Genomic DNA, 144,179 nt, shown 5'->3' on the forward strand with positions numbered 1-144,179 from the left:
TAACAAGGCTGTCTTGAGAGATAGCATCTTCAAGGAGGACTGTTCCAGGGGCTCGTAGGGGTTTGACCTCAAAGCCTCTAGTACCAGTGGCAGGTCCCACTGGGGTGCAGAGACACGTAGCACCGGTCGTTGTCTCCTCACACCCTGCAGAAAACGCTTCACGAGGGGGTGGGTGAAGACAGGTCTGTCGCCAAACCCCTCATGACAAGATGAGATAGCTGCCGCATACACCTTAATGGTTGAGTGTGACAGTCCCTTCTCCATTAGGCCCTGCAAGAAGGAAAGGATGGATCCCACTGAGCAGGTTATGGGATCCATTTCCTTCTCAATGCACCAGCGCTGAAAACCCAGCCACTTAGCTTTGTAGCAGGAAGTGGTGGAGCCTGCCCTCGCCGCCTGAATGGTATGTACCACCTCTGCAGACAGCCCAGCCTGTCTCAACCTCTCCCTTTCAGGAGCCAAACCTGGAGAGGCTGGCCGAGCACCGGCAGCGTGCATATGGCGCCTGACTCTTGTGACAGAGCCTCCCAGACCTGAGGCACAGGCCAGGGCTCCGTCACTGCCAGCTGCGTCACCTCTGTGTACCACCCCGCCGATCTGTGGCTGGGGGCTACCAGGATGACTGACAACCCTTCCTGTCTCACCCTCTCCAGCAGGGGGGGGGATGAGATGGAGTGGGGGGAAAGCATACAGCAGCCCTTTTGGCCATGGCGCGTGTGCAAACACGTCCACGCCCAAGGGCGGGCTGTCCTGTGGTAGGATCGAGAACCACCGTCTGGCAAACAGGTCCACCTGCGCCGTCCCGAAGCGAGGCCAGATCTGCTGTATTATATCGGGGTGCAGTCTCCACTCGCTCTGTGGGGGACCGCCCCTCGACATGAGGTCGGCCCCCCTGTTCTCCGAGCCTGGGACGTGAAGGGCCTTCAGAGACAGCAAGTGTGCAGCAGCCCATGTCCATAGGTCCTCTGCTAACGTCAACAGAGCTGCGGATCGGACTCCGCCCTGTCTGTTGATGTAGGCGACTGTCGTGCGGTTGTCTGTCCTCACCAGCACATGCCTGCCCTGGACTAGGGCTTTGTGGTGCTGGAGGACCAGAAAAACCGCCTGGAGCTCCAGTTGGTTGATGTGTTGGCTCTCCCCAGGAGGCCACAAACCACTCACTGCTCTCCCCAGGCAGGTCCCTCCCCATCCGGTCAGAGACGCATCCGTGAACACAAACACGTATGAGGATATCCGGCCGAGTGGTACCCCCGCCCTCAGGCGATGTGGGGACCCCCAGAACCGCAGGTCCCTCTGTACTGACTGGGGGGGCGTCACCATGCATCGCTTGTGCCTCTTGAGGTTTAGATGCAGGCTGGTAAACCAACGTTGTAGCCGCCGCTTGTGTAGCAGGCCCAGGGTAACTACTGGATGGGCTGCTGCCATGAGCCCCAGCAGCTGCATTACTGCCAGCGCCGTCACAGCAGTTCTCAGTTGGAGCTTGCGGACCGCTTGAAGAAGGGTCGTCTGTCTGAGTTCCGACAGATGAGCTCTCAGGCTGGCTGAGTTGAGCACGACCCCCAAATACTCCACCTCCTGGCGGGGATAGGGGGAGCTCTTCTCCCAGTTGATTGCAAAGCCCAGGTTGTTCAGATGCAAAATCAACTGAGCTGTGTAGAAAATTGCCCGTTGTTTTGACCTGGCCATGACAATGAGGTTGTCTAAGTAGAAAAAGACTCTCATGCCCTGATCGTGCAATGGTAGCAGTGCGGCGTCTACGCACTTGCTGAATGTGCGTGGGGCCAGTGAGTAGCTGAAGGGGAGTCTGGTGTATTCGTACGCCACCCCCTGGAAGGCAAAACGCAGAAACTTCCTGTGTTTCCGGGCCACCTCGACATGAAAGTAGCCATCTTTCAGGTCTATGGTCGTCAACCAATCGCCGGGCTGCACTAGCTCTAGCAGTTTCCTGAGTGTCAGCATGCGGAATAGTTTCCGTGCAATATGCTGGTTCAGGTAGCGGAGATCCAGGATGGGTCTGAAGCCTCCAGTCTTCTTGGGGACCAGGAAGTACGTGGAGTAAAGACCCCTGTACGTGTCGTGGGTTGGAACGACAGAGATAGCCTGTTTCTGCAGGAGCTGTTAAATCTCTGTGGCCAGGAAGTCCACCTCCTCCTGAGAGGACAGGTTGGCTTCCTTGATGCCCTGTAAAGACGGTGGGATACGGCAAAATTGTAGGGAGTAACCCCGCCTCAGTGTGCCGTCCATCCAGTCTGTTGGCTTGCAGCAGCGTCTCCATTCCGTGTGGAAATGAATCAGGGGACGCGCTGTTAGCTGAGGAGCATTGTGGATGAAACGCTGGAAAGCTTCCTTGGCCCTCACCGCCGCCAAACCCTCCATAAATGGGAGTTTGGCCCAAGGGGGGCCGCAATCGAAAGGGCCGAACCGGCCGTGGTGACCTTGAACCCGAGCGAATTATGGTGTCCTGAACGCACCACGGCCGAAGTCTCGAAAAACCCGAGCGGATTGTGGTGTCCTGAACGCACCACGGCCCGGTGTCTCGGGTAGGGCGCAGTGCATCTGTGGATCCGCCCTGAGTAGCCGGTGATGAAGACAGCGGCGATCTGGCTTGGCGGCGAGCACGACGTCTGAGGGTGGCATTACGACGGCGAAGCTCGCTGCCCTTGCCGTGAGCCAGCGGAGGATATGGAGCCAAAGAGGCCATCAGATGAGATGGGGGCACCCAACAGCTCCTCCCGGTCCTTCCCATGGAGAGCGGTAAGTCCCAACCACACGTGGCGAGAACCTACTGTGGCCAGAGACATGACGCGCCCCGCAGCGGTGGCCACACCCTGGACCAGGTTGTTCATGGTGGCTCGGGGCAGGAAATCCACCTGGTCCGATGAGGGGGGGGGGGCGATCGGGGACTCGGATGCCACCGCGACGCCCAGCACACCCAGATTGTTGGCCGCTGCGGCCTGCTGTCAGCATCATCGTCGATCAGCGGCGGCGGCAGGGACGGCAGGGAGCGTGAAGCCGACTGAGGCGGTAGATCGGGGGCCGGAGCATCCTCCTCGGCAGGGAGGGGATCCGGGCCGGCGTCTTCCTCACTCTCCTCGCAGATGAGGGAGAGCTCACACTGCCGGAAATGCTCCCAGCGCTGCTGACGCCGGATGAGAGGAATGGCTCGGCAGTCAACACACGGCGGCGGTTGGCGGATGCCATCCCTGGCGTGGTCCCTGCCGAGGCATTCAAAGCAGGATCAATGAGTGTCTACCCCCGGGCAAAGACGAGCTTCAAGGAGCGGCAACTCCATCCGTGGAGGTGAAAGTCAGTGGGCGGTTCGCCGTCTGTCTGAAGAAAAAAGGATGCTGAGCAGTGAGGACATCGCTATTTATACGGTACGCACGTACAGTAGCGACGTCCAATTGGTTGGCTACTTACAGTATTCAAAATTTCAGTGGGCGAGTACGTGCGTGTGATAGGAAGAGAGGTAGTACCCATAGAGTCCAGTAGAGGGCGGAGCCTGTGTGAGATAGAACTGAATCTTTCTTCTGCAGGTGTGAGATTGCTGTAAAGTGTATAAAATTCTCCTTTAGGGTACAAAAATGTGTTCAGTAAACACAAAACAAAAGAGAAACAAAAGAAAACAGTCTTTCTCGACTGGCGAGTTATACGTTCACCTAGGGAAACTAAATTTAGCGCTGAAAATTGGTACCTCCTGTAGCAGCCTGGGCTGGCAGTGGCTGCAGTGACATCAAGTCTGCACCACAGGGGCTCCTGCACTTCCGTGAGGGGCTCATGCAGTAGAAATCCAGTTTGGTTTGAACTGGAAAAGTCACACATTAGTGCAAATTAATGGACAAAGATATTCGTCGACTTCTCTTTGTTTTACATGTTGGTTATAACAAGGCTTCTGGCATACAAATAGGCTGCTTCTTTGTTCCAGGTCCCAGCAACGTATTGATATTGAAGCCATCACTATCTGATCAAGATTAAACAGGATTATGTGAATGCTGATTGACTGCTGCTTTGCCCCACCCCCATGTTTTGGCTCCCTCTCATTTATTTCACTTACACAGCTTTGCACTGAATGAAGTCATATTTCTACATTCAAATACATCCATGAATGGATCCAATAGTACTGCCAGCTTCATTACAGAGCATATATGAATTGCTGTCATGGTGGGTTCACCAGGGAAATGGAGTTTGGACCCAAACACAGACAGAAGCAGCAGACTTGTAAAGTTCAAGGATTTCTTGAAGCACAAATTAGCTTACAGACAGGTACACAAGCAGACAGGCAATGAACAGGTAACAGGTAGGCAGGCAGATTAAGGTCCCAAAAACAACAAGCAACTAGGAACATTGAAAACAGGATGAACTTACAATGAACATACAAAGTAAACTTGTATAACTGGTGAGTGGCTGATGAGTTAATTAGGAGTGGGTGAATAGGGTAACTGCAGGGCTGATGAGGGAGGTGAGAACAGGTGTGTAGTTGTGTGTATCAGCTGACAGGGAAAGGAGTGGAAGTCCAAGGGCATCTGGTGGAGAGCTAGAGGATGGCAGGTCTGGGGAGCTAGAGAAAGGGACAGAGAGCAATGTGGACGGCCAGGGATGAAACAGTATGGTTGAAGAAAGGGACTGAGGAGCAAACTGTGACAATGGCTTTCTTTAAGGTCACACATGCATTCATTTCCACTGTGTGCAACCAAGGAATGAAGACTGATGCTCCCAGTAGATCATCCAGTGCGTTGTGAAATTGCATTCAAACAGACTATAGAGTAAGGGTACACACTCTAGTGTGCCTTTGCTGGTGGCAAAAAAAATACTGTGCTCGCTAGCAAAGATTAACCATGACATTTTGCTTTCATTTGCACTTCAAAGCCAAACCCGTGCCCCAGTCTCTACCCCACCCTACTTAACTCTCCACATCCACATATCCATTTTGTATCATGTGATTATCCTTTTGCATCTTCACTATTTTCTTTCTGTCTTGGTCTTTCCCTCTTCGGTGCCTCTATCTTCCTCCTGTACACTCTATATAATCCAACATTTAAAATTAATATTAGTGGTCTAATACAGCAAGATAAAACATATAAAACAAAGCGCATGAGTTTATGTCAATGGTTTGAGGGGGAAATATCTGCAAAAAAACCCTTTGAAAGACATTCTGTGTAGCAAACTACAATGAGAGCATGCAGTGTGAAGAAGAAATACTGGCTGAGACTAACAGATGTGTATATACGTGTGTGTGATAGTGGGGGGTGGGTGTAGTGTGGAGAATACATGCGTGTACAAGAAAGAGAAAGTAGAGAGAGAGCAGAGCAACAGAGAAGGGACTGAGGGAGAGAGTGGGAGCTGGCAGCTGACAGAGAGAGAAGGAGAGAGCAGCAGCAAGTCTGTCTCTATCTGTCGCCTCTTGGATCTCCGTTAGCACAGCTGTCGGGCTGCTGCCGACTGCGAGGGGATTCTCTCAATCAGAGACCGTGTGAAGGAGTGCCTGAGTACGCAGCAGACACCAGAGTTTTCAAGTAGCTACGCATGAGTCTATGTTCAACTGTTGAGGTTATGGTGCCACACATGGGTGAAGGTTTGACCAGATTCGCTCTGGACTTGACTCAACACCCATGATCCCAAGCCATCTCTGGCATACCCTCTCATTAAGGTAAGCTGTAAAAGTGTTTTACTGACAGTATTCTGTGTTGTAGCGGGACTTATACTGTATGCTTATTTTTTGTTCTGAGAAGGTACTCTCATCCTAATGAGAGTTTTATTATATAAGCATTCTTGGTTAATTTCTAAAACAAGCTTGAAACTGAATGTACAGTGCAGTAGATCACATTGCATTTGTCCCTGGTGTAGTTTCACTGTTTATTGTGTCTGGTCTGACCTGCTTTGTGTGTACAAACATCCGAGTGTTTATTAGTCTTCAACTATCTATTAAGCACACACGCATCGTACAGCACAGTTTATTGAGTGAAAGTTTGGGATTTGTTATGAGTATTGCAGTAGCCATGACATAATAGTCCTTTCACCTTGATATACACTAAACTAATTACATTTGACTGGCATACATTGTATAGTAAGTGTATGTCTAATTCTACATTTAGACGTAGTAGTAAGTGTCAAGTATGAGTCATCATATAAAGTAGTTTTCCAACTACATAAACCATTTCAAATCTTAATTAACAGGCAATAATATCATGTCCTTCCCTGCCCCATGTGTGACTTGCTCTTGCCTGTCGTCATTCCTCCACTAAAGGAGGCAGAACTTTGCACTGACTGTGCTTGTACGTGACACTCTAAAACACAAATAGGGACAATCAAAGGTTCCACTTCCACTTTCCTAAATATACATGTTTCCCTTTGAAATGTGAACCCTAACTCTCTGAAGCCCTCTTCAGTAACATCGAAAGGCTGTGCTCACAATTAATCAGGCTTATGGGGCAGATGAAGGTGAACTCCCATGTAGCTTTGAGTTAAGAAGGTGATATTTTATAAGACCACTGTCCACTAGCTGTGGTCTTACACTGTGGTGGTTACATCATGTTTGTGCCAGCTAATAACCCTGTTTCCTATTTTTTTTCTCCTGGCTAATGTTTGCCATGTGTACTTAGAGAAGGGGGTAAAAATGTATTTAATCCAGAAAAATAGTCAAGCGTACATAATGAATCATGGTTAAGGACTGCATGCACTCATGAGCACACACATACACTCACACACAAATACACACACAATGAAGATAGACATAAAAGCAAGAAGTAACTGACATAATGTGGGGGTGCATAATGAATAAACATTCATTATAGTTTCAGTGTAAGTAGTCACATATGTACTTGTTACCTTTATAAAAATAAAAAAAATATATTTTATAACACCAGGTAGAGGGTCATTCATCAATATGTTGATGGATGACTTATGAAACAAGGTACTAGATAGATGTATTTATCATTTTACAACACGGGGTTGTATAATGAGATAAAGTTAAAGTTGTGGTTCCCTTTATCTACTCACAAAAAGCAAACATTATATACAAAAATGATATACACTAGATGGGTGGATAAATAACAAGTCACAAAAAAAAAAAACTATTTTATTTGGTGCTGTGATGAATTTAGGAGTCTCACAGCCTGAGGGGAAGAAGCCTCTCTGTATTCCGGTGGTATGAACGCAGATGTTTCTGTATATGTTACCAGACGGCAGCAGGGGGAACAGGCTGTAACTGGGTGGGTTCTGTCTTTTCACTTTGGGCTCAGACACCTCACCTCACTGATACTGCTGATGCTAGGTATAGCGTCAGCATATGCTATACCTAGTATATCTTCTGTGAGGTTTTAATCACCCGCTGTAGAGCCCTGTGGTCCTGGGCCATACACATCCCACACCAGTTTGTGATGCTTCCAGTCAGGATGCTTTCTATTGTTCTCTGTGATGCTGATTCTAAGGAACCTAAAACTGTTAATCTGCTCCAAATCAGGTCCTCTGATGTAGACCAGAGTTTGTGTCTTCACCTCCTTTATCCTAAAATCAAAGATCAGTTCTTTTGAGCTGAGCAGTAGGTTGTTCTCTGCACACATCTCTGCAAGATTGTCGATTTCCTCCTGATAAATAGTCTCTTCGTTGTTTGAAACGAGGATGGTAGTGTCGTCAGAAAACTTCACAACAGAGTTCTCTCTCTCTGAGGTTGAAGTCGTGGGTGTGTTGCGTGAACAAGAGGGAACTGAGCACACAGCCCTTGGGGGCTCCGGTGTTGAGCACTAGAGTGGAGGAAGTGTAGCCGGCAATCCAAACTGTCTGGGGTTTGTGATGAAATCCAGTATCCAGTTGCAGAGTGTGGTACTATGTTTGCTAATCAGTTTCATGAGGGAGATTGTGTTGAATGCTGAGCTGAAATCCACAAAATGCATTCTGATGTAGGAGTTGTTTTTTCCAGGTGTGTGAGGGCTGAGTGGAGGGCAGTGGAGATGCATTCTCTGTCGATCTGTTGGTTCTGAAAGCAAACTGGTGAGGTTCTATGCTGACTAGGATGTTGTTCTTTATGTGCTGGAGAACCAGTTTCTCAAAGCACTTCAGAATGGGGGTGAGTGTCATCATGTCCTGTCAATCATTTAGACTAGACACTGCAGAGGTACAGGAACGATAGTGGCAGTCTTTAAGCAGGTCGGAGCACACTCCAGCACACTAGCTGGTTGGCACCAAGGTTATTATAGTTTTAGATTTTGCATTAATTTTTATTTTATTTCGCTTTGACTTTTTGTTTTCAATTTCAGTTTAATTAGTTTTTAACATGGGTTTGCTAGTTTAGTTTAGTTTTTATTTTTGGAAAATGGTTAGTTTTAGTTTAGTTTTTATTAATTTTAATCTTTGTCGCTGCAACATGCCAAGCTCAATTCAGTTTAGTTCAGTCCAGTTTAGTTTTTTAAGCTATCTGAAGCTTGTACATAGGGGTCCAAACACTAAGCACATTATATACTGTATATATATATATATATATATATATATATATATATATATATATATACATACATATACACACACACACACACACACACACACACATACATACAGTGGGGAGAACAAGTATTTGATACACTGCTGATTTTTACATACATCAGAAAAGCAGAACTTAATATTTGGTACAGAAACCATCCATCGTCAACTGCTTATCCTACGTACAGGGTCGCGGGCAATCCAAGCTGACATCGGGCAAACGGTGGGGTACACCCTGGACAGGTCACCAGTCCATCGCAGGGCCACACAACCACTCACACCTAAGGACAATTTAGGGTCACCAATTAATCTAGTCCGCATGTCTTCCCACGCAGACAGGGATGCAAGGCCAGGGCAACCGGGGTTTGAACCCGCAACCTTCTTGCTGTGCTAACCACTGCACCACTTGTGTGCACTGCAGGATTTTTTTAAGCTCTCTTCAGGTCATTGACCAAGTCCTGCCGTGTAGTTCCTCATGATCATTGATGCCCCACGAGGTGAGATCTTGCATGTTGTCGAAATAAATAATACAAATAAATGAAGCACATGCAATCTACAGTATAATTTCTAACCTACATACAGAAAACCCTAAGAGCAAACTACACTAATCCTACTACCCAGTGGTCCCAAGACATTCATTACATGAGTCTCTAGCTCTATCATTCATGGTTATATAGGTGAAATACAATAAATGGAGGACAATACAATTGATGGACAGCTAAGAAACTGGAAGATAGTGGAGGCACCCCTTGGAGCCACAAAACACAGGTCCCTAGCACCCTGAAGGCAAGTATGACTGGAAAGCAATTATATTAAAATCTTAACCTTTATTAATCAAAAATAGGTATTAAGAAAATGTGACGCACAAAGACACAGTTTGGCTGAGATATCAATGAGCCCATAAAACACACACTAGCTGACATGCAGTAAATATAATGACCAGCAAACACGTTAACACAGAGCTAGGGCAGTCAGTGGGCAAGGGACAAGTTTATCCCACACACAGGATGCTAAGCCAGACCATCAGAACGGAACAAAACAAAACAAGGAAAAGAAAACCACCAAGATAGTGACTCACTAAGTTACCTGCAACCCAAACTAAACAAAACACTCCATACAGTTGTTGCATTCATATTATTTTGTACACATGTATGTATAAAACAGATCGCACCAGCTACGCAACTGATCCCTACCTGGGTCTCCCTGACTACTTTAGCCTCCCCCTAACGTTACATGGGTCACCACCTGCTACGCTGCGGCCAGACGCCGCACTGACCCGGGGCTCTCTTAACGGACATGCAGCGTGCCAGCTCTTCATGCGGAGGACAAAATCATAACACACCTGCGACTTACTATCAGGTGCCTATCGTCTAATCACCGCACGCACCGCTGAAGTGCGGGTCCTGCCAAGTGCCCCGCAACATCAGTTCCCCCAGCTTCATATCCACTCAATGTAGGCTTATTAGGTTGTAAAAAATAAATAAATAAAGGAAAACTAAGGACATTTACTCTTTCATTTTAGTTAGTTTTGCAAACCTACAACACATTTTTAGGTAGTTATCGTTTTTTTGTTTTCTGTAGGAAAACTCAAATGTTGAGGGAGAGTGAATTTGTTGAAAACGTAAAGTTGAGAAGAAACAAAAAAGCTGATATTTTATAATTTTATTTTGCCAAATAAATGTGTTAGTTCTCATTATGCTTTTAAAAATGTGCCACGTTTTTTCTTTGGACAAATTTTGGATGACATTATCCTATGACAGTTAGTTTGCATTGTATACAGCCTCTACTGTGCAGTACTGAAGACTGATATGTAACCCAGAAACTTTAGCATCATGTCCATTTTGTCAAATGGTCAAGTGTCAAATTAAAAAAGTGTGTCAAATTAAAAACGCAATCTCAGTGCAACATTTGTTAGCCTGTGGGGTCAACTTTTTTTGAGTTAATGGCAAAATAAACATGTTCTGAATGTATGTGGTAATGGAAATGGTTTTCCACCACACTGCAACGCTCCACATTTCCAAATGGACCATGTTTACTTTACCTTATGGACAAGAAATGCAGATCATATGGACTGTATGGTTTGTCTGTCCACTAATTGTTCACTGGAAGGCTTTTTTTCCCTGAGAAATTGACATTGTTTTGTGTATTGCCTTATATTGTGTGTGTGTGTGTGTGTGTGTGTGTGTGTGTGTGTGTGTGTGTGTGTGTGTCTGTTACTGCATACATGTACTGTAACTTTAGCTGCAAAGTTTCATATTGTGTCACACAGGTTAAAGAGCTGTGAGGAGTTCAGCATTCGATATGGTAAAACGGAAGATAGAAACATTGTTTCCAAGTAAAAGAGAATGATACATTGAGAAAACAACAAGTCAGAGCTCTTGTTTTGAGGACTGAGGTAGTAGGGCTTGTTGTCTCTCTCCTGCCAAGTTGGATCTAAATACTGCCTGTTATTGACAAAAACGCTCTGCTCAAAAAGTATTATAACATGCTAAATAGAAAGTGGTTCAGAATTGTAGAAATGTTTGGTTCCTTGGCTGTTTTCTTCAAGGTATCAGAGGTACAGCTAGCTGTATTATATTGTTTGGCTTTTAAATGTGTGCAGATATGCACATGCATCACTCGCCTGTTTTTGCTTTTCTTTTGTGGTTTGAAACAGGACTCTTTGCGGTTGCTACTATTCGTCTTATTTATTTCAGACAAAAGATAATAGCATTTTTAAAACACAATGTAACCACTTGATGCCAACAATGTTGCCACTGTTGCACAATGGAGCCAACCAGGAAACATTAACTGTCATGATCATGGGTTTTATTTTGTTGTTTTTCTGTTAGTTTGTCCAATTCTGTTTTACTTCTTGCCTCTGTGTTCTTGTTTAGGTTTTGTTAGTTGATCATTGCTTCCTTGTTCTCTTTTGTATTTAGTTACTCATATCCTTGTGTATTGTCAGTAGCTTTACTTCCTGTTTTATTTTGTAATTTTGGTGTTTTTGTCTAGCTTGGTTTCCTGTCTGCCTTTATTCCTAATTTGTCTCACCTGTGATTAATTGCCCTGCTTGCTTGTGTGTGTGGTGTGCCCTCAGCTGTGTTCAGTCCTTGTGTTGTCATTGGATGTTGAATGTTCTGCCTTGTGCTCTGTGTCCCTGGATTTCTGGATTGTTGTTGTGTTTGGATTACCTTGCCTTTTGTTGGATTTAACCCTTGTTTGGACTCTAAAAGCCTATTTTTGTTCATTCAATAAATCATCTAAAACTGCATCCTCCTCGTAAGTGTCTGCAATTTGGGTCCACACCCCTATTTCCCTACTACTGCACTCAGCTCTACCTGATATTAACAAAAATATAATTAAGGGCAGGGTAGCAAAACATTAAGTGTGTTTTGTGTTATGATCATAGTCGATGGTTGTGACTATGCTCTAGATATTATAGGCAACTGTTAGATGTGATAAAGTAACCAAGAGAGTATACTGAAATCCAAGGCCATCACCTGAAAGGAACTAAAATGATTGGTAAAATGTATTTAATCATTGACAAGAATTTAGAGATGGATGAGACCATCGGGTTTGCGGTGAGCATTACTTACATGCTCGTGGAGATGCTATGCTGCAAGTCGATTTGGTGCAACAGAGTGGTGTCTTGAAGACTGCGGGGGATGGTTGCAGATTAGTGGATGGAGAGAGTAAAACTTGGTCCAAAATTAGTACCTTTCATAGCTTTTATAATGTAAAGCAAAACATTTAATAAATTATGACAATGCCTTATCAAATTATTATAGCTAATGATGTATAAATTACTTAACATAATCAAACAAAATGATACTGATAAAATCACTCAAAGTCGTTTAAGCTCTTCTTGAGCACGCTCTAAGGGTCTACCATAGCTGCAGAGGGCCCGCAGATAGTATAAAGCACATTATTATTATCAAAATCCCCTAGCAACATAACCATTTTGATAAAATCACTCAAATACAGTCATTACAGAGTATATTAGCACACAGATGAAGTTGTTCGTTTGTGGTCTGAATTCACTCATGTGAGTCATTGCACTTTACCAGGAACCCTCCAGAAAGTCAGAGGTGTGAAGTCAGTCCATGGACGCAGCTGGCAGCTACGATTGGTCAGTGACCTGTGACCTATGACGTCACCTCATCAACAAAACCACAATGCAACTTCATACTTTTTCCTCCGTCTGTCTCTCAGCCTCAGCTTGTCTAGGAGTGGTGACCTGCAGTGAATTTAACTTAGTAATGATTATTATCATATTATTTTATATAAATAATAATGCAATTTAAACCCTACTCCCCAACAGATTATAGTGTAATATACATTAATTAGCCAGTTTATTAGGTACACCTAGCTAATACTTAAAGAGGTGCTATTATGCTCATTTTCAGGTTCAAAATCCTATTTAGGGGTTGTAACAGAACAGGTTTACATGGTTTAATTTTCAAAAAACACCATATTTTTGTCATACTGCCCATTGCTGCAGCTCCTCTTTTCAACCTGTGTGTTGAAGGCTTCATTTTAGCTATGGAGTGATACATCATGCCTCTGCATGATCTTTGTTGGGAGTGGCACATGCGCAGTTCATAGTAAGTACTACTAGCCAGTCAGAAGCAGAGAAGGGCGGGCGGGTCAGTGAGAAGCCGGTAAACACGGCTTCGATTCAGCTGTATACACTCACCTAAAGGATTATTAGGAACACCATAGTAATACTGTGTTTGACCCCCTTTCGCCTTCAGAACTGCCTTAATTCTACGTGGCATTGATTCAACAAGGTGCTGAAAGCATTCTTTAGAAATGTTGGCCCATATTGATAGGATAGCATCTTGCAGTTGATGGAGATTTGTGAGATGCACATCCAGGGCACGAAGCTCCCGTTCCACCACATCCCAAAGATGCTCTACTGGGTTGAGATCTGGTGACTGTGGGGGCCATTTTAGTACAGTGAACTCATTGTCATGTTCAAGAAACCAATTTGAAATGATTCGAGCTTTGTGACATGGTGCATTATCCTGCTGGAAGTAGCCATCAGAGGATGGGTACATGGTGGCCATAAAGGGATGGACATGGTCAGAGACAATGCTCAGGTAGGCCGTGGCATTTAAACAATGCCAATTGGCACTAAGGGGCCTAAAGTGTGCCAAGAAAACATCCCCCACACCATTACACCACCACCACCAGCCTGCACAGTGGTAACAAGGCATGATGGATCCATGTTCTCATTCTGTTTACGCCAAATTCTGACTCTACCATCTGAATGTCTCAACAGAAATCGAGACTCATCAGACCAGGCAACATTTTTCCAGTCTTCAACTGTCCAATTTTGGTGAGGTCTTGCAAATTGTAGCCTCTTTTTCCTATTTGTAGTGGAGATGAGTGGTACCCGGTGGGGTCTTCTGCTGTTGTAGCCCATCCGACTCAAGGTTGTGCGTGTTGTGGCTTCACAAATGCTTTGCTGCATACCTCGGTTGTAACGAGTGGTTACTTCAGTCAAAGTTGCTCTTCTATCAGCTTGAATCAGTCGGCCCATTCTCCTCTGACCTCTAGCATCAACAAGGCATTTTCGCCCACAGAACTGCGGCATACTGGACGTTTTTCCCTTTTCACACCATTCTTTGTAAACCCTAGAAATGGTTGTGCGTGAAAATTCCAGTAACTGAGCAGATTGTGAAATACTCAGACTGGCCCGTCTGGCACCAACGACCATGCCACGCTCAAAATTGCTTAAATCAACTTTCTTTCCCATTCTGACATTCAGTTTGGAGTTCAGGAGATTGTCTTGACCAGGACCACACCCCTAAATGCATTGAAGCAACTGCCATGTGATTGGTTGATTAGATAATTGCATTAATGAGAAATTGAAAAGGTGTTCCTAATAATCCTTTAGGTGAGTGTATGTTCCCCTTAACAGCTTAGCAACATGGACTGGAGCAAGAGTTTCAGAGTGGTGAGTTATTAATCTGTAACAAATCTTTCATCCATAAAGTTTTAACTGAGCTCTGTTTCTATATCACAGTAACAACTTCATGTCCATTGACTGCCTGGAAGGTAGCTAGTGTTTGGAAGGGAGAGGAGAGGTGTGTGCTACAGCTCCGTGTTTTTCCACTGGTGTTTTTGAGGGCATGTCGGACTAGCTGCTTGGTGAGCGTTATATGATCCCTCTGTTGTCACAGGTATGAAAGGGAAACGGCTGGACTACCAATGAGCTGTTTTCAGGCAGTTCAGAGCAGTGTTTTCTGTGGGATATGGAAACTCCTTTTGGGGTGGACTTTGCAAACCCATTACATGCATAAAAAAGATATAAACTCAATAAAGAAGAGGGAAAACGCCAAAAAGCATAATACCACCTCTTTAAGCAGCCTAATGCAACAATTCTGAAAAAATCCTACCTTCATAAAGGTGATAATGTTTAGAGGTGTTAATTCAACATTTTGGAGTCTGCAGTTTAAGTGATGCTGTTGATGATGTATTGCGTTATACTGAAAGGTGCTCCCATTATTTTGTCCACCCCATTTATATCACTGAGGGTAGGCTAAATAACCGAAAACACCTACAAGACAGTTGTATTAGACTGAACTAGTTTAGCTAGGTGTTTAGATAAGTTTAGTTGGATTTTGATTTCACACCATGTCAAGAAAAACATACAGCTGTTGGTCTAAACACGAGCACAGGGTGGCTTATACCAATACATAGTGAGTTGTTTAAGCTCTTCTGGAGCATGTTAGAAGTGTCTACCATAGCTGCAGAGGACCTGCAGATAGTATAAAGCACACTGACTATTATCAAAATCCCCTAGCAACATAACCATTTTAATGTAAAATACATCACCATTAACAGAAGATGACACATCTCTTTAATTCTGGGCACCACACAAGATCACCACTACATATATAATATACTGCACCTCAATGCATGAAACCCTCAATGTCACTATATCATCATCATCATCATCATCATCATCAACACCACCATCCCCATTCCCTTCTACTCTGAATTGTGGGGAAGGGCACAATCTCAGCAAATAGCTTTTTTAAGCACCTGCTTGATGAATATGTGATTCAAACTACTGAACTGTAGTCCTGCTATCTTACTGGCTTAACAATCTTAGCAAGGGCATTTCTCTCTTTTGTACCAAACTTGCCATAACAACTGTTTTGTTTCACATGGGACACGAACACCGGCCTCCTGAGTGAAAGTTTCTGACTAACCCATCCACTCCAACAACCTCCTTGCTCTGACTTTTCTGTTCTTTATAATAGGCCTATCTTTAGCGTTGAACAATGACGCTAAAGGGCTTCCCCCAGTGCGTAGCACTATGACACTAAAGGGTGCCATGTGCGTTAGTACCAGACACCGAAGGACTTGACAAAGTGTAGATATTTGACGCTCTAGGAATAAAAAGAGGCTGGAATGGGAGACAATAAGTGCTCTCACATTTAAACAGAGCAATCATTATCATTTCATAATTTCATTCTTTATCAGAAAGTAACATTCATCTCTTAGAGCTAGTACTCCAGGCATAGGTTGGTGGAACCTAAAATCTTCTTCCTGTTATAAATCAACAGGAGTCACGGAGAGGCCTCAGGAGACACAAAATTTACAGCTGAATAATAATGTGTACACTTCCATCCTTGGTTGTTTCTTGCAACTTATAAAGAGTCATGAGTTCTATAAAGCAAAGGAGTGTTAGGTAATGGATTCTTTATGTTTGACAAACTTGCTCTGCATTCTCTATCCTTTGCATTTTGCACTTGAAGGGGTAGTTTAAGGACAAGGACAAACACACAAAGCAACCATTCAATATTTCTTGCTCAACCATCAATCTGCTGTCTTTTGAAGAAGGGTCCAATGTTTTTTACCTTGTCCTTTTTAATTTAGTATCTTACTCTGACTTCAGATTTGTGTCCTCTCCTGTCTACTTCTGTCTTTTTGTGTGACAGAGACAGGTCGCACACACCAATTGTTATGAGTAAAGAGTAGTGTTGTAGTACTCAAGACTGGTCTTAAGACCACTTTTTTATGGTCTTGGTCTCGTCTTGGTATCAGACATTGAGGACTCTGGATTTTATTTCAAAACCAGTCAAGACCAAAACTTTGGGAATGTCAATAAATTGTTTTGCTTTGTCTGGTTTATTTGTTGACATCCTTACTTTGATTGGGTGTAAAACATATTGCTTCAAATGCAACCAATAACCCTAATTAAAAATGTGTTGTTACTGTTAACGACCGTGAAGGTCACCCTTCCCCGCGATGGTAAGCATGGAAAAGGAGTGTTGAATAAAGATGCTTACGTTGATTTCAGCTCTTAGTGTTTGTATGTGGGTGTTTTAATGGGAATGTGGATCTTTCAGATCAATTTGAGAAGTACCTATGATCTCGTTCCACATTTTATTGTGTGTCTTGTAATGTGGGGAACTGGTCTTGGACTTGACTCGGTCTCGCCCTCTCTCGGTCTTGGTCTCGGCTTGGTCTCAACACCCAAAAGTCTCGATAAACTCCGGTCTTGGTCTTGACTTGGTCTCGGTTTGGGCGATCTTGTAACACATGTAAAGGTAAGACCATACCAAAATGATACTTACATATCAAATTATATTGCCAGTTTATGTAGAACAAATTGTTATTGTAACCTTTTTCTGTAGCCAGTGAGTATAACAAACTGGGAGGTGGGTTGGAAATTTCAATGGCTTTTGCTCCATTTGATATATAGATATTACTTTATGTTCCATTTCAGATAGATTCACGAGAAATGACAGGTTACAAGATGTTCTCAATACTGGCCAAAGAAAATCCATGCCTAAAAGAGACACTGTACCAAACAACTGTACTAGCATCTGAAAAATATTTTACATACAAAGAATGATCACACTAAACTTTGTTGTGGCTTGTGAGGGGTTAATTTCCAGCCAGCTGACACAGAGCTGAGGTAACATTGTCAACAGTTATGTTCGTAGCAGTTGCCAACACTAAATGGTTTATGGAAGACGACAAAATATCACATTAATTACATAGTCTGCTTGTTTCTCAACTGCAACTTTGGGATTCAGCTTATGTGGACGGAACTTCTTATAACATACCGGGTATGTGACTGGGCCCACATTTCTCTTAATTCCTCAGACTTCACTGGATTTCATTTTATTAAATTTTTTTCCAAGGTGGGTAACTGACCTGAATGACATTTTCAAGTTTAATTTCATTTGTTTGTTATTTTCTCTAAATCAGAGTACATGAAACCAAGCCTTTCCCTGCATTGACATTTAGTAGCTTCTCACATTGCAAACAATCATAGTGACACATATCAATGAAGCAAAATGGCTGCAAAGTGTTGAATTGGAAAAGTGGAGCGATATTAACGCTGCCGGCAGGATATTCATGTGTTCTGTTAAATGCTGCAGTGTGATGGTTATATTTAGACTGGCTGTTTAAATTTGCGTCAACATATGACACTAGTATAAAATAACTAGGTTCACTGAATCCAAGTCTGTTAAATCCGGTCGGCTCAGGTTAGAACAGAATCGCCATCTTTGCCAGCATAGTTTCTATCCAAACAACGCTTTAATCACCACCCCTCTCACAGCTCTCAGATCTACACACATTGAGAGTGCTGTTATGTAATTTTAAAAAAGGTTGGGATGATTCAACAAGAAAAAACAGAAGACAATCCATAAGAGATTAAAAAAAGGTAAACTGATGATGTTGTAAGCAGCCCTTAAAATGCTTTGTTGTGAAAGAGTTATTCTTCACTTCTCACTGAACAGCCAGTTTAAAAATAAAGATTTGATTCCAACAGTAAGCTCTGGCTGAGCAGCTGCTTTCTCCATGACTCTCTGGGAGTGTGTGTCTATATAATGCCGTGTGCGCTTCAGTAGACTACATGAATTTGTGAAATGGGCTGGTTGCGTGCAGAATAATGTGAGTAATATAGTGTTGTCATGCTACCCAATGTTCTGCCTAATTTTAGTTACACTAAACTACCTAAACTATTTATGCAGTGATATCCATTAAATATATTACAAATGCATGGATTAAACATGAGATATTTCACAGCAAAATTAATATTTTAACAGCATGTAATAAAACAGTGAAATCTCTCTGAACCTACTGCACATACATCATACAGTTAAATGTGAATGGAAAGCTGAACAATTGTTTAATGTCGTTACACAGAGGTTGGGTGATTTGCCTCAAAGCTGAACTGAGCCTTTGTTTCTGACAGGGACATCTGTCATTTACAGTACCCTGAAGAGAAATACACTTTGGCTTCTGTACAGTATGTGTGTGTGTATAAATACCCCTTTGTGATTATCTGCGAGCATGGTCATTCCCGCAGGGTAGATATATCCTGAATGACAAGCAGCCTATGTCAACCATCCTTATACTCATGTACTGTATGCATTATATATGTGGCTGTCCTTCCCAGCCAGACTGTAAGAACAGTATGAACGGGCTCTGAATGTGAACACACACAGACACCACCACACTAATACATGCACTGGCAAGGGTACGGCCACCAACTTAATAGGCTGTGTTCACTGTTAGGAAATGTCTACCTCATTTCCTATTTAAATAGTGGTTTCTCTACCTCAGCACATTATGCCATGTTAAGGTTTAACAAATTATCATTGGATGACAATATTATTGTACGTTTAGCAGTAAATGGGGTTCTGTATTAAAATGTAAATGCACCCACACTCTCCAGAGGCGCATGTGACAAATACTGTTGGACTAGGCACTAATTATCACCAGTTATCACATCTTTTATAGTACATTTTTTAAATCTTTTGTTTTGTTGTTATTTTAGGCTTCTTGTTTTCTCCTTTCTTTTGCACTTTTCCCTCTGCACTGAGAAAGTCTTTGGATCAAATGTTTTGTGTTTAAAATGCTATTTATTGTATAAAAAAGAACATGATTTGACTATATATGATTCTTTAAATTGTATTTTGGTAAATTATCTAATTAAAGTTAATAAGCCAATCACGGATGGTGGCTTTTAAATTGCACTTACAACAAGCCACTGTGTCCATGATTTCTTAACACAATTTTAAAAATTTTGACTCGTCCATTCTCAGCCCATCTTAAATGAGCTCAGGCACACAGAAGGCGGCAGCATTGCATACTGTGTGCATTCCACAATAGGGTGCCATAATATACATGTACCCTGTAGGTGATGAAAGGTTCCACAGTTCATTGGTGTTGTTTGCCCCTGATGAATTGGTATAAGGTATAATGAAAATATATTTGGGTATGGTGTCATTTTGTAAGACTAATTCAGTGCACTGAAGATGGGCCGTACTTTGTAGAAAGGGTTGTTTGTCATTTGAGAATGCTTCATTGTAGACATCAGGGTCATATGACGAAGACGTGCCGCTGCGGCACAGAACTGTGATGTGAGAAGAACCTCATAGAAAGTCAGCAACTCATCCATGTTCCGATGTGTTTGCACTATATAGGTATTTAACATAATTAATAATAATTATTCAATTATCTGACACTTTTTTCCAAAACTACTTTCAATTGCTATATATGTCAGAGGTCATACGCCTCTGGAGCAACTGGGGGTTGTGTCTAGCTCAGGGACACATTGGTGGATGTGTCACAGTGGAAATCTCTCACACCAAAGTCATGTGTCTTAGCCACTGTTCACTTCTCGTAAAACTGTCAATATTCAAAATCTACAGCTGATTTTTTACCTCAAAACTTCTCAGAAGTGGATTTATTGATGAAATTACAAAATACGAAACTGGTTAATATAAAACTTTCTGTTGCTGGCCTCTGTTTGGTGCACGCAATGACGATGCAGTGAATAGTGATTCTCTCTGACCAATCAGCAGTCTGTCGTGTTTTCACGCTACATTTTAGTATCCCTCAGCTCGCTTGGAACCTCGATGGAGGTGAGGTGATACAAAAAAAAGTACCTGGAAGCACGTACAGGTACAACATTTCTACAATGGAAAACCAAACAAAGGCGAGTCGAGCCAAAGGACCTCCGCTCAGACTAGCTTGTTTGAGGGCGTGCCTGACCCCCGCAAGCTGCTTGGCAAGCTTTATGGCGCGTTTTCATTGTGACGTCACAAGTAAAGGAAGTGAAGGGCTGGACTACAAACGAGCTGTTTTCAGGCAGTTCAGAGCAGGGCTTTCTGTAAGAGATGGGAACTCCCTTTGGGCTGGACTTTGGGCTTTTTCACTTTGCAAACCTGTTACATGCACAAAAAAGATATATAACTCAATAAAGGAGAGGGGAAAAGCCAAGAAGCATTAAAAGAATATATGTACAAAATATGATAATTCTATCTGTTGATTAAGGTGTTTTACTTACTTATTTTTGTAGTAGTCTGAGGAAGACATCTTCTTCCAGAAGTCCAAGCAGGAAGTAAACTAAACTGGTCATGTGACTTTTCACACTAGTCACATGATATGGATCCATTTTAATCAAGACAATCTATTTTTTCATTTAAAAGTTGAATTCCTTGCCCAAAGCCAACAATACAAACTTTAGAGCTTCAGAAATAAAATAAAAAGACGAGGCCACAGTTGTGTGCGGTGGGATTAAATGGGCCTAAAAGGGTAAGACACGGGTGCTACGAAAGCCTGCAGTATGGTGAGGTCATACATCAACAGCCAAGTTTTATAAGGAATTCCCGACAGGTCAGTTCTAAGGGCAACAAAAATGAATTATAATGCACAGGAAAATGCAATAAATGTAATTTCTGTAAGAGCTTGCAAGAACCTATAAATTGCATAAGTGTATGGTAACCAGCATTAAAACCTCTTGTTGTTCTTTGTTCGCAGCTCCCAATTTTAAAAGAGTAAAGGAATAGAGGGTAAATGTGTTACAAGGCTATACTCAAATAAACACAATATTATAAGGGGCAAAGTGGTTGTTTATGCAGTCTCTTTCGCTTTGACCCCGTCTTGTGAATTTTTGTGAAGGTCTCTGTTGCCGGATGGTTCACTCAGTGTTGCTTGGAAAGCCATTTGTTTATGAAATCTCAAAATATCAGATAGCCTGGGCCTCTTTCATTTCCGTTCTTAAACATCACAATCATGAAGAAAATATACTGAGGGAGGAACAGTAAAGTATGCAGTGGTAGCATATAGGAAAAGTTGTCAGAAAAATGGAATACTGATTTTTATTAGCCATGCTAACAGCATCGCACTATGCATGGCAATCTCAGTCCGTTGGTCTGGACTGAAAAATCTCACTAACTATTAGATGGATTGACATTTTGTTCAGATATTGATGGTTCCCAGAGGATGAATCTTACAGACTTAGTTGATCCCCTGGCTTTCCGTTTATAGCACCACCATGAGGCTGACATTTATGGTTTTGAGCAAAAAAAACTTAAGAAGCTATTGGATGAATACCCATGATATTTGGTCGAGACATTTATGTACGGATTTTTCCCTAAGCCTTGTTTCAATATGTGTATGCATTTCTATTGGTCTTTGGATCAAATCTTTTCCATTTTGTTCTTATTGTATTGTTGTGTTTTTTGTGTTTTTGTTGCTGTTGTTGTTGCAGTGTATAAATTATACATATCATACATAAAGTTATACAGGGCAATATAAGTCATTTTATACACCTAAAAGTATAAGTAAAGATTATAATAAAATTGTAATGATCTGTTTATGCAAGACAACAATGTGAATACTACTGATAAAAAGACAAGAAAAGGTGGAGGTAAAAGTTGCAAGGGAAGATGTAGGAGGCATCGGCTGATTAGATGCAGACGATGAATGAAACTCTGAAGAGGTGCAGTTGGCTTGAGAGTACAATCAGCAAAAATAGCTTATGAGATAGCAAAGACTTGAAAGGGATTTCCTGACTTTCTCATTCAGTGAAATATCATCTAATACATGGATTGGCACATTCATGGTTCCTAATGACTGCTACCTGCATGCAAGTGCAACATTCTTAGCGTTAGAGCTGCTAGCTGGCTGTATCTAGTTACATATGTTTTAATCTAAATTGGTACTTTCAAGCCAAAGCTGTACCACTGCCTCATCCAACATGATGAAACCCAATGTCCTTTTAGCCTTTTTTGTTTCCTTGTTGTGTGTTGTGTTGTGATTATAATACACCAAATAAACCAAATATTCTTTAAGCATAATTTCAATGTTGGATTGAAGTCCTTTGAAATCAGTAGGCTTGCAATAAATAAAATCATGAGGCAAAAAGTACCAGTACTACATGCAAAAATAATCAGCATCATTATGTAGTAATTTAATCTTAAAATTACAGCTTCAAAAGAATTTTGATGGTGCACTGAGTTGTAATAGGGAGAATGCTATCTCTGCCATTACTTTGCTGACCTTCTTGCTGTTGGACTAGTAAGTAACTTATTAGCTGGCTTGCTATACCTTGCTTGATGTTGTCCTGTGTTACCAAATCTGTCAACTGGAGCCAGAGGTTTTCACAGTTTAGCCAAGAGCCATGTATCTCAATGTTGGCAATCTCACTAGATAACACACTCAGACATTGGTAAAATTACTCATTTTGGTTGCTGAAAAAGAGAGACCAGTTAACCAGACCAGAGAGCTGAGAGGGGATGATAACTGCCTATGAGCTACTGTACATTCTGGGGTGGGACACTAACACTTACTGTAGTACACCACGATCGCTTGATTAAAATAAAAAATTATAACAGAATAAAAAGATCCTATTAAAGTCATCACTGTGTCACCCACTGACTGAAATGTACAATACGTTTTTTTAAAGTATTTTACTTCGGCTATACTCATTTGACACAATATTATTCAATACAAAGCTGTTTACACTGAGCTTGTGTGTGAGAAAGGACTTTATCACAGTGGAGTTGTTTTCCAGGTATTTAGGGTTTCTTTAAATTCCTAATTGAAATTTCTGTACTCCATGCCCTGCTTGTTATGTATTTCCCTCTGTTATGCCCAGCCTCTTCTAACTCATGTTTATAGCCTTTTGTGCAGAATCATGATTAAGTAGGCTACTTATGTGTAACTCTAAATTCTAGAGTTTGTGAAATCATTTTTAATAGGCACCAACAGGGCAGTATAACACACTTAACAATGGCTTATGTCTAAAAAACCACAGCATGTAAAAACTTTAACTGACCATAAGCATAAAGAGACAACTTACATCTTATCCCTCTCTTAACAATGGTATCACTAGTAACATTAAAATAATAACTATTGCAGTTGTTACACCCACCCCAGGTGTGGGGTCAGGTGCAGCAGTTTAATATCCTGTTAAAAGGATGAAAGATGTTAATAGTAACCAGTGAGGCAGACGCAGTGTGTTACGTTGGCTTCTTCTCTCAGTAGACTGAGAACCGTTTTTATTTAACAGCAAAATATACAAAATTACGGCAAGTCTATTTTTGTCTTTCATTAAATGCTGACAATTTACGTTCAAAAATGATTTCTCCTCATTCAGGTAGAATACAATGGATTCACATGCTGAACAGTCCTCATATGCCAAAATATACTTCTTTCATCAAGGTAAAGAAAATAAAGTACATTTACGTTACAAACAGTGCTCATATTCAGAATACATAACTCAGTGTTTGACGTAACGTACAAGCCATTTATTCTCTGAAACAATCCCATATACAAAATACACTTACTCCTCACACTCATTATTACTCCAGAGTGGATACAAGACTCAATTTCCTCTATCAGTTACATGCATACAACATGTGAATAATTAAGTACCACTACAGACATACAGTAGAACACTGTGTACTGAAGTTGTTAAATAGACTGGGCTACTGACAAAGTAAACAAACCAACTGATACAACAATACTGATAAAAGATACATAAGCAACACCACAAACAGCTTGAGCATGGTGTTAATGCAGATGGGTAGCTAGCCCCTCCTGAACATCACTATACTCTAAGGACAACAGCGCTGCCGGAACTAGGTCGGTGCCATCTGTAATACATTGAGTTGTCGTAACTACTGTCTGGCAAGCTAAACTCCAGCTAAACAACAACATAGTGCTAATGAACACTTCAAAGCTTCACAGCAGATCAACAGAACATAAGTACATATATGTGTGGAGATACTCCTGTCAAATCTGAGCGATAGATTATTGTAATGTATTGTTATAGCACTAGGAGCGCGGTTGTAAAATACAGTCCCTGTTCTGTGTGACTCTAGCAAGCCACCATACCTCCTCTACAGTTGTTGTTCCGGAACCACAGTGCGCCACAGGAGAATAAAGCGTTACCGTGAGCAACAGACAGGTCTCCTTCTTTTCGGTCACGGTAGCAGTATATTACAATTTTAAAATAAAAGTGGGAGCTTAGATCACTGGTTGCTCGGCCAGTGGTGAAGCTAGCGGAGGTGCTAATGCTAACCACGCTAACTATCATTAATAACATACCCATATATATTGTTGCGAAGTCTAAACAGTTCATACCCTCACTCTTAGTCTCTGTAATATTCCCCTATGGCTTTAAATATGTTTTCTGGCAAATACCCACCTAAAAAAGGATAAAAGATGTTAATAGTAACCAGTGAGGCAGACGCAGTGTGTTACGTTGGCTTCTTCTCTTAATAGACTGAGAACCATTCAGAAGGCCACAACAGCATGCTTAAAACAGCTAGGGACCTGGCCCAGCTGAAGAGATAAGATTAAAATTGAAACCAAACATGGGCCAAGTAGTATTTTAAAAGCAAAGATGTGGGTAAAATATCAGCAGGGCTTTGAGAAGGTTTCATTGTGCCCACTAACTTAATAATGTCATTCAGGGAAATGGGGCAGAAGAAGTCCAGTATTGAAAGTCTGTGATGTTTAACTATATGGAGGTTTGCTGATGGTACCATGCCTGCCCTGACAGCTCTAACCTTGTTCACAAAATGAGACAAAAAGTAGTTGCTGTCAACATTTGAAAACACAGGGACAATACATGCAGCAGAAGAAACAATGTTGTTAATAGTCTCAAACAGAGCTTTAGGAATTTTTTTTACAGGCAGATATCAGATTAGTAAAATAAGAGTCTTCAGTTTTCTTGATCATTTCATTTAGGTCTATTAAGAACTCTTTAAGATGCAGCAGTGGCCTTGGAGTGGCTTTCCATAAACGCTCAGTTCTCCGTCAGACACACCTCAAGCTGAGAACATGGCATCATTCATCCATGGATGTTTTAGTGAATTTTTGAGTGAATTTGAGTGAATTTCTATAATTTTAAGAGGCGCCACTTTGTCCAATAGCAGGGTGCAACGATCATTAAATGCCTGTGCACAAGTGTCCACGTCATTCGAAATAAGAACCAAGCTTGAGTCAAACGCGGGTGAAAATTTCTGAACAGTAAGCTGGTTAATCAAACGTGAGCAGGACGCTAGTTTAGCAGGCAGAGGATCCTCATCACAAACAAGATCAAATAAGATGCTTTTGTGATCACTGACAAATACATCTTTGATGCAAACATTATTAATGTTTTTACCATGAGAAAGAACAAGATCGAGTGAATGTCCCTTGCTGTGCATAGAACCAGAGACATGCTGAGTAAAATTAAAAGATTCAGTGATATTTACAAATTCAGATGCATTTCTGCAAGTATCATCATCCACTTAAAATCACCAACAATGTCACTCTAGCTTAATAATGGATGATAAGAAGTCAGCAAAATCAGTAAGAAAAGACGCCGGTGGCCCAGGTGGCCCAATTGAATGACCAACTTTAGTCTTCTGTAGTTCAAAAGAAGAGTACGTGCCAGCGCTCCTTGACTGGCAGATAAAATGTTTTTTACCACAGCAAGACCTCCACCACGACCCGTGAGACTTGGTGTTCTGTCCACAGGACAGAGCTCATTCAAGTGATAATATTCCATTGTCGCAAAAAACATCTGCTTTAAAAACAAATGGACAAACGGGCGGCACTTGTTCTGGCATTGATTGAGGTTGAGAGGTGTACAAACACACAGAAGACAGGGAAACGAAGATCCGTGTGGATACATGAGACCCTCAGAAAGAGGAGACAACACGGGTAGTAGTAGGCCTACCACCAGCTGGTCCAGGAGCTTCGTCTTAATAATGGTGGGTTCAAGGATTAATTTATGATGTGTCGGGAACAGTTTGCTGCAGTCTCCGGACAATCCAACTAACTGTAAACTTCCATCATCACAACGGATGGCCGTCTCTCCATTCATTCAATTGGACAGCTGGAAAAACACGTGAAAGCTTTTCTGCTCAGAGCACTCCTTTGAAAAGGCAAGGCGCCCAGAGCGCATAACTGGGGTTACGTACTGTAACCCGGATTCTATGAGTATAGGTGCAGCCCTCTAAGGCTATCGCTATTGGGCTTACCCCTTCCGCGCGCCTGCGCGGCACTGAGAATTTTAGTCTACGCCCACCCACAGCGTGGGCCTCCCCTATGTCCGCACCTTGTATGTATTCAACGGTGAGACCCAGCCTTCGGCTTCCAAATGCCTTTTCTTCAGCACAGAGAACCAAGGTCCAGTGAGACCTTCAACTTAGGGGGCTGCACCTATACTCATAGAATCCGGGTTACAGTACGTAACCCACGTTCTATTTTGTATAGGCTTCGCCCTCTAAGGCTACCGCTATTTGGTTAGAGGCGAAGCAGGATGAGTCAACGCCTCACTGGCCCATACGGTACCACCAAGCACAACTCACCTGCCCAGAGCCATAATGAGCCACCCAGTCGCCCGCTGACCGCGGCATTGGTCTTGGTGAGCGCGTGAGCACTGATGGCGCGGCATGAGAGGCCGAGGGCCAACCGATGCGTAAGTCGGGAAACTGGGTGGGGGGCCCCGCAGCTGTACAGACGCAGGCGGGGTCACGACAGCAACCGCATCAGCTGCGAACAGGGCAGGGCCACGTAAGCAGCGGCCACCCCCCCACACCGTACACTTACAAGAAGAATCACTCAGCCAAAACACTCAGTACTGAGTGAGTCAGAAAGAGACAGGAGACATCCCGCAGATAGAAATGGACGAAAGAGCATGGGGATGAGCATGGGGACGGCCAGGAGGTCACCGTGCAGATGTCGTCCCACTGTGCAACGCCACTGAGGATGAGACGGCTCTCGTGAAGTGCGCTCTGATGCCATCCGGGGGAGACTCACCAGCAGACACGTAAGCCTGGGAAATGGCATTGCACAGCCAGTGAGACAGGCGCTGCGCCGACAGGGGAAGTCCCTCAGGTTGGCCAGCAGCAATGAAACCGGTTGCTAGATGTCATTAGCCGCAGCTAATGCAGCAACTTGGGCACATGGGGTCTCCCAGGTCGGCTGATCAAGGCAGACCGCATGTAAGCGTCACATTAGCTATCAGTTAGCTCAACGTTAGCTCCCTATTAGCTTGCCTCGCCACGGCAACCTAGTGGCGTCGAGGCCGGCGTCATCAGAGGTCGGAACGGGGGAAGCTCGGAGACGCTCGGAGACCCGTGAATGGGAAGAGTGGAGCCATCCAACCGATTTTCAGCAGATCGAGGGCTTCGTCCAGAGAGTGGGTGGACCGCCACACCTCCTCGTCCTGAACGGCAAAGCTATCTGCCTGGTGTCGCCACTCTTCGGGGGGGAGAAGGGCGCAGAACGGACAGTGCGAACCGAGAGTGAGCGCTCAGCCGGCGTGCTCCGGTCCGAGGCACTCCTAGCAGCGGGGACGGAGATTGCCCCGCACGATGTAGCCCGTGTAGCAGACTCCGCACACCCGTCCGGTTGTAGTGGCGTCTCGACCCGTTCTGGCTGGCTTGCTGGAAGACACCGTTCTTCTTATTTTCCGGCTGGAAAGTCTTTTGTCGGGGTAGACAAAAATTTTCAGTGCCGCAGGAAGGGGTAAACCCAATAGCGATAGCCTTAGAGGGCGAAGCCTATACGAAATAGAAACAGTCCACAGAACGCTCACTACAATTGAAAACAATTTAAAATAGGTGCCTCTCATTGCAAAAAGCGCATTCTGTCTGATCAGGGCCTAAAGCTTTACTAATAGCATTACAAGATTTAAGCTCTTCAAGTTTTAGATCTTTATAAATGGTGTAAGTGAAACCTTTTGTTCATTATGGTCAGACAAAAGACTATGTGTCTTGTAAAAGACTTGTGATCACTATTTTTCCTGTAGCACTGGTCAGTTCAGCAGTTCACAGTTAAAAGAGGAACAAAAGCTCTACTGTGTGTATTGTTTGCATTCTCTCGATGACATCCTCGTGCAGAGTGGCAGACCAAATTCTTAATTTGTTGTGCTATCCATGACTTAAGAAGATTGCTTTGACCTGAATTGATCTCTACCATCTAACCAGATGACAAGATCCATGGCCCTGCCTAAGGTAATGATAATGTTTGTGTTCTTTCAAAGATTAGTCTAGTGTAGTGGCATTTCAGTTTCAGTTTTTGTTCATTTCTTGTAAAACATCATTTGGAGAGCACTTGGTTGTGGCAGTATGTGTTGAAGAGTTTGGTTCAGACAAAGAAATTTTATGGTGAGGGAGATGCATGAAGAGATAGGAATTTGGTTACAATGCTGAAAGTGTACACTTAGCTCCTTAAACCTCCTTATTTTAATCATTTTTTGTAATCAACCCATCATCACACTGTACGTGCATCTGTATTATTTTACTTTCACACTGGAAGGCAGAAAAAAAGACAGAAATTGAGATAAACAGGAACAAATGCTTTGGAAGAAGAGTATTAGGGCCTTGACCAATGGTGGAATATGGTTCCAGAGACAACAACCTTAAGAGCTAAGTGTGACTGAATGGGGAAGACAGTAGATCAGTAGATAGTGAGTAATAGTGCTTTCAGTGTGCCTCATGGGACACCAAGTACAGTTACAGGGTGATTGACAGCTTGTTGTATAACAAAGGTTAGCTCAGAATTTGTCTTTTTATGGACTCAGGTCATATAACTGTAATAAATGTTTTGGAATTGCTCAGTATCTTGCTTTTTAAAAGCAAGTGAACAAATGTAATCTGCTTTCTTTATCTGAAGTGGTTGGTGATACAAAATGCTTTTTTTTAGCAGAAATATTTGTGATTCAGTTACAAGAAATGCTGCACTTCTCCCCATTGGTGGAACCCACAAGACTAATGTAATTCATGGTAACGGGAAAACATTGCTAACATTATTAGGCATGCAATAATAACCGTAACCGATCTATCAATAACAGAATAGGCCTACAACCATATTGTATAACACATATTACACTGGGTCTCCAACTAATGACATCTTATAATATACTGTAAATTAACATATCCCTCAAGCCTCTCAGACCCAGTGTAACAGTAACTTAATAAGCCTGTAACATTACGTGGTAAACAATTAACCTGTAACCTGTCTGACATTAACAAATGTCGTCTTTCTCTTGGTTTAACGTTAGTCAGCAGATGGTGGTAACGGAATGTGGATGATTACATAACGTGTGGCACGCAAACAAACACTTATCTTTTCAAATTATTCAGTGAATGCCAATCTAATCAAATTAACTTCACTTAGCTACAAAGCTAGTAGCAAGCTAACGTTACATAGCTGATGCTGAGCTAACACATGTTTGCTAACTGTTCAGGTGACTCACCAGGTGCCTGACAAAGTTTGACGTGGTCGATCCAGTATCCTTTATTTTGACACTGCAAACTATAAATAGAATTTAGCGATTGTTTTGTTTAGGCCTTGTGTGAAGTTATCGCCAAAGATTATGAAAAATGGTACAGCAGCAGTAGGTTTGCAGGCCATGATGTTGTTGCTGAGTTTGTGGAGCTAACTAGCTTGCTTAGCTAGATGCATCTGTAATTCACGTTAACTGTCATTTTAACCGGGATGATAATTTTGTCTATAGCAAAAAACAGGCTTGAAACAAATGTACTCACCAGAGAAAGTGAACAGCCAACTCCTAATAACTTTTTTCAACGACGCTGGATAAATTTACACAGTGCTGTTGGTACGAGTCACTCTAGCCTGATTGACAGGTCACCATGGTAACGACTTGTCAATCACAGATAATCCCGCCTTAAAGTATACTCTGCTTTATGGTTTATTTTCCTCTAAATCGGACCATAATTTACTAAATGAACATCATGTTGCATTGAAGAAGACTTGAAAATAGAGATTGAGACCATAAACTCATCAGGAAAGTGTTTACTGAGGTAATTATTCATCTGAGAAGAAGTGTCATTTTACCATTATTTCTAATGGAGCCGGACTTCTTTTTGCATCCAGAAGAGTCGCACCCTGCTGGCCGCTCGATAGAATGCAGATTTAAGGGACTTCGCGTTCACCTCAGGTCTCTGACCGGAAACTTCCCACTCGGTTGAAACATGTACACAATCAGCTAATTATTAGGGTTCTCGGTTGAAACGACTATCTAGAACAGATACTTTTTATGAGTACAAGTATCATTGGAGTAAAATGTGTAAATATCTGTATTTTTATAATAAACTATAAATATAGGAACATTTTAAAAAACATTCTCTTAGTATTGTAGTCCAAATCTAGCTATGAAGCTCGATTCTAAGGCTGTTCTGTAAATAGTTTTCTAGTAAATATAGTAACTTCTGATCAACCCATACCAATGTCAGCCTTAAATAACTAACTTCCTGTTAACTAGCATTCAGAGCAGTCTGAAGCCTGAGCTTTTTGCCCACAGGGATTAGGCTACTGAAACTACAGCCATGTTTAGTAAAAACCTCTCACATGAAAAATAAGGAAACCAGAGAGCATACCAAATTGTTTCATTTTATCCATACACCATTAACATTAATTAGCTATGATCTAACCTGCCACCGCTGATTTCAACAAGTTAAAGCAACTGTTAAAATAAAAAGACAAACAAATAAATAAAATGAGAAGTGGTTACCTATATATTTTCCATTGCTTTTTGCTAATAAAAAAGATTGAGGAGATATAAAAGTAAAAGTCTTTATAATAAATGTGTTAGTGTCAGAGTATAATATATCTGGGTGATGTTGACCATGGAAAATCTGACAACACAGCACAGAAAACCTGACCGTCACACATGGTTAGAATCACACCTTGAGCCCCTCTGTCACCCCAATTTTTATGTGTTACCATTCTCCACCTCACACACTCTTCACATTCTACTGCTCTGAATAAAACATCACCTGAGACTCGATACTTTCTCAGCTCTAAATGCCACTGCTTGTTTTCTTTCCACACAACAGCTAAATCCCAAAACACCTACAACTAAAAAAAGCACCATAGCACAGATACATGCAACACACATACATAGACCCAGATGAAACTTTACACTGCCATTATAGGCAGACAGCATTGTACATAATAGAATATGATCATAATAATCATCAAAAGCACTTTTGAATAGAGCTTTAGTTGACTTAGAAAGCTTTCAAGTATGTTATAATTCTTTACACGTACTGAGTGTAAGTATCCCCTTGTGTTCAAAAGGTGATTCAAACATGTTTCATTATATATGAGTCATTAGTTTTTTTCTCATTTTAAGTTAAAGGCATTGAAACTTAGAATAGGGCCACAGACAGGGAGTCACTTTCAATTCATTATGCCATGGAGCTTTAATTACAATTTCTTACTTTATTTTTATTGGCTGCTAAAAATCCTCAAAACCATAATATTACAATACTTACAGCAGGATTTCTTCAGGGCTTCTGGTGTCTCCAGCAGATATTCAGATAACGGAAAACAGATATGTGGGCCAAAACTTCCTCTTCCATCCACCAGTCATTGTTTACAGTCCAATCAGCAATCTCAGAACCCATTGTGTATAGTTTGATGACGATTTGAATGCAAAGAAATTATTTTTAAAAAAGCTAATAAAAAGTTAATCTCTAGGGCTCTGAGATTGATAAATTGGAAATTGGTAATCACCCCACAGATAATTTGTGGTTCAGAAGTGAAAGCATCAGGCTCAAATTCAGCGCCTTTGGGTGCAATAGCTTAAATAAACAATTTGAATAAGTATTCAGTGACAATCTTAATTGCATTTGATGATGCTGCTCCAGGCTGTAGAGCCTAGTGTAACTAATTGTAATCCAGACATCATAGAAGGATTTTATGTTTATACTTGCTAAACATCAACATGTTTGCTTTATCATTGTGAGCATGTTAGCACGCTGATGTGAGCATTCAGCTCAAAGGCACACTTCTGCTAGCATGGCAGTAGACCCGTTAGTCTTGTTAGGTGTAAGCCTTTAAACAGGTAACTCATGATGTCAATTTGTGATACAGTGAAACATACAGAGAAAAAGAAGGGAATCCACTCAATGTAAAACCTTTTGTTCTATTTTTGCACACACTGCAGGCACAAGGAGTGCAAAAGATAACAGAAGGTTTGGAAAGTAAATGTGATACAATGGAATATCACAAGACAGGTATCTAACGTGCACAGAAAATTTCAAAAATAACCTGACACCCAATCCATTCACTACTATGTACTGCACGTCAGAAAACAGATGCAACACAACACATGCAGAAAACATAATCTAGCATTTTTGTGTGCCACAAGAATTTCAAACGCTCAGAATAAAGAGGAAGTGAATAATGAGGTTTCAATGAAACGAGGGGCGGAAAGAATGACACATATGTACAGCAACGTTAGTAATTAAAGTGGACAGGCTTGGTACAGTGCAGAAGCTGGAGGCTCTCCTGTAGAACAGCATCATCACAGTGACCCAGCAAACTGAGACCTGTGCTTGAAGCGGGAGGGTGGCAGGGGGCACAATCTGCGCTCCTGGACTGATGTCTAAAACCTGCATTAGGCAATATTTGTGAGAGTAACAACTTTGGGGTCACTAGTGTCACACTGAGCACAGGTTTTAGCTCATTGTTTTGGTTTTCAAGCTCACATGTACATTAGTCTCACTGATCTCATCAACCCTCCCACATGACAATGGAGGCAACCAGTGATGCTCTGACATGCAGAGAGTACATTATGTGCCCAGCTCACTACAAACAGCTGAAGTACTTCAGTGGCTGTTCAAGAAAGTTGAAGTTGAGGACACACATTTTTCTAAGGAGTTCAATTACAAGAAGTAATGTGGCCTGAGACATGTCTAAAAATCCTCATAGTAAAAACGGCTTCATGCCGTTTTAAGATTCACAGGCATCTTGACAAACATACTAAAAGGCTGCACCCACACTAATGGCTCTGAGAGGCTGTAATTTGGCTTTGAGGTAATTCTAACGTAATGCTAACATGCTGATGCTGATTTAGGAGGTAATTGCACCCATGTTTGCCACCTTAGATTAAGATGTTAGCATGCTTATATTTGCTAACACAAAGTAAAGTTGAGGATGAAGGGAATTGTCTTACTTTTTCAGGTATTGGACAAAATAAAATAATGATGGACCTAGATGAAAAGTCTGGTAATCACCAAAGTTAATACAATTCATCCTAAAGGGAATATGGATTATTTGTACACTATTCATGACAATCAGTATAGTTGTGAAGGTATTTCACTCTGAACCAGAAATGTGAGCCTCATGGTGGCGCTAGAGGAAATGTCAAGGGATCAGAGTCATTAGGATTCATCCTCTGGGCACCATGAATGTCTGTAGACAATTTTATTATAATTCATCTAATAGTTGTTAACAGACCAACGTTACCAACCAGAGCTATGGCGCTAGAAGCGCTAAATTGTTGTGAATTGTTTTTTTCATGCATGTTCTATTTTACATGCATGAAAACATCAAAGCACACCCATACTGTTTCAACCATTATGAAGACTGATTACAAGATTTCATTAATTCATTGATTCACTTAATCAAAAAGACTTTTAATTTGTTACTTTTAATAATGTATACATGGGATGAGGAACATAATCTTGGAATGAATGTAAAGTGAATGTAGTGCTTACAGATAATTACAAACAGAATAGCTGCAGGCAGTAGAAAACAAAACTTACACTGTTAATACTGTATGCTGTGAGATACACAGTCAAATTATGTAAAATTAAAGTCTGAAAGTGAAACAACGGGTATTTGCTGTACCTTCTGCTTCACCTATTTCAAGTTTTAAATGAGATTTTAAGTGGCACAGAGCTTGACTTGTTTTTCAAATGGAACATCTAAAGAAACTAAACACAGATTAGTAGTAGAACTGATATGAAAAACTACATGCAGGGTGGGCATTGGGGGCTACACATTTGATTGAAGTGTAAGTCTGTAAGTGATTTGGGTGAGAGACTTACCATGAGCATTATCAGCACTAGTGCAATTTGAGCTATATCCCTTTGCTTTTTTCATATTTGATAAGCCAAATTCCTACCACTTGCTGAAATGTTTTGTAGACTTCTGTATTTCAAGGGTATGACTCTTTCAAAACGAATTCTCTCTTGTTATTACATACAAGACAAATGTATGTACTGGCATACAGCACTTAAAAAAATGAGAGATAAAATGTCTTTGTGTAAATGAGTATGTCCTACACAAAGACATGAAACATTCCTTTATAATTTCAGCAGAGTGAGGAATCATTGTTTTATTACGTGTGATTGCCAAGACAAGCTGTTCTCAAAAGAGACACTTGATGAATGAATGGCATGACATTTCAAGCATCATGTTCCACATTGAAATACCAGTACTGTGTCATTCTTCATCTCATCATGTCTGCTACAGTTTCAGTGCCTGGTTGTTGGACTGTGTGTGTGTGTGTGTGTGTGTGTGTGTGTGTGTGTGTGTGTGTGTGTGTGTGTGTGTGTGTGTGTGTGCATATTCTCAAATACTGTAATGGCCACTTCCTAAAATTAAAAGTCACCATTTGAATAGTAATCTTGCAGAGATTTAGTCTTACAGCATATATGTCAGACCAACACACACACATCCTCATTACATTTTTGTGAGAAAAGCTCAGCCTCATTTTCCTTATACAATACAGGGTTGCGTAATGAAATACATCTATAGCCCTTCACCTAGAGTAATGATACTTTTTTTGAACAACAAAAACATCATGACAACAATCCATTTGCCTAATGATACAATCAACTCTACAATGTTACATGACATGCCTCACAATCAACATATATGTTTTTTGGTAACTACCTAAAATTGATGGTAGTGCTGAGGGAAAAACAGCAACATGAAACATTAAGAAGAAGGAATATGTACGTCCACATATTACTGTGCTTCATTCACAATATGTGCTGATACTACAGTAATGAACAAAAACTAAAGATGCCTGACATAAAGATATATCCATATATATATGTACACACAAACACACATATATACATATACAGTATATGTGTGTGTGTGTGTGTGTGTGTATATATATATATATATATATATATATATATGTATATATGTGTGATATTTAAAGGTGCAATGTGTAAGATTTTGGGGATTCCATTGGCAGAAATGGAATATAATATTCACAAGTTATACCAAGAAGGTTAAAATCAAAGACAAGTGGACCGGTTAAAGATACTTGAAGACGTTTCGCCACCTAATCTGAGAGGCTTCTTCAGTTCTGACTCTAATAGGGAATCCCAGCCATTTGACCTCTGTGGAGTCATTATCAAGGTGATGGATACCACTTGGTTCATTACTGCACCTGGCTGTTGTAACGACAGTCGTTGGAGTCATGTGAGGCCAAGTCTGTCCAATGCCGTCTTTGGCATTGTCACATGATGTGAGTTTGTTCACTCTCCTGGGAAGACATGAAATATATAGGTCAATGTATAGGTCTGTGCATTCCTCACTGCATTGTACAGCATACACTAGATAGCTTTTCTTGTGTTTGGTTGTGCGCTCTTTCGGGTGGACCAGTATCTGTCTTCTGCATGTTCTGGGGTTTAAAAAACAGGGATGTGGTGTTTGTTGAAAATCCTCCTGAATTTCTCAGATACTCCACACACGTAAGGAATCACGATATTGTTGCATTTTACTCTTCTTTTCCTCATCACCCATATTGTTGGTGTTCTTCCTGGATCTTGTGGCTATTTTCACAAAGGTCCAGTGCCTCTTTCATGTGTTTATGCTCTTTGTCTTGTTGGTATGTTGTTTGTGAAAACAGCCACAAGATCCAGGAAGAACACCAACAATACGAGTAACATAATAACGTAGACTCGATGCGGAAATCATCTCGACCCAGCTGATTAAACACCAGCATACACCGTGATAGTAATCAAGTGCTTCCCCTCTCGTGCTGTGAGTGGCAGACAGTTTGTGAGTGGTATTGTAACTGGTAGAGTTTTGCAATGTAAACATCTAAAGACTGAGGCGCGAACTTACTCTGTTTGGGAATGTGAGCTAGCTCCATCCTTTTGTCCAAATATGGTCACTTCTGGTTCCAATAAGCAAAGATGGCGACTGCAAAAATGCCAAACTAAAGGCTTCAAAATGGAAGTCCACATACCAATGGGTAATGTCACGGTGGCTATCTCCACTTCGTTATTACAGCCTATGGTTGACATTCTCTTTACATTCCGATGGAGATCAATAAATAAAATGCTCTGACACAAAAATAAAATAAAATCCTGTACCTGTGGCTATCACTGGCCTGTAACAAACATGAAGGTACCTTTGAGAAAGAAAGAAAATACATTGCATATAAAACATACAAATGTACTGCAAGCGCTCACCGCCTAGTGATTAATTTTATGTATGACACACTGTCAATGTGCACATCTATTTAAACACACTAATATGAAAGTATTTAGGATTAGTGAGGTGTGCTGTGACTGCTGTATCATAGAGCATAACATTTGAACATGCGTCATTCAAGTAAGTTAAAAACGATTCCCCATTAAGCAGTAAAAAGAGCATGGCAAGTAGAAAAATGCCTCATTAAAGCCTAGAGTGAGCTGGGCCGTGACGACTGGTGAAGAGTCATGTTCACATATCTGATTAGTAATGAGACACGCTCTTGATTAGTAACAAGTTGTTATTTTCATGAATCCCAAATTGTGCATGGAAGAGGATGGATACATTGATTATACTCACCCTAAGGAGAGGAGCACTGGTGACTCAATCTTTTACAATATTGCAAGCACACTTCTTCCATCTGACAGTGTATGTCTGCCCCTCTTTCTGTCTGCCCTTCCAGGGTCCTGCGCCTGTCCCTCGACTTGGCTCACTGTCGTCTAACTGTTGATCTTGCCAAGCTAATCTAACTGTAAACAGGCTGCTATGTCGGTGTTGTTTATATGCCATCAGTTTTAAAACCAATTTCCAGAAAGCTTTGTTTTCACTGAGATCTCAGCATGCCAGCTGGGAGTATAAGAGTGCTGGCTGAGATACCATTAGCAACATGCCAGAAACAGGAGAACAGGCCTCCTTGTCTTTCTTAACCTCAGTCATAGTTTTCACATCAGCTTTCACATCCGACATGTCTCATTTTAATTCTCCTCGCCCAACCTGTTTGGTGATTATCGCTGCTCTAACATCCGCTCTTTGCTGGCACATACATGTGTTTATACATTGTGGCGATTTAAATGTAATTAAATTCTGACAAGTGAGGGATTAGTGTATATAAAACAGTGAAACCCAAACAAACACTCTGGTTCGGCTTTGTGCCATCACAGGCGGGCATTTGGAACAAGGATAGCATCAGTGATGCAGCTGGTCCATCAGAGATTTTGTGACAGTGTGTCTGCTGTAGGAATGGTTGAATTGGTCTGATGCCAGATACTACATCAGAAACAAAATGCAGGGGCTAACAGCCAACCAAATTGAGACAATGGAGGCTAATTTATTTCAGAATCAGTTCGCTAAACTGTTTTCTTCACCTCAACTGCAGTATTTCTACTCAAAACTTGATATTTGACAAGAAGCAGTGAGAGAATTTCTGCGGTACAAAAAGCTTTCAAGTACATTCTAATTACTGATAGCCTTTCTAGCCAGGATAGATGTGAGAGTGGTGAGGCAAGAAGGATGTGAAGCTTGAATAAGTGGGACAGACAGACATAACAGTTAGCCCAACAGTAATTTAATTATGAATTATTTAGAATGTTGTAGCAACACTGTATTAGCCTCACAAAGCTAGTGTAATGGCTAGTGTGCACAGTCAGTGCACAGGCAGAGGGTGTGCAGATGGATAGGTAGGTAGGAAGACAGGCAGGTAGGCCAGACAATCATTTCAATCATTTATTGTGCTTATTACAGTCCTGCAACATCAACAGATTTTTTTATTTTTGTGTCCGGGCATTCGATTTATTAATTGCTTTCTGGATATAAAGACAATTTCAACAAAAATATAACAAAAAAATGCTGATTATGGTTTGCAACTACATCTTTGCAATGTTGATAACAACATGCACAAAAGAACAGTGAAGATTTCAAGCAAAATGTAAGGATTACCAACAAACATGACACTGTGTGCACTTTAATTTGGGGACCAGGAAAGAAAAAGAGGCCAAAAACTGAAACCTTGCTTTGAAAAGAGAACAATTACCGGAGACCCCGACAGCATTAACTTTGTGTGGTACACTGAGCCCAATTAGCTTGTTACCAATGGTGTTTTTTTTTTTTTTTTTTGAATGATGGAATTTTTTAATTCATTATTTTTGCTTTGATGTTTGAGATAGCAGTAACAGGATTTTATATTTCTGGAATTGTCAACATATATTTTGACATGAACACAGAGGAAAGAGAAGGGATAAGGCAGATGTAGAAGATGATATATAGAGGAGGAAGAACGTTTGTTGTCCTTCAGCCCCAAGCTCATTTACACACACAACATAACTTGTAAGTGCACAAACGCTGGTTTTCTAAAAACTTTTCAAAGAAAACATCAAAATACATTTGTTGAATGAGTAATGAATCTCAAGGGTAACCTATTTTTTTGAAACACTCTGAGATATGGAAATGTCTGAAGCTTGTGTTTGTGGCTTGACACGAGGTGAACAGATGGGAGTGTGAGGCATGAGTGATTAGAACCACCCTTAACATTAAAGACAAAGTAAGCGCACCAAGAGAGAATGTTAATGTTTGAACGTTGTGCTGTTTGAGAGCCGATTGTCAGAGGCGAGGAGGTGAACAGATGGATGCATAAATGATGGAGGGACAGGGCACTTTTGGTCATGGGTTTCATAGACTTTCTGTAATAAAAAATGTAAAAGCAAAAGTCCTATCAAATGAGGGTCTGTGGTCTAATTTGGGTCAGTTTGGGTGTCCTTGACATGAAAATGTGAGAACCATTAAGGTGAATAAGGTGTCATGCACAGCTGAACAATGTGCTGAAAAATGAGCATGTACCATTACCATTACAATTTATCTCATAACAAAGCTTTAAAATATCCCCAGATTGACCCTAATATGACTCAAAATGCTCATGCAGTACAGCCTAATATGAGCTAATTGCAGATAAATCGGTATCAGTGTTCATAACAGACGAAAAATGATAAATGAGACCTTTAAGCATGTTCTGAGTGTTGTTGCATAGTAACTCCTCTGTTGGCAACAGCTGTACTTTTGTTCAAAGTACTATTTATAACAATGAACAAAAAGTTTATTTTTAAACTGCATTATGTCATGTTGTCTTGGTGAGGTCTCAAAACTATACACAACAAATGTTAGGTATAATCTTTGTGTTTCTGAAATGAAGAAAAATTCAGCCAAGCTTGTACAGGTTGAAGTGTGATTATCTGCACTTCATAAAAGCACATATTAGCACATGGCACATTTGATTTTGAGTGGCCTTTAAACAGACCCTAATGCACTCACTCATACATAGACAGATTCTTAACTACTGTACCCTAAACAACTGTTTTTGTTTGGTTTCACCATCTATGCATAAATGTTAACAGCTGGCCTCACCAAGGAGAAGTAGATCGATTGAGAGAAAACTCTCGACAAGAGGCAAAGCTGTGCACTCTTGCTTTCACAGCAAAAGGAATGATACCAGGGAGATGAAAAGGAAGAAAAGCAACTTTTGTAGGAGTAACAAGATTAAAATGGAGAGTTAGATGAGTTGAATACCCTCAGGAAGAGCATGAGTATGAAAGATGAGTACATAAGACAGTAAAAGGGAAGAAGGGAGGAGTTGTGGATCTAAAAGCAATTTCACTTTTCTTCCTTTCGTTCACTCGCTCACCAAGTAGCAACTCGCAGGAAGTGAAAGAAGCAATGGAGATGAGGAATGAAGGGAGTAGGCCATAATGGAGGCCATTTGAGGCAGTTTATATTCTACTTCATCGTTAAAAATTGGACATGTTATTGATGAAGTGGCCCTGTCAGAACTAAAGTAGACTAAGCCTGAAAATCGACTCAAAGCCAATGCAGTATATACAACTGCTGACTCATACTAGCATCTTTACAAGTTAGAAACTAGCACTGACTGTGTCACTTACTGTCAATTATGATATTGATTATATTTTTAAATCCATGTGAAGGGTACTAGATTCAAGAAAATTAAAGAACTAAGAAATAAACTTGGAAACATCGGCATGCCGACTGTAGCTTTTCACACAAACATGTTCAGGTTCTGTTACTACCAACATTCCCAGCTCATGTTGCGCAGCAAGCCGACATATTGGCACAATACTCCCGGAAAATAAGGCAGCCGCTATAGACAGACAGGGAGACACCTTCTCACAACATGCTGGAAACTCAGGTAATCTCCCACTGCAACGTTACAGAAATATTTTTTATCAGCTGCAGGTTGAACTCCATGCTCGTTACATGATAGTGTTACATTGACTGCATTTAGCCGACATAATACATCAGCGTTAGATCGCCTGTCTGCTTTTCAGTAGCATTACTATTTTTGTGTCTTTCACAGGAGGCTCTGCAATGTGAGCACAGCTAAATGTATTGGATGATAATGAAATGTTGAGCTGGACTGAATATAATAATGAGATTGTTGTCACACTCTATAACACATTGCAGTAAGTAAAGTTACTGTAGTAAATGGTTCTTCCATTGTTTTGCTGTTCTGTGTCGTTAGTTGTAGTAATGTATAATATGTCGGTCACATAAGTTACAGCAACTGAGACAAGCTGTGCACCTGAGTATCGGTAAAACCACAATAAATCTAAATTGAACGTTACGAAGCAAACAGTTGTAGATCCGTGCAAAGAAGCTGTCTGCTCCTGCCTTGCATCAAGGCTAGTATAAACAAATTTCTTGCAGGCTAAAATGAACACTTTGACATAATACTGGTGGTACACGGGATAGTAATGTGGAAAGTCACAACGAGCCTTTCTGATGGTTACCAAAATCATCTGATTCTCTTTGGCCTGACAGGCTTCAGCACATAAACCTTTATAGCTGTTTTGTATCCTTACGAGGAGTTTATGTTGGAGTCTGTGTTGTGCTAGCGGGCCAGTTGTTTTATGGCGTTAGTGGACTGCATTTCGTTAACTGCGGTGTTGTTGCTGTAGTCAGAGAGAGCCACTTTACGATACGTAAGTAATGTTCTTATTTTAATCCAAACCATGATCTTTTCCTAAAGTAGTTGTGGTGCCTAAACCTAACTGCGACGTTTCACAACATTAACTAGGTGTTGTTTCACCATGTTAAACGCTAGTTTTATTTTGAAAGTCTGTCTGGGGGTGGCACATTTATTATTGCTAACCACGGAGCGCTACACGTGCAAAAACAATGCTAAAGGGGTACCCAGGGCATTAAAAAGCGACGCCAAGGGGTCTTGACTAAGCATCCATATATGACGAATTAGGAGTGAAAATGTGCTGCAGAGATAGCACAGAACAAAAAGCAACCACAACAGTACAAAATAAATTACAATATTTACAGTAATATTAATATATAGAATTATTGTATATATAAAAACATGAAAATTTGAAAATAAATGTAATGTACATGAGATGGCCTGAGGAAAGAAACTTTTGGCTGCGTTCCTGTGCTCAGGTTGAGAGAGTCGGTGGTGTCCAGCAGTCTCACACACCCCACTTCTGGCTATCAAAATGAGAGAGAGTGGTGTGCAGAACCTGAAAGGCCGCATCAACTGTGGATCTGTTTGGCTAGTCAACACATTCTCACTCCTAACTTGTCACATATGGACGCTTGGTCAAGACTGCTTGGTGTCGCTTTTTAATGCCCTGGGTACCCCTTTAGCATTGCTTTTGGATGCGTAGGGCTCCGTGGTCAAGTAAGCAACAATAAATATGCAACATCTGGTTAGCGTCTCAAAATAAAACTAGTAGTTAACGTCATGAAACGTCACAGTTTGGTAAGGTTTAGGAAAACATCATGGTTTGGGTCAAAATACTTAACTAAAAACAATCAATGTTGACTTTATGTGTCACACGGGAAACAAACACCGGTCTACTGGGTGTAAGTCTGGTTTCTAGCCCACCTGTCTACCCTAATTACCTCCTTACCTGGACATTATGTTTCCCGAGTGTGTTGAACTATAATGCTAAGGGGCTTTACAGCGCGCTACAAACTGACAGCAAAGGGTCTTGACCATGCGTCCATATGTGACGGCTTGGGAGTGAGAACGGGTTGGGCCAGTATATAAACTGCAGCAGGCCCATGGTACGAGGGAGGAAGGCACAGATGTAATTCCTGATCCGCCTCTCGAAGCATTTCCTGACCACTGAGGTGAGGGCTACTGGTCATTAGTCATTCATGCAGGCCAGAGAAGCATTCATAGGCACATGGAAAATCATCTATCTGTGTGGCCCTCTGTGAAAGAGTCCTGAAGTGTGTCTATTCTTGTCTTTGCTACATGCCAGCAAAAACATGCATCAGCATTTACTTACTAGGTTATAGAGTAAAGATGAGTGATAACTTCTGAAGAGACACAAGATTGAGGAAGAGAAAAATAAAATAGGCTGAGAGAGATAGTAGGAGAGGGGAAAAGGGATTCTCAGTCTACCGTTTCTTTCTCATCTGTAATATCTGGGGAAACAAGATAATCATTCGTGTCCTGTTTACATAATCATGGTAATTTTTTGAAATTGGCTCCCACTGTATAATTATTTTGAGTAAAGACTCAGCTCAGCTCTTGAAGATGCATTCCTTGCTGTTTGTTTCTGTTCTCTTTTTTCACTCATTTGTCTCTCTAGCACTGTGAAAGAAAATAATTTACCTGACTTCTGGTCTCCCCTGTCACAGTGTACTGCGTGCTTATAAAACAGAGAGAAAGTCAGACTCCGTTCCACCTTTAAATAAGTTGCAGACTGGGTGATTTGGAACGTAATGTGTGTTGCCCCCTCCAGAGGGCTGGGTCTTATTTCACGAACAGTTTGGATCAGATTGTGACTCATTATTCATGAGCCTAATTAGACTTGTAATGGCTTAATAAGTGTCCAGCTCTGAGTAAACAGAGTAGCTCTCACACAGCTACATTGGAATGTTTGCATGTGCTGGCGTTTACACAGTCCACAGTTGTCAATTGACTAGAATTTTGCAATCATGTTGTGTCCAGTTGAGAATCTTCAGCCAACATCAGTCTTGAGAGTAGTGGAATGAAGGGGAGAAGGTTTCTTGTGTTTTGTAATATAGATGTATGATATGTGTTGTGATCGAGCCAGTGTGGATTTGTTCATTTTATATCAAATAAATTCCTTCTCTCTCCCTGAAAGAAAGGGGGGGGGGGGGGGGGGGTTGAGATCAACCCTCAACAGACAGCTGAAGAGACCCCAAAGAAGGGGGTTGAAAGGTTTGCTTTCCCTAAGAGCTGTTTCTGGGCAGTTCGATCATAAAACTGGCCACTTTTGGCAGCAGCCGAGATAAGGCTCTTTGCCTGACTGTTAAAATGACAAAGAAACACTAATCAGAAATTAGCTTTCTCCTGAACAGCCTATCAGAACTCTTTTGGAAAGAGGGCAGGAAACTGCCCCCACACGTAACCATGGCAACTGGTAAATAAGTTAATTTTGTTAATTTTTAAGTTTTAATTTTCAGCAAGGATCCCTGACATCATTTTATGTTGTAACCAATGCTTTGTTCCCAACACTTTCTGACACTTCCTTTAGAAATGATGTGAATATGTGTTAAATAACTAAATTCCCCAGCTCCTGAGCAAAGGATTGTTGAAAGAATAATCAAAGCTATTGTCATGGAACCAGAGCTCCCCCAAGAGGACAAAATTAATATTACATCGTTCTGAAATGCCTTAATGTATAAATGTCACTCTGTATTTACCTGTTCATAATCTGGTGCCATTTGTGTATCTTGCTTATATTCTCTAAGTAAGAATGTGTAACAACCAATATTATCCAGGAAGCTAGTTAAGTTCCTCTCATCTGATGATTCCTAGGAAATGCTAACCTTAAGGTTTAACTACTTAACAATTGTTTTCCTTTTTATCAAATGCTTAAAACTAAGAACGGTATAACCGTTTGACAATTAGGTTTGATTGTGGGAAGATATTTGATTATAATATAATAATATAATAATAAATAGACTATTAAAATAGACATTACAGTTAAAGGGGAACAAAGCCCTCCCTCTCAAAGGAAACAAGCCCTCTGGGAACCATGGCCCAACAAACAAAAGCAGCGACACATGCTCGCTCGCTCTCTTGGCCTCTTCGCGTTCAGCGTGTCCCGTCACCCAGCAACGCCCTAAGAAATTCAACCCGCCCACTGAAGCCTGGACCCAGCAACGTGGGCCAGTCTTGACAGCAGTAATCCAAAGGATATCCAAACCAGAACAGCCTAACTGCCAGGCCGAGGACGGTCAACACTGGAGTGTTTTTCTTCATTCAGGCACGGAGAACCCCCGGAAAATTGTCTAACTCCAAGTCCCTGTCACAAGGATTTACTCCTTCGATATGAGATTGACTGATTGATTTAAGATAATTGAGCGATGATTAACTAACTGATCACTAGTGAATAATTATATAGTTATTAAAATTTTTACCCAGATCCTCTGGGCGAATTGAATCTCCAGTGGTGCCCTATTTCGAGGTTTATGAGTTAATATTTATGAAATATTAATTTTCATAATTTTATCAAAATCATATGTAGACATGCTACATATGTATATATGGTTAGTAGTGTAAGTTTTCTTATATATATATATATATATACACTGAACACAAATATAAATGCTTAAATACGCTTAAAAACACTTTTGTTTTTGCCCCCATTCATCATGAACTGAACTCACAGATCTAACTAAGACTTTCTCTATGTACACAAAAGACCTATTTCTCTCAAATATTGTTCACAAATATGTCAAAATCTGTGTTAGTGAGCACTTCTCCTTTGACGAGATATTATGGCCAGCCAAAGGCTCACCTGTGCAATACCCATGCTGTCTGATCAGCATCTTGATATGCCACACCTGTGAGGTGGATGGATTATCTCATTATCTATAAAACCCTTCCCTACCTCCCTCTTCCTTCCAAACAAAGGAGTTGAATCTCACTGAGCCACAACAAAGCCAAAATGTGGCCTCCAATAGTGATGTCACTCTGTGAGCCAGCACCTTTGAATGAACAATCCCAGTTTCACGCATGTACCCTTCCCAAACCCTCCACAGAAAAATAAATGCATGACTATGAACAAACTGCACTTTTGAACAGGGTAGAAAATTAATTAAAATATACTGTATGTGTTAATATACTGACTATTCAAATATACTGCTTACACCTGGCGAAGATAATAATGAAATACCTTTACTCGGGACTTAGAAAATCATTTCCCACCTTCAGTTGACACAGTGGGCTGAAGGAACCTTTTAGTTCCTTGAAAAGAGATCTGGGGACTTAAAAGTCTCCGGTACCTTTGGTCGAAAAGCGACTGCTGATTGACTGTCATTTATTGGTTTGCAAACAATGGTGGAAAAGAGAGGAGCAGTAGCAGACAAACAGCCGACATTGTCCAGTTAAAGCCCATTCAGAAATTCACTGCAAGGCAAGCCCCACCCCCCCAAAGTACCCGGTACTTTCGGAAAGTACTACCCCCCAAGCAGGATCTTTTTAGGGGGTAAAATGAAGACCCCAGAACTACATTTAGACCCTGGTCCCTCTGGTGGGAACGCAGTGACTTCCTCCAAAGGTTCCTAGTTCCGGGGTATAGTTTCTTTGGTCGAAATGCAGCTGTGCAGCTGCATTACTTTATCAAAATCTGACAGCAATGATTCTATTACCGTTGCCTGTGACGCTTTACTTAACATTAAAAATGTAGGTGTAAGGATACATTTTGGTTTTGTTTAGTTTTTAAATGGGCTTAAGCATTGCCTTGGAGCCTCTGTTCAGGCCCTACTGGTTGTTTGAACATCATTAGCGAGGAGAAACTTGTTTAGGCTGTCAGGGTCTTGCAGTTGCAGTTATTTTTATTTTTTTTACTGTACATATGTAGCACATACCTATACCTATACATACATATATATACAGACGTGCTCAAATTTGTTGGTACCCCTCCACAAAAAACGAAGAATGCACAATTTTCTCTGAAATAACTTGAAACTGACAAAAGTAATTGGCATCCACCATTGTTTATTCCACATTTAATAGAAATCAGACTTTTCTTTTGATTGTTTATTCAACATAATATTGTAAATAATAAAACAAATGAAAATGGCATGGACAAAAATGATGGGACCGCTAACCTAATATTTTGTTGCACAACCTTTAGAGGCAATCACTGCAATCAAACGTTTTCTGTAGCTCTCAATGACACCTCTGCACCTGTTAACAGGTAGTTTGGCCCACTCTTCCTGAGCAAACTGCTCCAGCTGTCTCAGGTTTGATGGGTGCCTTCTTCAGACTGCAAGTTTCAGCTCTTTCCATAGATGTTCGATAGGATTCAGATCAGGACTCATAGAAGGCCACTTCAGAATAGTCCAACGTTTTGTTCTTATCCATTCTTGGGTGCTTTTAGCTGTGTGTTTTGGGTCATTATCCTGTTGGAGGACCCATGACCTGCGACTGAGACAGAGCTTTCTGACACTGGGCAGTACGTTTCGCTCCAGAATGTCTTGATAGTCTTGAGATTTCATTGTGCCCTGCACAGATTCAAGGCACCCTGTGCCAGGCGCAGCAAAGCAGCCCCAAAACATAACCGAGCCTCCTCCATGTTTCACTGTAGGTATGGTGTTCTTTTCTTTGAAAGCTTCATTTTTTCGTCTGTGAACATAGAGCTGATGTGACTTGCCAAAAAGCTCCAGTTTTGACTCATCTGTCCAAAGGACATTCTCCCAGAAGGATTGTGGCTTGCCAATATGCATTTTAGCAAATTCCAGTCTGGCTTTTTTATGTTTTTCTTTCAGAAGTGGAGTCCTCCTGGGTCTTCTTCCATGGAGCCCACTTTCGCTCAAAAAGCGACGGATGGTGCGATCAGAAACTGACGTACCTTCACCTTGGAGTTCAGCTTGTATCTCTTTGGCAGTTATCCTTGGTTCTTTTTCTACCATTCGCACTATCCTTCTGTTCAATCTGGGGTCGATTTTCCTCTTGCGGCCGCGCCCAGGGAGGTTGGCTACAGTTCCATGGACCTTAAACTTCTTAATAATATTTGCAACTGTTGTCACAGGAACATCAAGCTGCTTGGAGATGGTCTTGTAGCCTTTACCTTTACCATGCTTGTCTATTATTTTCTTTCTGATCTCCTCAGACAACTCTCTCCTTTGCTTTCTCTGGTCCATGTTCAGTGTGGTGCACACAATGATACCAAACAGCACAGTGACTACTTTTCTCCATTTAAATAGGCTGAATGACTGATTACAAGATTGGAGACATGTGTGATACTAATTAAAGAAACTAATTAGTTTGAAATATCACTATAATCCAATTATTTATTATCTTTTCTAAGGGGTACCAACAAATGTGTCCAGGCCATTTTAGAATATCTTTGTAGAATAAGCAATAATTCATTTCTTTTCACAGCTTCTTTGCTTTATTCTATGACATACCAAAGGCATGCAAGTATACATGATAAAATAGCTTTTAATTTCATCACTTCTCAGGAGGAATGAAGCATTATTTCAATGAGCTGTAAGGGTACCAACAAATTTGAGCACGTCTGTATATATATATACTTATATAATTCCTAGAATATGTCAGTTGTATTTTGCTCTCTTTCTGCCGTTCTAAAGATTTATGAAAATGTAAAGATATGAGCAAAACACTATTTATTTCTCCTTCTGACTGCAGTCATCTGTTATTCACCTGGGAGCATTGTGCTTACTACAGATTGTCTACTGCATACAGGAGATAATGCTTCTGAAGAATAACAGTTACGTACAAATGGAATAACAAGCATGCAGAGATCAATTATGGGTTTTGATTTAGGAGGATCCAAGCCATCTGGATGAGTGATGCCTTTTGGAAATGGATGGGATGATCTGCATTACAAAATTTAATCACAGACACTGTCTTGGCTGAATGTGGCAGAGAAATTATAAATAAGAAAAATAATCATAGTTGAGACTTTTTGTCAAAATTTGTGCCATTATCATGAAAGTTGGGAAGTTAGAATTTTACATGTTTTATCAGTGTTGTTGTTATGTGGTCTGTGTGTGTGTGTTTTGATGTTTTAATGAACTACTGAATGGACAATATCATGGACGCTTGGACACACTCTGTTCTCTTATAGATCAATTTCGACCACACAGTGTGGAAGATCCGTTGGCGCTGTGCCATAGATGGGGACCTCTAGTTGATAACATTAAACAGGGCCAATTAGGCAATACTATATTTGCTGCCCACATTAACTTTTACATAAATATAATGAGAAAACAATTCTGTTATGTATATCTTCAAATTCTTCATGCCATCACAAAATGTGCATACTAAAAAACTGCCAACACATTTTATTTTCTCCCTGCAATTTTAAGGTGAGACAAGGCTGGCATCGTTTTTTCATGCACTGATCAATTTTGAGATTTTGGGCTACTTAGCTTCGTTAACATGTCTTCTTTCTAACAAATGCAAAAAGAGAAATCCACATTTAGTTATTTATTTTACTGCAGTTTGTCTGGGTGCGTCTGTAGATTTCTCCTAAAAGTTAGAATTCCAACACTATATCTCCTCCCGCTGTCGCTATCTGCACCATATGATCCCTGGTGCCTTGGAAAGCTCTCTCTCTCCTGCACGATGTTGTCTTATCCAAATTTGTTTATTTCCTTTGAACCAGCAACCAATAGTGAAAGTACAGATGCGGATTTAAGCTAGGCATTAACACGCACAAATATGACAATCCTTAATATAATAAAAAGTTTATAAAATATCTTTAATAATTATTATAATGCATGAATTGAATTAGTTAAATGAGCAGAAACAAATTACTGCATGAGTTATTATTTTTCATTATTATTAGGACAATATTGGTGTTATCCCTCTGTTTGTTGTTCATGAAGCAGTATACTTAAATATAATTTGTTTAGTCTGGATTTCTCGTGCTGTTGAAGGTCAATGGTGAGCAATGTGTTGCTGTGAAACATGGTTTATGGTAAGTTAGTTATGTTACAAAAACAATCTACACAAATCATTTTTCAATAGGCCCAATTATTAAGTCAGCAAAGGCCGCTTAACACTACAGTTCCCAACCTCTAAATTAAAATGTGGGTATTTTATGTTTTTTGATTTAACTGCTGCTCTCTGTCATTAAAATATGTTCCATAAACACAAATGAGGGGGATTGGAAAATAAGAAGGCTTTTGGTATGAAAGAAAATCAGTCTGACAGTGATGGTGGTTGGTCTCTAGTCTTTAAGGGAAACACTCTTGGAGACTCAAGGGATCAGGGTATGTGTATATATAATCTGTCTCCCAGCGGTGTTCAGGAAAAACACATTCTCAGTTGTATCCTCTCAATGACTTTGCATTTCACAAGGGTATTCAATGATAAGTGTCTGCAGGATGGACGTTTTCAGTATCTGAATGTTGTCCCATTCGTCTTATGGGTCAGTCATTTCAATCCTGTGCTTCTGACAGTTTCAGTTATAGGATTTCTCTCATCCTTCACTTGTCCTCGCTTATTTGTTCCAGCCTCCCATTCTTTTACAAGTCTCCGCCTCTTTGCTCTCCTTGACAATTTTGCCATCTCTTTCTCTTTGTACTGTATGTGTGTTTCTGTATATATCTGTGTGTGTAGACTGTAACTTCAGTTAGTATGACGGCGAAGCTTAAGTTGCCCTTGACAATGATTAGCCCCAATTTCACCATTCAGCTACAGGCAGTCACTTTATGACTTTCCCCCCTCTCAAACTGATGGGGGTGAGCCAGGGTTTATCCCTTTTACCCTGCCTCTCTCTAGTTTTCAGTATCTCTCTCTTGACTTCATCCTCTCAGATGATGTCCCTTGTACCCCTGACACTGCTCAGAGGACATCATAGTAGGGAAAGGGGAAGTGGGAAATAAGTTAGACAGGCAGGCAGACACAGTATCTGAAAGCACAGAATAAGTCTGTCTCTTTTTGACAGATACTTCTTTAACATTCTGCAAAATCACTGCTGATGCTGTCGGTTGAAATCCCCAATCTCCCAAACGAAAATCTGGGGGTATGGTTTTGGAAAGAAGTAAGGTTACCATCTGTAAATGGCTTCTCATCTCTGTTCAATGCTACTGGCTCGAGGCTACATTAGCCGCTACTTGCGTAACACAGCAGAAACCCTAACCCTGTTGGTGGCATTGTGGGCAAGGAATGCATAAAAATGTTTTTTAAAACAAGATACCAAATACCCTAATTTTAAGGGTATCAAAGAAATTACAGTATTTTTGTATTTCAAACATACTAAAAATACTTTTCCTACCATGAAACCTAGGTACCATGAAATCACTTTGCAAACCTTCTGTCTATCTGTCAGTTTGATCTATCCATGACTCAGTTGATTAAATGTTCAGTGTGTAAGTTTTAGTGGCATTTAGTGTTGAAGGTTGTGAACTGCACCGTTTGTCTGTTTGGGCTACTGTCAAAACATGGTGGCGCAACATGGTGATGTCCATGTAAGATGAACAGAACATTTCTGTCAATAGATCCTCGTAAATATTACACACTGAACCTTTAAATGGACAATGTTTAAGAGCAGCAACTTATCTCTAATGAGTCATGAGATAAATCTGATATATACAGCCAGTTAACATCAAATATTCACATATGCCTGTGATCACCCAGATGAAGGTTAGTTTTAAAGTAACCAACAGATTAATGGTTAACAATTTGCTAAACTCTAAAACACAATTTTATTTTCATGCACACCCGATGAAAACTTAACATAGGCTGGAATTAGCAAGGTACTATTAAGTGTGAGGGTCAAATAGTCAAAAGAAAATTTGGGTCAAATAGTTAAAGTAATAATTGGAACATTACATAAATTGGTAAACGATCAAGCCTAGGCTAGTAAAACGCACATCAAAACTTAAGGATTTAGTGGCATCTAGCAGTGAGGTTGCGAATTGCAACCAACTGTCCAGTCTACCACTGCCCCCTAAACTTTTCAAAGAGTGTAGGACTTCTGAGACAGCAGAGAGTAGCCAGTCAAGAAATTAGGTTTCTTTGAGTAGATATATTAAGAAATGACATTTACTTAATTATTCAGTAAAACCATATGTTATTGCGACTTCTCCACTGACAGATAACATGGAAAATGTTAGCCAAGAGTGTGAAACACTGTCACTGTTTCTGCACCACAGTCCATTATAAACCACATAATAGATTAAATTTATACAAACATTGACAAAGAAAACAAATTACTTCTCTCTGTGATTATGGATCTAGCCAAAACTGCCCGCCAGCAATAATAATCTGTGGCCAGATTATGGTGCTTTGATAGCGGGAAAAAAATAATTAAATATATTGTGAGCATGTGAAACAGTCGCTTCTTTTTCTCCCAACATGGGATCAAACTCACAACCTTCTTGGTGAGAGTCTTGCCCTTTGCCAACTGAGCAAACCAAACACCTAAACATGCAGTGTAAATATTATGTCTTATATTCTCACCCACCATCTAATGGGTGGTCCCATGTAAAACTTAACAAAAGCTGACACCTGCTGTACATTATTACTTCTTCTTCTATGAACGTCTACACTGCCAGAAATCTACAAAAAAGAAGAAGATGCGCTCTGTAGCGTTGTTTGTCCATTTTGGGCTACTGTAGAAACATAACGGCACAACATTGCGACGTCTGTGTAAGGGGGACCTGCAGTGTATGTAGAGAGAAAAAAATAAAGTAAAAAGTGTAGCTTGAAATGATTGAAGTGTAGCCTCAACCAATTTTGTAATAAACACTCAACACCTCTTAACAAATGAACAGCTTTAATACCTCCTCTTCTCTTTCATTCCTTCTTTTATACCACTTTCCTACTTTCTCTTGTTCTGTGAAAAATGTGAGCTCTGGCTAGGATTGGTGATATGTGAGATATTCTGGTTTTGAACTGCCCATGGGAAGAATGTACATGTAAGAATCTGTACATTCTTGATTAAAAGCCATGTGAAGTCGCTTTAATCTTTCGTCTCCTTTCTCCCTGTGTGTATCTCTTTCGCAGACTCGACTCGCAATGAATCAACATCACATGAGACAATTGGAACACATGCAATTGGTCTGTGAGTTTCCTGGGCCGCTAAACCAGTACAGTAAATGCTAGAAAAGCTGCGCGGTTTAAAATAGAAATTCTCCGTCACAAGGTAGTAATTCTCAATAATAAATCGCCTGTAGGTCCGGGTCCGGAGAGGACAGCGGCTGAGTCCGGATCAGGACCTCAGTCCTCTAATTAGTGACCTCTGCTGTAGGCCTTTAATTTTATTTAGTGGTACAGTGGTGTTTATGTTGTTCTTGCATATGGTATCTTCATAATATTGACAATTTAATTACTACTTGTGTAAGCAATGTATTCTTTGTATAAAACATGTGTTTCCTTCACTTGAGGAACTTATCTGTGTACTTATTGTCTGCTGACCCCTCAGGGCTCAATAAAGCATCTCCATGTTCCATCCGTTCGCTCCACAGTCACCAGACCTCAACCCCACTGAATATCTGTGGGAATATTCGAAAAGGAATGCAGAGTAGGGCACAATGTCACCTACTTCCAAGAGGTCAAAACAACACCTATGGTAAACAGAGAAACTTGTTTGAGGCTTGTAGCGTTCATTGGGGTCGTATGATGACAACAATTGGTCACACACCTATGGAGCAACTAGGGGTTAAGTGTCTTGCTCAGCAACACAACGGTAAATGCGTCATGGTGGGACTTGAACCTGGGTCTCCCACACTAAAGGCATGTGTCTTATCCACTGCAGCACCAGCAGTTCATGTGAAGCATCTCAAGACAATACACCTTCTGGGACTCTGTTGAAAAGGGCTGCAATAATGTATATTCTCACTTGCACGCATCTTTGTGATTGATGCTAGCTGTGAGTACGGCAAGTCCTGCCCTACTGTGCTGTGACTGGCTAGTATTCGTTGACACTACTGATAAAAAAAACAAATATTAATGTTTGAAACCTTTATCTACGGCTGGAGTTCAAAAAGAGAGACAGCCAAATTTCATATTCATAAATGTAAATTTACAGATAAGAAGCCTTGCTTTTTGCCTTTATGAAAGAGTTCATACAAGACATTTTCATATAATTCAACAGTCTCTAAAGCAAAAAGCAATTAAAACTGTAACAGCTTTTATTGCATTTCATATTTTATATAGTGTAAGTACTCAAAACTTCACCCTGTTGGTCGCATTGTGGGCAAGGAATACATAAAAATGTTTTTTAAAACAAGATACCAAATACCCTAATTTTAAGGGTATCAAAGAAACAAAGCAGGAAGTAAGTACTTGCATTCACTCACAAACCTGTGCTTACAAGCTGTGCTATATACACTGAGGCCACATACAATTCTAAGTCGAGTCCACACAGAGTAACATTAAAATTATTTCCTCACCTCTGGTTCTCTTTGAAGATAATCTCCTGAGTTCATGGTAATAGGGATTTATCCACAAGCAGCTCCACTCTTATCCCCAGGTGATTTAACATGTCTCTTCCCTTTGTTGGCTGCCTTTAATCTGTAAGTGCATGAAGTCATTGAGTAAATAGAAAGGCTATGAATAAATTTTCATGTTATCTCCACCCATAAATTCCTTTCAAAAGATTGCCACAACGAATACTGTATTTGCAGCAAGTCATGCTCTGTATGCAAATAACCGCCTGGTTTCCAAGTGAGACTGATTTTGATATGAAGGATCATATTGGATTTTTAATTGAAAGCAGCATCTTCTTTTCTTTAGGATTTGATGAGTCTTTGTGTTCTAAATTTTAAAAAGAGAAGGAGGTGGAGTAAATGTCCTTTATGGTTTATGTCAACACTTACACAAAATTGATGACCGACCTAACCTGTGACAGAGGGGGTGCTGTGGTGTGATGCAGGTTATTGTGCATATTTTATCTAAATTTCAAACTTGTAGATAGAGATATGCATCATTGAACCTCAGAACCATGAAGACAGAGATGCAATATCATATATAAGCACAGATGAGAAGCAGGTTTCTGAGACAATCTGAATCTGGTTTGACCTCTAATTAAAAAATTGAGGAAGGTGAAGTGAAGCTAAACTGTGTTTATTATTGCAGCTTGGTTTTAGTGCATTATAACAGCCCTGGTCCAATTTCACAAGTCACTTTGTGTTTTGTCCTATCCAAGGCACCAGGATGTAAATTTGTTTGGACGATTTTTGCTTGTTTCTTAAATTGCCTGAAGGCGAAAACATACGTTTAAAGATTTTTCTCCCCTTCTTTTTTTCCCTGTCTGTCTGTTTTTCCATTTTTGCTCTAGATGGGAAATGCCTCTGAAACATTTCTGTTCATGTCCACAGTATCAAAAGACAGTGACTTCATCATGGGTACTATCTACACAATTTTTGGTAAGTGATGTGACCCCCCCCCCCCGGGATTACAACTTTTATTTGTGTGAATGTGTGTTCAAATCCAACAGCCCTAATATATCCTTTGTCTCGTAGGTGTTTTGTCGGTGCTGGGTAATGGGATCCTGCTTTTCGTGGCCTATAGAAAGAAGTCCACCCTGAAGCCGGCAGAGTTCTTTGTGGTTAACCTAGCAATCAGTGACCTGGGCATGACCATAACCCTGTTCCCACTCGCTATCGCCTCATCTTACACTCACGTGTAAGTGGCCATTCGGGTTTCCACCCCTCTTTCTCCTCCATCTATTGAGGCACTGTGTCATCTGAACATTCATTTTATGCAGGGCTGTAGCTACCATCGAGGACACTGATGTCATGTTCTCAGTGTGTCTGTAAAAATGTGTTTTAACAATCTGAGCATACAAATGGCAGTTTTTTTAAGGGTGATAACTTTTTAACTTCAAATTAATTCTATCTACATTTGACTGTTTTTCAATAAAACCAAATAATAAAAAACATTTATAATTAATTTTCTAGGGTGCAAAAAATCCTAGCAGCTAGTTGCTAACTGCCTGTCTGGCTTTTGGTGCGGATCGGGTTGATTACATTGACGCACCTTCACTAAAAACAGCTGCATGCTGCCGCTGAAAGTGACGCTATGTGAGTGTGAACCAAAAACATTATAGTTGCGGGTCAAAAGTGAACTAGCATTAGAGTGGGCTGACACTCACTCTAAATCTCTGTAGCTTATTCACAATTAGCGACCCCATTTTGCATGGTCACATTGTTTTCAAATTGTCATTTGATACATCATCCATCCATCGTCAACCACTTATCCTTATTGATACATTGTTATTATAAATAAATATAACTTTTTAAACTTTACAACTTTTTTAATGTTTAAAACTTAATATATACACTACTGACTACTGACTGGACGTCAATCAAACAAAACAGATGCAAATACAACATTTTCTAATGAGGTCTCTTTCAAGGAAACTGATTTTAAGCTGGGTTAGTGCAATAACAATAAAGTTTTAAAAATGTAATACTACCATTATTACTGAACGCAGAATGACCCATTTCTTCATGATTTGTTATTTTCTAGATTGATATTAATTTTATAAGTAAAAAACATTCACCTATTTAAAAAAAAAAAAATCTGTTTCTCTCTCGTTTCAGGTGGCTGTTTAATCAGACAACCTGTACTTTCTATGCCTTCTGTGGCGTTTTGTTTGGCCTGTGCAGTCTTTCCAACCTCACTGTGCTATCCTGCGTCTGCTGGCTTAAGGTCTGCTGCCCAAACTATGGTAAGACAACCAGTCTTTTATACTTTTATTCATTATTCATTGTAAAAAAAATATGTCATCGTCACAATAAAACAACACACTATTTTAAAACAGGACTGTACCAAAAGTGTTTTTGATGTTCATTTATTGATATTGATAAACAAGGATTCAATTCTTGCCCTCCTCTGAAGACAAAAACTCTTGAATCTCAAGAGGGAAATGTTAATGTGGTGAGGCCAGCAACTTAAGCGCTTGTTATAAAGTAAAAGTGGCTATGCTGCAATAATGTTAATGTTCAAGGCCATGTTTCAGCCTCTTTAATATAATAGCAGGACATGTAAATTATGAGATGTTTACAAGGCCTTTTAATGTACTACTTCCTTATTTTAATGTATTCCCCTCCAGGGTGTTACATTTGAAAAACTCACACACCATCCAGTTATTTGAATTGTATGATTCCCAGACTGCATGTTTTGGCTACATCCATGTATTATAATGAATTTCAATAAAGAATTTTTCTTTTACAGAAGACAGAGTAAAATGAACACTGAACAGATAAAATGGTCAATTTCTTTAGCCAATCGCATGATATCCATTAGTGGTCGACCTATATGGGTTTTTCAATGGCTGATATCCATTAGTTCCATATCCATTATTATGATGTCAATATTTAGAGAGCAGGGTGGCCAATGGCCAATATATAATGCCAATATAAAAACAAAGAAAATTCATGTATAATTTCCTTATTCCATGCACAGTACAGTTTATTAATATACATATACATTTCATATTTGCCGGCAGACGTGGCTAGTATTGTCATTATAACCATAATAACTCCGATTTGAATGTAAACAACTACGATACTTTGCATACAAATGAGCTGCTAAACTCTGATGTATTAATTTTAGTGCGTTTAAACTTATATTGATCAATTCCAGTAGCACTTACAGTCATTTTGACTTTTAGGTGAGACACTTAAGAGTACTGTTACTGACAGGTAGGATGAAAACCATTCTAGGGCAGTACCAGAGATCCCCACCCAGTGCCTCAGTCTGTCTAACATGATGTTGTGATCAATGGTGTCAAAAGCAGCGCTAAGGTCCAGGAGTACCAGGACTGAGCACATGCCTTCACCAGTAGACATTAAAAGGTCATTGGTGACTTTAAGTCACAAGATCGCTGACGTAATTGCTGACGTAATCTGCACTCTGCCCATGCGTTGGCGTCTGTAGCTACCTGTCGGAAGCTCCGTCTTAAACCGGACTCTTATCCAGTTTTAATCCATACTTTTTCGTTACATTTTTTATATCCATTTTATTTAACTTAAGGATTTTAGTCACCCAACATGGATTTTAAGATAGATGACTGTAAAAACGCCATCAATGCTACTGACCACAACAAAGCTCCGGTGACTATGCTAGCCGAGATAACTGTGCCCCATGAGGACTGCAAACACCTTAAGAAAGTGATCAGAAAGATTGCTGACTTTATGGAAGACATCCAACGACTTTCAGAGGAACTCAAAGAGAAAGATTCCCTGCTGACTGGCTTTATGGATGTGGCTTCAGTACAAGCCAAACAGATTGTTTCCCTTCGAGCAACCGCCAACATCCAGGACACCGTGCTATGGGACCCCTCTACCCTTTCATGGCTTTCCTCCTGCTCGACTCCGAAGCATCAGTCAACCTGGGCTGAAGTGGTGGTCCGTGGCTGCAAGAGAGGCTCGGACGGGGCTACCTCTCCTCCGCACATCGGCCTCTCCAACCGCTATGCAGCCCTGTCTGACGACACTCCGGTCCATCCAGCGGATGCACCTGCGGCTTTGAGTCTCCCTGATATGGATCTCTTTCGGCGGATAGTGCCTGCTGTGCACATCCCACACAGAAATAATAGTAATCTCTTAAGGATTAGACTGCACCAACTCCAGCACCCAGAACAAACACATTTAAAATGGTTCTCTTCAATGTGAGATCACTTTCAAGTAAGACTTTTATCTTAAATGATTTTATCTTGTCTGCAAATCTAGATTTTATGTTTTTAACTGAATCATGGTGGCAAATGAATGACTATAGCCAGCTAGCTGAATTGTGTCCGCCTCTATATGATTGTTTTAGTCAACCGAGGGTCAGTGGTCGTGGTGGTGGGCTAGTGAGCGTGTATAGGAAAAAATTGTTTCACAATTGTGTGAAAAAATGTCAACAAGTACGCTGTGATGAATTTAACTCCTTTGAAGTTCTCACTCTTAAACTGGCTGCAACCTATCATATTTGTTATAATTTATCGCCCCCCAAAACCCACCTGGAGGATTTTTATCAGAACTTCCTGAATTTTTATCTACTCTGATTTTAAATTATATATCTGACCACAGATGTATTGTTTTTAGCTGCGATTCGCCTGTTACTCATGCCGCCTCACCAAGCTCCGTGTGTTCTCGCATCTTTAATGAACAAAGTGTTTCAAAGTTTTGCGCATTCTTTCAGAGCCAAAGCCAACACCTGTCTGATTCCAACACCAACAATCTGGTCGATCACTTCAATCATATCTGCTTGTCGTCACTAAATATTACTGCTCCTCTAAAGGAGGGAGGAATCTAAACCAGGTTTCTTTAAAAGTGGGGTCACGCAAGCCGTTTTAAAATAATCAGGGACACTTTGCAGGTATTACATCAAGTGGGCTGGAGGACACTCTCATTTGTGATACTGTTTTTAAAAGCTCAGACAAGTCGATGGGATAAAACTGGTTGAGGGGCCTCTGAGTAAGAGGCCGTGGGGGTAATAGAGGCTCTGATTGACACCACCTTATTGGTAAAATAAGACAGAAACCTGGGATTGTGTTTACGTGTAGTAATGAGTTCAGAAAAATAATGTGTTCTCGCATCCTTAACCATGTTATTGTAGTTAATTAATAAATCCTTCAGACTGAGGTAATGGACTTGGAGACTGGATTTTTTTCTATCTGCGCTCTGCTTTCCTGCATTCCCTTTTTAGGCTGCGAATGCTGTCATTTATCCAGGGTTGCTTACTAGCTTTAGACGTATGCCTAACCTTTAGAGGAGCAGTAATATTTAGTGACAACTAGCAGATATGATTGAAGTGATCACAGGGGTTGGCTTTGGCTCTGAAAGAATGCACAAAACTTTGAAACACTTTGTTCATTTAAAGATGCGAGAACACACGGAGCTTGATGAGGCGGCATGAGTAACAGGCGAATCGCAGCTAAAAACAATACAACTGTGGTCAGATATGGTCATGTCCACTAATTCCACAGAGGAAATGCTGACACCCAGGGTAAAAACCAAGTCCAGTGTATGACCACGGTTATGTGTTTGCACTTTGACATGTTGTTTGAAGTTAAAAGAAGTGGCCATATTTAAAAAGTCAGTTGCATTAACATTGTTGGGGTCATCAACATGAATATTAAAATCGCCACAAAGAACAATTCTGTCATAATTTAAAACCAGAGTAGATAAAAATTCAGGAAGTTCTGATAAAAATCCTCCAGGTGGGTTTTGGGGGGCAATAAATTATAACAAATATGATAGGTTGCAGCCCTCCAAGTTTAAGAGTGAGAACTTCAAAGGAGTTAAATTCATCACAGCGTACTTGATGACATCTAAAATTTTTCCTATACATGCTCATTAGCCCACCACCACGACCACTGACCCTCGGTTGACTTAAACAATCATATTGAGGCGGACACAGTTCAGCTAGCTGGCTATAGTCATTCATTTGCAACCATGATTCAGTTAAAAACATAAAATCTAGATTTGCAGACAAGATAAAATCATTTAAGATAAAAGTCTTACTTGACAGTGATCTCACATTGAAGAGACTTTCCACACTGCTTTAAAAAGTTAAAAAGACGGTTAAAATTTGATTTTGCAGCTCAGACTGCTGAAGAGCTGTGTCAGGGAAGCAGTGAGTGGTAGCGTTAAAGAAACGGATGTTTCTGGTTATGGAGTCACCAATTATTAGTGTGGTTGGGGAGAAAAGGGGATGAGGAGATGCCGGTTGTGGGGTTCCAGAGCAGGACTGAGCAGAATCTGCTTCAACACTGCGTGCGGACTGAGGATGGAGTGTGTGAGCAGGGTTGAGACGTCGGGAAGCGGAGGTTTTTGACCGGGATGACGGCCGCCGATCAGGCCCAGCGGCAGACCGGCGGCCCAGCGCGGGAGATGTAGCCAGTGGAGGAGATACAACAGTGTCGGCAGGCACTATCCGCCGAAAGAGATCCTGATCAGGGAGACTCGAAGCCGCAGGTGAATCCACTGGATGGACCGGAGTGTCATTAGACAGGGCTGCATAACAGTTGGAGAGGCCAATGTGCGGAGGAGAGGCAGCCCCGTCCGAGCCTCTCTTGCAGCCACGGACCACCACTTCAGCCCAGGTTGACTGATGCTTCGGAGTCGAGCAGGAGGAAAGCCATGAAAGGGTAGAGGGGTCCCATAGTACGGTGTCCTGGATGTTAGCGGTTGCGCTAAGGGAAACAATCTGTTTGGCTTGTACTGAAGCGACATCCATAAAGCCAGTCAGCAGGGAATCTTTCTCTTTGAGTTCCTCTGAAAGTCTTCAGATGTCTTCCATAAGGTCAGCAATCTTTTTTTTTCGCTTTCTTAAGGAGTACGCAGTCCTCATGGGGCACAGTTATCTCAGCTAGCATAACTTTAGTCGCCGGAGCTTTGTTGTGGTCAGTAGCGTTGATGGCGTTTTTACAGTCATCTATCTTAAAATCCATGTCGGATGACTAAAATCCTTAACCCACATAAAACTTAAGTTAAATAAAAGGATATAAAAAATGTAACGTAAAAGTGTGGATTAAAACTGGATAAGAGTCAGGTTTAAGACGGAGCTTCCGACAGGTAGCTACAGACGCCAACCGTTGTTAGTGAAGCCAGATAGCAGAAAAATACATCCTGGGTATGTTGAAATTTCTTCAAAGTATTGAGTTTCAACAAGCAGACAGGCGGTAAGGAAAACAGGGGAGGGCAAGGCCTCACCTCTTGTGTTGGATTGGCTCCAACATTATCTGAATCCGCATGTATGCATAAATCATCCACCCGCCAACCACCCAACTAATTATTTTCTAAGCTTTAGAGACCCCCACCTGCATGGACATTTCTCACCTCAGCTTTCCAGATGGTATCTTTATTGTGTGTTGTATTGATGTATGCGTGTGAGATTACTTTAATGATTAGAGAGGCTGCAGTCAGTCATTTCAAATGTTTCCATTCTCGCAGTAATGTCACAGCAAATATCATGGGACATTTAAGCAGAAAAAACACAAAAAAGCTAGACAGCTGGACAGCAGATGGAGTGACCATGACAGAATTTCAGTCCAACTTCAGTTGCCATTATCACATTGGACTGACCCTGTAGAGGCTATTCCCACAGACTGCTTATTGATGTAGTTACACATTGGAGGAGTAAAAAAATCTTTGAGAGACAGATGCATTTACACTGTTTTGCTTTAAAGGTTCAGTGTGTAATATTTAGGAGGAGGAATTGCAATATAACAAACTTAACTTAATAACTATGTTTTCAGTGGTGTATAAAGACCTTACATAATGAACCGTTATGTTTATATTACCTTAGAATGAGCCACTTCCATCTACATACACCGTGGGTCCCCTTTCATGGATATCGCCATGTTGTACTGCCATGTTTTTACAGTAGCCCAAACGGTAAAACGGCTCTACAAAGTCGTGATGTTGGAATGATCAGAATCTGTTTTTCCTCTTTAAAACTTCAGAAAAAAGAATAAAGTGTACATGTGACATAAAGAAGTATACAGAACTTTGATTTGTGCAAAATCACATACAGACGTGCTCAAATTTGTTGGTACCCTTACAGCTCATTGAAATAATGCTTCATTCCTCCTGAGAAGTGATGAAATTAAAAGCTATTTTATCATGTATACTTGCATGCCTTTGGTATGTCATAGAATAAAGCAAAGAAGCTGTGAAAAGAAATGAATTATTGCTTATTCTACAAAGATATTCTAAAATGGCCTGGACACATTTGTTGGTACCCCTTAGAAAAGATAATAAATAATTGGATTATAGTGATATTTCAAACTAATTAGTTTCTTTAATTAGTATCACACATGTCTCCAATCTTGTAATCAGTCATTCAGCCTATTTAAATGGAGAAAAGTAGTCACTGTGCTGTTTGGTATCATTGTGTGCACCACACTGAACATGGACCAGAGAAAGCAAAGGAGAGAGTTGTCTGAGGAGATCAGAAAGAAAATAATAGACAAGCATGGTAAAGGTAAAGGCTACAAGACCATCTCCAAGCAGCTTGATGTTCCTGTGACAACAGTTGCAAATATTATTAAGAAGTTTAAGGTCCATGGAACTGTAGCCAACCTCCCTGGGCGCGGCCGCAAGAGGAAAATCGACCCCAGATTGAACAGAAGGATAGTGCGAATGGTAGAAAAAGAACCAAGGATAACTGCCAAAGAGATACAAGCTGAACTCCAAGGTGAAGGTACGTCAGTTTCTGATCGCACCATCCGTCGCTTTTTGAACGAAAGTGGGCTCCATGGAAGAAGACCCAGGAGGACTCCACTTCTGAAAGAAAAACATAAAAAAGCCAGACTGGAATTTGCTAAAATGCATATTGGCAAGCCACAATCCTTCTGGGAGAATGTCCTTTGGACAGATGAGTCAAAACTGGAGCTTTTTGGCAAGTCACATCAGCTCTATGTTCACAGACGAAAAAATGAAGCTTTCAAAGAAAAGAACACCATACCTACAGTGAAACATGGAGGAGGCTCGGTTATGTTTTGGGGCTGCTTTGCTGCGCCTGGCACAGGGTGCCTTGAATCTGTGCAGGGCACAATGAAATCTCAAGACTATCAAGACATTCTGGAGCGAAACGTACTGCCCAGTGTCAGAAAGCTCTGTCTCAGTCGCAGGTCATGGGTCCTCCAACAGTATAATGACCCAAAACACACAGCTAAAAGCACTCAAGAATGGATAAGAACAAAACGTTGGACTATTCTGAAGTGGCCTTCTATGAGTCCTGATCTGAATCCTATCGAACATCTATGGAAAGAGCTGAAACTTGCAGTCTGGAGAAGGCACCCATCAAACCTGAGACAGCTGGAGCAGTTTGCTCAGGAAGAGTGGGCCAAACTACCTGTTAACAGGTGCAGAGGTGTCATTGAGAGCTACAGAAAACGTTTGATTGCAGTGATTGCCTCTAAAGGTTGTGCAACAAAATATTAGGTTAGCGGTCCCATCATTTTTGTCCATGCCATTTTCATTTGTTTTATTATTTACAATATTATGTTGAATAAACAATCAAAAGAAAAGTCTGATTTCTATTAAATGTGGAATAAACAATGGTGGATGCCAATTACTTTTGTCAGTTTCAAGTTATTTCAGAGAAAATTGTGCATTCTTCGTTTTTTGTGGAGGGGTACCAACAAATTTGAGCACGTCTGTATTGCATGTACAGTATCTCACAAAAGTGAATACACCCCACACATTTCTGTGAATATTTGATTATATCTTTTCATGTGAAAACACTGAAGAAATGAGACTTTGCTACAATGTAAAGTACAGTCTGTACAGAGTGTACAGTTTGTCAGTTTAAATTTGCTGTCCCCTCAAAATAACACATCACACAGCCATTAATGTCTAAACCGCTGGTAACAAAAGTGAGTACACCCCTAAGTAAAAATGCCCAAATTGAGCCCAATTAGCCATTTTCCCTCCCCCTAGTCATGTGACTCATTAGTGTGACAAGATCTCAGTTATGAATGGGGAGCAGGTGTGTTAAATTTGGTGTTATCACTCTCACACTTCCTCATGCTGGTCACTCGAAGTTCAACATGGCACCTCATGGCAAAGAACTTTTGCTCTACATAAAGATGCCCTAGACTATAAGAAGATTACCAAGACCCTGAAACTGAGTTGCAGCATGGTGGCCAAGACCATTCAGCAGTCCAACAAGACAGGTTCCACCGCGTATTTTTCGTGTGTGTGTGTGTGTGTGTGTGTGTGTTTTTGGGGAAGGGGGCATGAGAGTCAGTGACAGTGGGGACCCGAGCCTTGTTGAGGAAGCCCACTGCAATCGCAAACAAAGTGTTCTTGTGGCGAGAGGTTTTGGTCCTGATGGACCGCAGCCTCCTGCCAGAGGGGAGTGTCTGAAACAGTGTGTGTCCGGGATGGAAGGGGTCAGAAGGGGTCAGTCCTGGAGGTGTACAGGTCCTGAAGAGATGGAATGTGACGACCAATCACCTTCTCTGCAGACCGAATGATACGCTGCAGCCAGTCCCTGGCTGTGGCAGCAGCATACCAGATGGTGATGGAGGAGGTGAGGATGGACTCGATGATGGCGGTGTAGAAGTGCACCATCATTGTCTTTGGCAGGCTGAACTTCTTCAGCTGCCGCAGGAAGTACATCTTCTGCTGGGCCTTCGTGGGGAAGTCAGTACAGGCCTTGCCATGGTCGACCAAAGAAGTTGAATGCACATGCTCAGCGTCATATTCAGAGGTTGTCTTTGCGAAATAGACGTATGAGTGTTGCCAGCATAGCCGCACAGGTTGAAGGGGTAGGGGGTCAGCCTGGCAGTGCTCACACCATACACCGCACACTGCAAATGATTACTGGAACCATGTCCTGTGGTCTGAGACCAAGATAAACGTATTTGGTTCTGATGGTGTCAAGCGTATGTAGCGGCAACCAGGTGAGGATTACAAAGAGGGAGTGTCATTGTCTGGGGCGGCATGAGTCCTGCTGGCACTGGGGAGCTACAGTTCATTGAGGGAACCATTAATGCCAACATGTACCGTGACACACTGTAGAAGAGCATGATCCCCTTCCTTCGGAGACTGAGCCGCAGGGCAGTATTCCAACATGATAACGGCCGCAAACACACCTCCAAGACAACCACTGCCTTGCTAAAGAAGCTGAGGGTAAAGGTGATGGACTGGCCAAGCATGTCTCCAGACCTAAACCCTATTGAGCATCTGTGGGACATCCTCAAACGGAAGGTGGAGGAGCGCAAGGTCTCTAAATTCCACCTGCTCCGTGATGTCGTCATGGAGGAGTGGAAGAGGGTCTCCAGTGGCAACATGTGAAGCTCTGGTGAACTCCATTCCGAAGAGGGTTAAGGCAGTGCTGGAAAATAATGGTGGCCACACAAAATATTGACACTTTGGACCCAATTTGGACATTTTCACTTAGGAGTGTACTCACTTTAGTTGCCAGCGGTTTAGACATTAATGGCTGTGTGATGTGTTATTTTGAGGGGACAGCAAATTTACACTGTTATACAAGCTGTACACTAAGCTGTACACATTGTAGCAAAGTGTCATTTTTTCTTGTCACATGAAAAGATATAATCAAATATTTACAAAAATGTGAGGAGTGTACTCACTTTTGTGAGATACTGTACATATTTTGCAAACATGCAATGTATAGTATGGTTATAAAGGTTAGTTTGCTATTCATGTAGAGTGAACTAGATGTCTCTGTGTTGTTTAAATGCTCTGATAATGCTAATCTAATACATCTTTGTAGCAGCATGTTGATTCCACATTCACACTGAATTCGGAAGAACAACTTCACAACTTGGGAAATGGGACCATCCGAGGAGCACGTGAATGCACCCTAAAATGCTGGTTTCAATTTGCAACCCTCACCACTAGATGCCATAAAACGTACACACTGAACCTTTAAGTCTTCACTCTTGCATGCAGCAAGGCGACAGGAAGGACATGTATTTGAAAATCTGTGTTGGGTTACCATGTCCTCCTCTTTGTGTGGTTTTTGCTCCGGATTTCACCCACATTCCAAAGATCTGCAAGTAAGGTAGCTTTGATAAATAAAAAATTATATGATAATGAAATCATCTTTTGTCACAAATAAGTGCCAAGCATTGTTATTGGAGGTGAAATCTTAATTAGTCGCATGTGCAAATTAGCAGCAATAAAGAGGTCTGGTACACGGTGCTTTGATATTGTCAAAGCAACACGAGGCATGTAACACAGCTCTAAAGAGGTCAAATCAAATGTGTCCAAAATGCAAATGCGCTAGTTCAAAAAAACTGCACAAAGCAGTCTCAAAAATCATAACAACTTATGTCAAACACAGACAAACAGCACCAGCAAAGAACAGAGGTCAAAAGTTGAGACTAACCAACAGGGACACGATAGGCTGCACAATGCTGTGTATAGGAAGGTGACTTTTTCATGGAGTGTTTATGTCATCTAGTAATGTTATTTACAAACACTCATGCATTTATGTGTTTAAGTTTTTGAAGACTTCATGGTAATTAGCACTCACATCCAGTGAAGATTTGAACAAGTTGATGTTATCATGCAAATAAATTCTGATGTTAATCAAGGGTATTAAAAGGGCCAGCTAATTATTAGGATGGCTTTTTTTTATTATTTATGTAATCTTTCAAACTGGGATCTAGCCATCTCTGTCTCTTCTCTTTCTATCTGCAAGTCTTACTCCTACAAATTTTCCAACTAATGGTACTTTTGCACATTAAAACCAAGATGTTTTTTAACAAACAGCACAAGAATCTACGACATATTCATCGTAAGATCAGAGTGGTTTATGCACTATGCAGTGGCGGTGAAATACCATCACTACAGCTTTAAAAGACAGCTTTAGATGAAATACTCTGACAGAAGGGAAAGTAAGGAGAGTTTGTTACATTATTCTGTAAAATGTACTACTACTGTTGCTTATGGTCACATTTCATCTGTAGTGGAAGTTGGACTGAGAAACTTCTGTCAGACAGTTTCATTTCACATTAACTCTCTAGTCCTTCTATGCTTCTGCATGTGAACTAATTGCTAATGAGCATAATGAATCTTTTTTCCCACTGAAGATTTATTTATGTGATTACCTGGATCTAAATCTCTTTTAGCAGCATAGACAGATGAGTTAGTGTCCATATCTTATTTTAAATACACTGTTCGAATACATTATTAAACCTTTAATTTCAAGAAGAAATTCCAATTCTTTATTCATTTTAGCAGGACGTTCAGTTTCAGCTTTTTTCTCATCAGTCACTCCTAATTTGCTTATTAATCCAGTATTACATTTTTTGTCTTTCTGTGAAGAATTTGTCACAACACCACCTAGCCATAATTCATAACTCATAATTAATTTAGAAACATCAAAATATGCAATACATACAAATTGGCATCAGTTGACAGTCTCTGTACATAATTTAATGACTTCATTCTGAAACTTTATCATTAACTCTCTTCACATCTGTGATAAATGGATGCACAGTTGTACATCGTAGTAGAGCATCCTGGAGTGCAGAATCTAGGGATGTTCCCATTTATATGCTTCACACACACTCCATACTGCAGGGGTACATAGAATGAAGCCAATCTGATATATTCTGTATCAATGAGATTTATTAAGTCTGATAAATAATGTAAAATATGCATGAACAAAGTATAATTACTATAATAGGAAAAAACAACAGAAGAAGGCAGATTTGGTTGACGAAGAAATCAGCACAACTAAGAAATGTGATGTTGGCAGCTGGACATTGTATGGATTTGATGGACGATGAACATTGATTACATGGACAATTGAACTAATTCAGGCTTCATTTCACTTCACAGGGCTTTGAACAATTAATGCACCAGCTTGCAGCTTCCGATTGCTGCTAATAGGAACAATATAATTGGAGTCAAGGCTGTTTTTTTAGAAAAGCTCCTCTTGTCTGTTATCCACAGAAACACAGTCTATAATGCAGAGTGTAAAACCCAAGAGACTACAAGCCTCATAAATGCAATACATTTGAAATGCTAATGAGCATAAATAATTACACCTTTATCAGACTTCCCTGAGAGGAACTTGGAAAATGTCAACCACACACACATACATTCTCACAAATACACAATCAACAAGGACAGACATCAGTGATGCAAAGAGTCAGACAATAATTTCTGCACCTGCAGCAGCAATTTCAGAACAACTTTTTTTGAAAGCTGCTGTGTGTGTTTATGTGTAATGTAATGTTTTACATTTTACCTTCTAAACCGGCAAAATGTTAGAAATCTGTTAACTGGAGCACGTTTTCTGCTGAATACTGGAAAGGTTGGAGTTCTTGCTCGTTTGACTGTCGCTGTGTGTCCCCCATCATCCAGCATTGTTTTCTGGGTATTCTGGAGATATAAGGAGGGGTTCCTTGACATGGCCAAGAAAAAAAGTGGAGTGGGATACAGACGCCAAAACAAAAACAGTGCTTCAAGGTAGTGCGTGCATGCACATCACAACATGATATCAGCTGCTTATAAGGCAAGACAATCTCAAGAGAAAAAAGTGCATGCAAATACATAAAAGACAATTTCTTACAAGTACAACAACAGCGTTTCAACATCAATCTTCTGGGTCACATGTTAAATATTACCTGATGAAGATGTAATGTCAAAAAGTTGTTATTGTACTTTGCACAATAATTAAAATGAATTGTGCTTTTGGGATCATTTGTTTAGTGTATGGGCAACTTTAGCAGTAAAAGGAATGACTGAAAGTAACAGTTAACAGAAAACAGCAGTATGGAGTAAATTTATACATTTTTTTGTGATGAATAAATGAGTTATAAAATTGCTTGTTATTGAGATAATTTACATCCGTTAATTGGTTGAATAGTTAGTTCCAGACAAGTAACTATTTCCCAAGACAATTAACACTTAACTTGTTTGTTTGTGCCTGAAAAAGCTAAATGTTATTAATTGCTAAATAACATTTATTATTTATGTTAAATAAATATTATTGTTCTGCAGCCCCATGAATGACAAATAAATGTACCTTGAAACTTAAACCCAATTACTAGACGGTTACAAAGAGAAATACCATTTAAAATGAATTTAGAAAATTAGGATAAATTAATATTTAGAGTTTTATAGAAAAGCTGAATCATATTTGTTAAAACCTTGAACACACACACAAAGACAAGCAAGAAGAAAAACAGCAAAGTAGTAAATAAAGGGCAGCTTTGCACGGGAGCGCGCAAAGCTGCCCTGTGTGAGAGCTGAAGTGTTTTCTGGGGTTTATCTTTTGACATCGCTCACCTTGAGGCCACAGCTGTGCAATCACATGTCTAGTTCAACGAAACACTGTAAGCATTATTAGTTGCTCAAAGTTTCAGAGAGTTTGACGTGACTAGTGCTGTTTTCTGGGGTAGCAGGCTATAGTACTGCACCAACTAGTCTGAGCTGAGAGTCTCTGTCTCTTACATGCAGTAACATCTAGTTGCGAGATTGTGATGTAGAGGAGGGAGGGTCTACTGAGATTCGGTGTGGATTTATGTATGCTTTCTCTTAACTGTGGCTAAACTGTCTTATAGTGGGCAAATAAACTTTCTCAGTAACAAAATGAGTAACAAAAGTTTCAAATGCATGCGTGGTTATCTTTCGTTCTTGATTTAAACTCTCAGTAACAATAGTTTCAAATGCATGTGTGGTTATTTTTCGTTCGCATTCCTCCTGAGTAGTGCCGTCACTGATTGAAGGGGGACATACATACACAATACGGGGTGACCCCTGGATTTCCCCCGTTTGAAAAGAGAGTAAACCAAATGCATTTCCTCCTGTGTTTAAACATGTAGTTGCAACACAGTCTCACTCCCTACTCGTCAAATGTCTGACGCGTGGTCAAGGCCCTTTGTCATCGCTTTTTAAAGACTTGGGTAGCCCTTTTGCATCAATTATTGAAGTTTAGGGATCCACAGTCAAGTTAGCAACGCTTAGCAACAATAAATATGCAATATCCGGTTACACTTTCAAGATAAAACGTAACGTTTCGATACATTGCCATGTTGAAACGCGCATAATTAAAGTCGTGAAACGTTGCAGTTTCATTAGGTTTAGGCACAGAAAGTACTTGGTTGGGTTTAGGCAACAAAACTACTTGGTTAAGGTTAGGAAAAGATCATGGTTTGGGTTAAAATAGCTATGTATGTCAATTAAGACTTAAGTTAACTAACGTTAATGTCAATTTACCTCACTCGCCTAAATAAAAACATTTAATGTTTTGTTTTGCAGGGGACACAAACCCTGTTCTCCTGCTTCAAGATCCGGGTTCTGGCCCTCTATCCACCCCAATCACCTCCTTACTTCGTCTTTTCTCTTAAATATCATACTTGCCATTACCATCAAAAACTGACACAACAGGGCTTCCCTCAATACGTAGAACTATGACGTCAAAGGGATCCCTAGTGCGTCACAAACTGACGATTATGGCTCTTGACCAAGCATCCATATGTGACGACTTGGGAGTGAGACCGGGTTGGTATTTAGGTTACACAAACAGTCCACTCACAACGATGGCGATGAGTTCAAAGAAATAATTGTGACTTGTTGTAAACGACATTGAAATAGTGTTATTTTCCATGACAAACAGCCATCACATCCATACCATTTTCCGGTTTTATACTGCATCAAAGAGCGTCGGACATTATGTGATTTAAGCTGAGATGTCTATCTACTATCCTAACAATAGGAGACAATTTTAAGTATCTGAGAAATAAAAGTTTTTCCTGATCTGAAAACTTTACCATAACATGGCTGTTACAGAGACTGATGTCTGTTTGATTTTAGACTACAACATCCTTGTAGTCTAATTGTGTCGGGTCCTTCAAACAGCGGTAAAACATATTTTGTGAAAATGTTGATTGAAAATGACGATAAGCTCATTTCAAAACAGATTTTTCTTGTCGGCAACCATTGTATGACCAGTTATTGAAAATTAGAAATGTGAATTTCGTTGAAGGATTGCCATCTTTATGTGATGATACATTGTTGCCTTTAGATAAAAACAATTTGTTGATTATTGATGATTTAATGAGTGATGCTAGCAATAACATTGAGGTCCAAAATGCGTTTACAAAATATGTGCATCATAGAAATTTAAGTTTTTTATACCTAGTTCAAAAGTTAGCCATACTATTAATTTGAATACCAATTATCTTGTTTTGTTTAAAAATCCCAGAGATAAATACCAAGTCATGCTAATGGCTAGACAAATGTTTCCTGGGAAGAGAAATTTTTTTATGGATTGTTTCGAGGATGCCATGAGTGTTCCTTATGGTTACTTGATGATTGATTTTAAAGCTAAGACACCTGATGATTTCAGACTCAGAACTGACTTGCTTTCAGACCTGCCTGTTGTGTATGTGCCTAAGAGAAATTAAATAAACATGTCTGATCGCATTAAAAGAAACCTGTCTTTACTGCAAACTATGCACAGAGCATCTCCATCTCAGAGAGTGAATATTATTAAATCTGCATCACCAGACCTTTTGGTAGAGTTATGCGAAATATCTTACAATGTTTTAAAAGGTAAAATTCCTTTAAATAAAACACAGTATCAAAAATTAAAAAAGAAGAAGGCGGGGATTCGACTGCTCGCCAATAAAAAGGTTTGCGCTTCAAAGGAAAAGAAGACGTTGCTTAAACAGTCTGGCGGTTTTCTTCTTCCCCTCCTGAGTATCGCTGTGCCTTTTATAACGAGTCTTATTGGTTCAAGACAAGCTTAGATGACTATGGAGTATGCACAAAAAATGTTTCTTATTTTAAGAAGACCCCCGGAACAGGAGTCTATTCGAGAAACTGTTGAAAATTACCTGGATCGTACTATAAAAGACATTCTGGATCAAAAGACTGAAGATCTTCATGAAAAAGCAAAAAACAAGGAGAAAAAGACCAGAACACACTAACTTTGTCAACGCTGGTTGCTGAGGATTTTCACTCTTCAGAGCAGAAGAATCAAGAAGGAAGAGATTTTGTTTTTGAAGAAGTTTTAAAAAACATGGAATAAAGCTCAGCATATTTTGGATAAAATGTCCTCCTCAAAAAACATATGTGCATGGACTGAACATCGGGAGTTTGTGTTTAACGGTAATGTTATTAAAGGGTCTCATGTGTATGATTTGATAAGAGGAGTGACTGCTTCTCACAACGTGTCTGACAGCCAGAGACCTACAGGTTGGGATGAGTATCTGCAATCGTTGGCTATATTGAATATACCTTTATCAGTTGTACCAAATCAACAGGTCAAAAGAAATATTTATGAGATTAAGAGAAAGACTTTTGGAGAATCTCCTCCTCCTCTTATTACTGGTCCACCATCTACACCTCTTGTTACCAGAGGGCATCGATTAGTAAACAATGAAACAAATCCATTTGTATCTCCTAAAATGCGATTGAGTGATTGGATAACTTTTCAATTGTATTCGTTATCGGTTTTAAATAAATACATAGAGACATAACTTTATCATTTCAAAGTGTTTTTATTTGTATCACCATAATAACAAAAAACATTGTCGTACACGTTTCAATCTATAAATCATTTTGATGATGAATGGCACACAACTTCTAATATTATTATACACATTTAAAAGAATCTGATACTTGGACACACTGGTTACATTCTGCATAATTATTTTTGACCACATACAACCGAGGGTGTTATTTTTTTCACAAATTTGCACGCCATAAAATCATATACTATATTTAGTCATTACATTGTCATAAGATAACCCTCTATCCATATGGTAAAGAAAAAAACACACAATGCTGACCGCACACTACAGAATCCACATCTTGCACTTGTCTAACAGAATGTTGTCATTGTTGTCAGAATGTCTTACAATTACTGTTGAGAAAGACAGAAAAGGATTCAGGAAAATGTGAGTATACCGGAGAGTTCCCAAAACTGTCAAAGAATGATCCCACACTCTGCTTGTCAATATAAATAGCGACCCAGTGTTGTCCTCCCAGGTGGGAGGGATCTGTGTTTACCACCAACATGGCAGGTCTCTTTTTAACTGATTTAGGAAGCCAGTCACTAGCAAATACTCCAAGAAAGAGGCCTGGCTTCACTACCTTATCAAGTACTTTTGACAGTTCTATCGTATTCATACTATCGTCTGTACATATACTATATCCTGGTAAATCACCACCCGCTCGGGCTATATAATATGCAAAGTACTTGTCCGCATTGTGAGCATATGGATGGTACATGTTTGCTCCTTGTCTAATACTGATATTTTACGAGTCTAAAGTGTAGCTTTATTATCACTTTGCCGTACGTAAAAGGGATATGTTGATTCTGAACTGTCTTGAGAGAAATCTCGATACTATCAATGTGTGTTTTGCAGAGCCTCAAATAGTGTGGTCTGACATAAGTATTTGTGATCATATGGTTGTTTGGACCCGATATATGTACTATTCTTAAAAGGTGGGACGTAACTATCCCCTACCGTTTGATGATCAACAATATCGGTATAAACAAATATATTATACATCGCTACATTAACATCGGCAGGATGTGGCGCCAAATACGGCATCTGTGTCAACACTGTGTTAGTTCGTGGCTGAGATCTAAATGTTGCAATTCCCTCGTGAGTTTTAAAAGCTGCTCCTTGGATAAATCCCAATATTTGTGCAAGTTTTCTTTGAAACGTTAATTCTATGTCTCTCGTACGTAAAATGCTTACTCTGTTAGTAACGTTGTTGTAATCAAGCTCAATGTCACCCGTGTCGTTTTCAGATAAACAACTGTTTAGTTCAGCTATTATCTGTGACATTGTTGTATAGAATCCCTGTGTCGCTGATAGAACTACCCTCTTGTTGGATTTTTTATCAAACACAACAAATTTTGAGTCTTCTGATGAAAACGATTTCCATGTTTTTGGATATTGTATTTCTATCAAACCCATCCAAAGGTTTCCAAAGTTTGCTATTGTATTGCTCGGGTAAAATAATGCAGACGAGTTGCTGGGCAGCGTGACAAAAAAATCCTCTGTATCCATTTATACATGTGTTTGTAATCTGCTAAGGTAGCTGAATGACCTGTTTCTCCAAAATCAACAAGTTAAATTTATCTGGCCATCCAACCCATTTGACTAATACCATGTCCTGGCCTTGTCTTTTCTTTCTAGATAAAATCTTTTCTATTTTAAATGTTTTGTTTTTATCTATAATAAATTTTTGCATCTCTTGCTCATAAATGTCCCCTGTAATATTTCACCGTCATAGTCCTTTAACCTGTAAACAGGATGGTCCCTTGACACGCATTCCTTTCATCAGTATAATTTAGCTCGTAAGCTTTTTTAAAAAGGCCGCGTAGTTTTGAAATTCTTACAATATCGCCCACCTCATATTTAAAACGAATTACTATTTTATCTTATGTTTTATACAAGTTGTTAAATACGATGTTTTCATTGTCTTTTGTTACATCAGTAGGTTTCATTTTAATACTACGACGATAACTATGATTGTAGGAGGTGACTAAATCCTGCAATATATCTACGTATCATTTAGAATTATTGGCTGTTAAATAACGTCACATTTTAGATTTCAGAGTCCTGTTAAAACGCTCTACTACAGATGCCTTAGTCTCATTTGATGTAGTAAAGTGTACAATACTATTAATTTTCATTAACGCATCGAAATCTTTGTTTAAGAACTCTTTTCCCTCGTCTGTTTTAATTTTATGCGGTATTCTACCTTCAGCTAAGATATCTTTAAAGGACGCTGTGACGCATTTACCACTCTTATTTTTTAACAACACACCCATGTGTATTTTGAAAACAAATTTATACACGTTAATAAATAGTGTACCCCATCATTTTCAGTAGAATAAGCGGACATGTTGACTAAATCTAGGTGGAATTGCCAATCTATTGAATTCACTAAAACCTTGTTTCTCTTAAAATGCACCGGAGCCGTCTTGTGTAGAGTACAGGCATCTTGCTTCATGAGCCAATTTTCTACGTCTGAATCTGCGTACCGAACTCCAGTAGTGTCAAAAATGGCCTTTTTAAGTTTTTTGCTTGCCTCTGTAACCCCCTGCATTTTCTGTCGCATAATATATATTCCTCATCACCTCCTACATTATCTTTGTTAAAAAGACTGACGCTTCAACTTCTGAGTTCAAGTATTTTATTTCCAACGACATACGCAACATATCCATCAGCAATTACAAGTATACGCTTTTCAGAAAATCGGTACACGCACCTATGTTTTTACAAACCAAAGATTCAGTTAAGCAATACATCACATCAGCAACATCGACATGTTGTTTTCTGGTTAGCATTAAAACACACACAAATCAATGCTAAAAGTACAAAAACAAAACACATGACCCATATGAAACTCATTATCGTTCATAGGAAAAACATTTGCTATAACAAGTAGAGTAGATTTCACATCTGCATATTTATCTGCTGTCATTGATACGCACCATGATACGCCATCCAGAGGTCATTCGTCTAACACATTCTGTCTGTTTATCAAATCTAGAACACCATGGTATCCTATCTGTGTCACATATCGCATTGTTAACAGCTTCACACAACAGTGTTCTCACCTTATACACAATGTATCTCTTTTTGATATGGTTTAGTAGACTAGATACATTCCCCATTGTTTTTAGTGTTGTTCCCCCTTCCAGATGTCCAGAGATTCCTTAACTGCTGTACTCACACTGTCCTCCACTCTAACTACCCGTTTAAGCGAAGCAATGAGAAAATTGCTCCTCAGCCAAGGACCACAAAGCCGGTGCTGAACCACATCTCCCACTCTTTAGACGTGATGGGGTAGCCTTTTTGTTGATCTGGGGATCCCATCCTTGCCTTTTAAATGATAGAATCGTCCTTGCACGATCTAAAAAAGATGTAGGATAGACTTCAAGGTCTGTTTCTACACGGTAGAGCTCTCCAGGCACAGACCCGCACCATTGTGTGGTATAGACTCCTTTGAAGCACTCATATCTTTACAGACTTTGTTTCTGAAGTAATTCCAGTCTTTGGCTGAAAAACTAATGTGCGGTGTGCTTTCACAAAGAAAAATTCATCAAGCTCTCTTGTATAAAGATTAACTGTTCCATCCTCAAACAAGAATCCCGACATTCTAAAATCTTCCACCGCCCATTCAAACTGAGGCGCCCATGCCTTTCAGTCCAGAAAATCAGCCAATGTTGTTGGGGGAGTCTTCTTTCTGGGAGCCATACTCATTGCAACAGGATCTATAATTATGCGTCGTTTTGGAGTCGTTATTCCTAATTGATTGATTATTGATGCTGCAAAGATGGCGCTGTTGTTCTGCACGAAGATAGCTCTGTCCGATACATATTTACCCAAAAAATTGTTCAGTCACACTGTTCCACGCTCTCGGTCAGATGTAAGACAAAAAACTAGCCCACTATATATACAACCGATTGCTAAAGCCACTCCCAAACATCCGCTTTTAGAGGATGACACTGGACATCCCATATACACAAACCCCTTCTTTTCACACCCCCATGTCTTTGTTGTTCAACCTTGCTATGACCCCCAATCTTTTTTTATTATTATTATTGTTTTTTATTAATGAATTTTTAATTTTTTAATAAAATTTTATTTTTTTGATTAATTTTATATATATTTTTTATAATTTTTTGATTAATTAATTTTTGATTAATAAGAAATGTATTCACGCGCACGACTGTTACGCGCATCATGAGCGTGCACGTTCACATGCACGCACTTTGCTAACCTTTATTTACTACTCAGCATCAAGTAAACCAAACAGCAGCAGCTCTAACTGTTTATAGAGTAACACCAAAACTGTCAGAGGATTGGGTTACTATGGGGATGGAGACTAAAAACCATGATAACATTTATGTGCTGCTGGCACAAGATTCAGTTTTCACATGTGGAGTTTTATAGAGAGGTAATCACATCAACTTCACCATGGGTTACTGTATCAGTTGTCAAAGGACAACAAACTCTGCTTTAATTGGATTGGATCTATTTTTGAATGTTGTGACTCCCTGAAATCAGAAACAGAAATGCTCGCATTTTTTGAAACGTGAAATAGCTTCTACGCTGCTGTGAAAGGGGGAAAGAATTAAAGGACTTGATGAAAAAAGATATCCTGCATGGATTATTATTTAGAGCATGGGGTCTACAAACATTTCTTGAGAGATGCATGATGATACAGCAAACTATTTCTACAAAGATTTCTATTCCAAATGAATAAACTGCATCCTTTTTTTATCCACTTCTCCAAGGATATGTCCATGTGGTTGAGTCTGAGCATTAGAGCTAGCTAAAATGAGATGACAAAAACAAGATTTGAAGACTTGTAGTCTTTAAATCCTCCAGAATTGCATTATTTATTATAATATAGATTATTGACTAACGTTTAATCTAGCAACATCATCAGGTCAAATTTTTCATTTGTCCTGTTCTTTTTTATTACATTTTTGTCACAGCTGGAGCACCTCATGTGGACATTGATATTCTTAATGAACAAATTAGCCCTCACTTGGTGATCTAAAAGCAGCACAAAGATCTTCAGCTTCCTATTTGGTTTAATCTACTGCCACCAATAACTGCTGATGAACTTGTGAAAGCTGGATCGTCCATCAAACAACAGGCTGAGTGTGGATGATTCAGACACGGCTGGGGAGTTGGTGAATTGCTTTATAGTCAGTGTGGGATATTTGTCCTGATGTTATGTGGTTATGTAAAAACCGATGCCTATCAGGCACCATTGAGCTTAAATAGATCTCAATCACCAACATCTTTCACAATGTATGATATATTGTGTGGTATATACAATGAGCATGGTGGACTAAAGGGTCCAATCCATGGACTGACTGGTTCCTCCATGCACAATAGGAACCAAATTTATTACTAAATACTCAATACTGAAGGCCACATTGACCGCACAGACTGCACGATAAAAAATCAGCTATACAATCTCAAAATTTATTGAAGGATGCACCAATCCAATACGCTGTATTGCTATCTGGGCTTATATCTACCTGATTATTCTGAAGTCGTAATCTATAAGATTCCAGTCCTGGTTGATTTTCCACTTCCACAGTCACTATGGTAAAAGCAAGAGTTATTTAAAGCTGCACGCAACAAACACTCATTGAGAAGCTTTTTCATCAGAAATACAACGGAAGAGCAACTTCTGTATCTGTTAACGGTGCACCCAAACAAACTCAAGGTGTTTAAATAAAGAAGTCAGTTTCATTTCAACTGGGACCTGAATGATTTCATTACCATAAAGTCTTTATCTAACAGTTCACTGTGGCTGTTCCTTCCTGTTACATTAATGCAAAAATAAGACATGATCCGCTGAGGGAAAAGTGCTGAAAATCCCTGTCTAGCACTAACGGCGGTGACAAATACATTGCATTTCATGTGGTTTCATGTGTTCACAATAAAAGCCACCCCTTGTTTTGCCAGTTAAACACCTTTTAATGTGAATCATTAGCAGTAGATTGTTTCGTTTGCATTAGCATTAACCTAAGTCAGCTCTGAGATAGTGTAAAGCAAGATAAAAGTAAAGAGTGGCTGTTTTCAATGAGATAAAATGATGCTGTATTACATACGTGATCATTCTCTGTGAATCTCTAATGCGTGTGAAGTACATTTAACCCAGTGGAGGAATGGTGTACTCAACCACTAACAATGAAAACTTCTTAATGGAGAGATAATTACTCCTTTAGTACATGGCTACTCCAAAAAATTGCCCACCGTGAATAGATTCAAAAATGGGATTTGATTTTATGAAAATCTTGAAGTGGATCGAGTCTCTGCCACAATTTTACTTATATCCATCAGGAAAAAATATAATTGATGCATCCCTACTTAAAATGTAAGAGCACATCTTTGAGGGATTCTTTTATAAATTGAGTTCAGTTATCCATGAAAAAAGACCTCAGGTTGAATCCTTTACGTGCCACTCATATAGCTAGAGAGTTTGATCCATGAAAGGAGGCTTCACTTCAGATAAAATCTATCTGCCCCCTTCCCTACCACCACACAGTTCAGGGAGTGCCACAGGGCTTATCACCCCACCCCCACCCTCAGCTTGAACTATAAATGGGGCTGACATCCAGCTGAAGAGGCTGTGTGGTATCACAGATAAAGCTCCCTGTGTTCTCCTCCTCCCTGATTCCACACTGAAGAAGCCCTTGTCTAAATCAATTACAGTATACAGTTATAGGTGAAGGCTGTTTCAGTGAGTCCCATGGATCTCCTTATTCCCACTCTGGGACATGAGTGTGATACCAAGTAAGGTCTTCCCCACTAATCATGCTGCTATACACAGAAAAGCATCAACATTTAATAGGTTCTGATGCAAATAAAACCCAAACCTATCACAGATTGACTGTACAAACATTGCATTATTTTGACAGTGACTTCTTACAAATAAAATTTGTCTTTTGACTGTAGATTTTATGTGCCACCTCATCACTGTTATAGCGGAATGGTGAGTGTAGTCAGGGTTTAATTAAAATGTTAATTTTTATAAATATTGGAAGCAGCAACTTACTTCTGGTGACTGTATGTTTATAAGAATTGCACTGTGTATTTATTTCCTGAGAGTACAATCATGATACAATACATTTACCAAATCCACCCAACTCCAGTACGCAACACCTGCACATAATACTTATTTATTCCAGCATCCTTTGCACTATGCTCCATCGCACTGTGTACATGTGTACATTTATGCATGTATGTGTATGTTTACCACATCCACCTCCGACATGTACATAATAATAATAATGGTAATAATAATTCACTCCTGCATCCTTTGCCCTCTGCACATTCTCTCAACACATATTTGTGTTCTCTATACTGTAGCCTGTGTTTGATTTTATTATTGAATTATTGTATAAGTAAGCACATCGTGAGCAATGGACAATCCAGAGTCAAATTCCTTGTATGTGTACACATACCTGGCAAATAATGCTGATTCTGATTCTGATTACATTGCTGGTCTCCCATACCCACAGTATAGGAGACTAATAGCTAGTTTTGTAAAAAAAAAATAAAAATAAAAATAAAACAATAAAATTGCTCTTTTCTTGACCTGAATTTGCTATATTAGTGCAAATATAATACGAGCTAGAAAATGATCATTATTAAGTGTGAATAGCTATGGGAACTGAAGATTCTGTAATCATGTTTGATTCCACCATTTCAATACAGGTTTAAGATGTATGTTTACTTCCAACAAAAAAAATCACACACATTTCCCCAATTTAGATCCCTGTATGCTGGAAATAAACAACTAATACTGACAAACAGTAGTGATTATGTTTCCTAATATGAGGTCTTTGTGCTCAGGCTGTGCAGAGTACAGGGAAATGGTTGTGTAGCTTCCCAAATGTTTTTTCTTCACATATTGTAACCTCTAAGCAAACATGTTAAGTTGCCAATCTCCATGCACACGTTGCCACATCAAAATATGCATTGGCTGGAACAAAGGACAAAGTTAATGTGTCTTAATTTTTACAGCAATTATTTCTGTAAAACGTACCTATCCATCCTAGGGAAATTTCCTATAAAGTTGTTCATCACTTTCTGGACGATATCATCCCACTTCCAACCTCCTTCTGTCCTCCTCTTTCTCCTCCTCACTCATGGCCTGTTATCAGCATCAGGTAACCAGACTTAATATGCTTCAGTAGCATATTGTTGCTATGCTGTTTCTGTGTGCTGCCTCAATGTCCTCATCTGTCAGTAATCACTCCCCCAATTTTCCCTCTTCTGTCTCTACCTTGCTATGCTCTTCCTCAGGTAACAGGTTCTCCTACTGCCACGCCTGCATGCTGGTTGCTGGTGTCTGGTGCTACGCTGGAGTTTTTGCTGTAGGTCCCCTGTCAGGCTGGGGAGAGTATGGGGCAGAGCCTTACGGGACAGCGTGCTGCATCAACTGGCATGCTCCCAGCCACAACTCCGCAGCTATGAGCTACATCGTCTGCCTCTTCTTCTTCTGCTACATTGTGCCCTGCATTGTAATTTTTCTGTCCTACATATTCATCCTGCTGACCGTCCGGGGCTCCCGCCAGGCTGTTCAGCAGCATATGTCACCGCAGAACAAGATCACAAATGCGCATGCACTTATCGTTAAGGTAAATGCATAGGTTCACATGCTGAGATATTATAAAGGTAAATATGTGTTTACATGAAAATTTTATTTTGTCTCTTTTCAGCTTTCTGTGGCAGTTTGCATAGGTTTCCTGACAGCATGGAGTCCATATGCCATTGTGTCCATGTGGGCAGGATTTGGTAACCCAGAAGCTGTACCACCTATGGCTTTTGCTTTGGCAGCTATCTTTGCCAAGTCCTCCACCCTTTACAACCCTATTGTCTATCTGGTCTTCAAGCCCAACTTCCGCAAGTCCCTGTGTCGGGATGTGGCCCAGTGCAGAAGGACACTCTGTGGATGTCTGTGTCAGCACAACTCTACACAGAAGGGAACTTGCCGGCAATCCCATCATGAAGAAGAGTGCGACTCCACAAGATTGTCAAATGGACTACCAGAGAACCACGGGACCTGCAGACACTGTCCTCACCGTGAAAGAGTCACTGGTACCAGAGAAAACATTACAGACTACAGCCCCCAGCAGACTGCCAGGATACTTAAAGGATCGCAACATAGTGAGGTGGCTGTCAGTCAGCTCTCCAATGAGTTGCAGAGTGACTTCCTCTAGAGACACAAACACAGCCGCACAGGAAAAAAGATAGCAAGAATGAAGGTTGAAAGATACTAATTGCAAGTTGGGGAAAAAGGGAAAACATAATTTAAAAAAAGATTAAGATTAATGGAAGTTAAAAAAAAAGAACTCTGAAGGTCAAAATTAAAAAACTATGAATTCCTCATGCCTCAAATATGTGACACTGCCAAACAAATCAACAAAAAAACATTTGAAGCCAACACAGGAGAATAAACAACAACATACAACCACAGATGTGATGATCAATATTTCATCAAGTCAAATTAACACATTAAGTCAAATTAACACAACACTAGCTGGTCACTTTGACTGATCAATAATAAGCAAACAAGACTGAAATGCAAATCAATTCAAGGTGGATTTAGTGAAAGGAGCAGATTTTGAAACTTCTACCCACTAAACCAGGGGTTGGCTAATAAGTTTGGCATCGAGCAAGATTTTTTTCAAGCCGTTACATGGTGGGCCAGAACATAGTCAAATTATTTCAAACCCTTAGACACTCATGTGCACACTTAGCTTAGTTGGTAGAGCGCGGGTCTCTCGTTGGAAGAGTTGTATGATCGATCCCAACATCCTGTGGGTTATTTTTTCTCCGCTGTTAAACAAATTGATTATAAGGACACTTTTGCACATGCTCACAATAAAGCATGTGCTGCAGTGTGTGTGGACTCTTACTTTAATTTCCCTGAGGAAATTCAGGGGAATCCAATCACACGTTTACTGATGGCTTTTTCAGAGGTGTCAAGCAAGCCAGAGACTCTTTTAAATGTCCTTCAGAACCTTTCAAAGTAAAAGCTCTCAATAAAGTCAACATGAAGCATTGCTGCCAAAACATTCTCATGCTTTTATTTTGTAGGCACAATCACTTAAGAGGGAGTGATTTTGTGAGTAACTGTTGCTATCATGACTGAGATCTATTATAGCACCAGCCGCTATCAATTTATTTATTTTTTATTTTTCTGCTATCATAGCAATCTGGCTGTGGGCCAGATATTATTGCTGGTGGGCCAGTTCTGGCCCGCAGGCCACCTATTGCCAACCACTGCCCTAAACCAACTTTTATGTATTTATTTCAAGTTCTGTTTCAGTTTGATTTGATAGGTATTTATTTATGCATGCTTGTTGTTATCTAAGAGGAAAATAGTTCTGTCTCTTCTTTGCTGAGAATACATTATGGTTTAAAAGCCTCAGCTAATTTAAATAAAATGTATCAGCCTTTACACAGGTCTAGATTATAGGTCCACTAGGAGGTAAAGAACAAAGCACCAAAGAAAAGATTTGGCCTAGTAAGCCCAGTGTGATGTGTAAAAATGAACATTGACTCCCTACAATTTACCCAGGGGTTGGCATATTGATTCCTCTGCAAAGAGGAGTTGCCAATGTCAATTTTGTCTAATCAGCTGTGTCCAAGACAGCAGGCATGACTGAATTAAAAAAGCAGAAGAATTGGGGGCAGGACCAAATTTACAACACTCAGTAAGCTCTAATATCTCTCAACATACACTATGTAGAGACTTTGTTTAAGGATGTAAAATAAGCTAAGTGTTCAAAAAAACAGACAGCTGTCCATTATCGATGTGGTGTTTTCACACATTGGCATCTTTCACCAGTATGATAAAATATGCATCCTTTGTCAGACTACTCTTTAGCAGTTGTTACCAGATAGTGAGAGAAAGAAAAAATCTGGTGGTTTATTTATACTGTATGTGTGTGTATTTTTCTAATGTGCCTCTATGAGTGTGCGCTTGGGCGGAAGTACAAGTGTACAGCTCCTGAGAGATGAGAACACTGTAACAACAAATTCTTTTGGGCCTGACACACAAACAACAAAACAACACTGAAATGGCCATGTTAATGATGTTCCTCAAGCCATTATAAAAAAGGGCAGTAATTAACTTCTATGCATGGATATAGTCCACTTGCCTTTAGTGCTCTACTTGCCTCTTGCAAAAGAGAGGGCCTGTTGTTCAATAAAAGGGTTTGCAACATGAGAGACACAAGGCTTTGCATCAGCACCTGCCAACATTATTCTAATAAAAAATGCCCAGCGAGCATAGTTGAGCACAGTGTTTGTCCAACAAGCAGTTTTGTACTTTCCCCTGGCAGCATAGGTCATCAAATGGAAGCATGGACAAGATTAATTATATCTGCTAGAGTGTGTGTTGTGTTTGACTGGCGTGACTTTCATGCCATGTCATTGTTCATTTCTCTACCATGGCGAGACGGAAGATTGTAGTTCTGTGCAGTTTTCACAGAATACCTGACTATGAAAGCAAATAATTTTGTCATGAAATAATGTGCTTAGTAAGTATTGCAAAACAACCATGTCAGCATTTGATCAGTAATGTGTTCTGCTGTTCGCTGCACTCCTTGAATTACTGCTCTGCCATTGGTAGGTACTGCTTCTTGAAGAAATTGATACTAAACCACCATTACCATGTGAACTAATAGCCTACTTGGTTGTTTTGACACAACCCTTAGCCCTGGGGAAAACCTTCTTGTTAGCTCAGGTCTTTCAGCTCTGTTAGCTGTGGGCTTAGGCCATGTTTAGTCCATCGTTGGCACAGCATGAAAAAATGCAACCTCCCTCATACATTTCATTGAGGTCACTGCGTTGATGCAAAGGAAGCTATCCATATTGAACGATTCAGCAAAAACCTGCTCATTTTGTGTGTTTTACATTCGATGCCAAAATTTTCAAAATTCCCACTTTCTTCAATATCTGGTAACTACGGCATGATTGAGATTAGGGTTATGGTTAGGACAAATAAACTACCTGAACATGACTCACCAATGCATCCCAATGCATTGTTAACTGTAGTGAATGCCTGGTGACAGTTGTTTCACACTCTGAATGTGGGCTATCCCCTCCAAAACCTTAGCGCAGGCTATAATAAATCTCAATCTGTAGAATAGTTATGCCCAACTTTTCATGATTATTCCTAAAAAAACAGATATGATTATTAGACTGAATCAAGGTTTGAATAAAAACAATGAAACATTTGTTGTCCAATCAAATCAGTCAAAGTGATATGCTATGAGCTTGCTGATATTATTAACCTAGGGCTGTGATGTTCAGGTGTGGGTCCTTAACCTGAGGCTAGCTGCGAGATGAGGTTTAGGAAGCCCCAGGCTTTCTGTAGCCTGAGTTGATTTCAGCCCTCAGCTGACACATGTCAGAGCCTTACTGCTGTAAAAAGCACTATTTGCAAAGACAAAAAAGCCTTTTCACTGACGTATACAGTTGATCATTCAAATGAGGATGTTAGAGACCATACTGTTATCGTCATCAATTGTATACCGTAACTGCATGGATGTACAGGGTAGCAGCACATTACTGTTTCTTGCTCTATAACCTCCAAGGTGAACACATTGGTGATAAGTAGCCTACTAACTGTGTATGGTACAATTGTTTCCCTGGAAAAACTATGCGATTGTACTTACTACTCCGTTGTGTGAAAGATGTTGCTGGTTTTATGCTGGCTACATAGGGTTTAGTAGAAAGAGGTTGTAAAAGCTGAAGGATCCGTGAAATGCTAGAGGAATTTTCTGTGTCATGCTGGATCCAAAGGTTACAGTCACCTTTAAACTCATGGTCCAAGCCAAAATGTTGTTTTGGACAACTAGTATTTTTCCACAGATATGCAGGTAACCACATACATATCAAAGACTTGGCTTCCAGTCCTGTGTTTGGATGGGCTTAGTTTGGCCCATACTCTTGGGCAAAGATGGACGTACAAACCAGAAAAACACAGCTGTGAAAATCTGATTCTGATGTCTCTTTTTTCTATTCTGTTCTACTCAAGGAACAAATACTGCAAGAACCTGGGTGTATATTCTGCATCACTAGTTGCTTTTCCCACATGGGTCATCTCAATATCTAGGTCATATATCAGATGTCAGGGATTATGTAAACATTGGTTTGCATTTATGTATAATATGTGTATGTACAGATGCTAGATTTAATTCATATATTATCATGAAAATCAGCCTATATGTTTAAATAGGGGATGGAGAAACTCCTTGTCTTGAAATGGGGGTGATGGGTTTTATGTTTATGTTATTTCAGCTTCTGACTTTGAAAGTGTTTCCATAAATGTTTCTTATTTTTCTTATTATGAGGTTTTAGTGCAAAACAGCTTCCAGGCTTGTGGCTTCCCTCACTACAGATGGAATCCATTTACCTTTAGCTCCTTTAAAAGCTACTTGAGAAAAGTATAGACTTAGCTGAACGTTTATATAGTACTAATAGCAAGATCACTACTATAACACAGCCATAAGCCATTACAGTTTACCATTATTAATTAAGATTAATTTCCCACCATGGTGTTGTTGGGTCCCATAGAGACACAATAATCCAAGTGGGATATTTAATCTTATGATGTTATTGTATATGCAGCTTCTATGAAGGTGACTGTTTCTACCTCCCAATTAATCATGGAATGTATTTGTTGCTCTTGCTGAGTTTGAATTGGAGCAAACAGTATTTAATATTAACAAACTCAAGTAGCAGAAGTGTTTGATGTGATTACAGCTGCTTGGATGAGCAGTTTACTGCGAGCAAGCTTAATTAAAGTGCTGATATGTCAGAAATGTGCATGAAATAGCTCGGAGTGGATGCAATTATCATTTGTCCTTGCATCAAGAAATCCTGTCTTGTTACCAATGTAAGGCATCATATCATCGCTTTTGTTAAACATGCTCATCTTAACTCTCTTTACTTTCTGAATTTTACCTGTAAAGAAGCTGCCTGGAAACAAGACAAAAACTCTGTTAATCCCATTATAGACGTGCAACTCTGAAATTAGGAGAAATTCCATGTGCAGAATTTATAATGATTTATAGTGCACTTATTGAACTCTCATAGCCTACACTGGGTGTGAATGATGTGATCATTCTTATACATACTGTTCTCTATATGTTTGTGCTAATCTGCTGTAAATAAAGTTATATGCGATCAGGAGGATGCAACTAGAATCCAAATTTTCCGACTGCAGCTAGAGAGTCGGAAGTCGGTATATAAATTCTGATTTTCATTTTGCAACACCCCAGTTTCTAAGACACAAACAAGGCTGAATGTGATGTGTTGTATACTTTATGTATGTTAATGTATGGGGGAAAATCTATATATCTATATTGGTTTTGGAATGACTATCATTGATGTCAGACACATTGTGAGAAATGTTTACATCTTTTTTTTTGGGGGGGGGACTTAAAAAAATATTGAGGATGGTATGAAAAGTATTTAATACATCTATCCAAGGGCATGTTATTTGTTTTTGGGTAAGATGGAATGATAAATAAATATAATTCAGGATACAATTAATGAGAATATACCTACTTTTTATGTTTTATTTCTTGATTTGTTGTTAACAGTTACAGTAGAGCATGAAGAAACAATGTGTGTTCTTGAAGAGCCACATCACAGCTAACCCCAACACAACAAGAGTTTACAGCCATGCTAACGTCTCGGGTTACGTATGTAACCCTTGTTCCCCGAGAAGGGGAACGAGATACTGCGTCGGTGACGACACTATGGGAACGCCTCTGGGCGTGGCAGGGGCTGAAATCATGAATGAAACTACTCCAATCCTATTGCCTTTGCTAGAACGGTAGCGTGTGACGGCGTAACTGGAGGCGTATATAAGCACGCCGGCACACCGGACACATTAGCTCTTTGCTATGAAGCAAGGCACTCCAGGCAGGGTGAGGTGTGGCGGACCGATGCAGTATCTCGTTCCCCTTCTCGGGGAACAAGGGTTACATACGTAACCCGAGACGTTCCCCTTCGAGGGAACTCGAAACTGCGTCGGTGACGACACTATGGGAACGAGAATACCCACTATTCCACGCCGAAGCCTCCGCCTGCCCCTCCGGAGTGGCCCAGCCAGCTGCCTCACACAAATCCTGGAGCGAAGCCCCTACGAGGAAGGCCCTAGAGGCTGCCATGCCTTGAGTAGAGTGCACCCTTACGGCCATAGGTGAAGGTAACCCGCGCACCAGATAGGCCAGGGAAATAGTCTGAACAATCCAGTTGCTGATCGTGTGTTTAGAAGCAGGGAGCCCAGCCTTGGGGGACCCGAAACACACCAGCAACTGGTCTGCTTTCCTCCACCGGGAGGACCTCAGAGTGTAAATACTCTGAGTAAGTCTCCTGTCCTCCGCCGTCACATGAGGTGCGGGATGAAGGATCTGATGTGCCAGTTTGCATAACGGGCGCGAGCGCAGACCCCCCTGGTGAATCAAATAGGCCACCACCACCGTGTTGTCGGTCCTGACAAGGACGTGGCGACCGCGGAGAGCGGGCAGAAAACTCCTCAGAGCTCTGAAAACCACCAACATTTTCAGGCAATTTATGTGCCAAGAGAAATGATGCTCCTGCCAGGAGCCTCTCGCAAAGCGGCTGTCCATAACCGCGCCCCACCCCGCGAGTGAGGCGTCTGTCGAAATAATTGTCCGGCGACATGACGCTGGGACAGGAACCAAGGCTTCCTCCATACTGACAGGGAACGAAGGCACCTGCTCGTAACCCGTATCAGACAGAACGGATTACCCTCGGGGAGAATCCCTAGGATTTTAACCACCACTGCAGGGCTCTCATGTGCAGCAGGCCAGAAGGGATTACGCTGGACGCTGCCGCCATGAGACCCAACACCCTCTGAAAGTGTTTCACAGTGATGGTGTGGCCTAGCTTCACTCTGGTCACCGAGGACAAAATGGACCCGACGCGTGCAGGCAACAGGTGGGCCCGCATCGTCGTCGAATCCCACACCAGCCCTAGGAACGTAGTCAGTTGGGCGGGCGTCAGTATGCTCTTCTTCGCGTTGAGCTGCAGCCCCAAAAGCTGAAGGTGGGCGAGGACGACATCTCGATGCCAAACCGCTAACTCCCGAGACTGAGCCAAGATGAGCCAGTCGTCGATGTAGTTTAATATGCGGATGCCCTGGAGCCTCAGCGGGGCCAGAGCTGCATCCATGCATTTGGTGAACGTGCGAGAGAGAGTGCTAGGCCAAATGGAAGAACCCGATACTGGTATCCCGCGCCCCCGAAGGCGAACCTCAGGAACTTCCTGTGAGAGGGACGGATGGAGATGTGGAAATATGCGTCTCGTAGATCTATCGTGACAAACCAATCCTCGGATTGGATGTGACTGATGACGGCGGGGATGGTGAGCATCCTGAACCTGAATCTCCTCAGAGATTGGTTCAGGGACCGCAGATCTAAAATCGGACGCAGTCCTCCTTCCTTCTTGGGAACTATGAAGTACCGGCTGTAGAACCCGGGCCTCCCTGACTGGCGGGGAAATGAGTTCTATGACCCCTTTCTCCAGCAGAGAGCGAACTTCTTGTCCGAACACCTGACTCTGCTCTGAGTCCACCGCAGTCCAGACCACCCTGTTGAATCTGGGGGGGGCGGACCCGGAACTGCAGCCTGTAGCCCTCCCCTCGGGGCTGGTGGTCAGTGTTATGCGTAGGTCCCCTGTGGCACCCTGAAGCGGAGGACCGCCAGGGAAAACTCGCTGGCGACCCATGGTGTGTGCCCCGATCGTTTTCCAGCTGCAACCCCTCGAGGCGGGCAGACTGGTGAGAGCTTGCTGGCGGATAGCGCCAAGACGGCGGGAAAACAGCGCCTGTTGCCTGAGCCGCCACAAGGGAGGGGACCCTTGAGGGGGAAGCGACGCTTCGCTTCTGGCTCTGGCGGTAGGAGCTAGACGAGGGCTGAGCTCGTCTCTCTTCAGCCGTCGCCGTCCTGGACCCAGACCAGCGGGGGAGATATTGCTCAAACGCCTCTCCCTGCGTTTCAGCGTGCTGAAACCTGCTGATGACAGCATCCACCGCCTCACCAAACAGGCCAGTAGGAGAGAGGGGCCAGGAGAAAAGCCTTCTCCTTCCCCTGGATGCCCGAGAGGTTGAGCCACAGATGGCGCTCCGTAGCCACCAATGCTGCCATGGAGCAGCCAATGCTTGGTAACACGGAGCATTTAAGTCCGTAGCTCTACGGAGCTCAGTCAGGTCCTCCTCAGAGGGACCTCCCCCTAGGTCATAGTCTTGAGAAGATCGGCCTGGTACGCCTGCAAGATGGCCATAGTGTGCAGGCTTGCACCAGCTCGACCCGCTGGCATGTAGGCCTTGCCCACCAAAGCGGATGTTTCGTCCGACACAGCTTGGTGGGGAGCGCCAACATCTGAAGGAACGAAGCGAGGGTGGGAGAAAGATAGCTCGCGAGCGCTTCCTCCCCCCAAGGCATCGTTCCATAGTTGTGCTGCTTAGTTTCTGTCACGCTGCTGTAGTCCAGCAGAGGGGAAGTCATCCTCCATGATGCTAAGCACATCTAGCTCCTCAGAATCAGACTGTGCAAGCCTCTCCAAACTCATACCTTGGGCGGGAGAAGCTGAGAATGGACTCCCGAACGGGGAAGAGAGGAGGCGGAGTCAGCAGACGAGGAACGGGAAAAGCCTCGGCAGTCCCGATGCCCTCGGATTATATACGCCTCCAGTTACGCCGTCACACGCTACCGTTCTAGCAATGCCAATAGGATTGGAGTAGTTTCATTCATGATTTCAGCCCTGCCACGCCCAGAGGCGTTCCCATAGTGTCGTCACCGACGCAGTGCGAGTTCCCTCGAAGGGGAACAGCTCTGTGAGGCTGTAATGCTCACTGTCAGGGCCGGTCCTTACTGTGTTGGAGCCCTAGCCGAGATTTGAAATTGGCAGGTCCAGGGTTCCTCCCCCAGAATATTTTAAGCATTAAAGACTTCATTTCCTGCATTCTGGTAAAAATTTCTGCACCAATTTATGGTGAAAATGTCTTTATCTATCTAAAGGAAAACACAATATTCAGGCGCCATATGACAATTCAAAATATAAAAAATCTATAGTATATAACATAATGCAGTAAGGCTCTCAGGCATTCTGTAGCTATTAAATATGTTTTCTCCTGAAGATCAACTTTTCTAATTACATAAAATCCCATCTGAGTCAGTACACATGATTTACTCTTCCCTCCTCTATTGAGTCTCTGTTTGGGTAAGTAACCTCTTTAAATACAAATTACCTTTTCACCTCAGAGATAAATGAATTCATTTTAATTCAGTTAGAAACTCCTCAACTTCAATAGTTCCTGTGTTTCAGCAGGTTTTCTGCTCATGTTCAAAATTTTCTGCACATTCAGAATCTCTCTCATAGTGTTCTCTGACATGTCCAGAAAAAAGTTGCAATATTACAAGACTAACATCATCATTTAATGAGAATTGATAATATTTTTAAGTCTACCTTCTCTATACTCTGCGCATTATGTTATTGCTCTGCTGGTAGTAGGCTATCCCCTTTAGACCGTTTGACCGACACAGTTTGGGACTGCATGCTACATTTGAAACCAAAACCAACAGAAAACACTACCGATCAGGCAGAAATCTCACCACAGTTCCACACATGTTCAGCAGCTTCGATAAAGTGCAGCTCACAGTCCGGTCCAAGGTTGAGCAAGGTTTTTAGATGTTTATAGGCATATTGCAAAACTCTTCCAGTTACGTTACCTCTTGTCACAACTGTCTGGACTTACAGCATTAAGTACACTTGATTACTATCACAGCTTGTGCAGGCGTCACATCAGCTAGGCTGAGTTGATTCGTGCAGAGTCGAAACCTTTGTCTTGCAGCGCCCCCTGACATTTTGTGCCCTAGGCAACCGCCTATGTCACCTATGCCACGGGCCGGCCCTGCTCACTGTAGATAATTACGTTGCAACGTTCAATAGTTACTTTCAACTCTGCATCTTGATGGTCATTTTAAGAATAATTTCTCCATCAGATGTTCAAGTCTGTCTTAAATCAATAGCCAGGGGCCCACCTTGGCATTGATAACAGGTTTTGCTTGCTGTAATCATTCCTCCTGTTCAACCTGGCCATTAAGAGACCTCTTCCTAATGTGCTTTCAGATGGGGGATCAAATCTACAGTCCTCATTCTGTGCAAAAATGTATTCAAAACTTTATCAAAAGCTAATATAATGCTGAGTTAGTCAAATCTTCAAAAGTCAGTCTTTTAAGAAAAAAAACCCTTCTCTGCTTTCCTAGACAGTGTTTTTTAGTCAGCTGTGGTAGAGGGGTAGTAAAACAGAGAGTACATTTTTGTACTAAACCGACTTTAGCTTTGCAAAATACCCACCTTATTTGTCGACTTTAGACTTCTGACGCCTCATATTAGCTTCAGATAAACTTTGGAATGTGTTTTTCACAGAAAGAGGCCTGTGGATTTTGTTTCCATCACTTACATTGAAATCTTATTAGGAAGCGACATTGGCAGTGTTGTAGTGGGGTAACAAGGTACCATGAGCTCTTTGAGATAAGATGGTGCCTGACTATTAAGGGCTTTGTAGATGAGGAGAAGGATAAATTCTATTCTGGATTTTACAGGGAGCTGAGTGCAGAGAAGCTAATATGGGAGAAATGTGATCTTTTTACCCTAGATTTGTTAGAATATGCACACAGAAACACAAACATACACATTGTTTCTTGCTGCTGGGATCTCTTAGCAGGCTGGCGTGGATTTTTTACCTGTAATTGGTTTTGTCAGTGTTCTGTGTCTCCAAAACAACACTTTCATTGAGATTCATGAGTTTTCCTGTTGCTGAGAAAAGCAGACTCTTATTAACCAAGCTTCACTCAACATAGCTGCTTTTACCACCTTAAGTGTGTGTGTATGTGTATGCATTGTGTGGCAAAAGGTATTAGTGGTCTTAGAAGCTAAACCATTATTATTACATAATAGGCTTTAGTTCAGACTGACCTTAAATGATATACTCTGTTATAATCCTAATCTTTAATCACCATTTCAGCAACACACCTGACCTTGAACCAACTGAGGAGAGAAAACCTTCTGCTGCTGTTTCTGCTCTGCACCTTTTCCATTCGCTCTGTCCTTGCACACCTGGCCTATTGCATTAACCCCGCAGATTCAGACTTAGTCTAGAGCACTAACACCATCAGCAAGCAGATGGACATGATCTTGCTGCCTCACCTGAACAAGATGTCCCTGCTGAACACCATCTGCCAAAATATCTGCTTATCTATTTATTGTTTATACCAATATAAAATCATAACAGAAGTTGTACACACAGTTTTCCATGACATGGGATTATTAATATGTAACAATTCCAAATTATATTATCTATAACATATATTATGTTGTATGTAGAAAATATGTGGTTTATTTCAGAAATCTGGTTTAGTGATTTAGATTGAAAACATCCACAGAAGATTTTCACAAATATATGCAGTGTATGTCTGGCCATATTACCGCCTCAAAAATGTGGACATAGGTTCACAACTTTGAGAAATGTGCAGTAGGCTGTGTTAAACGATCAGTGACTTTTTACTTGTATTCATTATAGCTAGCAATAGCAAACGGAGGCAAAACCAGAAATGAAATAAATGGGGAGAAGAGGAGGGAGGGAATGGGCGGGAAATAGTACAAAAAAATAAAAAGGTCCTTCAACTTAGGCAACAAAATGCGCTGTCTATAATTGCCCTCCAGAATGACACACATAATTTGTCAGTTCCTTTCAAAACCATTACATACAGCTATTAAGTTCTGATTAAGTTTAGGTACAACTCTTACTTGGTTAAGGTTAGGGAACAATCATGGTTTGGGTTAAAAGAACATTGTGATTATGATTCGTCGTCTTGGTTAAACAAAATCAACGCTTGCTATTGGTAAGAAATGAATGGAAATTATAAAACGGGTAGCTCAAATCAAGCAATCTGATTGGTTCGTAGTAGTTGTATAATGAGCGTATACAACGGCTATCACGTTGAATTCCTTTGCACAGATTGTATCACTCCGCGACAAAGTAACATTATAAAGTAACGTTAGATTACTGGCTGGCTGGAAACTAATGGAGGGAAACTCCAAAGGTAAACTTTGACCTCCTGGGAGGCCTTACCATTTAGGAGTGGCTTGAGCAGACTTCGCCATAAAAAAAAGACACCTGCGAGACATGCAGAGCTAACTAAAGAGGAGGTCAACCAACTCAAAAAGAACTGGAATGAACAGAACACTGAGAAGCAAACCAAGTGGGCAGTGAGATGCTTTGAAGAGTGGTGTAAGGATAAAGGCGTAGCAATAGACTTTCCAACCACATCAAAGGACCATTTCAATTACATTTTACGAGATTTCTATGCCACTGTCAGAAACACTAAAGGCGAACTATATGGCCTGAGCAGCTACATTGGTCTCCTTGCTGGCATCAACCGTTACATTGGTGGACGTGAGAGGATGCTGGCGTGTCTGTTGCCGCTTCTCATGCTCACAAACAAAACACACAACTCCAGCTATACTGCGACTCTAATCCTGCTGCTTCACTAAACTGTTTTTCTACTTTACGCTACTAGTTGGATTCACTTTCTCACACTCTGCATCTTTTTCTCTATGTGCTCTGGTGGAGTGAGCCGCACCTACATTCATTTAACCTACGGCCCTTGGAACGGGCTGTTGATGTCATCCCCTATGCCAATACATCTGCCTATAAGTCTGCCTCATTTATGCTGCTGAACACTCGTTCACTAAATAATAAAGTGCCACTCATACACAACATCATAACTGACAGGAAACTGGATTTTCTGTGTCTGACTGAAACTTGGCAGAACCAAATGGACTTTCTTGCGCTTAACCAAGCGACCCCCAAGGCTACAGTTACGTTCAAAATCCCCGTAGTTCTGGATGTGGTGGGGGACTGGCTGTTATACATCATGCAGATATCCAGATAAAATAATTTTCAGTACACGCCTCTTCATTTGAGTGCATTCACTTTGCTCTGTCTGGGCCTCTGCAGCTACAAGTGGTCCTTGTCTATCGCCCGCCTAAGTCATCTGCTAGTTTCCTGCCTGAGCTTTCTGACCTTCTTGCTCTGATTTGCCCTACCTCTCCAGCTACCATCCTACTTGGTGACTTTAACATCCATGTTGATTCCAGTGATGCTTACACTGCAGAATTTTTGTCACTGCTGGACTGCTTTAATTTTACACAACATGTCAACGGCCCCACACATGCTAAAGCTCATACACTGGACCTGGTATGCTCCACAGGTACAACCCCCACCCATCTACAAACTGTTGACCTGGCTATTTCTGATCACCTTGCCGTCATGTTCTCTGTTTCTGTGCACACACACAGGAAGTATGTGAAAAGGACCATTGCATATTGCAACATCAAACAAGTGTGCATACCGAAAATATCCTGTACCCTTGCAGGCCATCTTATCAGCTATCCACCAAACTGCACAGTTGATGACTTGGTTAATCACTACAACCTGGCCCTGTCACGTAGTCTGGACTCTGTTGCCCCCGTCATCACTCGATCTGTCTCCTGTCCTGTCCGGCCTCACTGTCCACCAGGAAGCCTACAACGATCATGTTGAGAGCTACAAAGATGCTCTGCCCAGGGCGAAAACTAACTATTACTCGACACTCATTGGCAACCAACAACATCAACCTAAAATAGCTTTTTTCCACTATCAACCGCCTGCAGCTGGCCTATGCTCCAGGTTCCTGGAATACCTCCAGAAAAAGGTAGAAACCATCCACCAGCAACTGCAGCTGTCCAGCTCCTCCCACCCAACCACACTACCGCTGCTGGACATAAACTCATCAACTCTCCACACCACAGGACTGCCTCTCCTCCTTCTCCCCACTCAAGTTCTTGAGCTAGTGTCAAAAGCTAAGGCCATGACCAGCAAACAGGATACAATGCCGACTGCCTTGGTCAAGGCTTGTCTTCCAACTCTGGGTCCCACACTGGTCAGCATCATCAACACCTCGCTGTCTTCTGGGGTGGTCCCCACCAGCTTTAAAACTGCAGTGGTGATCCCTACACTCAAAAAACCTGGCCTGGACCCAGATTACCCAAACCACTACCGCCAAATATCCAACCTACCTATTATGCAAGTTATTGCAAAGAGCTGTGGCTGCCCAACTCAACCATCATATACTAAATCACAACCTCTACGAGTCATTTCAATCGGGCTTCAGGACACATCAGAGCACAGAAACTGCCCTCATTAAAATCACAAATTACCTTCTCATGGCAGCTGACTCTGGCCATGTCAGCATCTTAATTCTTCTCGACCTCTCTACAGTCTCCCACTCCATTCTTCTCACTCACCTCTCCAAACTCATTGGCCTCACCGGTACTGTGTATTCCTGGTTTCAATCGTACCTCACCAACAGGCAACAATACATCACCCTTGAGGGCATCTGCTCTGAATTGGCACCAGTCTCACACAGCGTGCATCAAGGATCGGTGCTTGGTCCGCTACTATTCGATATCTACATGCTACCTCTTGGGATGATCATCCGGAAACTTCCACTGCTACGCTGATGACACCTAGCTCTACACCAGTACTAAGTCATCCCCTTCCACTAGTGTCGCTTATTAACTGCCTGAAGGACATCAAGAACTGGATGGACAGTAACCTCCTCAAACTCAATAAAGACAAAATGGTGCTTGCCCCACACCACTCAAAAAGGTTGGTGACACTGACGTGTATGGCTGCTCAATCTCTGCATCCCTTCAAGTACACAACCTGGGTGTCATCATGGACTCCACTCTGTCCTTCCATCAGCACATCAAAAACACTACTAAAACTGCCTTTTACCATCTTAAGAACATCTCCAGACTCCGACAGTGCCTCTCCAACTCCGTAGCTGAGACCCTCATCCACTCCGTCATCACCTCCCGACTTGATTATTATATAACGGTAACGGTATCCTGTTTGGTCTACCCAGCAAGGCTACTGACAGACTCCAGTATGTCCAGAACTCTGCGGCTAGGATGCACACCCACACAAAACTTGGACTTCACATTACTCCCATCCTGAAGAAGCTCCACTGGCTGTCAGTTAAGTCCCGGATCAAATATAAAAACCTCCTACTGACGTACAAATCTCTCCATGGACTTGCACCTCAGTACCTCACAGATCTACTCCATTCCTACACTCAGTCACGGTCCCTGTGGTCCTCTGACAAGGACCTGCTTGCTGTCCCTAATTCCAGGCTCCGGACATTTGGTGACAGAGCTTTCTGTGTCAATGCACCATCACTCTGGAACAAGCTTCCTCTTGCCATCCGCTCTGCCTCCTCTATAATAACCTTTAAAACCCAGCTTAAAACATTCCTCTTCACTGAGGCCTATGGGCTCCCCTGGCCTCACACCTCTCCCCTCTTACCCCCCCCCCCCCCCCCCCCTTTTGTTTGTTAAGCGTCCTTGGGATTGTGAAAGGCGCAATGTAAATCAAAGTTTTTATTATTATTATTATTATTATTATTATTACATTAACGACCCGCCACTCAGTCTGTCCTGGTGCCTCCTCAGAAATACAGAGTTTACAACGAGCAACAATGTTTTTACTGGTGTTGTATGCAGGGAAAATGAGGACAATCGGCAGCTAAAACCCACATCGTTCATCATCAACAGATGAAAATGGACTAAAATATGCCACATTAACGATTAACGAGCGCACAAGGAATCATATTGACCCCCAGGTGAAGACTAAAGAGAGCACAAGGGGATTCATGTATGAACTGCCTGCCGACCCTCTCTCTCCCAACTTCCTCCGGATGCACCGGCTTTTTATCTTCACCCAAGAAGAAATGTTGTCTGCGCTGTTGACGATGTTTGGTAAGTAAAATAACGGTTGGGCTAGGTATCGCTATATTAAGACATCATCTAAAAATGCATTTGGTGTGTTACAGGCCATTGGCCGACAATCACCTGGCAACAATGTTGCCAAGAATATGCAAGCAAGCAGGGACACAGAAAAGATACACAAACCACTGCCTCCACAGTACCACAATTCAAAAACTCTCTGATGCAGGTGTTGAAAACAGAGAGACTATGGCTGTTAGTGGACACAAATGCAAAGCCTCTCTCCAGAGCTATTGGCAACCGAAACCTGGAGAAAGTGGAATAATATCCTTGCCGCATCACACACATCTACCTCACAAAAATACAAGCCAAGTACAAGTTACCAAAGTGAATCTATTGACGCTGGACAGTTTTTTAGTGGCAGCACAATAAATGGCAACATGCAAATAAATTAAAGAATTATGTTGCTTAGCAACCGCCGTGCACTATGCACCTGCTGGTGGAACTACTTTTTGTATTTATAAAGAAATGTCTAATGATGAAATAAATCAAAATCAAATTACGTTTGTTACTTTCTCTTCGCCATACTTGGTAACGGTTTTATAAAAGCAATAGCTTACTTCAGGCTGTTGTATACGCGTATCATATCACAGTTAAGAGGCGTTGTTTGGCTCAACGTGAAGCAGTAGCCCCTGTTGTGAGCTATTGCTTAAGTGAACAGCGTTCTTGTGTGTTAAACTCAGACATTTTGTAAACTCATTCCATCTCCCCCGGCCTTCTACCCAGGGCCGGACTGGTAATCTGGCATACCGGGCAAATGCCCAGTGGGCCGACGCCCCTTTGGGGGCAATAACGTAAATTCTGTATTTATATAACTGTTTTTAAAGAAAATGGGCCAACGACCAACCCATAAAGCATGGACAACGGCCCATTGGGTAATTTTCTATACTGACACTGGGCCAGCCCAATCACATCTCATTCTAGCCCCCACCCCCTCTGCTCTCTGTTTCTAGCATTACAGCCCCCCCCCCCCAAAAAAATCTTCAGACGGAATTAATTACAAATAAAAATCCTATGAAAAATGTTTATTTGCACAAAAAGCCTGCAATGCAATGTAAATATAGAAGAAAACTGTATTATGAATAACATAGTGAAACTGTAGTGCAATGATGCAGATCATGGCTGACCTATTCATATTTTATACCAATTTCCTGGTGTACATAGACAGATGATAAAATGTATTCAGATGACCAGTTATAACAAACATTTTGCATTTCCATGATAAAATAATCAAGTAAAATTAATAAGGTTTCTGTAATAGCAATGTTCATGTTTAACCACAGACATCAGATGGCAAAGATGGTCACAGTTTTATGAATTATCCTTTATTTTCTTATTATACTAGGTCTCAAATTTTATATCACTTGTTTATAATGTTTCCTACATTCACTTCTCATAATGGGAAAATGTGTCTGTTGGGACCTTAGCCAGGCGTTCATTGCCCATGGGGCAGACTCACTGAAAGCAAACATTTAATTTAAAATGACTGTCCTTCTCTTAGCTCCCACAGTCTGTATGGTATATTGAAATAAACTGCACAACATTGCCAGTATAAATAATTTTATCTTACATTAAGATCCAATCTCCCATACAGGAATGTGTCATCTAATAACACAGGATATTAGTCTAATTTGATTCTCTGCCTGGCAGAGTATTGAATTAGATTAGACAGAATTAAATATAAAAACATATCACAACACAATGGATATTTTCTGATAGGGCTTCGTTTTACAGTGGACAGACTGTAACATTACAGAGTTGTTGTTTTGTTTTAGCTTGAAATAATCCCATGCTTTGTACACTTTTCTTCAGCCCTTGCTATTTTATCTCTCTTCCTCCACTTTGCAAACAGTGCCATCATAATCACGTCGTGTTCACACAGCGTAAGTGCGAAGTGCAACAGTAATAAATGTCCATGCAAAACAGTGTGCTATATAGTTTTGGTTTTTTTTTAACGAATCATCAAAAAAAACTAATGTTGAATAAGACATTGGATTTTGATATTAACAAGAGGATCAAAACTATAAAACTGAGAAATCCTATTGAGGATTCATTCCTGAAACCAAAGAGAATATAATTTTTTTTTTTTAGTCCTCTGAATATCATTCAAGGCCAGCAGATCACCTCTTATCAAACATGGCATAATGTGATACAGAATAATTGGCTTTTTTTTTTTTTAAAAGCTGTACTGCCACTGATATCAAACCAGAGCTTATAGTACCATGAAAATTGTTTTTTACACCACATTTAGTACGATTTCATACAGAACTCTTCATACTCTTCATTTTTATATGTTGGCAAATTTCAAGAATACATGTAGATAACTGTCATTCACTATGCACTGAGCTCAACATTATGTGTGTTTAATCTTAAACATGGTATTTGAAGTTAAATAATGTTTTTTCATGAGACAATGACTGCACCAGACTTTTCAAATCAGTCCACACCTTCACTTGCGTTAACAAAGATAATACAAAATATAAGGATGACTAAGGATTAGCTAGTAATCAAAGCTCACAAATTAAAAAAAAACAAATATGGAATGCTTTGAAAAATATCAGTAGTAATGCAATATATGTGTGGTTTATATTAAATGGGTTCAATATGCAGAACTGCCAGCATAGTCCTGAAAATTTACGAATGTTGATGGTGTATTACAGATTACAGTGTGAACCAATCTAGAGCTACAGCTGTGATAACAACCCTTAAGGCAGGGAAGCACAAGTTGTACAGTGAACTGTGTCAAAGGCAGAATTAGTGTCTGAGAGAACTACAATCCCCTGCATCAACTCTAAGATTATTTAAGCAATAGCTCACGGCAGGCCGTGGTATACACTTATCATTTCACAGTTAAGCGGCATTGTTCTGCCTGACGATTAATTATAATACTGATTTTAAGATCAGTATTTAATTATGGGCCTTGCAATTACTACACAATGGCTTCCATGTGAGTCTTTTAAGTGGGAACCATGTTAATAAATAAGGAGTAAAGTTACAGAGTTGGTCATCAATGAAATTAGAGAACACACATTTTCACAATTTGAAAGGGAGTGTAGCAACAATTACAGTAATATACATTCAAATAACTCCAAGCTTCTATATTCAAACACAAGATGTTTTTAATGGATTATTTATAATTTTGGATTCAAATTTTACAGTACAACTAGCCTATATAAATCAAAATAACTTCATACTACAATAGTAAATTCAGTTCCATTGATGTAAAATGTAGGCAATTAGCATTAAAATAATATGCTTATTCCTTCATGGGAGGTAACTGCCACAAACGTAGCCTTAGAGCAGTTCTTTTTTCACACAGCTGTTGGTTAATATTGTTATTAAGTTTCACTTTGACAAACATACCAGAGAGTGCCCATTTAAAAACAAAAATAGTGCATGCGACAAAACATTCTGAATAAAACCAGTTATTTTGTGATTGTTTAAGTATTTTTGCGCTTTTTTTCAGGCCTACCCCTGTTGCCTTGCAATGCTTTATTGTTACGAGGGTGGTGTGGGGACACCACAACACTTTATTACAATTACAATTACAACTACAAGTTATTCTTGATATTTTTGTTGCAAACCTCCATTCAGTATTAAACAGCTAGACATAACAGTTTTAAATTACTTTTAGTACAATACTTTATGAGCTCACCTTGCTCAACATCCTTAGTAACACAACAGGATGGTGATGATGGACCTGCAGCTTCATTTATCAGAAAGCTACTGTAATTTAGTTTTTATTAGCCACAGGCTTGTTTCATTGGCAGTCCTTTTGCCTTTTGTTTTAATAAAACTAATAAAATAATAGTTAAAAATTACACTGTGTTAAAATGCATATACAACTGGTTAAACAACATAAGCGATAAAATCTAGTAGGCCTAGATGATACATGATGCTGGATAAAACCAGCATCAGTGTTGAACCTGTTGGTTTATTATAAGATATTCCTTAACATTACCCTGAGATGACTAATAGGATGGGAATAACATTAGCTCATACCATGCTACATACCAATATTAAACCATTCTAAAACACTAAGACCAAGTTGCTTTCCCTTTGATTGGTTATATTCTTGCTCCTAAAATAGTCGTAGTATAAATAGTCTGTCAGCTATTCTATCAGCCCAAAGAAATTGTTTATTTGTAAGCTTAAAATCCAGGACATCATCCCTCAAATCTGAGTGATACATAGTCACTATGATATAGTGCATATTTTGTCTCTTTATGTGTCTCTTTATGTTCTTGGCTATTATTATATCTTAAATTTCTTTAGTTTACAATCAGCTGACGTATTGATCTCCTTATCGTTGATATTTGGCCAAAATATGACTTTCAGCTTTCTCTGTCTTTTTCATGTTGTTCTTCACTGTTTATCAGAGTCTGTTGTGGTTCTCTCCTTCTTTTCTCCCCATCCTCAATTCTGCACCATTTTACACTGATATAACATGTGATTTCAGTGAATCAAGGAAAAAAATAAACAAACTTTAATAAGCCTGACCACATGACCAGGTCATCATTTAAGAAAAAAAGACTGGCCTTTGTTAAATTTTTTTATGCATCATTAATATAGTATATTTAGGCCATGAAAATACTGGCTTTGTGTATTTTTCAGAATCTAAGAGCAAAAACTATGTTGCCCTTCAGGCTGGAGAAGTGCAGTGAACTGCTTTACAATGGGTTAGATTGGGATGTTGGCAAAGTATTTTTCATCTACTTGATCACATCATATCACATTGCTTCTTTAATACCAGAGCTCACAGAGATATTCGTCTAGAATGTTAATAGTAATTAATTTGGATGGAGCCACTCCATCGGCACAGCAGGGGTCCCACAAAAACAACACAGGGTTTCCTGGCAAAAAAGTTCTCTGTACATCATTTCTAGATAGTTGTGACAAAAGACAAAATATTTGTATATATTTATTTGTAACAGTGATAACTTTCCAGAGTTTCCAAAGCCACCAACACAATTGCACTCAATAAACCCAAGGAGGTTTGAAACCCTGCTAAAAAAATAAAAGCATCTTCTTTTTCAATAGTTAGATCGAAGTTCTCTCTCTTTTTGTAGTCCATTCAGTGGTTGTTTTCCTGTGTGTACTGACCATTATAGCCTTGAAACTGCATGTGTAAGCCAAGGTAGCACAGCCTTACTTTTGTCAATACCAGGTGCACACAGGGATAGTAAAAGAAAGTGGATAAAGAAGGTCGTTCTCTGCTTGTTTTGCTTGAGGAAGAAGTAAAGGAGAAAGCTTGTGACTCTATCATTGAATAATCACATTTTACATTTTGCTGACCTTGTACACCCAGCTGACATTCTTCACGGTGGATTTAATAATCTGAAAAGTACACATTTAACTGGATTAAACGTTTAAGCCTCAGAAACATCTTGAAATAGAGACTCTAATAGATGTGTGTGTATGTGAAGGGTCTTAAGAAGTAAGAGTCTATGATTTGGGACAGTGCTATAAATAATTAGTAAATACTAAAGGAGGTTAATGTCAAAACTGTGTCGTATGGAAATATATGTAGAGATTCTGATTCTATCTCTTATCCTGCCGCTATTTTCTTATTTTAATTTCAAACTTGTTCATATTTTTTAATGTGCTACACATAGTTTTATTTTTAACATTTTGCCATAGCCTACCATACAGTACTTCCTACCTGCTCAATATCTTGCTTGAATCTAGATCCTCTTCATTAAACCCGTATCCTTCAAGAAGTCAAACCAAATCCTACATCCCCTTCAGTCCTCTGGTAATTCTATCAGTTGCCACTAAAAAGTCAGTTGCTGCTCTCCACACTTTCTAATAGACCCGCAATGTACAGTGTAATTCTTATAATTTACAGTGTAATTTTTTTAACTGTGTGTACAGTACGTACTGATAGGTACAAAGGAACAAGATGAGAAGTTAATGATTAAGGGTTATTAACAGTCTGGGAACCTAAAACAATTTATACTGTAGGTATTTTTTTAACTAACTGGAACCTATTCATATTGAACGACAATCTGGCATTTAGAAAGATTGGTGAGTTTGATTTTGGAGTTTGTTCTCCCCGTGTCTGCGTGGGTTCTCTCCGTGTGCTCCGGCTTCCTCCCACCATCCAAAGACATGCGGACTAGGTTGATTGGTGACCCTAAATTGTCCTTAGGTGTGAGTGTGAGCGTGAGTGGTTGTTTGTCAATGTGTGGCCCTGCGATGGACTGGCGACCTGTCCAGGGTGTACCCCGCCTTGCGCCCGATGTCAGCTGGGATTGGCTCCAGCCCCCCCGCGACCCCGTACGCAGGATAAGTGGTTGACGATGGATGGATGGATGGATGTTCTATATTGAACCGACTTCCTCCCACAGTCTGCCTCTCTTCCAATGTCATGTTAGATCCTGTCCACCCCCGTGACCCTCAAAGGATAAAAGGGTTTAGGGGTTGTGACTGTTACCTACAGCATAAATTTTCTCTGCTCTCCAAGAAACAAATGTGCATTGTCCAAAAAAGTAACTTAAGCTAACACAACAAACTACTGATTACTGCATTATATTCCATTATATTTTTACATTTTTAATTGTCAACTGCCACCTTAATTTTGTTTGCCTTCATATAAATAAATAGATTCCCACCATAAATTGGTGCAGAAAATGTCTCCAGAATGCAGGAAATTAAGTGTTGAATGCTCAAATTCTTCTGGGGGAGGACCCCCAAACCCCCCACTAATATATTTATTCAGGATACTGTTAAAATATCTTCTCATATAATATATTCCCCCACCACTTTACAACACAAAGAGACGCCCTAATGAGCAAACTTTTTAAATGTTGAACTTGTTGTTCTGCATATGATTCTGACAAGTTAGTAGTTAGCATTAACAACTCAGAGACTAACTACCATGTAGAGCAGAGGTCTCAGACTCCCGGCCCGCGAGACAGACACGGTCCCCGAATCGAATTCATGTGGCCCGCCATTAGATATCAAGTTATAGTGAAACCTGGCCCTGCAACCTCGCTCTTTCTTGTAAAAACACAGCGCAGGGCACATGCTTTGTGTTCATGAAAGTGAGTTGTAGTTCACACTCCCGGCCACTAGTTGTCGATGTTGCCACAGAATTGAAAGCTAAGTGGCCAATTTACAGGTATTTGGGCAAATCACAGACTGATTGACAAGTATTTCAGGAGAAGTGGGTGATGGATTATTTTTTCGTTGAATTCAGGGGCAATGCCACGTGCCTCTGCAAAGAGAGGACTGCTGTGATGAAGGAATATAGCGTTAAGCTGCATCATTCAACTAAGCATGCAGAGGAGTACAGTAAATACCAGGTAGAGGAGCAAATGAGCTGCATAGCTAAAGAAAGCGTTATCCATGCAACAAAACCTTTTCCAGAACTTAAGCAAGGAAGCCACAACAGAGGTAAAAGCTAGCTTCGTGGTGAGTGAGATGATTGCCAAGGCGGGAAAGATGTTTACTGAAGGCCAGTTTATAAAAGACTCCATGCTAGAAGTTTAAATTATAATCTGTCCAGAAAAGAAGGTTAACTTCAGCAACATCAGCCTTTCAGCTAACACAGTGGCAGAGCGAATTACTGAGCTATCAAATGATATTTATGATCACCTGTGTGACAAAGGCAAAGTTTTCAGTTCATATTACGTGGCTCTGGACGACAGCACTGACATAAACGATAATGCTCAACTTTTTGTCCGTGGTGTTGACGAGCAGTTTGAAGTGACGGAGGAATTACTTTGTGTGAAAACAATGCAAGGCCATACCACAGCTAAGGATGTACTTGAGCAACTGCACGACGCAACTGAGCATGCTCGTCTGTCATGGAAGTCGCTCCGAGGAAATACAACAGATGGCGCACTATCAGTGATCGTGAGGAAAAACGGAGTGGCAACGCTTGGGCAAAAAAAATTGGAGGAGGAAGGTGGAGATAGGGCAATTGCTTTGCACTGCATTATCCATCAGCAGGTACTGTGCAGCAAATGCATGAAGTTTGAGAATGTGATGTCTGTCATTGTCAAATGCATAAATTACATCAGATCTAGAGGATTACAGCAGGCCAGTTCTGTGCTTTTTTGGAGGAAATCAATGCAGCGTATGGAGATGTTCTGTACTTCACAGAGGTACGTTGGCTCAGCTGGGGGAATGTCCTGAAAAGGGTTTTTGAGCAGAGAAGAGAAGTGAAGACCTTCATGAAGCAGGGCAGAATACCTCTTCCTGAGCATCATGGTCCTGGCTGGCTGATGAACCTAGCTTTCCTTGTTGATATCACACAGGAGCTAAACACACTCAATCTGAAATTGTAGGGCCCAGGCCAGCTTTTTACTGTAGCTTTTGAGTGTCAGTGTGTCAATGCATTCTCCACAAAACTGATGTTATGGAAAGCCCAGCTGTCTGAGAAGAAACTCACCATTTTCTAGCATGCAGGTGTGTTGTGATGGAGGGCATACCATTCAGTAGTGAAAAATATGTTAATTCCGTTGAGAAGCTACAGCAGGAATTTGAACAGCGGTTTGCAGACTTCAAAACACACAGTGCCACATTATCCAACGAAGGTTAAAATGAAGGGCAACTGGACTTGGTTGAAGCTACTGGAAGACGTTTCGTCCCTCATCCAAAGGACTTCTTCAGTTCTGACTGACTGGCAGGGAAACTCAGCTATTTAACCTCAGTGGGGTCGTTATCCCGGGTCATCGATACCGCTGGTTCGTTAGTGTTCCTTGTTGCTGTGACGACAGTCGTTACAGTCGTTGAGACTACCTGTGGCCAAGACTGAACGACCATCGTTGGTATCTTCACCTGAGGCCAATAGGTTACGTTTGTTGAGTTTCCTGGGAAGTGATGAAAGGACAGCATTGTAAGTGGGGGGTAAGTGGTGGCGTAGACCCCCTCCCCTGTTCAATGACGGCTTCTCAACCCTGCTGTAGATGGCTTCCTTGACACCTCTTTCAAACCATCCATCTTCTCTGTCTAAAATGTGCACCTGGTGGTCCTCAAACGAGTGTCCTCTGTCCTTCAGATGTAAGTAGACAGCAGAGTCTTGACCTGAGGAGTTGGCCCTTCTGTGTTGAGCCATGCGTTTGTGTAGTGGTTGTTTAGTCTCCCCAATATACAGGTCTGTGCATTCCTCACTGCATTGGACCGCATACACTAGATTGCTTTTCTTGTGTTTGGGTGTGCGGTCTTTGGGGTGTACCAGCATCTGTCTTAGTGTGTTCTTGGGTTTAAAAAACACAGGGATGTTATGTTTGTTAAAAATCCTCCTGAGTTTCTCTGATACTCCAGACACGTATGGAATCACAATGTTGTTGCGTTTGACCTTCTTTTCCTCCTCCCCTGTAGTTTTGTTCTTCTTGGATTTTGTGGCTGTTTTCACAAAGGTCCATTTAGGGTATCCACAGGCTGTAAGTGCCCCCTTCAGGTGGTTCTGTTCCTTCTCTCTGGCTTGGGCGCTTGTTGGTATGTTTTCCGCTCTGTAGTGCAGTGTTCTCATGACCCCTAGCTTGTGCTCCAGTGGGTGGTGTGAATCGAAGAGTAGGTATTGGTCTGTGTGTGTGGGTTTTCTGTAAACACCAATCTGCAGGCTCCTGTCCTCTTCAATGTGTACAGCGCAGTCCAGGAAGGCCAAACTGTTGTTGTGAACATCTTCACGTGTGAACCTGATGTTACTGTCCACAGAGTTGATGTGTTCTGTGAAGGCTTGCACTTCCTGGCTTTTGATTTTGACCCAGGTGTCGTCCACATATCTGTACTAGTGGCTCGGTGCTATTCCAATATGTTCTCCAACATGAAATTCTAGTCCAGGCAAGTCATGTCCATCTTCAAGCCATACTGAGGGTTTCATCTGCCACCTCACAGCGCAAATGTGGCTCAGCTGTCTGAGAAGAAGCACTGTCAGGTGTCTGGCAGCAAGCATTAGTCAAGAAAAGGCAAGAATGACTGTACATAGTTAATGTTGAGACACTGAGTTGGAGTTTTTTCCCCCCAAAACAGTCGGGGGTTTTAAATGCTGCACTTTACTGGCCCCCCACTGACCAGACTGGACACACACTTGTTATTTAACATTTCTTGTTGCAAGCTGTTTTTCAAGCACTGTTGAACAGAGGAAAAATGGAAGAAGAGAATATGTCTGTCACTTTGTATCTGTTCTTGGCTGCTTCACTGGTTGTTAATATAATGTAAGTATAGTTCTAATACAGTAACAGAGATTCAGTCCTAATGACGTCCCTGGTTAATCCTTTATTCCGTAACTTTAGATCTTGTTTAGGTCTTGCACATATATTTACACAGTAAATGTCGCTGGCTTTGAGTTAAAGTGTTACTAACTTTTTTCTATGCTATTGTTTTGGCTTTTAGTTTTCACTGTGGTAAATCAATATCTACAGGACTGTTGTTTAGGTCTCTCTTAGTGTATTCACCTTCTCATTTTCTTACATTCTTGTATCCATAGTGAAAGCCATGTAAATTTATTCTGATCTCCCCTGATATCTGTCTCTAGCATATCCTCCAATATCTTGTCTACTTGGAAGTAATTTTCTTTGTTTCTCAAAATGCTGTCTTACATTCCCTTGAGAGAATGTGTCTGGATCTGATGCATCCTGTACATGTAGGAAGGAGAGACTAATAGAGGCAATAAAAACATTCACAGCAAGAGGTTATTTTAGTCAAAGAAAACAACTACAAAAAAAGTTAATTACTAAATTACTATCTCTATCTCTTCCACAATGGATTGATAACAAACTGATACACATGATGCTCACTTGCACCAGAAATACGTTGACAAAATTTGACATCACACAGTCTATAGATAGATAATGAGCTACAGGAACAAGAAGACTGCACAAAAGTGTTTTATGTGACCAGACACCGGAAGATATTGTGATTTTTATTCAGTGATTTATTGTCCACTAGTAACATTGTCGCTCTAATAAGTTCACAGATCCAGTCAAATTTTCTTGTATTTTTACACTTGACTGAGGCATGGGATATACAGTTGGCCTTGTACATGTTAAATACAATATTTATTCACAATAAAGAACTGTTCCATCATAAGACGGAAGAAGTCACTTGTTTATAGGCACTATTCAGAAAGAAGGAGGACCTATTGTTGTACAATGATAATACATGTCCCTGAAGTCCATTTGATTTATAGGCTTTAAAATACAGTATAAGCTATGACTGCTATACCTAAACCGGCATACATGTCATAAATGGAATTATGGTATGTATTAAAAAATAACCATTTCAGTTAATTCATGACTATGCTACCTATAGGTGAAACATTAATCTTAACAACAAAAACTGCATTAAAACACAGGGAGTATTGGTGGGGGCATATTGTTAAAGGTAGTGATGAGATAATGAAATGCAATCCAGGGAGTCCAGTTTGAGTAAAGACATAGACACACAGAACCCGGGGAGGACACATCATGATGCAATGGACCAGTGAATGCTCCTGTTGGTGGGGGATGAACTGTGAGGGCGGTGCTTGGTTTTGGATTGTCTGTTTTCAACAAGAAATAGGAAATGCAGCAACAGAATCTTGATTCATCTTTGATCAGCGCTACCTGGTTTTACAGTTGGATTGAGTTTTGTGATCCTGGTGTGTTGCGTTGGACGGGCTCATTTGCATAAATTTGAGAGTGAGTCATGTTTATGCAAATTCAGCTATAGCGAAGGGGCAGTCAACTCACCGTGTGGAATCCATCATGCACTGCATGGCTGGATTTCCTGCTCTTCATAGAAAATGACTAGGATCCGTCAACCTAACATCTGTCCAGTGTGTCTGCCATTTAAGAGATTCATGCGTATTAAGGCTTATTAGGTGCCAGTTTATAAAACTCTCAGATAGAATTGTACAACTCTGGAAAGTTATCACGGCATTAACTGTTTTATCTTTTGTCACGACTATCTCGTGGTAAGCTGTAGAAATATGGGGTTCATGTTACAAAGTAATCCACCACTTACACTTATTGGCCAACGCAGCGCTTAGCCGGATGACGACGCTTTGCAGCAAAAGTTAAGCCAGGAAATTTGCTGGACCACCGTGAGTTGTTTTGCCAACGTAGGAATGCCCACTGTTTTGATAGACTGGGTCTATTCAAATGAATGAAAGGGCTGCATTTTTTCACGCAAAGCTACTGTCAGTATGAACCTGGAGAAAAAGATTGTCAGCTTATAAATTTACATTGTGGGAAGCGTAGGATCCTACGTTTTTTTAAGCTTTACCCATGTGTACTAGGGACTAAAAGCCAGGATTGTGCAGCCTCTGCTGCACCAATGATGACCATTTTTCAAAACCTCTCTCTCACAAGCAGCCCTGTCTCCTTGAAAACTTGAAATTCATACACAACTAATTTTCAGCAGCAAATATATTAAGAATTATAAATCCACACTGCTTACACTTTTATCAAGATAATGAGGAAACGCTAAACGTTGATACTGAATTAATTAGTTAAAGCGGTAACACTTTCTATGAAGGTCGCTATAATGATAATAATATGCATATATTTATAAAATGATATGTGTCCATAAGACATTATAACAGTTGTTATAATCACTTACAAACATGCATTAAGTGCTGTAGCAAAGTTCATAACGTCTTATGACCTTTTGATTTAATGTTTTATAACTAATAGTAATACCAGTTTATATTACTGTGCAGCAAGAATCTCCGACCATGTTCCATAACACATTATAACCACAGACTCTGCCTTGCTATAAATACACTTTAGTCACCATTAAGAATTAGTGATATAAAATGTTGTATAGCACGTCTTTGTTTGCTTTAAGTAAAGTGTTAAAATATCTATCTCTTTATAATACATTAGAGGTGGACATAATACCATATAAACTAATTATAAGACCTTATAACACGTAACTGTTTGCTTTAAGTAAAGTGACACATTTTGCGCAGGAAAACAACTTTTATTTATGTTTCTTCACTTTATGAACAATCTGTATGAATTTTGAACATTCTATGGTTTAGCACAAAAACACACCATAATTACATCAAGAAAACTCGTTGTCAGGGTGGTGAAAGATCGCTCAAGAGAAGACCTGTTGCTGACCAATATCATGTAAGAAGAGGCTCAGATGTTGTCACAGATGAATGGCGAGCCTATGGACAGGCCCTAACAGATGCAGTGGAAAAAACAACCACTTCACAAAACGTAGCCTATTAAAAGATGTAATTGAAATGGGAATTGGGAATACTGTTAGCTAGCGCTAACTGCCTTCACTTTTCCAGCAGTTGTGGAAACAGACTTAACGGACACACTGACCTACCTTGCACGTCTGCCTGACTGACAACTTACAAAGTAACTTTCTGTAGGTGTGCGGGCTTTGTGGTGTGTAAAAACTGTGCAGAGCTCTGCTTCGATAGCCTGTGTGTTTGTGGCTGCAGCTGCTATGAAGTTAATATGTCATAAATATGTTAACATGTCTGTGTTGTTTGCTTTTGTGATGTTTTATTCTGCAGTTAGAGTGGAAGTTAGTTCATTTCTGTAGCCCAAGTTTGCTTGTTGCATCCGCTGCAGTGTCCATAACTCTTTATTTGTGGTTGATCATTTGCGTAAATTATCTGAGTTTTGTTTCTTTTGTGGTTAACTGTACTATACTTCTGTTGAATGTGGTGTGACCTGTAGATGCTTTTATTGGAAAAAACTAAATTTATTTAGTCATGCTGACTTCATGAAATTGCCAAAAAAATATCTTGTTGTAACCACCCCGACCTCCTCTCTCTGCGGTCTTTCTATAGCAGCGTCACACTACTTGAACTTGCTGGAGTACACTACATTTTCATTTTAGATACACAGTTTGCATTTTCTCTTTGCCTGAAGTGCAATGAATGGTGGGATGCCATGTTCACATGAAAGAACTTGCCACTAAAGGTTTCCTCCAGAAAGGTGTTCTCCGTCTTCTCAAAACATGGCATTTGATTTCCAGCAGTTCTTCTGTGCTCAGAATAAAGAACATCTTAGCAGGTGAATATCCACAGCTCTCTAGCCACGGGAACATAATGGGCTCAGACTCTTTCTCACGGTGTGTCCTGTAGAGTGTAGATTCTCATTCAAACAGGGATTGAGGTGCTCACATTGGAAGGTCTCGGTCAGACAAGTGATTCTGATCTCTCTGGAATAATACCAAGGGTGAAGCGCATTCTGCCTCCTGGGAACTTCCTCCAGTTGCAGACAAAGTGTGCTCAAAGTGGCAACAAATGTATCATAAAATGACATGCATGCCTGGCAGCGGTCCCCTCATGCCTGAAGTGAAGCTGTGATGCCTCTGTGGTATCCAATATTTGTGCATTTTACTCATAACAGTTCAAAATAGCACTGTAGCAGCAGGACAGAGGGTCAGTGACCTTCTACGGGGAGAGTAGTGATTGGTGGTTATGTAGGGACTGAACCCTTCTATAGAATTTGACCTCTAACCCCTTGTTTTGTTACCTCAGAATAGTACTGTACCCTTCTATGGGTTTGAGCTTTATTTTGCAGACTTACACCCTTCTCTGGTACCTAACAGATACCTAAACGTGTCCTATATAAGCTATGTTTGATGTACAGAGAGACAGAGTGGCGATCGGGCTGGGTCACTCTCCAAGCTGCTGCAGAGCTTGTAATTGATGCTGAACTCCATGATTTAATAAACTTTTATGATCAAGAACAGTGTCAAGCGGGTTTCCTCTCAACACATCATCGCAGCATTATTGTTTGGAGACCACAACTCTTGCTGTGGTGCGACATTTACACACTTGCACAGTAGGTTTCAATGTCCGCTGATCCAAGCTCTCGTTTACTTCTTCCTCCTGGGTGTCAAAAGCTTTGTCGGAAAGCAGCAACTGAGCTGACTTTACGTCCAGTTGTCAATCATAAGCTTTAGCAAACTCAAAACGCTGTATCTGGTAAGAGTTCATTAAAAACCAACTAACTTTTAAAGGGACAATTCATATTTTTAAGATAGTGTACCACTTACTCCCTGCTATTGATATCAATGCATGGATTTTTGCTGACACTACAGATCCTGTGATCATTGATGTCCCAGTGCCCTCAGCAGCCTGCCAGACACAAAAAAGACTGCAGGAAACTGGAATGGAGATTTAACACACAGTTAAAGTTATTCCATTGAAACTTTAGGCAATTAAACAATTAAAAGTGGTCTGTCCTCTCTCTACATCTCTGACCGGTTTTCAAGGTCAGTCCTGTTGCAAGAGACAGACTGAGTTGAGTGTTATCTGATCTGACATCACAAGGCTACTCTTAGGGGTCAGTTGGGCATAGTATTCTCAGAAAGTCAATACTAGGGGATTTCAAAGTCTGACACTGTCTGTCTATATCTCCATATGTTTTCAAAACATCAATATCTGTATATGAATGGATAGAGGAGAATGTGAGTGTTCCAGGAATATAGGGATCTTGCTAATGGGACCTCCTAAGCCTTCAATATTGTTAAAATAAAGTGATAGTACAACATGAAAGAAGACATTATCAATGGATTTTGTCACTCTTGTTATTCTTTGTCCTTCTACTGTTTCCGGGATAAGAAGAAAACTTAAAAATGTGAGGACTCTCAGACCATCTCTGTAATAATAAGGTGCCTTTTTTTGATTGATGGACGTTTATTCAAGATGGATATTGTGTGTTCCGTGTGAGCAATGACTCTGAGAGGGAGGATGATTTTTTGCACAAATCAAAGGGCCATTTTGCAATAACTAACCTGCTGTTTTCAGAACACCAGCATGCATCTGTCACTTTCACCTCACGCAGTATCTTTTCATATATACAAATTAAATTTAATCTACCGTTCTACATTTATGCTCTTTACATGTACACCATCTATAAGATTTGTTTGTATCTCAACCCAGGGAGGGCAGCTGAGATGCTAATGCAAAAGAAGGGGCATATCATACAACAAGCATCCTGCCAAGTAATACTCCTATACAAGTTAATCTCAATCAGTGGGAGCATGTTTTGTACTGTATGAATGTGTCATCTTTACAAATTAATTTCACCCCACAGTCACGACACCAGTGTTACATTTATACGTGATTATATTATCCAAGTGTCTTTGAGTCCTTACCGTTTCCACTGACCTCTGTGATTTCTGTAATGACTGAACTGTGTCTCAACAGTTGAGTATAACCCTGTGTTGTCACATTCTGCCTGATTGGTCCTGTTTAGGTCTGAGTTTTGTTCATTGGTCTGTTTGGTATCGGTTATTTAGTATGCATTTTTTGTCCATCTCTTGTGTTATACCGTTTTGCCTCGTTTATTCTTGTCTCATTCTGTTTTCTTGTCCTACTACTTAGTCCTGCATTTCAGTTCTGTGTCTCAGTTCATGTTTTAGGGTTTACTCCTTTGGCCTGTACTACGAAGGGAGTTCAACCTACTCAGAGTTAACTCGGGGTTATCAGGCAAACTCAGGGTTGACAAACTCTGACTGCCTACACTGGAGTTAAACGGTACTACGGTGGTGGATAAGATGTTGGTTAGTTGAGTCCGTGTTAACCCGGTGTTAACTTAATTGGAGTTGGTGCGCGTTCGCCTAAAAGGGGTGTGTTCGGCCATGCAGGCAGAGTTTTTTCGCAACGCCACATGCTCCATATTTCTCCAGAGGAATGCACATTGGTAGTGTCAGGAAATTATGAATGTAAAGACATGTTAATGGATAAATCTAATATCATGGTGGACGACAAAGCCAGGGAGGCTTGTTGGCATCGCATTGAGTAAATCTGTAGCCTAATTATCTTCACAGTGTTCTTATTGTAGTTCAAATCTCTTTTTTTTTTATGGGCTCTTCTTTTATGTGCAATATTAAAGGTACAACGGCACATAAGGTCCATTGTAATAGAAAAAAGGAGCCAGCGGAGAGGGGTAATAATCCGAAGGATTTCATTTCCAAGATTAATCTACAAGTAAAAAACTTGAATATTCTCTGACATTATAGTCACACATTTATGAGAGAAACTTCACTTCGCAAGGCTGCAACATCACACACACACACACACACACACACACGTCTGCAGTGTAGTATGCATGCATTGGAAATTTATATTAAACTTTGCAATCAGATTTAGCAGTGAGGAAATACTCGTGAGTTTAGCCCACAATCACTATTTTGCACTGAAGAGACTTTGCCATGGATCGGGCGTAATCAGAAGAAAACACCAGAGTGATTATCGTTTTTTTGTAATTTCAGGGAATTTCCAAATTGTCTTGTAAATTTCACACTTTCATCTAGGATTTTTTTTTTTCTTCGGTTATTAACCATTACCCTGGCTCCCTAATTTTTGGACACGTAAAATAGTCAATCTAAATACGCTTATGTGAAAACACATGAGAATTAGCGCAATTAAGATTTCCTGTCTAAAATCACAGAGTCTGCAGGGCTCGCCGTCTGAACGTAATGCTGTTGTGTTCAAAACTTCATTGCAACCGCAGTCACAAATCAGGATGAAATCATATTCATATCAAACATATTTTATGAAGTGGTGTGTAATAATATTCTACTTCTCATCATTAATACTGAGTACAGATGTGTGTAGTCCACGTGCAGGGTAACCTCGAATTAACCATGAACAAAACCTGCTTGGAGCAGTTTAGAGATGCAAGCATAAATTGCCATGGCAACAGACCTCGGGTAACACCTATCCACCTTTCGTAGTAACGTAGTTAACATCGTAGTTAACCGGGAAGTTACATCCGACGTCACAAAGTTACTCCTGAAGTTACCTGGATAAACCAGTTACCCCGCTTCGTAGTCAGGTCTGTGTACTTCGGTGTTTGTTGTTTTGCCCATGTCTGCTCTGAGTTCTGTTTAATCTTAGCTTCAGTCTGTGTTCCTTGTTGGTGTTAGTTTATCTGTGATCTGTTTGCTAGTGATCAGTTAGTCTGTTCCCCCAGTAATTCCTCTGCCTGCTTGTCCACTAAATACTTTGAGTTCCAGTTAATGTATGGTCTTGTGTTTTGCATCTGTGAGTGCCTCTCTGTTCCCCCCTGCTATCTCTTTGCCTGCCTGCCTACCTCGTTAGCCTTGATCCCTGTCACCTGTGTTACTCCCGCCCTGCTCGTTAGTCCCTGTGTATATATATATATATATATATATATATATATATATATATATATATATATATATATATATATATATATATATATGCCTGGTGTTTCTGTCCAGTCATTGTAGCGTGCATATGCTCTGTCGTGTCTCTGTTTGGAGTGCTCTGCTTGTCTCTGTGTTGCCAGAGTCCTCTGTTTGGACGTCTTGCACCCAAACTGCATGTAAGCCATTTTTGTGGGTTTTTTTGGATTAAAAACCTGTGCACCTTCAGTCAACTCTACAGTGTCTTGCATTTGGGTTCTCTCTTGTGTGGTCAATTCCCAAGAGCAACGTGGTCTTAGTTGTACATTTGAAGGAACATACCTTTCCAATATCTGCAGGTCAGATGCTGGTGTGAGATCATGTCTGCTGACTCCACCAGTGGCCTTAAGAGGATGTAGATAGCCATTTTCATCCTCAGATACACGTAGTGCAGCTACAAGAACTGCAGTAAAAGGGAATTAGGCACTCCACTTTGGGGAGAAACAGGAGAAAAAACAAAAGACAATATAACAAGTCAACGACATGTTTGCACAGACATGGCAGATATGACATTCAAACCTGGAGGTGTTTACATGCCACAGAACACTTGTTTGTCTCAGAGTGATGTAGAAAGTATACTACGGTTTCCTGTTGTAGGCTCCAGCTGAAACCTAGTGCTTTGATTCAGCATAATTCTGGTTGGATTAAGAAGTTTATGAAATGAGTCGTCCTTCTTTTTCATGCAGTTAGGAGTTCCAAAGCCACCAGCATCACTATTAATATGATGGGGTTGATGTGCTCCTTCATTTGGATTCTCAAAACCAGCATACATACTTATCCTGGTTTCTGAAACTAGAATATGGCTTTTATTTGTGCAAACACAAACAAGATATTCCAAAAACCTGTTCATAACCTGTACAGTAGTTTGCATGTATTATTTCAGTCATGGACCTGTCCTTAGTTGGTGAAATCAGACATTACCAAAACATTTGCAGAAAACAGGAACCTTAGATTCTCTCAACAGGGATGACACAAAATGACAAGTCTATCGTAGACATTTTGCAACATCTTATGACAGAGTTGTACTATTCAGTTCAATCACAAATTAATGCAGTATTTTAGTCATTATGCACCATCATTCAATATATGTAAAGATCATTCCAATAAAACAGCAGTCAGCCAGAGGAATATAAGTATATAAGTTCCATTGGCTATTACATTATGTTCTCTGATATACTCATCTCCATTCATCACCACTTCCTACATTTATCCTCATTACTGTGTTCTGATATACTGTACAATACATCAAACTCTTATCCCAACACCAAATTAGGTTAAGTGATTTAACGCAAAGGCACAGATTCTCATGATAAGGGCAGACAGACAAGTGTTTCTCTGAAACACATGAATGCCATCTGCCTGCTTTTTTACAGTTTAGAGAAACCATCCTCTCGTTACTATGTGATAGTGAACGTATAAGGCTTCCAGCTGTCATACAGTATACAGCTTATCTCCCGTACAGGGATAAAGTTTCTAACCCCAGTGTAGCATGTCTACTTATGTTTCAATAAACTTATGAAAATTATTATTATTTTTAATATTCAGAGAATATTAATTCATAAAGCTCTCGTTTTGCGGGGCACCACCGGAGATTTAATTCACCCAGAGTCTCCGGCCGTCTGGGTAGCGTTTTAATAATTATACAATTATTCACTAGTGATCAGTTATATCAGTTAATAATCGCTTAATTATCCTAAATCAGTCAGTCAGTCTCATATCGAAGGGGTAAATTCTCGTGGCAGGGACTTGGAGGTAGGCAATACACACACACACAATTCCTTTGATTACGGTGAAATTTATTAACTAAGAGTTAGAATTTGACTCACACGGGCAGCTAATGAATGCAAGCTATGAGTTTTAAGAGTTAAAGATAATCTATTAACAACTATTGGACATCGCTGATGTGAGGGACCAGGCAGTTAGGCATGAGGAGTCAAGAGGGAAATTTAAAGCAAAAGGGTTTTATTTACCAAAAAAATCATTACAACAAAAGATAAAGTTTTGGGCCCTTAAAAGAGGTCAAATAAACAAACAAACAAACTAAAGCTCTGAACATAAGAGACTCAAAAATACAACTGACCTGCTATACAACAAACAAAGGGGACTTATATATTGGCTGATCAGACCAATTTTGACACACAGGGGAAGACTAACAACAACAACAATACTTATGTAAAAACTTATTCCAAAAGAAATGTACATTTACTTAACCTTAACTCAAAAATACTCAAATATAATATAAATCTAAACCCCAAAATATTTAAGGAGAGAATAAAGCCACCCCCCAGACATAGCAAGCAGTGGTAGTGTCCAATCAGGCCACCTCCCCTATAAAGCTGCTCCTGCTCCGAGCACCAACCCTTTAAGCCAGCAGACTTCCTGGATCTCTCCTGGGTGTGGCATCCAACACTGGTAAGCACGGAAACAAGAATTATAACAAAATGAAAATCCAAAACTAACTAGTGGTGTGTGTTCCAAAAGATGCTTCTGTATAGTCAACTAAAATAAAGTATGTGAAATAAACTAAGTGTCCTGTAAGTTTATTTGTAACCAAATAAATATTTACTACAAACTGTCTAATGTGTATGAATATATATAAACTAATCTTAAAGAACACAACAAAGTCAGTGCATGAGGTTACCGCTCTTCATCTGGTTGTGAGGCCACGGCTGTGGCCATCACAGCTGATCACAGAATGCCTTGGTTTGGTCTTACTGCTTGTCGTTTCTCCCAGCCGGGTTGCTGGTAGTCTGTCTCACGCTGGCGGAGTTCCGTGCATTCTCGGTTACGACAGCTTAAAGCCGTCGGCCAGTCGCTTTGTCTGCCAGGGAATTGCTCCGGAGGTCCGTCTTTTGTCGGCTTATTGAAGAAACTTGCAGTGGGGCCTTTTCAACCCTGCATGGGCGCCGTATAGTGGGGAAAAGTTAGGACAATTCCAAGGGCCCCTGACTGACAGGGGCCCCAAAAAATAATTATAAGCTATTATCAAATTATATTATACATTATAAAACCATCATCATTGAGTATAAATATATTTAAAATATAATAATAAAATGAATGATCTCTTTGTTTTGACTTGTTTTTGGCAGTAAAAGATAAAATTCCCCATTGACCAAAAAGTAAATCTCCATATTGATCGACCACCCCCCTGTATCAGCAGGAAATGGTTTGGTCCTGCCTCAGCGCACTCATCGGTGACGGTGTTTGGATGCAGGCAGTAGATGCGCCAGAAATACAGTGATAACAATGTTGCCTATTAAACCAAAATCCCCCCCCCCCCACACACACACACACAAACTCCCACCAGAGAGAGAGAAGGAATTTTGACCCCTGAGGCACACCATATTTAACTGGACAGAACGAAGAGACATAGTTGTTTACAGACACGCAAAACTTGCTATTTGACAGTGTAGCATGGCTAAATTAGTTATGAATTTTAATAAATTTATGAGAATTAATACCCAATTATGAATTTTAATAATTCATAAAATCAAAAAGATATTCCTCGTTTCAGGGCACCACCAGAGTTGTTATAATCCTAGAGTCTCCGGACCTCTAGGTGGCTTTAATAATTATACAATTATTACTAGTGATCAGTTAGTTAATAATCGCTAATAATCTTAAGTCAGTCAGTCTCATATCTAAAGGGTCAATTATCTTGGCAGGGACGTGGAAATAGGCAACATACACAGTTTCCTGATTACAGTGAATTTATAAATAACTAAAGTTAACTAAAGCGATATAAACGGGTGGTTAAATACAGGGAAAATAAACAATGGCTGAGCAATGGAGGTTCGATTGTGGGAAGCATTTGACTCATAAAGCATAGGAGAAGTAATGAAAGTAAGCTATGAGTTTAGGCGTTAAAAGGAAATATTAACATTACAGGACATCTCTGACCACAGAATGTTATTAGGTCTTACGGCTTGTCGGCCTGCTTTGGCTTGTTGCATGGGTCCCACGCTAGCTGCCCGATCCTGGCTTTTTGCTAGGGATTCTCTGGGGTTCTCCATGTCTGACTGAAGAAAACGCCGTCCTCCGTCTGGCAATTCGGCTGTTTTCAGGTTTCCTTCGTTGCCGCTGGCGAAACAACGTGGCTTGGTCTGACCTCGGTGAAGTTGGCTCGACGAAAAAGCTTAAAATAGAACTTGGTCGTTCCAGAATTAGTCCAGTGTAACTTAACGGACTGATAATTTTAACAAAACAAAAGAAAGAAAGAAAATTAAAGCTGCAAGCAGCGTTGGGCGGGCCCTCGCACTTGTAAGCGCGTCCGCATGTGAGCCGGCCGAGTTGCACATTCTGGAGCTCTGCCGGTGCGGCTGTGAATTTGTTACGCGGTTATGACGCTGCATGAAGGTGCCATATGTCACTTCCTGTGTCCCCTATGTGGAGCTACATAGCACTTGCCGCTATGAATATAAATCGGTATTGACGTGTAGATGTCTGCGGGGTGGGAGAGTTATCAAGCACGTAAAGTTTGTTTCAGATGTGAGCATGTACACTGAACAACAATGTACCCAAACAATAAAATAAATTCCTTATATATTTCCCTGCCTTGTTGTTTATGTGTACATACAGAGGAAGAATGTGAGAACAGCACACATTTCATCGTTACTGTGTTTCTTCTCCAGCCTGCCTAAAAGAAAAGCGTTTTGGGATTAAATGGACTTTATTAGCTGCTGCAGTGCAGGATGAACTCAGAACAGACCCATTTCTCACCTTATTATTCTAAATCATGCAATGAAGAAGAAGAAATGCATAATAAATCCTGGGACAAAATCTGTCCACAAATACTGTACAGCATGTAGTCTAATGAACAAGACTTGTGTTATAGCTGACTTGGGCAGTGAAATGTTTAACTTTTTTAATTCATGTGGTCATAGTTGTCCACAACTCAAATCAGAATATAAGAAGAAATGTTTTATACCACCTCAAGAAGGCTTCCTATCAGAAAGGTAGGAAGGTATTTCAAATGTACAACTGCAGTACTTAAATCTAAGTAAAGTAATTTCCCTGACATTACTGTGTTACGCATGTAACAGGTTTTATACTTCCTGTGAGTATAATTCAATCAATCTTATTTTTTTACTGTATATCCGTTGTGTAATTTGATAAATTGTGTTGTATGTGGTGCTCGCATCGGGTACTACTGAGACTTCATTGCCCTCTTCAGAGAAGACTCTGACATGTGTCTTTGTAAAGAGAGAAACGGACAGAAAAAGTCTCTAACTCTGCCTGTCAGCTCGCTCTGCTCCGTTAAAACTGAATTTACCATACAGAATTGAATACGAGTGCACTCCAGATTTAGCTGCAGCCAGCTGACCGTGTGCTTCTCACTATACCGCAGTTCTGTGTCCATGCATGCAGCAAACTGAAAGCACTGTCTGTCGGAGCGTCTACGTGAAAAGAGAAGGAAGACATTGCTGGTAGTATTGTCTTCAGAGTTGTTAAACACCTCAGCGCACTGAAGGAAGCCATCTGACTGTGTGAGGGGCAAGATCGTTGATGTCTGCAGGCAGAGTAGGAGCTCTCCTGTCTGACTGGTCCACCAATAGCAGAGAAGATGACCCCTTGAGACACAGCCCCTCCTCATTTGCATAATGAGGCAGAAATGCATACAAAAATTTAAAAAAGACAGGCAGAAATAAATACCATGGGTGAAAATAAATGAGGTAAATAAATACAAAGGAAGAATAAAACAGACAAAAATATTAAAACACACACATAAATAAATACATTAAAAAATTAGTAATAAATAAAGTTGAATAAACAAATAAGGTAATTATAACAAAGGTGAATAAGTAAAGGCACTAATTAAAATATAAACATTTATGTCTCCTTGTATAATTTAATTACTACCTACATTTATTTATTTACTTTATTTTTTTGTGTATTTAATTGGATGCTTATTTATTTATTTAGCATTTATTTATTTCTGTATTTATTTCTGGCTGTGTCAGGATCGGTCCTCCATAACGGGGTGGGAGAGTTATCAAGCACGTAAAGTTTGGTTAAGATGTGAGCATGTACACTGAAGTTACAACAACTTCCTGTGTCATGGCGAAGACTTGATCTCTGACGCCACGCCACGGACACACCCATTGACGAAAATTCGCAAATAGCACAACTTTTCATCTTCAATGCCTTTAGAAGGCACAGCAGAAATTTGAAGTCGGTCGGACTAAATCCCTAGGAGGAGTTCGTTAAAGTACGAAGTGTGTAAATCATCCAAAATTTGACGTAAAATTCAAAATGGCCGACTTCCTGTTGATTTTAGGGCATCGCTCCAAGAGGCTTTTTTGTGCGTCTGGACAAGATACACGTACCACAGAAAATTCGTGCACGTAGGTGAAACGTGCGGCGGGGGCTGCTTCGTTAAAAGTCACTTCCTGTTGCCAGCAGGTGGCGCTATGACTGTGGGTGAATGTCAGCATGTACATGTGTTCAGGGCGGGACTCTCATCCTACATGTACAGTTTGGTGCAGATGTGAGCATGTACACTGAAGTTACGACAACTTCCGTGTCATGGCGAAGAGTTGATCTTTGACACCACGCCACGGACACGCCCATTGACGAAAACTTGCAAATAGCACAACTTTTCATCTTCAATGCCTTTAGAAGGCACAGTAGAAATTTGAGGTCGGTCGGACTAAATCCCTAGGAGGAGTTCGTTAAAGTACGAAGTGTGTAAATCATCCAAAATTTGACGTAAAATTCAAAATGGCCGACTTCCTGTTGGGTTTAGGCTATGGCTCCAAGAGACTTTTTTGTGCGTCTGGACAAGATACACGCACCACAGAATATTCGTGCACGTAGGTGAAACGTGCGGCGGGGGCTGCTCAGTTAAAGGTCACTTCCTGTTGCCAGCTGGTGGCGCTATGACTGTGGGTGAATGTCGGCATGTACATGTGTTCAGGGCAGGACTCTCATCCTACATGTACACTTTGGTCCAGATGTGAGCATGTACACTGAAGTTACAACAACTTCCTGTTTCATGGCGAATCATTGACGCCACAGACACGCCCATTGACGAAAACTCGCAAATAGCACAACTTTTCATCGTCAATGCCTTTAGAAGGCACAGCAGAAATTTGACGTCAATCCGACTAAATCCCTACGAGGAATTCGTTAAAGTACGGAGTGTGTAAATCATCAAAAAATGGCTGTAAAATTCAAAATGGCCAACTTCCTGTTGACTTTAGGGTATGGGTTCTTGAGGCTTTTTTGTGCGTCTTGATATGATACATGTCCCCAGAAAATTTCGTGCATGTAGGTTGAACGTGAACGAGGGGCTAATTTTTTCCAATTTTCTAGGTGGCGCTAGCGAGTCATTTTGCCACGCCCATGTGCAAAACCCATAAAATACGAAATTTTTCACCAGTACTGACATGTGTGCAAAGTTTGGTCAGTTTTCGAGTATGCTCAGGTCCCCAAAATGGAGCTTACTTTGCAGAAAAAAAAAAAATAAATCTTTACAAATTCAATAGGGATCTCGCACAGTCGTGCTCGGGCCCTAATAATCTTTCCAAATTCAATAGGGACCTCGCACGGTCGTGCTCGGGCCCTAAATATAACCCACTGAGCAAGCGACGTCTGTGGACATACAAAACAGGTTGATATCACGTCCATCCGTCCAGGCCATAATCTGAACGTCCATTGACAGACAGAATTAGTCGATTAATGACAATGAGAAATGATGTCCAATCTGGCCATAATCTAAACGTCCACTGACAGCCAGAACTAGTTGAGAAAAGACGTTCATACTGGCTATAATCTGGACGTCCGGTGACATCCAGAAACAGTCCATAAATGACGTGAATAAAGATGTCCGATTTGGCCATAATCTAAACGCCCGTTAACATCCAGATTTTGTCAATAAATGACAGAAAATATGTTTAGGCCACAAAAATGCCAACAAATCAATAAAAGATGTTCACAATGCGGCTATAGCCAGAAATGACAGGAAAAAAAAGAAAAAGAAAAAAGAGACAGCATGGCTAAAGGCTATTTTTTTTTATTATTATTATTTAAATGATTGTAAGAAAACTACAACAAAACACAAAAACATTAACAACCATCATCACAACATTACCACATTAGAGTCCCTCAGTCCAGACTAATTTAAGTCTTTCAATCCAGATTAAGTGCAAGTCTTACACAGCCACTGTTCTTATAGCTTTTCAGTTTTTAGATAACTCAATAGACTCATTTTCATTTAATGTTTAAATCTTATTGCATTTAAAAAATTTACATTTGTGAATGTGAAATTTAAATAACAGAAAAAGCAAGGTTTATAAAATAAATATCACTTATTCACATGAAAACTAAAATTATTTCTATATGTAAATCTAGATATGTTAGGATTCACATAACATTTGATAAAATCACAAATGTAACACCAAAATGTCACTGTGAAAGAGCAGTTCCAAAATAAGTCTCATGTTTTTCTGAACAGAAAGAGGTTGTCATTCTTAAGTCTTTTGAGAGAGCACTTAGTAAAACCTATGAATTAACTTAAATTCTCTAATTTTGTTGGTAGCCTAATGTCCAAGCTTTTTTTCCACGGAATGATCAGTTCAGACTCAATTAAACGGATCAATTGACAGACTCCTCCCAAAACAAGACTATAAATTTCTTATTGTTTTTTAATTTAGTTGAAGAACGCCACTGAGCAACAAAGAGATGAAAAAGGTTGCTATATGGCTATTGGGGACAAAGGCAGACGGTGACACTTCTTCCAGTCCATATGGAATATCGAAAGTTTTATATAAAATTATATTTATTCTAGAAAAAATTTATTGTCTTTTTTTTTCTGTTTGTTTGAGGGTGATGGGTAGGCTATTTCATAAATGGGCCTTTGAAGGCCATGGTTCCAAAATATCATGTTCCAAGCTGACCAACTTGACCTCAGCAAATGTGTAAATAAAATCAATTTCACCCATATACTCTATTTGTCCAATTTTTTATAGCCTATATTTTGTTATTTATTTATTTATTTATTATGTGTATGCTGTTTAGTAAAATTATATTAAAAAGTAATATGCATATTTTTCGGATAATAGTGGGGTTTTTTTCTCTATCGTTTTTTTTTCTGGTGAAAAAGGCAGTTATTGGGTACTCTTTCCGGATTCAAGTAGATTGTGATATACCTCCCCTGTAGAAACACAGTTCTACCTTAGTGTTAATAAATAACAGGGACGGCCAAATATACATTATTTTGAATTTTTATAACATGATACTGAGATTTTTTATATTGATCAAACATGCTCGGAATACAAAGTTTCCAGTTCTGTGGCGGACGTATATGTGACTGCAGTCCGGTCCGCGCAGCAGTCTCCGGCTCTCCGCAGTCTGCACCTTAACTGTCTGAAGGCTGTCTTCGTCTCGTGTCGCTGTCTCGCACTTGACAATCAAGGACTTGTAAGTATGTTGTAATATTGGTAATAATATAGTGAGTGATTCCCGAAATGTTATCATAAAATTTTTTTCGATAGTCGCAGTTGCTCCAGTCAAGTCATCAATCAAATGTGTTTTCCTCTAAATGGACGTGCTAGCTAATCAACTACTTAAGCTAGCTTAGTTTGCGCCAATCAGCCTCAAACCGGACTTTCTATGGCAAGCCGTTTTAACATTTACTAATTTAAACCGACTAAGTTAGTATTTTAATACTAACGTTACTTATTTTTTAGATACTATTCCATTAATCACTAGTGCTTATTCATTAGCAACTATATGCTTATTCTTTAGCTAACTTACTAGTCAGAACACAGTTCAATTAAAAATGTAAAATAATTATAGTAATAATAATGCTAGTAATATTTTGGAATAAGTTACTAGTATCTAATATAAAGGTACTAGTATTGAATAAGTACTAGTAGTAGCAAGTTAATAAGTACTAGTATCTAATTAATTGATAGTACTAGAAATAAGTAGTATCTTTTGAATAAGTACTAGTATCTATTGAATAAGTACTAGGCTAGTGTCTAATGAATAAGTAGAGTGTATTGAATAAGTAATGAACAAGTACTAGAGTCTATTGAATTAGTAATGAATAAGTACTAGAGTCTATTGAATAAGTACTAGTGTCTAAGGAATATGTACTAGAGTCTATTGAATAAGTAATTAATAATTACTAGAGTCTATTGAACAAGTACTAGTGTCTAATGAATAAGTACTAGAGTCTATGAAGATTCTCAGTCATCCAGGTCATAGTTATCCAACGAAGGTTAAAATCAAGGGCAACTGGACTTGGTTGAAGATACTGGAAGACGTTTCGTCCCTCATCCAAAGGACTTCTTCAGTTCTGACTGACTGGCAGGGAAACTCAGCTATTTAACCTCAGTGGGGTCGTTGGCCCGGGTCATCGATACCGCTGGTTCGTTAGTGTTCCTTGTTGCTGTGACGACAGTCGTTAAGACTACCTGTGGCCAAGACTGAACGACCATTGTTGGTATCTTCACCTGAGGCCAATAGGTTACGTTTGTTGAGTTTCCTGGGAAGTGATGAAAGGACAGCATTGTAAGTGGGGGATAAGTGGTGGCGTAGACCCCCTCCCCTGTTCAATGACGGCTTCTCGACCCTGGTGTAGATGGCTTCCTTGACACCACTTTCAAACCATCCATCTTCTCTAAAATGTGCACCTGGTGGTCCTCAAACGAGTATCATCTGTCCTTCAGATGTAAGTAGACTGCAGAGTCTTGACCTGAGGAGTTGGCCCTTCTGTGTTGAGCCATGCGTTTGTGTAGTGGTTGTTTAGTCTCCCCAATATACAGGTCTGTGCATTCCTCACTGCATTGGACCGCATACATTAGAGGTGTAATGCACGGTACAGTTCAATACGATACACTTATGTAACGATTCGGTTCGTTTTCGAAACAGCAAAAAGAAATAAATGCCAGATAAATTTCCTTGATTTTATTTATTTTTTATTCTTTTTTTTTTTTTTATTAAAACTAACATCATAAAGTATCAGGCATGAGTTCTGCTTACATTAGGTTTTGTCAATGTCAAAAAATGACATATTTCACATAGCCCTATAGTTATAGCCTACACGTATTTATTCACATGCAATAACATGAATGAAATAATTTTTATAGACTAGTTAGCAGTGTTGGGGAAGCTACTCTGAAACTGTAGTTTGACCAGCTACAAGCTACTCGTAAGTTAAAGTAGTTAAACTACAGTCAAGCTACCCTTTTGGAAAAGTAGTTAGCTACACTACAAGTTACTATCAAAAAGTAGCTAGCTACATTGAAACTACTTTTGATTTTTTGAACAACGTATATATATTATAAATAACTGAATAAGTGTCTGAGGAATGTTTTAAGTAAAATATTTAGAGTTTAAAACAATGCAATACAATTATGATTTCAAAGAGTATTGTTTTATTACACACAACACTCAAATATCTCAGACTGTATGTCAAAAGTGCAAAATTGCAACAAATAGCCTACAACATTGCAAGAACAAAATATACATCCAACGTAAATTGCATGTAGAACATTTTCTCAAAAATACCGATTGAATTTGGACAAATAAGGCCATGGGTAATTAACTTTAGTTGTTTGTCCATCCTCCAAACTGCCGTCACGTCTTGCTCCATCATGGATAATCATAATATGGGTGTGTCAACCCACTTCTGTACGTCAGTGAACCGTTAGCCGCAAGATGCATGATTAAACAACAGGTGGCGGTAATTGCAAAAAAATTAGTTTGTAATCTAACAAGAAGAAGAATATCCTTGCATCGCGGCGATCGCGCTGATTCGCGCAGGCTTGACAAACACAATGTAGCTTTTGCTCGCACTACACCGCTACTTGATGAAAAAAGTAGTTAGCTACTGGAAAAGCTACACTGTTTAAAAAGCAACTGAGCTACTGCCAAGCTACTGAAAAATGTAGATAAGTTAGTAGCGTCGCTACTTGTAGTTAACTACTCCCCAACACTGCTAGTTAGGACTAGGAATAGAAAATTGATTCTTCTTGATGGCATTCTTTAAGCGCAAGACATGAGAGAACGCGTCTGCATGCGCGCTGTTTTATGTGCTGTGCACTTTCACAAAGCGTGCCTCTCATATATTGCACAGACAAAATATTTTTAATATTACTGGGTTTTGTTATGACACTTTTAATTTTGTGATGTTTTGTGATCTTTGTAATGGTTACAGATGGCTTATTTAAGAATGTGGAGAAAACGTAAAGCAGACATCAATGAACTTCTCCAGTCTGACGATAACAACGCAGTGACAATTGACAACGCAGTGACGACAAATGACAGAGAGGAAACAATCAATGATGATGGTGGAAGCAATACTGATGAACACAGCACCAGTGTTACCACTGATGGTTCAGACTTTGACACAGACACCGGAATGTGTGACTCTGATGTGGAGATTTTGAATCCCGAACCAGAGGTCGAAGTTACAAACCTAGGCGATGACTTGCAAGAGTGGAGTACAAGACACCAAATTACTAATAGGTCCCTAAATGAATTATTGCAGATTCTAAGGGATCATGGACATGTACTCCCCAAAGATGCACGTACATTACTAGCCACTCCTCAAGTCATTGACAGCCATTCAAAATGCAATGGACAATATACAGTGGGTACGGAAAGTATTCAGACCCCTTTAAATTTTTCACTCTTTGTTTCATTGCAGCCATTTTCCAAAAATCAAAAAAGTTCATTTTATTTCTCAGTAATGTACACTCAGCACCCCATCTTGACAGAAAAAAAACAGAAATGTAGAAATTTTTGCAAATTTATTAAAAAAGAAAAACTGAAATATCACATGGTCATAAGTATTCAGACCCTTTGCTCAGTATTTAGTAGAAGCACCCTTTTGATCTAATGCAGCCATGAGTCGTTTTGGGAAAGATGCAACAAGTTTTTCACATCTGGATTTGGGTATCCTCTGCCATTCCTCCTTGCAGATCCTCTCCAGTTCTGTCAGGTTGGATGGTAAACGTTGGTGGACAGCCATTTTCAGGTCTCTCCAGAGATGCTCAATTGGGTTTAAGTCAGGGCTCTGGCTGGGCCATTCAAGAACAGCCACGGAGTTGTTGTGAAGCCACTCCTTCGTTATTTTAGCTGTGTGCTTAGGGTCATTGTCTTGTTGGAAGGTAAACCTTCGGCCCAGTCTGAGGTCCAGAGCACTCTGGAAAAGGTTTTCGTCCGGGATATCCCTGTACTTGGCCGCATTCATCTTTCCCTCGATTGCAACCAGTCGTCCTGTCCCTGCAGCTGAAAAACACCCCCACAGCATGATGCTGCCACCACCATGCTTCACTGTTGAGACTGTATTGGACAGGTGATGAGCAGTGCCTGGTTTTCTCCACACATACCGCTTAGAATTAAGGCCAAAAAGTTCCATCTTGGTCTCATCAGACCAGAGGATCTTATTTATCACCATCTTGGAGTCCTTCAGGTGTTTTTTAGCAAACTCCATGCAGGCTTTCATGTGTCTTGCACTGAGGAGAGGCTTCCGTCGGGCCACTCTGCCATAAAGCCCCGACTGGTGGATTGCTGCAGTGATGGTTGACTTACTACAACTTTCTCCCATCTCCCGACTGCATCTCTGGAGCTCAGCCACAGTGACCTTTGGGTTCTTCTTTACCTCTCTCACCAAGGCTCTTTCCCCCGATAGCTCAGTTTGGCCGGACGGCCAGCTCTAGGAAGGGTTCTGGTCGTCCCAAACGTCTTCCATTTGAGGATTATGGAGGCCACTGTGCTCTTAGGAACCTTAAGTGCAGCAGAAATTTTTTTGTAACCTTGGCCAGATCTGTGCCTTGCCACAATTCTGTCTCTGAGCTCTTCAGGCAGTTCCTTTGACCTCATGCTTCTCATTTACTCTGACATGCACTGTGAGCTGTAAGGTCTTATATAGACAGGTGTGTGGCTTTCCTAATCAAGTCCAAACAGTATAATCAAACACAGCTGGACTCAAATGAAGGTGTAGAACCATCTCAAGGATGATCAGAAGAAATAGACAGCACCTGAGTTAAATATAAGTGTCACGGCAAAGGGTCTGAATACTTATGACCATGTGATAGTTCAGTTTTTCTTTTTTAATAAATTTGCAAAAATTTCTACATTTCAGTTTTTTTCTGTCAAGATGGGGTGCTGAGTGTACATTACTGAGAAATAAAATGAACTTTTTTGATTTTTGGAAAATGGCTGCAATGAAACAAAGAGTGAAAAATTTAAAGGGGTCTGAATACTTTCCGTACCCACTGTATATACTATGGCTTGGAGGGGGGCATTTCCCGTGTACTGTGTCAAAATGATGCTTTCAGACGTCAACACAGTACGGTCAGTTTGGATGTCAACATTGATGGACTACCAATCTTTAAAAGTAGTAAAGTCCAGTTCTGGCCAATACTCGTGACATTTAGCAATTTCAATCCATTTATTGTGGCATTATACTGCGGGGAAAGCAAGCCTGAGCCCCTTGATGAGTATCTCCATGACTTTTTGGAGGAGTTCAATAATCTCCAACAGAATGGCCTGGTGTTTTGTGAGAAAAAGTATGCCATAAATATTCGTACCTTTATCTGTGATGCACCGGCAAGAGCATATTTAAAATGCATTAAAGGTCATACTGCATATGACAGTTGTGAGAGGTGCCAAGTGAAAGGCCAGTATGTCGAAAGAAGAGTTGTCTTTAATCAGCTGACATCCACCTTGCGCACAGATGAAGCATTTAGTCAGATAGAGTATTCCCGCCATCAAAATGGGTCTAGCCCTTTAATATCTGCCGGGATACCCTGTGTCAGTGCCTTTGTTTTAGACTATATGCATACGATTTGCTTGGGTGTTGTTAGGCGGCTGTTGGTGTATCTGACTAGAGGCCCAAAACTGTGTAGGCTCTCTGTGAGACAGAAAATTGAAATCTCACAAAAACTGAACGGGCTACAAGGCCAGATGCCCAGCGAGTTTGCGCGACAGCCCCGTGGCCTTCAGGAGTTGGACAGGTGGAAAGCCAGAGTTCCGTCAGTTTCTTCTTTACACGGGACCCATATGTCTCCTCACAGCTGTATGCTCATTTTGTGACATTGACCGTGGCAGTATCCATCATGTTGGACTCAGATGACAGGACAAGGATTGGATTTTTCTACTGAACTGATGAGGCACTTTGTCTCTAGCTGCCCTGCACTCTATGGAAAAACATTTTCTGTGTACAATGTGCATGCCCTGTTACACATCCATGAAGATGTTTCTCGTTTCAGGTGCTCTTTAAATGACATTTGTTGCTTTCCATATGAGAATTATTTGCAGCAGATCAAAAGATTGGTCAGGACTAGCCAAAATCCATTAGCGCAGGTGTCCAAACGCCTGGTCGAAATCGAACATGCCCAGGGAAATTTCAGTGCAGGGCCAAAAGCGAAGCCCCAAATGTACATTTCAACAAAAAGGAGAGACAGCTGCTTCCTTCTGGACGATGACAGGTTCGTCAAAGCTCTTGAAGATTGCTTACATAGGGAATGGACATAGATTTCAAAGAAAAGAAGTCAAGGAAACAGACCTCGGACAAAAAGTAGCCTGTCTATCTACAATGGCTCTGTCATGATTCCTCTGCGGCATGGCATTGAACGTTCATGTTGAAGATTGGCATGTCATAAAATGCATTGAGTATATACTGGGTATGTATATATATGAAATGTGTATTTCTCAACTCATTCTAGAAACAAGCAACAACTAAATACACTGTTTTCAAATTGAAATCATTTTTATTTATTTTTTAAAATATTGACATCTTTACATTACTGTAGGCTTGTTATTTGTCTTAATAGTACAACAGTAAAAAAAAAATTCATATTTACCTGTGCCCCTACTGTCTTAAGGCTGGACAGATACCGAAACTGAATTCAGTTATCAAACAGTCTGCACTGCATAAATTATAAATGAAATATAGACTAATCCTTATTAAAGCTACAAAAGTTTTTTAGTCAAGAGCAGTGAGTAATTCTCTGTTTTCTTTGTACTTTCTTTCATAGTCTTTCTTGACATCGCGATTGTGATTATATATATAAATTCATTTATTTATTATATTATTTTTTGTTGCAGGTTATGCTTTTCGTCAGAGCTGTGTGGAATGAAAATGGGAAGGAGATGGAGGGGACCATCCCTGATGCCTGGGTGAACGTTGCTGAAAAAAACCCTTCGATGGCCAAAGACGAGGGCAAAATATTGTTTCGACAACCATGTGGCTCCGAAGGAGGATTGGGAAACTTTCCCATTGGTGAAAGAAAGAAACCTCAGGTAACCTCTTATATTTTGATGCAATTCTGAGAAGTTATGTGATTATATAAGCTTTGATGACATGCATGCTGTCTTTGTAGAAAGTCTCCGTGAGTGTGAAGAACATGATCACACCAGCCATGCTGAACAATTAGAAGATGAAGATGAAGACGGAGAGGTTGTAGTGCAAAAGAGAAAGAAAAAAACTAAAACTTTTGAAGATTTTGTTGAAGGTATGTCCCCATCATTGGTTGAATAGTGAAAACATGCAAACTCATGTTACAATTGACCCTTCGCAGGGAGCTTGATTGACAGGTGATCTGACCAATCATACTTCGCCATCTGCCTTTTTCTCCGACAAAGCAGTCAGGAGAGATAGTAGATTAACATGGGATGATTTGAACATGAGAAACGGAGTGTACTGAGGCCTTTCCGTGGTTAAAACAACATTCCTTCTGATGTTCATTCATGTTTATGCTAGAATGGAGAGATGATCGGTTCACGAGCAGCTTTAATTGATGCTCTACAGCAGGGGTGTCAAACCCTAATTAAACACACCTGATCAGCTAATCAAGTCCTTCAGGCTTATTTGAAAACTGCCTGTGTTTGTGTGTTGAAGCAGTGTTGGAACTAAACTCTGTAGGGCTATGGCCCTCAAGGAATCTGGGGATCTGTCACGACACATTAAAGAGCCACAAAACGATAATTATTGTTTACATTTATTTAAAAAAATGACCAAATTTGTAAGGTGAGACTTTGTTTAATATCAAAAGTAAACCTGGTCTGTCCTGTCTGTCAGCGTGTTGTCAGTCTCCTTTCTGCTCTGTGATGTGTTTTTAACTGTGTGAGAACATGAGAGCGGCATAGCTTGTTGGTACATGGCGACAGTAACTAAGGGGGCGGGTCTTTTGGAACAGTCAACTGTAACGTGTTTTAATATTCAAAGGATCAGACCTGTCTGAGGCGTCTGCTGAGGGGGAGGATAAAGAGGAGTGGAAAGGAGGTACAGAAATGTTTCTTGTGGCATTAATTTAATGTGCATTGAAAGGTTGCCTGTGCTTAATAACAAAATTAAGTAAACTGTAGGTTAATTTGTTTTATACCCCTTATTTACTGATAAGATGCCAGTCCTATAATTCCAGTCTTTCCCACCCCACTAATCAAAATTTCAAAAAATGGTGAGTTGTTGCTTAGATGACCATGCACATTTTAACCAGATTCAAATTTTAAGTTATTTGTGATTGTATTAAACTAAGTCTGTCTTTGTTGTCAGTGGGCCGTGACAGATCAAATAGTGGTGAGTAGAGCTGTCAATCTTCCAATTTAATACCATTCAAATTTCATTTTTCTTTTAATATTCAAATATTTATTGCTCAAATGCAGCCTGTATTTCACTATTATGCATTGTTAACGCAGTAATGATACAATATCTAACAAGTGTATTGAAGCGGCTCTCTTGCAAAGGCTGGTGCTCAGCACAATTTAAGCATGTTCGAAAGCACAGCAGAAAAGATTTGTCATAAACTAACAATAGCGTTAAAAACTAGCAATAGTTGTTATCAAATAGTAACAAAAGAGCAGGAGAGAGTTCGGCAAACAAATGTTCAAAGATTTAATATTTTACAGAATAATTTACATAACCGAAATACAACCATTTATAAGTCATACCATTTAAGTGAGTTAACACCCAACCTGTTTCTTGCTGATTGTGATGTTCCTGAGAATACAGCTATTAGGTAATATATGAAGTTGAAGCTAACTGTCAGCTGTAGGGCAGCTAACATTAACTTTAGCTGTCTCCATGAAGCTCCCAGCTAAGCTTCTTTAAGTCGCAATGTAGTGAGGAAAAAATAATTAGCTGACTAATGATAACAAGCATTTTGGCTCGGTGAATGACAATTTTAAAGTTAATGTTAAAGCTATTTCCCATCCTTACGAATCCCGCTGCCTGTCACTCCTCCTGTACTAACATTACTTATACATCTAAAGACCTCACATTGCCTTGTGTTTCTCACTCTCGCTAACTTGAATTGTTCATCAAACGTGACATGAGAAAAGCATTTTGTAATTTTAGGATTTAAATAGTACTGTTTTTTTTACTATTCAAATTATATTTGACTTTAAGAATTCGTTCCAACTGCCCTGCTGATGAGTTTACTTTTTATAGTTACAATACCAAATCAATCAATGATCACAAGATGTAAGAAAAAAATATCTAGTTGCAATTTTTTTGACTGATATTGCAATTGTGATATTGGAGGGAATGATAATTTTTGTATCATTACTCTCATTGTAAAATATTTAAAATATTTTAAGGAGGAGGATCTGTACCAAAGATTTTCCCTTTACGCTGTAGGATACGATTTGTAGGCCAGGATGTCTCTGCAGCATCACAATACTTTATTTTAGAATGGTATAACACATATTTTGTCTTTAACAAATATTGCGCCCCCTGTGGTTTGGATATTGCACTCGTTCATATTGCCATTTTGATAAAAATGCGATTAATTGTGCAGCTCTACTACTGATCATGACTGACTGACATTTTTGCTCAGGTTCACCCAGGTCTGCGGGCTGCGAAAGGTCAACTAGTGGTGAGTTTATACATTTCATTGCTGAATATTGCAGGCAAGTCACTAGGACTATTGATCATGACTGACTGAAGGTTCTGCTCTGCGCTGTTTAGGTTCACCCAGGTCTGCGGGCCGCGACAGGTCAACTAGTGGTGAGTTTATACATTTCTTCAACCAAGTCCAGTTGCCCTTGATTTTAACCTTCGTTGGATAACTATGACCTGGATGACTGAGAATCTTCATAGACATTTATACATTTCATTGCTGAATATTGCAGGCAAGTCACTAGGACTATTGATCATGACTGACTGAAGTTTCTGCTCTGCTTTGTTTAGGTTCACCCAGGTCTGTGGGCCGCGACAGGTCAACTAGTGGTGAGTTTAAACATTTCATTGTTAGATTATCAATCAGGATGCAGGCAACTAACACTATTGACTATTGGTTTGGGTTGCACAGGTTCGTCTAGGTCCGTGGGCCGGGACAGTTCAAGTGGTCGTGAGTATTGCCAGTTACATTTGGCTTGTCTTAATGAATATCAAATCAGCATAGGTCATTATCACTATTGATAATGGATACATTTGGGTTGCACAGGTTCATACAGGTCCATGGGCCGGGACAGTTCAAGTAGTTGTGATTATTGCCAGTTACATTTGGCTTGTCTTAATGAATATCAGATTAGCATGAGGAATACTATTGCTACTGGACTGACTAATGTTGGTGGTTTGGGTTTCTCAGGTGTACCCAGGTCCCAAGCCGTGGAGAGCAGGTCCTTAGATGGTGAATGTCATTGGTTGTATCACTCAATGAGGCACATTGCACATATGTTCTAAACATATTGATTGCTTCACACACTTTTTTCTTTCCTGCTTAGGTCTTTAGCATGCAAGGCCCATTTACAATAGGGCTGTGCCAACCACATTCCCCCTGTCAGAAGCGAGTAAGTACAAAAATATTTTCATGTGAAACTCAGACTAATATGTATTATAACATTGCATTCTCTTTGTAACTGTTTGGTAAATCAGACTTCAGGTTTTCATCTTGTTGCTTTGCCATTTATGACATCTGGTCTAGAACCATCTCTTAATAAAATTGTTCTTTAATAAAACTGATTTGTCAAATACAGGGTTAAGGTTTCCCTGTTGAATAAAGTATTAAAGGTGGGGTAGGGAGAAATTTTCTAAAAATACTTTTTCCCAGATTTGTTTAAACTGTCTATATTTACCAATACATAATTAAAATGTAAGTACTCTGAAAAAAGAAAAAAAAAAAGTATACAAATCGAGTGTCTGTAGTCCTCTCAGTGCTGCAATAAACAGCTCATTATTTCATTCACCCCCACCCCCTCCCGTCTGGGATCCTAACAAAGCCACACCCCCAAAACACAAGAACGCGCGCTGCCGACTGCGCTCAGCTAGAGGACGCGTTTACCAGCGCCGTGGAGAGGAGCAGTGCATGACATCATGTCAGAATCACATGTAATTAAATGCCTAACTTTATCATTATTAATCTAAACAACTAACATGGCTGGTAGTACTCACTATCAAGCTAGCATATCGATACTGGTAATGGTGAAGTTTAAAATATATTGAGTTTGATTCGGTAACGAGCTAGTAACATAAAAACTAAAAAAGGTTGCATTGATACACGTTTTCACGTTACCATCAGTTACACTGTGATGAAGGTGAATTTATTGTAAGATTCATAACATATATGGTGTTTTACATGTAAAAGCTTCCACGAAAGCAATGTCTGTTGGCGTCACCCTGGTTGTCAGTTGTCGCCACGGCTGGAAAGCCCCGCCGATATTGACTCTCGTCTGACTTCTTGCTTTATCCAAAGACTTTTGGGTCATAGCCTTTTCAAATACTGTTTTCCTTTTTTGCCCGGTTTTCCTTCGCTGACTGTATATGCAGGTAACTGGGAATTTTGACTGCTCTTGCTCTGCCATAATTGTGATTCTTCCAAGCTTCAGTGCCTCTTCCAATCCTTGAGCAAATGTGTGTGCACATGTGGGCTGCTCTTACGCAGCAGTGCTGGTAGCCATGGTAGCGAGGGAGAGTAACAGCCGCTGAGCCCATCACTTCTTTCGTCCTGGTTGGAAATAATGAGCTGTGTTTATTACAGCACTGAGAGGACTACAGACACTCGATTTGTATACTTAAACTTTTCAGAGTACTTACATTTTAATTATGTATTGGTATATTGGGACAGTTTAAACAAATTTGGGAAAAAGTTTTTTAGAAAATTTCTACCTACCCCACCTTTAAGTAACTAATTAAATAGTCATTCATTTTTCTGGGATTGCTAGAGAGCACTCTTTTACTGAAAGGCTGAAATGCCTTGCTGTTACCAGAGAACCATGATTATAGTGAGTAATATTTTTTTTTCTTAATTTCTCATTATTGCCAGAATTCCAGAAAATAGTGGTAACAAAGCTGGTGACTCTCACTGATGAGGTCAAAAAACTCCAGAGGACCTTACCTAACTCTGGGATTGATATAAGCAAGATCGACACCTTGGAAGAGTTCGAGAGGGAGGAGGCTTCTCTTCTGGAGAAAAACAAATTTGAAACCTTGGTAAAATATTTTTAACCCAATAGGGGGTTTATGCGGTGCGCTAAGCATTCTAACCGACAAACAGGTCTAATCATTTCCGCTTTTCACTTCAGTACACATCTGCAGCGTAGGTGATCTCTTAGGTAACATAAGTTTAGTTTATTATAATACAATTTTTATTTCTGATCAAACTTTAGTGTACTTTAAATTTAAATGTTGGAATGTTAAAATATCAGAAATGGCAACATCCCAACAGCAGGAGTTTTTGTTGTGTGCCAAGCTGCGAGTCAGTCAGGGTGATTCGGGTCCGAAAGATTAGGCGTGTTAATTGCGTTATAAGGAGACACACCACTGACTGCAGTCGACATTTTGTGCCAGAAGATATATGAAACACAGTAATACAGATCATATTGATACATTTCAATATCGTTCTAGCAAATTCTATCTGAATTTTGTATTTTACCTGCTGATACAATGTGTTGGAAAGTATGTGATATTAGAGTTAAACAAATCATTCAATTATCTCAAGACTAGATATATAATTTTCAAAATTGACAGTTTTTCAAGGCAGCAAACAATTGGACCACACTGGTTGAACTTTTTTCTCTATCCGTACAATGTTCTCAATTTTTTACCCTTGATATATTTGCATGTGTTTTTTTTTATTATAGGTTTGTCAGCTGGCAAGAGAAGATGACAAGTTTTTCACATCTGGATTTGGGTATCCTCTGCCATTCCTCCTTGCAGATCCTCTCCAGTTCCCCTTCGAGGGAACTCGAACTGCGTCGGTTACGACACTATGGGAACGCCTCTAGGCGTAGCAGGTCTGAACGTGAATGAAATCACTCCAATCCTATTGGCTTGTTGCTAGAACGGTAAGGTGTGACGGAATAACCGGAGGAGTATAAAGCACACCTGTACACACTCATCATAAGCTTTTTTCTATTCAGCAGGCGCTCTGTATGTTGTTTGAAGAAAGCTCCAGTCCTACAAGCAGTGTGTCTTACCTGAAGAAGAAGTCTACCAGCATGTCCGGCAACCAGATGTACAGAAGGTGTGTTTTTTTCTTGCCCTCCGTACATCACGGATGGAGATTCTCATGAGATGTGTGTCTCATGTTTGGGGATGGAGCACGCCCGGGCAGCTCTCGAGGGGGCTGCCTGCGCCCGTTGCGAAGCCCTTTCTGTGCGGGTACTGAGGTACAGCATGGCTCTCTTTCCGAGGATGGTCGGATGTGTTTTCCCCATGGCGCGGGCCCTGCGGCCGCTGAGGCAGCCCGGCGGCTTCACTCATGGGTTCACAGCGTGATCTGTCGGAGGATTTCGGGACGGCTGAGGCTTTTTCCCGACCTTCATCCGCTGGCTCCGACGCTTCCTTTCCTCGTTCGGGAGCCCGTTCTCGGCTTCTCCCGCTCGCGGTTTGGATCCGGAGACGCGGCAGCAATCCGACTCCGAGGAGGCGGACGTGCTCAGCGCAGTGGACGATGACTTCCGGGTGTCGGGGCGGCGACATCTGGCCGCGCCCGACTATGACGTGCTGCTGGAGGTGGTGACTAGAGCCGTGGCTAAGCTCAACACCAAGAGACAGGAGGAGCAGACACCACAGGCTAGTGGTAAGCTTGATGAAAGGTTTCTTAAGCACCACGCACCACCTCCACGCCGATCTCTTCCTGATTTACATGATGAACTGAGTAAATCATGGGGCAGACCCTTCTCTACACGGCTTTCCACACCCCAATCACAGTAATGTGATGGGGGTTAGGAACCGTGGTTATGGGAGGATGCCTCGGGTGGAGGATGCGCTTGCGAGCTATCTCTCCCCTCAACTTGCGTCCTCCCTGGAGAAGCCGGCGTTACCATCCAAACCATATCGCACCACATCCACGCTCGTGGGGAAGGCGTACATGGCAGCGGGCCAGGCAGGTGCGAGCTTGCACACCATGGCGGTGCTTCAAGCCTACCAAGCCGACCTGCTACAGGAGATGGTTCAGGGGGGGGTCCCTCTAGGGAAGATCTGGCGGAGCCTCGCAGAACCACGGAGCGTTAGACGCAGGGCGATGCGTTCCGCCGGTACCTCCCTCGCCGGTCTGCACCCCAGGCAGCTGAGGCTGCCGGGCGTAGGTCCCTTCCCTCTACGAGCTCCTACCGAGAGGAGAGCAAGCAGAGTGTCGCTTCTCGGGGGCCCCCCCCCGAGGGGCTAGGGCAGCGAGGCGGCGCTCTCAACCTCAGCCTTCTGTGAGACGCGATCTGAGGACCGTCATCCAGTCCCGACGGAGCTCAGGGAAGAGGTCCTGAAGACCTTTGTAGGGGAGTTTTTTCTCCCCCCCCGCACCCCCCCCACCCCCCCCCCGGAGGCCGACCGAGGTCCCCTCCGCCGTGGCAACAGGTGATGTTATCCCGCCGTTTACACGTTCAGGACGCACCTGCCACCAACGAGTCCGCGCCGTACTGCCTGCCCCGAGGGTCTGCAGGCGGACGGCATCCCGACTCACTCACCGTGGATCTTCGGCGGCTCCCCCCTGCCGTTCTGGGGCTTCAGGGGTCCACCAGAAGATCACACGAGACACCGACCACCAGCCCTGAGGGGCTGGTTCCGTTGGCAGACTTTGCAGAGGCTTGGCGGAGCCTGACAAACATTTCTCCGCGGGTCCTGCGCACTGCCATAGATGGGTATCGACTACAGTTCAAACCCGCCCTCCAATTCAACAGAACAGAGGGGGTGGTTTGGACTGTGGTCCGCCCGGAGCAAGGTCCGGTGTTGGGACAGGAAGTTTGTACTCTGCTGAGGAAAGGGGCCGTGGAACGTGTCTCCCCCCCAGACAGAGACGCCGGTTCTACAGCCGGTACTTCATAGTCCCCAAGAAGGACGGAGGGCTGCGTGCCCTATTTTGGATCTGCGGGTTCTAACCGGTCTCTGAGGAGATTCAGGTTAAAGATGCTCATCATCCCCGCCACCATGACGCACATCCAATCTGAGGATTGGTTCGTCACGATAGATCTAAAGGAAGCCTATTTCCAGGTCTCCATCCGGCCTTCTCACAGGAAGTTCCTGAGGTTTGCCTTCGGGGGTGTGGCTTACCAGTATCGGGTTCTTCCATTCGGCCTGGCACTTCCCCTAGCACATTCACCAAGTGTATGGATGCAGCACTGGCCCCGCTGAGGCTCCGGGGCATCCGGGTTTCAACTTCATCGACGACTGGCTCATCCTAGCCCAGTCTCGAGAGTTGGCAGTTCGGCATCGAGATGTCGTTCTGGCTCGTCTGCGGCGTTTAGGGCTGAGGCTCAACGCAAAGAAGAGCGTGCTGGCGCCCACCCAACGGGCTACGTTCCTAGGGGTTGTATGGGATTCGACAACGATGCGGGCACAATTGTCTCCGGCACATGTCGACACCATATTGGCTGCCGTGAAAGGGGTGAAGTTAGGCCACGCCATCACTATGAAACACTTTCAACGAGTGTTGGGTCTCCTGGCGGCTGCGTCCAGCGTAATACCATCTGGACTGCTGCACATGAGACCCCTGCAGTGGTGGCTAAGGAACAAGGGTTTTTCCCCGAGGGGAATCCTCTCCGTCTGGTTTGGGTTACGCACAAGTGTCTTCGTTCCCTATCAGTTTGGAAGGAAACTTGGTTCCTGTCCCAGGGGCCCGTGCTGGGAGGGTCTTGTCGCCGGCTGGTTCTTTCAACAGACGCCTCCCTCACGGGCTGGGGCGCGGTCATGGAGCGATGTATCTCCTGGGGACGCAGAATCAGGGAGCAGACCTGCTGTTGAGGCAGGGGCTGAGGCCCGGGGAATGGAGACTTCACCCCGAAGTGGTTCGAGCCCCATAGACGTGGATCTGTTTGCGTCTCAAGAGACTACGCACTGCCCGCTATGGTTCTCTCGTTCCTCCAGCCCCGTTGGGTCTGGACGCCATGGTACATTCGTGGCCAAGGCTACGTCTGTACGCTTTTCCCCCAGTCGCTCTGCTCCCGGGGTTCTGGAGCGGGTCCGCCAGGACTATGTCGGCCTACTGCTCGTAGCCCCGTTCTGGCCAACCCGGGTGTGGTTCTCGGACATCATGTCGCTCCTGGACGGCCCGCCGTGGCGGGTCCCTCTGAGGAGAGACCTGCTGTCCCAGGCGCAGGGCCGGGTTCTTCACCCTTGCCCCGCCATATGGCGACTGTGGGTCTGGCCCCTGAGGGGGCACAGTACCTAGAGGCGGGTCTAACAGCCGGAGCAGTCGAGACCCTCCTGAGCTCCAGGGCCCCGTCCACACGGAGGATGTACGGCCTGAAGTGGAGTGTTTTCTCCACTTGGTGTAGGGAGCGGTCGGTGGACCCTGTTACCTGCCCGGTGGTTCAGGTACTTGAGTTCCTCCAGGACCGGTTCTCTGCTGGTCTTTCCCCTTCCACCCTCAAGGTGTACGTGGCAGCTATTTCATCTTTCCACACCCCTCTGAGGGAGGGGTTCTTGGGGAAACTTCCCTTGGTTGTACTTTTCCTCCGTGGTGCCCGGAGGATGAGACCTGCGACTCGGTCCAAGGTTCCCACTTGGGATCTGGCAGTGGTTCTTGGGGCGTTGGCTGAGGCCCCCTTCAAACCCCTGGAGTCAGCTGAGGCTAAGCACTTGACCCTCAAGATGGCCTTTCTCCTTGCTATCACCTCTCTGAGGAGGGTGGGGGAGCTCCAAGCGCTTTCGGTTTCCCCGCAAGCCTGGAGTTTGCCCCGGGGAATATTAGGGCTATCCTGCACCCTCGTTCAGGATACATCCCTAAAATGCCTTCTTGTGCGGCAGGGTCCACAGTGCTGCAGGCATTTCATCCTCCACCTCATGTGACGGCGGAGGACGGGAGACTTCATCTGCTCTGCCCTGTCAGAGCACTGAGTATTTACACTCTGAGGTCCTCCCGTTGGAGGAAGGCTGACCAGCTGCTAGTGTGTTTTGGGTCTCCCAGGGCCGGGCTCCCTGCATCCAAACATACTATTAGCAACTGGATTGTTCAGACTATTTCCCTGGCCTATCAGGTGCGCGGTTTGCCTTCACCTGTGGCTGTGAGGGCTCATTCTACCAGAGGCAAGGCGGCCTCTCGAGCCCTCCTTTCCGGGGCCTCTTGCAGGATGTTGTTTAGCGGCTGGCTGGGCCACTCCGCACACATTCATTCGGTTTTACAGTCTTGACCTTCCTTCGGCACCTGGCACTCGTGCGCTCTCCTCTTAGTAGTGCCACTTTATTGCACACAGGGGCAGGCGGGGTTTTCGGCACGGTTTAGTGGGTATCTCGTTCCCATAGTGTCGTAACCGACGCAGTTCGAGTTCCCTCGAAGGGGAACGTCTCGGGTTACGTATGTAACCCTGGTTCCCCGAGAAGGGGAACGAGAGACTGCGTCGGCCCGCCGCACCTCTCTCCCCGCCTGAAGCGCCTGCTTCATAGTTTAAGCTAATGATGAGTGTGTACAGGTGTGCTTTATACTCCTCCGGTTATTCCGTCACACCTTAACGTTCTAGCAATAAGCCAATAGGATTGGAGTGATTTCATTCACGTTCAGACCTGCTACGCCTAGAGGCGTTCCCATAGTGTCGTAACCGACGCAGTCTCTCGTTCCCCTTCTCGGGGAACCAGGGTTACATACGTAACCCGAGACGTTCTGTCAGGTTGGATGGTAAACGTTGGTGGACAGCCATTTTCAGGTCTCTCCAGAGATGCTCAATTGGGTTTAAGTCAGGGCTCTGGCTGGGCCATTCAAGAACAGCCACGGAGTTGTTGTGAAGCCACTCCGTTATTTTAGCGGTGTGCTTAGGGTCATTGTCTTGTTGGAAGGTAAACCTTCGGCCCAGTCTGAGGTCCAGAGCACTCTGGAAAAGGTTTTCGTCCGGGATATCCCTGTACTTGGCCGCATTCATCTTTCCCTCGATTGCAACCAGTCGTCCTGTCCCTGCAGCTGAAAAACACCCCCACAGCATGATGCTGCCACCACCATGCTTCACTGTTGAGACTGTATTGGACAGGTGATGAGCAGTGCCTGGTTTTCTCCACACATACCGCTTAGAATTAAGGCCAAAAAGTTCCATCTTGGTCTCATCAGACCAGAGGATCTTATTTATCACCATCTTGGAGTCCTTCAGGTGTTTTTTAGCAAACTCCATGCAGGCTTTCATGTGTCTTGCACTGAGGAGAGGCTTCCGTCGGGCCACTCTGCCATAAAGCCCCGACTGGTGGATTGCTGCAGTGATGGTTGACTTACTACAACTTTCTCCCATCTCCCGACTGCATCTCTGGAGCTCAGCCACAGTGACCTTTGGGTTCTTCTTTACCTCTCTCACCAAGGCTCTTTCCCCCGATAGCTCAGTTTGGCCGGACGGCCAGCTCTAGGAAGGGTTCTGGTCGTCCCAAACGTCTTCCATTTGAGGATTATGGAGGCCACTGTGCTCTTAGGAACCTTAAGTGCAGCAGAAATTTTTTTGTAACCATGGCCAGATCTGTGCCTTGCCACAATTCTGTCTCTGAGCTCTTCAGGCAGTTCCTTTGACCTTATGCTTCTCATTTGCTCTGACATGCACTGTGAGCTGTAAGGTCTTATATAGACAGGTGTGTGGCTTTCCTAATCAAGTCCAATCAGTATAATCAAACACAGCTGGACTCAAATGAAGGTGTAGAACCATCTCAAGGATGATCAGAAGAAATAGACAGCACCTGAGTTAAATATGAGTGTCACGGCAAAGGGTCTGAATACTTATGACCATGTGATAGTTCAGTTTCTCTTTTTTAATAAATTTGCAAAAATTTCTACATTTCAGTTTTTTTCTGTCAAGATGGGGTGCTGAGTGTACATTACTGAGAAATAAAATGAACTTTTTTGATTTTTGGAAAATGGATGCAATGAAACAAAGAGTGAAAAATTTAAAGGGGTCTGAATACTTTCCGTACCCACTGTATGTATACTATGTATCTGTGCTGCAAGCTAGACCACAACAGTGGCGTTTGTTATTTATTTTTCATGTGCATGTTTTTGCTTTGATTTTAGATGCTGTCATGAAATGGGACCCAGCTGCTACAGAGGCCCAAATAAAGTCTGCTGCAGCCGATGATTTGAAACA

At 41.1% G+C, this 144,179-nt stretch overlaps 1 protein-coding gene across 1 annotated transcript; it reads left to right on the forward strand.

Annotated features, from left to right (window-relative positions):
- Positions 1–5,402: 5,402 nt before the first annotated feature.
- On the forward strand, positions 5,403–82,590 carry opn7b (opsin 7, group member b). The gene is made up of 6 exons (XM_038721859.1): positions 5,403–5,647; positions 55,014–55,101; positions 55,198–55,360; positions 56,281–56,408; positions 80,976–81,310; positions 81,392–82,590. Exons 2-6 carry the CDS (start codon positions 55,014–55,016, stop codon positions 81,890–81,892), a joined length of 1,215 nt encoding a protein of 404 aa, XP_038577787.1. The 5' UTR covers positions 5,403–5,647; the 3' UTR covers positions 81,893–82,590.
- Positions 82,591–144,179: the final 61,589 nt, after the last annotated feature.

The sequence above is a fragment of the Micropterus salmoides genome, unplaced genomic scaffold (assembly GCF_014851395.1).
Source record: "Micropterus salmoides isolate LMB-PRFRI ecotype aquatic unplaced genomic scaffold, ASM1485139v1 Ms_hic_scaffold_16, whole genome shotgun sequence".
Taxonomy (NCBI): domain Eukaryota; kingdom Metazoa; phylum Chordata; class Actinopteri; order Centrarchiformes; family Centrarchidae; genus Micropterus; species Micropterus salmoides.

Coding starts and splice junctions, on each gene's coding strand:
- opn7b (XM_038721859.1), top strand. CDS start 55,014: ATGGGAAATGCCTCTGAAACATTTCTGTTCATGTCCACAGTATCAAAA. Junction 55,361..56,280: donor GCCTCATCTTACACTCACGT/GTAAGTGGCCAT, acceptor CTCTCGTTTCAG/GTGGCTGTTTAATCAGACAA. Junction 81,311..81,391: donor CGCATGCACTTATCGTTAAG/GTAAATGCATAG, acceptor GTCTCTTTTCAG/CTTTCTGTGGCAGTTTGCAT.